The 144,179-nt window shown below is 39.8% G+C and overlaps 2 protein-coding genes across 2 annotated transcripts; both read left to right on the top strand.

Moving 5' to 3' along the window:
• Positions 1 to 42,237: 42,237 nt before the first annotated feature.
• Positions 42,238 to 136,593, top strand: LOC121478433. Its single transcript, XM_041733530.1, has 6 exons — positions 42,238 to 42,674; positions 101,893 to 101,984; positions 102,302 to 102,401; positions 115,427 to 115,626; positions 121,634 to 121,807; positions 136,014 to 136,593. The coding sequence occupies exons 1-5, from the start codon at positions 42,238 to 42,240 to the stop codon at positions 121,636 to 121,638; spliced, it is 834 nt and encodes a 277-aa protein (XP_041589464.1). The 3' UTR covers positions 121,639 to 121,807; positions 136,014 to 136,593.
• On the top strand, positions 76,881 to 77,702 carry LOC121485639 (elongin-C-like). Its single transcript, XM_041746263.1, has one exon. The coding sequence runs from the start codon at positions 77,337 to 77,339 to the stop codon at positions 77,673 to 77,675; it is 339 nt and encodes a 112-aa protein (XP_041602197.1). The 5' UTR covers positions 76,881 to 77,336; the 3' UTR covers positions 77,676 to 77,702.
• Positions 136,594 to 144,179: the final 7,586 nt, after the last annotated feature.

Below are 144,179 nucleotides of genomic sequence, written 5' to 3'. Positions count from 1 at the left end.
ACTGGCTTAGAGCCTGACTCCAATTTTGGTCTCTAAACTAATGGGTTACAATCCTATCCATAGTTATTTAATGAATACAAAGTTATCTATTAAATTCTGTGTCTCTAAAGTTTTTTTTCTCCTTTTGACTATGGAATAAAACTATTTTCAAACTTTATGAAAGGAACCTGCCACATCCATACCAAAACTGGTCAGAATTCTTGCTATTCTCTGAAGAGGACATTCACCACCCAAGACCCTACACCACCCCACGCTAATTTCATTTTCGAAAAAATTTAAATAATTACTAGTAACAACGGAGACCCTTTATGAAGAATAAAATGGTCTGCATATTTTAAATCATGAGAAACAAAGGATGCTATATTTAAAAGGCCACAGTGATTACAGATGGGAAAAAATGTAGCCATGTTTCTCCACATTGTTCATTTTAACGGTGAAAAGCACACCAGCGCTTCCTTAGTGAGATGCTGGGCACACAGGAGGTCTGTAATGAGGAGAAGGAGGAAGGAATAAGAGAGAATGACCAGATGCCTAAAGCAATATCTAAAGGAATATAGTCATCAAAAGTCATCATTATGACCAGCACAAATCTCCCTAGAAAATGCTCATCACAAAGAGCTTATATGGGGGAGAGAAAGGAGTTTTGGCTTGAAGTCACAAGGAAAGGTCCATAGCGATAATTCTCTGACAGAAGGGAGATAAGAATTAAAGGTGGCAAAACATAAGAGCATAGCACAGAGGCAAGAATGTGCAGGGTGTCACAGGGGTGGGCAAGTGGCTCTATCAGTAGGAAACCAGGAATTCAATGGTGGAAGAAGCTAGAGAGGCTGGTTGGGGTAGGATGAGAAGGGTCTTGAATGTTATGCTTAGGATAGCAACTGCATCCTACACTGAACAGCCATCAGCACATCCAGTAGCCTTGCCTACATAAACAGGGCCTGAGGAAAGGGTCTCTGGAGACAAGATAATATGATCAGATACGTGCTTTAGAAAGACAACTCTCCTAACAAAGCATAGGATGGCACAGAGCACAGAAGGCACACAAAATTGTAGCAGCAATAATACATTGCTGCTCAGGGGTTCCCCCAGAGAATGTGTAGTACCTCCATAGAGTGAAATGTCAAGGCAGGCATTAAAAATCATTGTCTTAAAAAAAATGTAATGCTACTTGGAAAAAGAACATGTATATGATATTAAAAGAAAAAAATCAGAATACTAAACTCTATTATGATGCTTCCAATTTTATTTTTTTAATTATTCAAGATAAACATAAAAGGCTTAGTGATAAATACACCATATGGAGTTCCACTTCCAGGATGACAATGTGAGAAGCTCCATGGACCCACTCCCCAGTGAAACCAGCAAAGCTGGTAGAAACAAGCCTTAAAAAGTAAAGGTATCTAGAAATTGTCCTCAGGGCAGATAACAAATGAAGAAACATTTATTCAAGAAAACTTTCTGAAACAATGTATGAATAGTGTGGCATCTAGGCCACAAACTATTCCCTCCTTCACCACCAGAATCCCCAGATCGATTTAAAGGAAGGTCTACTGTAGTTGGGCATGGCCAAGAAGATCTGGGGCCCCTTTTACCTCTGTTCAATCAAAGCTTACAGTATCTCACCAAGAGGGATAGGCTGTCTGCATTTCTCATTTCTTTCAACCCCAGGTTATTAAAGAGGTTATATTCCTGTTAAGTGTGGCCAAGAGATCAGGACCTTCCTCCTCTGATACAGACCCTACCCACAAAATGGAGGTTCCACTGAAAGCATGACAGACTGAGAATCTGAGGGGCCCATGCCACCCTCACTGTGGCTCACCTGTGGACCAGCTCCCAGCCTTCTGAGAGGCAAGCTCAGAGTACCAGAGTCTACTATCTCTCCCTGTGCCCAGAATATGGCTCAGAGAGTTTGCCCAGGAGGAGCTGGAGTCCATAAGAAAAAGGAGCTCCAGAATTCTCCACCAAGGATGTGGGCAAGTTCCAGTCAAAGGAGCTCAAGACAATAATAGCTCCTCTTATTTAAGATGGACAAGCTGAGCCATTGACCAGCTAGTTCACCAGAGAGATCCAGGGAAAGAGGCCACCAAGAGCCATCCCAGGGTTCAAACAAACCTTAAAGACTAGCCTAAAAAAAAATTACCCCTACCCAAATGTAATTGGATTAGACTGTTGAACAAGCAATGCCCAGCGCACTGGGGAAAACAGTAGAGAAATCACAAGGCAATTAGTGGAACCGAATGGCATGAGAGGGAAGAAGAGTAATGCCAAAATGCAGCAGACAGATTAGCAGAGAAATGATGAAAAGGCAAAACTACCACCATCCCAGGAGGATTGTACACATGCCTCGGCTAACCCTCTGAAGATTCATACAGCTTCACACCGTGGAAGATTAGATTTCACAAGAAAAGCCCAGCCAAGTCACACAACAAATAAACAAGCTGATGACAACAAGCCCAGAAAGCAGGGAGGGAAATCGGTACCCAGAGTTGCTACAATATGTTACCTAAAATGTGCAGTTTTCAACAACAACAAAATATAAGAAATGCAAAGAAATAGGGATGGGGGGACCTGGGTGGCTGTCAGTTAAGCATCTGCCTTCAGCTCAGGTCATGAGCCCAGGGTCCTGAGATGGACCCCCACTCGGCCTCCCTGCTTGATTTTAAATTAAAAAATCCTGTTAAAATATACTATTAAATTAAAATAAATGAATAGATTATTTCTGCTTCTCCCTCTACCTCTTTCCCTCACCCCAACTTGTGCTTTCTCTCTCTCTCATTCTCTCTCTGTCTCCAATGAATAAATAAAACCTTTAAAGAAAAAAAAAGAAATATGGATAGGAACACAAACTCAGGCAAAAAAGAAAAAAAGCAGGCAACAGAAATTGCCTTTGAGAAGGACCAGCCATCAGGTTTAATAGACAAAAATCTTCAAAACAGCCGTGAAAAAAAACATGCAAAAACCGATTTAGATCATGCTTAAAGAAGTAAAGTACAGTATGAAGACCATGTCTCACCAAATAGAGAATGCCAATCAAGAGGCAGAAATTGTTTAGGAAAAAAAAAGAGAGAATTCTGGTGTTGAAAAGTACCATAATAAAATTATTAGTTCATTGGAGGGGTTCAACGGTAGATTTGAACTGGCAGACAGGAGTCATGAGAAATTTTGAAAATAGATGGAGAGAGATTGTATAATCTGAAAAACTGCAAAAATTGAAAGCAGAAAAATGAACAGAGCCTCAGAAACTTGGAATACCATAATGGATACCAATATATATGTACTCCAGAAGAGAGGAGAGATAATGGAGCAGAAAAATTATTCTAAGGAATTAATGGCTGAAATTATTCTAAATTTGTTGAAAAGTCTTAATCTGCACATCCAAGGAGACCAACAAACTCTGAATGGAATAAACCATATTAAAATGCTGAAGGTCAAACGTAAAGAGAACATCTTGAAAGCAGCAAGATAAACACACTCTAGGATATATGTTGGATGTAGTTATCTGTAAGAGGAAGGGGACTGGATGTTGTCTAGATTATTTTTTATGGTTTTCTTTATTTTCTCCTTTTAAAAATTAGCATGTATTGCTTTTAAATTAAAAAATCCTGTTAAAATATACTATTAAATTAAAATAAATGAATAGATTATTTCAGTGTTCTGAATGTAAGGTGGTGAGAACATGGTTGGAAATGGAATTGGTGGGGAAATTGGTGTGCTATTCATGGCCATGTGGAGTGTACTGTGTCCTCTTGGTCTGGCTGGATGCCTATCCAATTGCTATCAACCTTCCTTGACTTTAAGATAAGAACTATATAATATACTTGAATTGCACCATGCTAAAAATAAAAACCAGCTAGTAAAAACAAAATCTATGACACTGATGATGATGGATGGGAGGAAATATAAACTAGAAAATGTATAGGAAGCTAAATACTGTCTTTACAAAGCTCTGTTTTTTCATGCCAGTGTCCACATGAAAATAGGTTCTTAAGACATCTCTGATTTCTCTTTTTCTTTCTTTTTCCTTTTTTTTTTTTTTTTTAAGAGAGATAGATGGGGCAGAGGGAGAGAGAGAATCTTAAGCAGGCTCTACATACAGCATGGATCTTGGCATGGAGCTGGATCTCACAAACCTGAGATCATGACCTGAGCTGAAACCAAGAGTCAGATGGTTAACTGCCTGTGTCAGCCAGGCACCCCAGTCATCATGATTTCTTTCCATAGTCTTCCTCAAGCTTATCCCACAATTATTGCTTCAGTGCAATAGCCATTCTCAGTCTCTCCACGGAAGCCATCACTTGGATGTGCCCTGATTTCCACCTTTACTAACCTTTGAATGTTAGGTCCATGATCCTCAATTTGTGTTATTGTTATTGTTTTTATTACACAGATAGTTGCTTCATTTTTTTAAAGATTTTATTTATTTATTCATAGAGACACAGCTAGAGAGAGAGAGGCAGAGACACAGGCAGAGGGAGAAGCAGGCACCATGCAGGGAGCCTGATGTGGGACTTGATCCCGGGTCTCCAGGATCACACCCCAGGCTGCAGGCGGCGCTAAACCGCTGCGCCACTGGGGCTGCCCAGATAGTTGCTTCATAAAATAGTTTCAAATACTATTTGGTCAGGCTCCTCTAAGTAGTGACATAAATACTCAGGTATTATTGCATATTTTCCAATGTTTCCTTTGGAAACAGAGAATATAATCTCAAGAGCATAAAAGAAAAATCAAGTAGACCCACAGACCTTCAGCAGATCCTCAGTAATTCTTTTTGCCCTGAGTCCTGCTTCCCAAAACATGTGATCCTTCTTAGGGATTCCAACACAATTTCGTGGATCGGATTCAAGAGGCTGGAAAACCTGATGAATTTTGTGTGCAATTATAGGTGAGTGTGTGTGGATGAGTGAGATTCATTTTTATGTGATACAATCCATGCCTTTCATCTGATTCTCAAAAATATTCATTACCTGGAAAGCCCAAGAATTTCAGCTCTATAATGACCTCAACTCTAATAAGTTATTTCTTCTCATAGTCTCAAATCACTTTAGTAATTCTTAAATATACACAAAATGGCAGCATGAAAAGTTTTGAGAATTTCTCAGAGACTCAAGAGTAGAAGTCAATTAAATATAGAATAATCCACTAAAATTATCTGAGATATATTCTATATTCAAATAATTAAGAATTCAAGAAGTTTATTTCATCTGGAGCAATCAGGAATATAAAAATATGAAAGTGGAACAAAGTTTCTTTTCAAAATTTTCTTTTAAATTAAGGAAAAATTAAAAAAAAATTAAGGAAAAATTTAATTAAAGGGTATTGGTCAGGATCAGTCCCTAAAAAGTGGGAAAGAAGGCACCAGGTGGAACAGGATGGTTTCAAGAAACCTCATGTAAAATAAGCACCTAAAAGCAGTCTGGTGCTGAGAAGGTAGATGGTAGAGAAAGGAAGGACAAGAAAAGACTGGAAAAAAATATTTTACACTCTTAGTTCATCTGGGTTGCTCTAATAGAATACCATGGATTAAATGGCTATTAAACAACAAATTTATTTTTCATAATTCTGGATGCCAGCAAGTCTAAGATCAAACTGTAGATTCAGTGTCTGATGAGATCCCACTTCCTGGTGCATAAAGGGTCACCCTCAGGTTGTTCTCCCATGGCAAAAAAGGGTGAAGGAGCTCTCTGGGGTCTCTTATAAGGACACTTATCCCACTCATGAGGGTTCCATCCCCATGACTAAATCATTTCTGAAAGGGCCCCACCTCTAAATATCATATTGGATGGAGATTAGGTTTCAAATTATGAATTCTGGAGAGATATAAATGTTTAGTCTATTGCACCTACAAGGAAAAAAAAGGAACACCATACAAGCAGATAGTTAATGTTCCCTACTTTCTCCTCATACCTAGGACTAGTCTTCGTCTCTATGATTATTTTCCAGGTTCCTCATCTTTCTCCTCAGCTTGATTAACTTCTATTTATAAACACATCAAGTTATTTAGAAATACACAATGGATGAATTTCTTATTTAGAAGAGTCTTAGAAAACAATTTGACTCTCCTTTTAGTTTTATGGGAGGAACCCAATTTTCTTTGCTGGATGTTCCAATACTAAGCATAAAGCTTTTTCCACTGACACTTCAAGGACCTGAGAGTACTCAGGTAATAAAAGGTTTTCTATCTTGAGAGCAATAGAGGGCCATAAGGGTTGTCTTAGTTCTCCAGCAGTGACTAGGACCAAACCATCAGAAGCACAACTCCATGATCTATAGTCACATGAATACTTTAATATCTTCTCTAAAATGGTTCAGAACTGGTACTTTGAGGGCAATAAATGATTGCCATTGTGTTTTATGACATTTCCTCTCTTGATTTGCTCATTATGAACTTGGTTTTATTTTTGGTCTTTGCAGATGTCTTATTTCTCTCCATTTTCCCTGATCATTTGTCCTAAATGTAGGCCATTCTATTTTTCTCTTGGTACATCTGCCACCTGTGATTCTTCCTTTTCTCATTTCCAAGTCTCATTTCCCTAATCAGTATGTCTCCTGCCTTGATCATGAGATCTGTTACTCACAAGAGACTTTAGGCATCTTCTCTTTTGTTCTGTCTGAAGGCTGGCAAAGGCTCTTGGTTTTCTTGCCAAAACGTACTTCGTAGAATGAGAAACTAGAAGGAGGTCTGTGAAACTCTGTGCTTATTTTCTTTTTGTAAGGATTATCTTCTCTGGTGTGTCTTTGAGGTTATTTGTTGTTGTTTTTTTTTTTTTTCCAACTTAGAAATATCCAAAGAAGAGTTCATCCTGCCCAACATGCTTCCCAAGCCTGCAGGAGGAGTTCAGTAAGTGGTTGTTGACTGGCTTACTGATCCTTTAAGAGCACCCTTAGTATCAGAAAATTTATCTGAAGGTCTAACCTAGAATTGTTTCTACTTCAACTCTTTTCCCACTAATTACTTTAAGTACTTTCCTTCTCAACAACCTAGTTCATGGAGCTCTATTCCCCATTGTCTCATTCTCCCTTCATTTCTGTTCAGTTAAATATTTAAGTGCCTCATAAGCCTATCATGTGATTTATGTGCTTTTCCTTTTTTTTTTTTTTTATTTATGATAGTCACACAGAGAGAGAGAGAGAGTTAGAGACATAGGCAGAGGGAGAAGCAGGCTCCATGCATCAGGAGCCCGACGTGGGGTTCGATCCTGGGTCTCCAGGATCGCGCCCTGGGCCAAAGGCAGGCGCTAAACCTGTGCGCCACCCAGGGATCCCTGCTTCCTTTTTATTTTTATGCTGTTCTATGTTCTGAAGACTTATCTTTATAAACTGTAATGTCTCTGGTTCCCTGAGGATCAGCGGACACGCTAACATGGTATAAGGGACTGAAATCTCAAGGAAGCAGGAGAAAGGGAGAAAGAAAGCAGAGAAGGAGATAGAGCAGACAGGGAGGGAAGTGTCACTCATCAGACCACCACGTACCAGCAAGCACAGCCAATGACTCAATCATACAGGATAATTTTAGAGATGCCAATTATACCACCACTTCTCAGGAAAGTATTGGAGTGCAGGAGAAAAAAGAATTTACCTGCTGACCCCTTGTTATTTTCTTACTCTCCCACTGGTGTTGATTCACCCACACTTTTCCAGTTACAGCATCCAGTGCTTATGGCAACTACAGGAACTCAGAGCCCCCATGGCTATTGATTCAGCCCTGCTGGCACTCAATGAAGTGATTCTCTTGCCCACCTGGCACCATAGTGCAGAGCTTCTCCATCTCTGGTGATTGATTATGGCGACAACATCAGCAACCTGGACCATCACCCTCGGGACTGCAGAAGCCAATTTCAAGCCAATTTCCTCAGCAAGCGGAACCAATGCCCATTAACTGGGTCCCACATAACTCCCTTTATAGAGAAAAATAACTTATTAGATCCTTACACACTGCTTCTATCATTTTCCATGTGGAGCCAAACTCATTCTTCAGTATCAATTTGTGCCTTTTTAAAAACTTCCCTCATACAGCTCTCTCCAGTGAGGACCCTCTTACTTCTCATAACTCTGACTCTGTCCCTAACTCTCAAAATCATTGTCTTTGAAGTCCACGGTCTTCACTTACATTTTCCTTCCTCCATTCAATCTGTGCTGGCTTTCTTTGATCAAATGCTGAAATGTTTTGCTGTATTTCTGTCCTTTACCAGCTGCTCCACGTTCTCCCTGCCCAGTGCCCTGCTATACCCCTGAGGGATCACTATGTACCTTAATTGCCTGTCCAACACTCCATAAATCAGCCTGCAATTTTGGACACTTGGAGTCACTTACCATATATTACGATTATAAATATTACCTAATATTTGCATCTATCTATGATTGTTTCCTGAGGATATGTTCCTAGAAGAGAAAGTACTATGCAACTGGAAGGTTTAATTGATATTGAATTTTCTCTCAAAGAATACTAAAGTACATGTTTATTGACATTCTTAACAATATGAATGACCTTGTCCAAAGTATTTAACAAAATAGAAAGATAATAAGTAATATAATGATGTATATTCAATGCCATGTAATGCAAAAGCATAAGAGATTTTATTCATTCATTCATTCATTCATTGGTTGGCCTTTATTTTTCAGACTTTTCTATGATAAATATAACTAAGAGGAGACCTATTTTGTAAATGACATTTAGCTACACTCACAGCAAGCAACCTATATGTTTAAAATTTAATATCATATTTACACTTCACAGAAGCACTAGATGTTTACATCATAAACAAGTACAACAGTGAATTTCACATTATTGAATGGGACTCAAAGCATTATCAACTTTCTTTCTATTAGGAGAGAAAAGTTTTATGACGTGATTTTCTTTTTTGGTGCTTAAGAAAAGTCCATAAAAATTCTCCTTCATGAAGATTTACTCTTTTGGGGTCATGAAGCTACCTTCTGTGTAATTTCAGAATTCTCTTGATAAACTATGTTTACTATATGTATCATCCAACAGCTGTGCTAGTACTTAAAAGCTGGCAATGAATATGTATCCTGTGGATTTAAATTCTTAAGTTTTTAAATATAGGATTTTTAGTTTATGTTTACCTTCCAGCACAGAGGTATATACCAGATGTTTACCATAATTCCATTTTATTTTGCTTTCTCTAATCTCTACCAATATTTTAGCACCAAATTGCATCTAACTAATTTGGAAATATTTTAATTATATTAGAAAAATCTAAGTCATAAAAAAACAAAAGTGTTCTCTAAGATATAGTAAAGAATAGATAAGTGTAAATATGCCAAATCTAAAGGCTTCTGTATCAAACAGGTCATAATACAATCAGAAAAGTTCTTGGATAATTACTGCAAGGCATTCCATCATAAACTATTTTTAAAATTTACTATTGAGAGGTGCCCAGGTGGCTCAGTGGGGTAAGTGTCTGCCTTCAGGTTCAGGCCATGATCTCAAGGTCCAGAGATTGAGCCCCACATCGGCCTCTTGCTCAGCGTGGAGTCTGCTTCTCCCTCTAACCTTAGCCCCTGTTCTCTCTCTTTCTCAAATAAATAAAGTCTCTAAAAAAATTTACCAGCAACTTCCCATGTCACTCAAAACTTTAATGTTTTCATGGAACTTTCTCCAGAATAGACCACATACTGGGTCACAAATCGGGTCTGAACCGATTCCAAAAGATCGGGATAGTCCCCTGTATATTCTCAGACCATAATGCCTTGAAATTAGAACTTAATCACAACAAGAAGTTTGGAAGGACCACAAACACATGGAGGTTAAGGACCATCCTGCTAAAAGATGAAAAGGTCAACCAGGAAATTAAGGAAGAATTGAGAAGATTCATGGAAACTAATGAGAATGAAGATACAACCGTTCAAAATCTCTGGGACACAGCAAAAGCAGTCCTGAGGGGGAAATACATCACAATACAAGCATCCATTCAAAAACTGGAAAGAACTCAAATTCAAAAGCTCACCTTACACATAAAGGAACTAGAGAAAAAGCAACAAATAGACCCCACCTCCAGCAGAAGAAGACAGTTAATTAAAATTCGAGCAGAACTAAATGATATCGAGACCAAAAGAACTGTGGAACAGATCAACAGAACCAGGAGTTGGTTCTTTGAAAGAATTAATAAGATAGATAAACCATTAGCCAACCTTATTAAAAAGAAGAGAGAGAAGACTCAAATTAATAAAATCATGAATGAGAAAGGAGAGATCACTACCAACACCAAGGAAATACAAACGATTCTAAAAACATATTATGAACAGCTGTACGCCAATAAATTAGGAAATCTAGAAGAAATGGATGCATTCCTGGAAAGCCACAAACTACCAAAACTGGAGCAGGAAGAAATAGAAAACCTGAACAGGCCAATAACCAGGGAGGAAATTGAAGCAGTCATCAAAAACCTCCCGAGACACAAGAGTCCAGGGCCAGATGGCTTCCCAGGGGAATTCTATCAAACGTTTAAAGAAGAAACCATACCTATTCTACTAAAGCTGTTTGGAAAGATAGAAAGAGATGGAGTACTTCCAAATTCGTTCTATGAGGCCAGCATCACCTTAATTCCAAAACCAGACAAAGACCCCACCAAAAAGGAGAATTACAGACCAATATCCCTGATGAACATGGATGCAAAAATTCTCAACAAGATACTAGCCAATAGGATCCAACAACACATTAAGAAAATTATTCACCATGACCAAGTAGGATTTATCTCCAGGACACAAGGCTGGTTCAACACTCGTAAAACCATCAATGTGATTCATCATATCAGCAAGAGAAAAACCAAGAACCATATGATCCTCTCATTAGATGCAGAGAAAGCATTTGACAAAATACAGCATCCAATCCTGATCAAAACACTTCAGAGTGTTGGGATAGAGGGAACTTTCCTCAACATCTTAAAAGCCATTTACGAAAAGCCCACAGCAAATATCATTCTCAATGGGGAAGCACTGGGAGCCTTTCCCCTAAGATCAGGAACAAGACAGGGATGTCCACTCTCACCACTGCTGTTCAACATAGTTCTGGAAGTCCTCGCCTCAGCAATCAGACAACAAAAAGACATTAAAGGCATTCAAATTGGCAAAGAAGAAGTCAAACTCTCCCTCTTCGCCGATGACATGATACTCTACATAGAAAACCCAAAAGCCTCTACCCCAAGATTGCTAGGACTCATACAGCAATTTGGTAGCATGGCAGGATACAAAATCAATGCCCAGAAATCAATGGCATTTCTATGCACTAACAATGAGACTGAAGAAAGAGAAATTAAGGAGTCAATCCCATTTACAATTGCACCCAAAAGCATAAGATACCTAGGAATAAACCTAACCAAAGAGGTTAAGGATCTATACCCTAAAAACTATAGAACACTTCTGAAAGAAATTGAGGAAGACACAAAGAGATGGAAAAATATTCCATGCTCATGGATTGGAAGAATTAATATTGTGAAAATGTCAATGTTACCCAGGGCAATTTACACGTTTAATGCAATCCCTATCAAAATACCATGGACTTTCTTCAGAGAGTTGGAACAAATTATTTTAAGATTTGTGTGGAATCAGAAAAGACCCCAAATAGCCAGGGGAATATTAAAAAAGAAAACCATAGCTGGGGGCATCACAATGCCAGATTTCAGGTTGTGCTACAAAGCTGTGGTCATCAAGACAGTGTGGTACTGGCACAAAAACAGACACATAGATCAATGGAACAGAATAGAGAACCCAGAAGTGGACCCTGAAATGTATGGTCATCTAATATTCGATAAAGGAGGAAAGACTATCCATTGGAAGAAAGACAGTCTCTTCAATAAATGGTGTTGGGAAAATTGGACATCCACATGCAGAAGAATGAAACTGGACCACTCTCTTTCACCATACACAAAGATAAACTCAAAATGGATGAGAGATCTAAATGTGAGACAAGAGTCCATCAAAATCCTAGAGGAGAACACAGGCAACACCCTTTTTGAACTTGGCCACAGTAACTTCTTGCAAGATACATCCACAAAGGCAAAAGAAACAAAAGCAAAAATGAACTATTGGGACTTCATCAAGATAAAAAGCTTTTGCACAGCAAAGGATACAGTCAACAAAACTAAAAGACAACCTACAGAATGGGAGAAGATATTTGCAAACGACATATCAGATAAAGGGCTAGTTTCCAAAATCTATAAAGAACTTATTAAACTCAACACCAAAGAAACAAACAATCCAATCATGAAATGGGCAAAAGACATGAAGAGAAATCTCACAGAGGAAGACATGGACATGGCCAACAAGCACATGAGAAAATGCTCTGCATCACTTGCCATCAGGGAAATACAAATCAAAACCACAATGATATACCACCTCACACCAGTGAGAATGGGGAAAATTAACAAGGCAGGAAACCACAAATGTTGGAAAGGATGCGGAGAAAAGGGAACCCTCTTACACTGTTGGTGGGAATGTGAACTGGTGCAGCCACTCTGGAAAACTGTGTGGAGGTTCCTCAAAGAGTTAAAAATAGACCTGCCCTACGACCCAGCAATTGCACTGTTGGGGATTTACCTCAAAGATTCAGATGCAATGAAACGTCGGGACACCTGCACCCCAATGTTTCTATCAGCAATGTCCACAATAGCCAAACTGTGGAAGGAGCCTCGGTGTCCATCGAAAGATGAATGGATAAAGAAGATGTGGTTTATGTATACAATGGAATATTACTCAGCAATTAGAAACGACAAATACCCACCATTTGCTTCAATGTGGATGGAACTGGAGGGTATTATGCTGAGTGAAATAAGTCAATCGGAGAAGGACAAGCAGTGTATGTTCTCATTCATTTGGGGAATATAAATAATAGTGAAAGGGAATATAAAGGAAGGGAGAAGAAATGTTGGGAAATATCAGGAAGGGAGACAGAACATAAAGACTCCTAACTCGGGGAAACGTACTAGGGGTGGTGGAAGGGGGGAGGAGGGTGGGTGTTGGAGGGGAATGGGTGACGGGCACTGAGGTGGACACTTGACGGGATGAGCACTGGGTGTTTTTCTGTATGTTGGTAAATTGAACACCAATAAAAATTAATTAAAAAAAAAACTTTAATGTTTGATAGCAAACTGCTCATCTTTTCTCCTTCCCTTTTCAGCAATCGCATTATCTCAGAGTAACTTTCTTCCAAATTTTCTGAGTCAATGTAAAAAATAAAAGCTTTACCATAGGTAAGGCTTATCTTTTTTATAATTTACTTAACAACATAAAACAAAGAATTTGTAGTAAATTATTCTAGCAGTAAATTGTCAAGTCTGGTTGCCAGACTCTCTCCTTCCTAATAATAGGACTATATTACTATTCCTACATAATGGATTAAGTAAATGTGCACCAAAACAATGCTAAATTCTTTGGTTTTAAAGTGGTACAGTAAGATGACTCAGCCTCTTCTTCTACAAATATATCCTATATAAAAGATAATAAGGCCTAGAGGATACTATGCTAAATGAAATAAGTTAAAGAAAGACAAATACCACATGATTTCACTTATATGTGGGATCTAAAAAATTAATAAATGAACAAAAGCAGAATCAATACTATTTAAGTACAGAGAACAAACTGATGGTTGCCAAAGGGAAGGGGGTTGGGAGGGATGAACAAAACGGGTGAAACTTTCCAGTTATGGAAGGAATAAGTTATGAGAATGAAAGGTACACCACAGAGAATATAGTCAATGATATGGTAACAGCATTGTATAGTAATAGGTGGTAGCTACACTTGAGGTAAGCATAACATAACATATAGACTCGTTGAATCTCTATGTTGTGCATTTGACACTAATGGAATAATGTGTGTCGACTACAATGACATTTTTAAAAAGAGAATAAGAAGCAAAAATACATATCTATCTCAGTAAAAAACAAAATCATCTAAACTGAAGCACAAAACATGAGGACTACATACCACATATGGTGAAAACCAAGCAAGAGAAAAGAAAGAGCATTGACCTAAAAGATGTGGAGTTAGAAAGCTATTGCCCCATTCTTACAAGAAAAAAACCTGAACAACCTGTAAATCAATGACTTTTCTTGATCACATCAGAAAATTTTCACAGCAAACAATCAACTCAAAAACTGGAAAAGACAAATAAATGACTGAGGAAGAAACAGGACTCAGTCTTGCCTAAGGCAGATAATGCAGGACTCCATATAAACCAGGGGAAGGGTGTTGAAATCATAGGCCTCAGATGCTGGTAGATATCCACTGGAAACCAAGAACAAAGTGGGGAAAATAAAAGATACTCTACCCATATGGAAGGGCCAAGAATATTTGTGAAGACTGTGACTACTGCCAAGGACAGAAGTCTAAAGCTGAGAAACCTGTAAAGAGACCACCTTTCTAGGAAGTAGCACACAGGGAGGACCCAAAGTTAAGCATAGAGACAAAAGCAAGGTCATTCGAGGCATTTTTCTCTGGTGTTCATCAGAACAACAATCATCAATTCTGGCAACCATAGCAACAACAAACATCAAACCAAACCCAAATCCTGACTAGATTAACAAAACTCTCTACACTAAAAGATTAACCTCAGTATCTCCTGTTCTTACACATCATGAAGAGATTTCAAAAAAACAAAACAAAGAGAAGGTATAATGAAAGACACAGTCTGAAGAGATAAAGCAAACATCAGAACCAAACTAAAACAAGGCACAGATGCTGGTACTATCAGACAAGCAATTTAAAATAACTATGATAGGGACCCCTGGGTGGCTCAGTGGTTGAGTGTCTGCCTTTGGCTCAGGGAGTGATCCCAGGGTCTTGGGATTGAGTCCCACATCGGGCTTCCCGCCAGGAGCCTGCTTCTCCCTCTGCCTGTATCTCTGCCTCTCTCTGTGTGTCTTTAATCTCTGTGTCTTTAAAATCTTAAAAAAATAAAAATAAAATAAAATAAAATAACTATGATAAATATGGGAAAGTCTCCAATGAAAAATAAAGATAATATGGAAAGGAGCCTGGAAATTTTATCAGGCAGATATAAGAAAAAATGCAATAGAAATACTAGAAATATAGGGACACCTGGGTGGCTCAGTGGTTGAGTGCCTGCCTTTGGCTCAGGGTGTGATCATGGAATCCCAGTCCCACATCGGGCTCCCTGCATGGAGCCTGCTTCTTTCTCTGCCTATGTCTCTGCTTCTCTCTGTGTGTGTCTCTCATGAATAAATAAAATCTTTAAGAAAAAGAAAGAAAGAAATACTAGAAATCAAAAACACTTGACAGAACTAAAGAGTGTCTTCAACAGGCTCATTAATAGAGTCAACATAGCCAAGGGGAAGAATCAAGGTTGATAGAAATTTCACATTTAAAATCACAGAAATTAAAAAAAAAAAAGTTTGGGAGAAAATGGGGGAAAAACACTAAACATAAAATTCTACATCTGATAAAACTGTCCTTCAAAAGTGAAGGAGAAATTAAACATTCCTACATAAGCAAATAGTAAGGGAGTTGTTGCTGAATTGCCTACCCTACCAGAAATGCTAAATGGAGTCCTTCAAGCTGAAGGACTGGACGGTAACTCAAGGCCGTACAAATAAATAACTCTGGTAAAGGTAAATATGTAGGTAAATATAAAAGTCAGCAGTATTATATTTTTAGTTTATAACTCCTCATTTTAATTCCTATATGATGGGGCACTTGGGTGGCTCAGTTCACTGAGCATCTGCCTTTGACTCAGGGTGTGATCCAGGAATCCACATCGGGCTCCCTGTGGGGAGCCTGCCTCTCCCTCTGCCTATCTCTTCTTCTCTTTCTGTGTCTCTCATGAATGAATAAACAACTAAAACCTTTAATTCCTATATTATTTAAGAGACAAATGTACAAAACAATGGTTATAAATCTATCTTAATCTGTGTACAATGTGTAAAATGCAATGTTAGACAATAACGTCATAAAGGAGGAGACAAAGCTATACAAGATCAGAGATTTTGTATCCTGGTGAATAGTATAATTCAAACTAGCATAATTCAAATTAGATTGTTTTCTATCTACAGTGTTGATTGTAATTCCAGTGGTAACCACTAGGAAATTATCTAAAAATATATGCAAGAAGAAATGAGAAGGAAATCAACATAATACACTACAAAAAATCAATTAAAATCCAGAAAACAGCAGTCATAGAAAATGAGATACAGAAAAGGTAAAAGACTTGGAGAAAATAAAAAACAAAATGGCAGGAGTAAGTCCTTTATTAATTTAAACATAAATGGATTAAATTCTCTAATCAAAATTTAGAAATTTGCTGAATGCATTTTTAATTATTAAATAATCACAGCTTACAACAGACCCATTTGACATTCAAAGATAAATATATATTGAAAGTGCAATTATGGAAAATATATTACATGCAAATAGTAATCACAAGCAGCAATAAATGAAATATAGGATGGAAAACAGAGAGGATTAATGAAACCAGACTTTGGTTCCTTGAAAAGGTCAACAAAATTGACAAACCTTTTATCTATACAGACTATGAAATAGAGATAAAACTCAAATAACTACAATGAGAAATAAAAATGGGGTCTTTATATTTGACCTTACAGAAATAAAATATGATCATAAGAGAATACTATGAACAACTGTACACCAACACATTGGAGGACTTAGATGAAATAGAAAAAATCCTAGAAACACACAATACAAAAACTGACTCAAGAAGAAATAGAAAATCAGAATAAATGTATAACAAGCAAAGAGATTGAATTAGTAATCAAGTCCTGATAACATGCTACAATGTTGATGAACCTTGAAAACATGCTGAGTGAAAGAAATGAGTCACAAAAGTTACATATTGTTTGCTTTCATTTTTATGAAATATCCAGAATAGGGACACCTGGGTGTCTCAGTTGGTTAAATAGCTATCTTCAACTCAGGTCATGATCTCAGAGTTCTGGAATTGAGCCCAGTGTTGGGCTCCCTGCTCAGTGGAGAATCTGCTTCTCCTTCTACCCCTCTCCTTGCTTGTGTGCTCTCTCTCTCTTTCTCTCTCTTTCAAATAAATAAATAAATAAATAAATAAATAAATAAATAAAATCTTTTTAAAAAAAGATAGATAGAAATATCCAGAAAAAGTAAAGACAGACATAGAAAACATATTGATGGTCTTCAGCAGTTGAGGTTTGGGGAACTGCGAGAATGCTTAATAGGTATGGGATTTCCTGTTGTAGTGATAAAAATGTTTTGGAACTAGACATTTTGTACTAACTGTACAACATTGTGAATGAACTATATTCCACTGAATTTTTCACTTTAAGATGATTTTGTGTTGTATGAATTTCACCTCAATTAAAAAAAATACACAAGCAAAACTCGTAAATCTTAATGAAAAAGTGGAAAAACTCACAATTTTAGGTAGAGATTTAAGCATTCCTCACTCAGGAATTGATGGAAAAAGTAGTCAAAAATCAAATACAATATAGATGAACTGAACAGCACTATGAGTCAGCTTAAACCAATTGATGCTCACAGAACATTCCATCTAATAGCAGAATACAAGTTTCTCTCAAATGCACAAGATAGACTATATTCTGGACTACAAATTATAACAAGTCTGAAGTAATAAAATTTAAATCATGTAAAGTACATTCTCAGGTGATAATAAAATTAATAATAGAGGAATACCTGATATATAGGAGAAAAGTTACTGTCAACCCTCTTAAGGTCCCTGGGTAGATCTAAAAATGAAACTAAAAGAGATTAAGAGGAGAAAAGCATACAAATTTATCTAATATCAGTTTTACATGACACAAAAGCCTTCCACTTGCATTATGGAAGCAACCCAAGAGCCTATTCATAGGTGAATGGATAAAGAAGATGGTGTGTGTGTGTGTGTGTGATATGGAATAGTACTCAGCCATAAAAAAGGAATGAAATCTTGCCATTTGCAGCAACATAGATTAACCTAGAGAATATAATGCTAACTGAAATAAGTCAATCAAAGAAAGACAAATACATGATTTCACTCCTGTGCACAATTTAAGAAACAAAACAAATGGGCAAAGAAACAAACAAAAAAGCTCTTAAATACAAAAAAATAAGCTGATTGTTACCAGAAAGAAGGTTCATGGGAGAATGAGTAATATAAAGGGAATTAACAGCACACTTACCTTGATGGGCATTGAGAAATGTATAGAATTGTTGAATCATTGTATTGTATGCCTGAAACTAATATAATACTATATGTTAATTATACTCCAGTTAAATAAATAATACAAATAAAAATGAAAACATAAAAATAATAATAAATGCAAAATTGCAAAACTTGGTTTCAGGCAGAGACACTAGAAAAAAAAAATACTGTGATGTTCTGCAACTACTGGCCAGAAAACCATCCCTATGCCACCTTGGAGCCATTCTCCTGAAAGCCCCCCAGCCTCCCTGGCTCTGCTCTGATCAGCCAGGCTCAAGTACACAGGAGCCACAGTGAGTACCACTCAGACTCATCAGGAGGCACACATGCCAACACACACCCTGGAGCACAGCCAAATCCAAAACAACCCAGTAATTAAATCTGGAAAGTCAGGCAATCATCATCTGAGAAGCACAAGCATCTGACAAGCAGATCAACCAGTGACAGTACATCTGACAACAGCTGTCATCTGTTAGAGTGATTTCAGAATTATTTTTAAATCTCTGAGGACTATCATTGAATGACCAACTCGATCTTCTACGACAGAACACAAGGTATGAGCTCATGTTATTTTGATAACAAGAAATACTACTCTTCACATTAAGGAGCAGTGACCATTAGTGCTCATCAGATCTCACTCATCCTGCAGCTTGAAAAAGACACCAGACAAAAACAAAAAAGGCTGTTCCAAGATTGTCTTTGTCAATCCTTACTTGGTGCATTTCCATTCTCCACAGTGACAGGGCAGATGACTTTCTAGAAGCAAATAACGTGGGTAATGATCCCTCCCTCCCACCATTTTACCAAAACTTTCTGTCCTCTATGCCTGAGGCTATGCCAGATGCACAAAATAGACACAGTAAACTACTCTTAGCACATAGGGATGTCTCCTCTGGTGATATATTCTAACTCCTGCTCAGTGCAGGTGTTAGAGCATGGCTCCCATAGGGGTATTGGGGATGGCTATTCCAAACTTCAGATCCTCTAGAATCATGCCACGCCTCCAATCCTAGTGTCGTCCAGCTCCTAATCCAAAACATGTTGGCCAGTTCCCCCAGGGACCAGTCCCCAAATGTCCATTGAGCTTTATATAGTACTAGATTCCCTAATAGTGACGAGTCTAGCACCATCCTTTGTATACTTCTGCCAGCCTTCAGGGTGTGCCATTCTTCAGGACACAAATACATTTCGAAAAGGGAAATCATCATGGAGTAAACATCACACGTCCCAGAACACTTTCAACACCAGCAACCATAAGGGAGGGGCTCAGGAGCAGAAAAAAATGCAACAAGCTCCATTTGTACTCAGGACAAGTCTGCAATGTTAGTTTTCCTTGTCTGAGAGTGTGAGATAGCAACTAGGAAGTAGGGAAACCTTATGTGTATGTGTGTCTGTGTGTGTGTATATTCATATATATGTGTGTATATATATACACCTTACGTGTGTGTTGTGTATATATATAATATATTATATATATAATATATAATATATACATAATATATACATAATATATATTACATACATACATAATATATACATAATATATTATATATATTACGTGTGTGTTGTGTATATATATAATATATTATATATAATATATATAATATATACATAATATATATTACATACATACATAATATATACATAATATATTTATATATATATATATATATATATATATATATACACACACACACACACAATACATAAAGAACCCTGATCCATAAGTGACCACTTGGAAAAGAGTTTCCGGCAGTCGGCAGTGTCAGGTCAGTTGGTCACTTAACTGATTACAGTCTGACATTTAGGTAAGAAATTCACTTTAACTTTGTTAAATAAATATACTCCAGAGATTTTGGGGCTGCTTGTTAAGACAATAGCAACACCCATGACCATCTTCATGTTGTGCACAGCCTGGCACACGTGAGAGCACATGGCAATAGTCTCACACCCTTACTTACTAAATCGAGAGTACATCTGTTGACAAACAAATAGTGTCAATTTATTGGACTCATATGTTCTATGCCAAGAGCTGCCATTCACTGTGAAATGGGAACATGCTGGCATACCTCCTCTCTGCAGCATCACCACAACTGAAAAACTATTAAAAAAAATATGTTTAAGTATCATTTGATTCTTTCCAAGGATCTGAAAATTTTTTTAACATCTATTACTATAGTTTCCTCTAATGCTTTAAACATGTACATGACAGTCACAAGCCTTGGGCTTTGGGGTCTGGCAGTCTTAACTTCATGTTTAGGCCACATATGTACAAACTGAGTAAATGGGTAAAATGAAGTCAATAGGTTAATGAGGTTGCCTTAGACTCTTCCTGAAGATTAGAGAACACTAGCTAGAGTCTAGAATATAGCAACAATTTACTTAAAGTAAATATTGGTAATTCTTATTGTGGCGAATATTTTCTTAATTACAACACATTCTAGCTAACTATCTCTGGTCTAACATGGGTGGATAAAAATAAATTTTAAAAAAATGAGGACTTTGTAAACATAAGGTCTTCGAATTTGGGGTTTTTTTAATTTTTACATTTTCTTTTTTAATTTTTTTTCTTTTTTTTCAAATTTGGCTTAAAAGGGAAAAAAAACCCCAAGAACTATTTTCCATTTGCAGAATCATCAAAGCTTTCCAGAGAGTAGCTACGATAGCCCAATTCCATAGTGGCCACAACTCCCAAGTAGAATTTCCACCTCGTAAGTGACATAAAGCACCTTGGCCAGGGAGCAAGATATTTGCTGTGATTTTTTTGAGATCCTCCCATCTTCTTTCCTTCCCACAACTGTCTCCAGGATGATCCTTGCTTGATCTCCTTAGATCTTCCCACTGTGGACTGCCTTCTTCATTCATCATCCTCCCAAAATTCTGTACACACCCCAAGCAAAATTCAATCCCCAGATAATGTAGAGAAAGCTCTGAACATCATATACATGTCTGTTTCCCTGAGATTTGCTTCACTGTAGCCGATCTCATTTCCATAAAGTAGAAATTGATTAAATCAATGCAATATATCCAAACCACAGAATATCTTGTAGCTATTATTAAAATAAGTGAATTACATTAATGTATAAAACAAGTATGTGGTTTTTTGGTACCAAAAGTAAGCTGCAGGGGTCTAATCCAGTTATGCTGCACATATATGTGTGTAGACAGCTAGGTAACTGTCACATACAGTTCCTCTCCATGGATGGATTGAAAATGAAAGTGTATTTATTATTTATCATCTATCATTTTTTATTAGTTTGAATTTTGTACAAGTGTATTTTCTATTCACAAACAGCTGAAAATAAATTTATTTTATAAGAAAAATAACATGCTGTAATTTAGTAATACAAAAAGGGAATATACTAAAAATAAAAATCAGTTCAATTATGAGATTATTTTCTCTAAAAATGGATTCTTCTTCTTTTTTTTTTTTTTTGACTATTAGGTCATCAGAGTTTGTCTTTTAAATTGTGATTTATGTTGAGGCATCTTTATGTGTGCAAGTATAAACTCTTTGCTTGAGATCCTAGGAGCAAAAATAATAATGACAGTAACACAAAATAAAAACGTTAGAAGATGCCGTCAATCCAAACTCTAACCGTGATTAATGTAAAATTTCTCTAAAGCCATAATGTGTCAGAGAACATACCCCACCTACAAAAAACTCACTTAAACCTAAATTGTATAAAATTGCATGTAGGGCTGCTTTTAGTAAAATTCACCTGCATTTGTGCTTGTTCAGAGACCAGTACCTCTCTTTCCAAGGCAGCTCCGTTCTCTTTCTTTGGAGGCCAGCACACCTTCCAGCCTCCTCAGGGGAATTATACTTGCATACACCACTTGATATTTGCACCAAAGAGCAGGCGGGAGAGCCCTGGGCTTCTTTTCTCTTCAACATTATTTCAATGTTTAACGATTTTTTTGCATCTTTTGAGTTTGGGGCCCCCTCTTCTGGACAATGTGCTTCACAACTCCAATTTGCTTCTGTAAAAGCTGAGCACGAAGATGACTGAATGTTCTGGGCAAAATGAAATCAAAAACATAATTTCTAACAATTAGTGGTAATCCTATTTCTAATGTCTTAGGTAAATGGTTTGCTGCGATCCCACAGGAATCAGAGAAGGTCTTGTAGGCTTTAAAAGCAAGAGCTGGACGCCTGGGTGGCTCAGCTGTTTAGCGCCTGCTTTCAGCCCAAGGTGTGATCCTGAAGTCCCAGGATCAAGTCCCACATCAAGCTCCCTGCATGGAGCCTGCTTCTCCCTCTGCCTATGTCTCTGCTTCTCTCTCTGTGTGTCTCTCATGAATAAACAAATAAAATCTTTAATAAATAAATAAAAGCAAGAGCATCTGAAATTATAGCACGCAGCCCAGACCTCTGAGCACCATCAGCTTAGCACTTGGGACTATTTAGGGCCCTAGCACACATACTCTGTTATTTTATGATTTTACAGGGGGCTCCCAGTATACCCAAGCAAAGAGAGGCATCATGTCTGAAATGCCAGGGTAATGAGGCTTTGGGGAAATGGTTTGGGAGTAGGGGTGCACTCTAGTTATTGCTGTTAGAGCTCTGGTCCCCTGGTCAGGAAGCTTGATTCTCCTTCAGACTCTGCCACCAGCAGGGTGCTAGACACTGGTGGATCTACACTTCTTCATGTGTGACATTAGAGACCTAGGTCATGAGTGGTACCTTCTGCTGCTATTGACTTCTGCTGTCTCCAGACTGCTCAAGCAGGTGACTGAGATAAAACAAATCCCTCTGTGTGAGAAGCTGGAATGTACCAAACATCTGTCCAATTTTCACATGGCTCCTAGTAACTGGGTTCATCTGTAGGAACAAGCTGGAAGCCATGTAAGTAAACACAGGACACCTAACTACATGATGAAACTCTTAGTAAAAAAACTTTGGCTTAAACACTGTGTGGGAAAAGCAAGTCTTGTTAACCGGGTAAGGAGGAGGCCACAGCTACACTTGGCTCTTTTGATTTTGGCAGATGTTCCCAGACATCAGAAGCCCACTAGGGATGTGGTAATGTCAACACCACATTTTCATTAACAGCTTCATTATAGGCAGGCTCATTGTTCTTGTCAATGGTTGATGGCCATTCTGATGGGTGTGAAGTGATCTCATTATGGTTTTGATTTGCATTTCCCTAAAGACTAGTGATATCAAGCAATTTTTCATGTACCTGTTGGTGATTCATTGATATTCTTTGGGAAAAATGTCTATTTGGGTACTTTGCCAGTTTTTTAATTTGGTTGTTTAGGGTTTTTTGCTAAGAGTTGTCTGAGTTCTTTATATATTTTGGATGTTAACCCCTTATCAGAGATCTAATCTGCACATTAATTCTCACTCCATAGACTGTCTTGTCATTTTGTTGTCTGTTTTGGTGCCCAAATCAATCTCTTTTGATTAATAAAGCTTTTTAATGTAGCTTAAAATCAGAAAATGTGATGCTTCCTACTCTGTTCTTTCCCAGGATTGGTCTGTTTATTCAGGTTTTATATACATTTTAAGATTTTTTTTTTTTACTTTTGTAGGATATGCTATTGGAATCTTGATAGTGATTACATTGAATCTATAGATGGCTTTTTGTAGTATTGACATCATAACAATATTAATTCTTCCAATCTATGAACTCAGGATACTTTTCCCTTCATTTTTATCTTCTCTTTTTTTCATCAATATCTTATAGTTTGCAGAGTAGGGATCTTTTCCTCGATGAAATTTACTCTGAGTATTTCATTGGTTTTGATGCTATCATAAAGGAGATAATTTTCTTTGTTTCTTTTTCAGATAATTTGTTGTTGGTGTATAGAAACACTACTAATTTTTTATGTTAGTTTTGTATTCTACAACTACTGAATTTGTTGGTTAGATGTAACAGTTTTTTGATAGAGCCTTCAGGGTTTTCTGTATATAAAATCATGTCATCTGTGAATAGAAACAATTTTACTTCTTCCTTTCCATAATTGGTTTCTTTTATTTCTTTTTCTTTTCTGATTGTTATGGCTAGGACTTCTAGTACTGTGTTTAATTGGAGTGATGAGAATGGGCACCCTTGTCTTGTTACTCATCTTAGAAGAAAAGCTTTAAACTTTTCAGCATCAAGTATGCTCTTAACGATGCGCTTGTCAAATATGGCATTCATTATATCAAGGTATATGCCTTCTATTTCCACTTTGTTGAGAGTTTTTATCACAAATGAATGTTAAATTTTGTCAATGCCTTTTTTGTGTACGGGAAGTGTCCTGTGATTTTTTCTTTCATTCCATTCATGTTATGTATCACATTGATTGATTTATATGTGTAGAATCATCCTTGCATTCCAGGTATAAATCCCACTTGATCATGGCAAATAATCCTTTTAATGTGCTGCTGAATTTGGTTTGCTAGTATTTCATTGAGAATTTTTGCATTTGTATTCATGAGGGATATTGGCCTATAGCTTATTCTCTGGTGATACCCTTTTATGGTTTGGTTATCAAGGTAATGCTGGCCTCAGAAAATGAGTCTGGGAGTTTTTCCTACTCTTAATCTGTTTTTTTTTTAAGAATATTAAAAGGATTAACAATAAATCTTCTTTAAATGTTTGGTAAAATGCACCAGTGAGGTCATTTGTTCTTGAGTTTCTGTTTTGGGGGTATTATTGATTACTGATGCAATTTCCTTACTAGCAATTGTTCTATTCAGATTTCCTACAGCTTCTTGATTCAATCTTGGTAGGTTGTATGTTTCTAAGAATTTTCCTATTTCTAGATTTCCTCTTTTGTTGATGTAAAGTTGTTCATAGTAGACTCTTATGATCCTTTGTATTTCTGTGATACCTGTTGTAATGTTAATTTCTCATTTATAATTTTATTGGTTTGAATCCTCTTTTTTTCCCCAGGTTATCTTAGTTACAGGTTTATCAATTTTATTCATCTTTTCAAAGATCTAATTCTTGATTCTCTGATCCATTGGTCATTCAACAGAGTGTCAATTTCTATGTATTCATGAATTTTCCAGTTTTCCTCTTGTAATTGACATCTAGTATAATGCCAATGTGGTCACAAAGGATAATTGCTAGATTTTAAACATGACTTGTTTCATGGCCTAGCATAAGGTCTATCCTAGGAAATGTTTCATGTGTACTTGAGAAGAATGTGTATTCTACTATTGTCAGAATATTTTGTTTGGGTCCATTTACTCTATAGTGTTGTTCAAATCTGCTATTTCCTTATTGTTTCCCTGTCTGAATGATGTTGAGAATGGGATAGTAAAGTCCCCAACTATTATTGTATTGCTGTTTACTTTTGTTTTTTAGTTCTGCTATGTTTTGCTTTATATATTTAGATGATCCAATTTGGGGTACATTTGGGGTACATAAATATTTGCTATTGTATTTGCTTGATGTATTGATCATTTTATCATTATAGAAAAACCATCTGTACCTTTTCATTATTTTATTTTAAAGGCTATTTTGTCTTAAATAAGTATAGCTATCTATGTTTTTTGTTTGTTTTGTTTTGGGTTATTGCCATTTGCTAGAAATACCTTTTTTCATCCCTTCACTCTCAGTCTGTGTGTTTTTAAGGCTAAAATGAGTCTCTTGTAGGCAGCATATCATTAGATCCTGTTTTTTAAACTTCAGCTATTCTGTGTATTTGAATGGAGAATAATTCATTTATATTTAAAGTAATTATTAGTAGGTAAGGACCTACTACTGTCCTTTTGTTCATGGTTTTTCTTTCTTTCTTTTTTTTTTTTTTTTTTGTAGATCCATTGTTCTTTGTTTCTTAACTTACTGTCTTTTTGTGTTGTTGTGTGGTTTTTGATGTCTTTAGGTATTACTACACCTGACATCTTTGTCATGATTTTTGTGTATGTATAATTACTGCAGGCTTTTTTTCTTGTGGTACCCCAAGTCTTACACAAAATATCTTAAAATTATAACACCCTATTTTAAACTAACAACTTGTCATTCTAGTATGCATTTATTTTCATGTCCTTTGTTCTCTTCAAATGTTGCAAGTTAAAGAGTTAATGAATCCTAAATATTGATTAAATCAAAATATTGGTTCTTGGAGTAGGGAAGCCAGAGAAGTAGTGCTCATTCAAAATCCTGTTAGTTACAACTTATTTCTGTCTAGGAGGGCAAGACATTACCCTTTCACGTATATTAATTCATTTGGTCCATCCAAGCAGGTGTTATTGCCCTTTATAAAAAGAGATATTTAAGCTTACACATAATAATAAATGATTTACTATTCAGCATTTCTCAGACTGAAATGCCACTGAAACATGGATTATCTACTCTGAATTCAGTGGTTACAAATAATGCCTAGAACAGCATTTTATGACACTATGAAAAAATATTTGTTACATATATTAAAATTAATAAAGTGGATAATTGTTCAACATTTAAGAAATAAAATAAAATGCATTTTAAAAAAATTAAAAATAAACTCAATAGAATCCCTAAGCTTTATACTTCTACTTCTCCTTCCCCTCACATGTTATATTATTGATGTTACAATTTACATATTTTTTATATTGTGTAATTAATAACAGATTATTGCTGTTATGGATTTTTTTGCTATGTCTGTTTTCTAAGTTTTATTTTTATTTTTTTAAAGATTGTATTTATTTATTCATGAGAGACACAGAGAGAGAGACAGAGACATAGGTAGAGGGAGGGGTGTCCCTGTTTTCTAAGTTTTAAACTAGAGTTATAAGTGGATTACACACCATCACTATCATGTTATAGAACTTTGACTGCATATCTACACTACCTTCTAATGTTTTTATGAAGTTAATTAGCATCCTTTTACTTCCACTCAAAGAACTCCTTTAGCATTTCTTGCAAGGCATGTCTAGCAGTATTGACCTGCTTTTGTTCAAGAAAGTTTTTAGGGACACCTGGATGGCTCAGTGGTCGAGCATCTGCCTTTGACTCAGGTCATGATCCTGGGGTCCTGGGATCAGTCCCACATCTGGCTCCCTGCAGGGAGCTTGCTTTTCCCTCTGTCTGTCTCTCTGCCTCTCTCTGTGTCTCTCATGAATAAATAAATAAAATATTTTTTTTGAAAAAAGAAAGTTTTTATCCCTTCCTCATTTCTGAAGAGATGCTTCACTGAGTGAGGAGTTCTTGGTTGTCAGGGTTGTTTTTTTTTTTCTTCAGCATTTTAAATATGTTGTTTCATTCTACACTGGCTTGAGAAGTTTCTGTTGAAAACTTCATCTATAGTTTTAAGGGGATTTCCTTGGATGTACCTTTTGTCTTTTCTGTTGATGCCTTCAAAATTCTCTCTTTTTATTTGACTTTTAGTCAAATTTAGTTCTAATGTATCTGGGTAGCCATATTCAGGTTCAACCGATTTCAGTCTCATGGATTTTGATGTCTATTTTTCTCCCCAGATTTGGGAAATTTTCAGCCATAATTGATTCAAAGATAATTTCTATTTATCCCTTTATCTTTCTCTACTCTTTATGGAATTTCCATAATGCTGATATTGTTGGAAGTTTTTCCTTTTTTTCATTGTCTTATAAATCCCATAGGCTTTCTTCACTCTTTTTCATTCTTTTTCCCTTTGTCTGGATACTTTCAAATGTCCTATCTTCAAGGACATGGATTCAGTCTGCTTTTGAAGTACTCTGTTGAATTCTTCAGCTCAATCACTGTATTTTTCAGCTCTAGAAATTCTGGGATTTTTTTTAATGGTTTCTATTTCTTTGCTGAACTTTTTGTTTCATTTACACATTATTTTCTTCATTTCATTTAGTTGTCTCTCTGTGTTTCTGTAGATCACTAAACTTATTTAAGAGGATTATTCTAAATTCTTTGTCTGACAGGTCATAGATCTCTATCTCTGTAGCATCAGTTATTAGAGCCTTATTAGTTTCATTTTTTAGTGTCATGCTTGCCTGATTTTTTTGTGACCCTTGAGTCTTTATGTTGGTATCTGTGCATTTGAGAAAGCAGGCTCCTCTTCCAGAATTTACAGGTTTGTTTTTACAGAAATAGTTCTTCACCAGTCAGCTCAGTTTGGATTTCTGGATATGTCTGCTGATAATATACTTAGACAGGTGGGAACTGCTATTAAGGTCTATTTTGGGGTAAGCTCAGGTTGGAGGTGATTGTGCCATTAGCTGGTAAGAGCTGGATTGGACTGCTGGCTTGGATGCCTGCCCATGTGAGGCTACAGGATGGCCTCCAAAGTCATCTGGATTTGTAGATCAGGATTGGGTAATATATTTACCAATATATGGGGCTATTTAGCCATAGTGGGGCTATGATTTAACTTCCCTGGCCTGGCAGGGTAGCAGGCAAAAACCAGGACCTACATGACTTGTTCTTTGGGGACCTGAAGCAGGCAAGATTGTGCTTTAAATTCTCTGGTCAGATGAGGCCATGAGTTTTGCTCTGTAGAAAGAGAAAGCCACAAACTGTACTCTTTGTTCAAGTGTCACTGTAAACCAGGCTGGTAGATGGGCCCCCAGCTTCTCATACACTCTGATTAGGTTCTCTAGTCAGGCAAACTGAAGGCTATATTCAGCAATGAGTTGGTCTAGAAATTAGTTTGACTGCCCATGTGCAGTGAGAGAAGCAGCTCCAAGGCTGGTAAGGCTCTGCCTACCTAGCTGTTGGCTCTAGCTTTGCTGAGTTACACAACTTCCAGGTATTTTCAATAGCTCTTCTATTTAGATGGAGCCAGGAGCCATGCCCCATAGCCGGTGGGTCTTTGACTCAGATTCTCTGGGATCTGGGCATGGGCAGATAAGGTTATAGGACAGCAAAGTGCTCATTCAAGGACCTGAAGCAGGCAGATCTGCATCCCTGGCCACACTGCACTACTGATTGGTTATGTAGGGGAGCAAAGCCACTGATTGGAACTACTATTTGGGCTTTACAGGTAGAAACTCAGTCTGCCAATATCTGAGTGCTAGATGCTGGAAGCTGCTCCCTCTTCTCTGCCACAATCAGATTTCCAGTTGTTGACCTGCAGATTCCCCTGCAATTCCTGTGAGGCCAGACCAGAGTAGAGGCCCCCACAAAGTGACCCACAACACTGGAGGAGCTGGATATCATCTCTTAGCTCTATTTTCCCACTGTAGGCATAGGCTCAGAAGAAACCTCCGTGCTTAGAGCTGTGCCAGCCTAGGGGAAGGACAATACAATCAGTATGTATCTGTTTCCCTCACCCCTTTACCACAGTCTGCTTATCTGTGCAATACAGGGGGGTGCTTCAGCCTTACTCCCATGTTCTAGAATTCTCTCCATGGTATCTTGTTCATGAATAGTTGCTAGTCATTCTTCCTTTGAGATGAAGTGAATTCAGGAATGACCTATGTCACCATCCTGGTGACATCACTTTTCTGATTATGATTTATTTATTTATTTATTTATTTACTTATTTATTTGAGACGGAGAGCACAAATGGGGAAGGGGCAGAGGGAGATAGGGAAAATTAAGCACACTCCACGCTGAGTATGAAGCCCAACACAAGACTCAATCTCATAAGCCTGAGATCACAACTTGAACAGAAACCAAGAGTCATTCAACCGAGCCACCTCAGCACCCCTAAATGTTACAATTTTTTCAGTAATGGAGTTATTTTTATTTTACCAAGATTATTCAGACTGTGAGTCTGACTTTAATATGTTTATTTAAGCATTTTAAAAAAAGATTTTATTTATTTATTCATGAGAGACACACACATACACACAGAGAGAGAGAGAGAGAGAGAGAGAGAGGCAGAGGGAGAAGCAGGCTCCATGCTGGGAACTCATGTGGGACTTGATCCCGGGCCTCCAGGATCACACCCTGGGCGGAAGGCCCCTCCAAACCACTGAGCCACCCAGGCTGCCCTATTTAAGCATATTAAACATATATTTTTCTCTATGATATTCCCATTATCTACAGTTCCAATAATGTTATATCTGTTCTAATTCTGCTATTATTTTCATCTTGTAGTTTTCATCACAAAGGTTTGTTTTGGTATGTTTTGTGGAATTTAATTGTTAAAACAGATTCCTTGGAATTTTATCTATAAAAATTATTTCAGTATTGTTTTTAAATTAAATTATTGTATAAAGGAATTTCATTCATTTTTACCAAGCCCCTGGTGAACATATTTGGAGTTTTCTGTTTGGCACCATGTATGTTATGTGAATTATACTCATATGTACATATAATAGTGGGTTTGTAGTTTGGAATGCTCTCGAAATAAATTAGGCTGAAATATCTATTTTTGTACAGTATAGAATAAAGTATTTTCCATTTCTCAACTGCTAAAGCTATTTTTAAGAGAGGTCTTGAATTTACAAAGAATATCATATTGAATGGCTCACTGTTTGGAGCACCACCAGACTTCATCTTGCCTTCCTCAAACCTATGCCCCATAAACTTCAAACTCTTGTACACCAGACATTTGCAAATTCCCTAAATAGTGAAAGTGGCTTCAAAGCTTATTAAAGTTCCCATGCTTGTTCTTTATAATGTCAGAATTTCAATTAATTTACTGCTAATTTACAAATAAATTGAAGAGTGAATTTTATTTTATCTAAAATTTTTATGTGTTCTGCATTTGGAGTATGCTTCTGAACACATAAATTCTGTCATAATGTTGAGAGTAGAATCCAAAGTCATATTTCAGAATTTAAAGCATGTTCATAAAAAAATAGTCCATTTGTACATACTTTTAAATTTCTTGGCATATAGTTTTCTACATTATTCTGTTATTAGTTTTCAATTTGTGGTGATCATAAAATTGTATCACTGTGTGTTGTTAATATTGTTTTTCTTTTTCTATTTTTCCTAGTCTTATAAAACATTTTCTTATTCAATTAAATTTTATTGGCAAACACTCTTTGATTTTGTTTTGTTTTGTTTCATCCTTTATCATTGTTTATTCAAATTTCATCATGGCCTACCATTTATGTTCTTTGGTTGGCTTTGTTCTTTCTTAACTCCTTATCTTCAAATGTTTATCCTATTAAAGTTAACATATTTTGTTTTTAAATATAAGACATTAGAGATATGAATTTTCTCCAAGGTTCTATTTTAGTGGCAGTTTGAGTATAAGCATCAACTTTGTAGTTTTCCAATATATAGCACAGCATAGTTACTTAGTTTTTAGAATTAACTTATAATTCTATCACATTACATTCACGTAACATATACTTATAGTACAGATTATTTGAATTTTGAGACTTTATTTTTATATTATTATACAGACACTAAGTAAATACATAATTATTAATTACAAGTGTCTGTATTTTATTTTGATCATACATATATTTTTCTTTAATATTTTACATAGTATTATTACTTTACAGTTTGCTTTATTTACTCATAAAGTTTTCTGGTGCATCTGCTTGAAAACAGTATGGAGGTTCCTCAAAAAGTTAAAAATAGAACTACCTTACAACCAGTGATTAGGTATTTATCCAAAGGATACAAAAGTACAGATTCAAAGGGGTACGTGAACCCCAATGTTAATAGTAGCATTACCTGCAATAACCAAATTATGAAAACAGCCCAAGTGTCAATTGACTGATGAATGAAGAAGATGTAGTGTAGTCCACAATAGAGTGTATTCCAGTGTGTGTATATATATATACACACTGAAATATATATATATTTACTCAGCCATAAAGAAGAATGAAATATTGCCATCTGCAATGACATGCATGGAGCTAGACAGTATTATGCTAAATGAAATAAATCAGTCACAGAAAGACAAGTACCATATGATTTCACTCATATGTGGAATTTAAGAAACAGAACAGATGAGCAAAAGGGGAAAAAAGAGAGAGACAATCCAAGAAAGAGACTCTTTTTTTTTTAATTGGAGTTCAATTTGCCAACATATAGCATAACACACAGTGCTCATCCCATCAAGTGCCTCCCTCAGTGCCCCTTACCCAGTTACCCTCACCCCCCCCCCACCTCCCTTTCCACCACCCCTTGTTCGTTTCCCAGAGTTAGGAGTCTCTCATGTTCTGTCTCCCTTTCTGATATTTCCCATTCATTTTTTTCTCCTTTCCCCTTTATTCCCTTTCACTATTTTTTATATTCCCCAAATGAATGAAACCATATAATGTTTGTCCTTCTCCGATTGACTTATTTCACTCAGCATAATACCCTCCAGTTCCATCCACGTTGAAGCAAATGGCGAGTATTTGTCATTTCTAATGGCTGAGTAATATTCCATTGTATACATAGACCACATCTTCTTTATCCATTCATCTTTCGATGGACACCGAGGCTCCTTCCACAGTTTGGCTATTGTGGACATTGCTGCTAGAAACATCGGGGTGCAGGTGTCCTGGCATTTCACTGCATCTGTGTCTTTGGGGTAAATCCCCAGCAGTGCAATTGCTGGGTCGTAGGGCAGATCTATTTTTAACTCTTTGAGGAGCCTCCACACAGTTTTCCAGAGTGGCTGCACCAGTTCACATTCCCACCAACAGGGCAAGAGGGTTCCCCTTTCTCTACATCCTTTCCAACATTTGCTGTTTCCTGCCTTGTTAATTTTCCCCATTCTCACTGGTGTGAGGTGGTATCTCATTGTGGTTTTGATTTGCATTTCCCTGATGACAAGTGATGCAGAGCATTTTCTCATGTGCTTGTTTACGATGTCTATGTCTTCCTCTGTGAGATTTCTGTTCATGTCTTTTGCCCATTTCATGATTGGATTGTTTGTTTCTTTGCTGTTGAGTTTAATAGGTTCTTTATAGATCTTGGAAACTAGTCCTTTATCAGATACGTCATTTGCAAATATCTTCTCCCATTCTGTAGGTTGTCTTTTAGTTTTGTTGACTGTTTCTTTTGCTGTGCAAAAGCTTCTGATCTTGATGAAGTCCAATAGTTCATTTTTGCTTTTGTTTCTTTTGCCTTCATGGATGTATCTTGCAAGAATTACTGTGGCCAAGTTCAAAAAGGGTGTTGCCTGTGTTCTCCTCTAGGACTTTGATGGAATCTTGTCTCACGTTTAGATCTTTCATCCATTTTGAGTTTATCTTTGTGTATGGTATAAGAGAATGGTCCAGTTTCATTCTTCTGCATGTGGATGTCCAATTTTCCCAGCACCATTTATTGAAGAGACTGTCTTTTTTCCAGTGGATAGTCTTTCCTCGTTTGTTGATACTGTACATAGAAAACCCGAAGACTCCACCCCAAGATTGCTAGAACTCATACAGCAATTTGGCAGCATGGCAGGATACAAAATCAATGCCCAGAAGTCAGTGGCATTTCTATACACTAACAATGAGACTGAAGAAAGAGAAATTAAGGAGTCAATCTCATTTACAATTGCACCCAAAAGTATAAGATACCTAGGAATAAACCTAACTGAAGAGGTAAAGGTTCTATGCCCTAAAAACTACAGAACACTTCTGAAAGAAATTGAGGAAGACACAAAGAGATGGAAAAATATTCCATGCTCGTGGATTGGAAGAATTGAGGTTGTGAAAATGTCAATGCTACCCAGGGCAATTTACACATTTAATGCAATCCCTATCAAAATACCATGGACTTTCTTCAGAGAGTTAGAACAAATTATTTTAAGATTTGTGTGGAATCAGAAAAGACCCCGAATAGCCAGGGGAATATTAAAAAAGAAAACCATAGTTGGGGGCATCACAATGCCAGATTTCAGATTGTACTACAAATCTGTGGTCATCAAAACAGTGTGGTACTGGCACAAAAACAGACACATAGATCAATGGAACAGAATAGAAAATCCAGAAATGGACCCTCAACTTTATGGTCAAGAAACAGACTCTTAACCGTAGGGAAGAAACCAATGGTTATTAGAAGGGAGGTGGGTGGAGGGATGGGGAAAGAGGTGATGGGGATGAAGGAGGGCACTTGTTGTGATGAACACTGGGTGATGCATGGAAGCACTGAATCCCTGTTATACACCTAAAACTAATATTGCACTGCATGTTAGCTAACTGGAATGGAAGTACAAACTTTTTTTAAAAATAGAGGTTTATTAATACCTCCATTAATATGTTTGGGGATTATTTATTACTTTACTATTTTTAACATATTTTGAGTGAACATTCTTAAGTTCATAGGTATTTTGGATAACTGTTGCTTCTTTGAAAATTGAAAGCTTTACTGTGAATTGACCTCTGTGTTATTTCCAATTTGGGACTATTATGAATAATGTTGCTAAAAAAATTCTTGAACATTTCTTGGATAAATATATGTCTGCATTTATGTTTTGTATGTGCTTTCACATTTGTGCTCTGAGACCTTTGCCTGGGAAATTAGACTTCCAAGGCCTACTGGTTAGGATTCCATGTAACTGGCACACCTTCAGCAAATTTCAAGGCCTTTACAGCTTTGCTAACAATTATTATTTGTGGGGGGCTGAGAAAAAGAAGTGGGGATTAAATGGTCTCAGACAGTCCCTTCCCCCTCCCCACTTTTCAAATTCCAGAGTCTCTTCCTAGTGTGACTCATCTTAGAAAGGGCATCACTTCTAACTTACCTGCTCACCTCTCCTATTGTTCCACATCCATTATGAGAGTGAAATATTAGAAATTCACAGAGGAATTGATCTTCTCCAGAAAGAGAATGCACCAGGAGTCTTGATCCTTCAGAATTTTGCCAGATAATAAAGACAAGGGTCATGAAGCACATTTGAGAGTGGATTCTGTAGTAAGCATGTTACTTATTTCCTGTATTTTTTAAAAGATTTTTAAAAGTAATCTTTATTTTTAACGTGGTGCTCAAACCTACAACCCTGAGATCATGAGTAGCATGCTCTACCGACTAAGCCAGCCAAGCACCACTATTTCCTATACGTTATAATAGTTAGACATCCTGTGACCTGGAAAGACTGCCTATCGGAGGGCCAGCTAATTCCTAAAAGTAATACACAATTCCCCTGGGAATATCCTTTCAGAGAGGTCTGGAGCATTCAGGGTGGAGTGTGGACTTAGGCAGGAGTATACTTTTTATATGCAAACCAACCAATTCAAAGGCCACATACCTAAGTACATCCATGATCTAATTTTCACACATTAAGACAACATTTCCCCCCACCCTAAAATCACAGTAGGGTCAGGTAGTAGGCACTAGAGACCACCCCTATCACTCAGAGTCCAGTGAAACTGTTGAACTATCCTGTTCTAACCTTGCTCAGACTTGCCTACCCTGTCTTGACCATTCCTTCCAAGGAAAATGCAATAAGGGCCCTGAGTCATGCTCTCTCCTTGCTCTTTCGGCCTCTTGAATGACTGTGGTACTTATCAATGACAAACATGCCCAGCCACTTGGAAATCTAAGTAATAAACTTTCCTTTCAAAGGCAGTTGTCTCCAAGTCTATCACCTTACTATAACTGATTAAAACAATTTTCAGGATGTTAGACTACAGAGGATAAAATATACCTGGATCAAGTCATATTTACTGATATGGCTGCACCAGCTGTGGATTCAGGAATTAATGTGTTAGCTTTGAGTCTGTGGGAGAAGCTCTGACAGTTTGCCCAACTGGTTTATTGATTCAAGGATTAAATGTTGGTCTACGGTACATAAGATTGAGATTCCAGAATGTCCAATGTATACTTAAAAGAATAGACTGGAAGTTCATGGTGATGTGAATGATGGAGTGAATATATTGCATGTATTGCCCTATACTCTTTAAACAGATCCCAAAGAGGCCTGGAGAACACTCTCTCAATCAACATGAAATGCATTGAAGAGGGAGACACCTGAAACCTTGAACAGCTCTATGATGACCATATTTTTAGGTTGAAAATGATGGCAACAGACATCTATTGAAATAGTTCCTTGAATTTCATTGAGAATTGAGCTCATTAGGAGTGGTGGAGCTCCAGTGGCAGCATTTAACTCTCAGTGGCAAGATGACTGCAATTAATGGAATAGGTGCAGCATGTCCAAAAGCGATGGGAACTAGAGTAGTGGTTCTCAAATGAGCTTTACATTAGTATTCCTTAAGGGAAACTTTGAGAGCCAAAAAGACTTGTAGGGATTTTTCTTGGTGGCTACTTGATTGTTAGGTCCACTTAAATGAATTAGAGACTGATTTTACCATGGCACTTCAAGTATATATTGTATACATATATTTTCAAGACAAATGTGGAGTAAAATAACAGAAGTCACCATAATAGATATTTATAGCTTCTTTCCCACTTTTCTGATACAATCCAGTTTAGACTAGAGGCTTCATCTCAAGGACAGCCTGGGTTTCTTAAAGTCTTCTATGTCATAGACGCCCACACATAGAGAGAATCTTTCCCTTAGCATTCCATATGGTAAGGCACATACCAAGATGTCTGCATTTTTGTGGGAAGGGAAGGAGATATCTAAATATTTTCTGTTGTTCTTATATACTGCTTATGGAGTAATACAACTCTCTAGAGATCTAAAATGTGATCATGTTCCTTTTCTTCCAGTGGAGAATTTTGGCTAGAATCTGTTTCAGTATGGTCCCAGAAGTGAAAGGGATACATTTTTTGGTTACTTCCATAGGCCCAGAATATATAGTGGGATTAGATATACTCTATAACTCTATAATGAGCTGATCTCTGTGTCAATGGAGTAAGGGTTAATGAGGGAAGAGGGTCTAGGAAGAAGTTATTAGATAGCCACCAAAGCACTACAATATACCAGAGGGATAGCGGAGAGCGGTGCCACAAAAAATAAAAATAAATTTAAAAAATTCATAATTTGCTACAGTGGTAGTCTCTATACATCCCCATTTATTTCAACTCTTTGGCTGATAAAAAGCCAGATGATTTTGGAAAGTAATTCAAGAACCATTAATTTAATTTGGTAGTAATGCTATTCATGGTTATGATTCCAGATGTGGTATCTTCAGACAATTTAGCATTCTACCTGCCACTCCTGAATAAGTGTTTACTCCTCTATTTTACCAATATGGAAAACCAGAAGCGGGCACCCAGGTGGTTCAGTGGTTGAGCATCTGCCTTCAGCTTGGGTTGTGATCCCCAGATTGAGTCCAGCATCAGGATCCCCAGAGGGAGCCTGCTTCTCCCTCTGCCTATGTCTTTGCCTCTCTCTCTGTGTGTGTCTCTCATGAATAAATAAATAAAATCTTTTTAAAAAAGAAAACCAGAAGCCTTTGCTTTTATAAGGGACAACTGAGTGTGATCACTGTTTTGAATAGGTCTATATCAACTCTTCTGCTTTATTTTAAAACAATCTGGAGGAACCTTGACCCTCTTGATATTTCAGAGAATATTACATTGGTGTATAAGAGATGACAATATGTTAATTAGAAAACTGGTGAACAGGAAATAGAAGCCCATTAGATTTCTAAGTAAAAAGTATTCATAACAATCAGTGGAAATTGGGATTTAAAAGTAAAAGAACTATTATAAAAATGAAGTCTCTAGAGGTTCAGTAGTCTGAGTATATTCAAATAGCTCCCCCAAAATGAGAAACAATTTGTTGCATTTTTGCAATCCACCACATAGATGATGCCAAAGGCTTGATGGGCATTGTTAAATTCTGGAGGCAAGTTACAACAATTTTGGATAAGCTACTTTGATCTATTTTTTGGATGACCCATAATGCTGTCATTTTTCAGGGGGGCTTGGAGCAACGGAAAGTTCTGCAAGTAGTCTAGAACATGATGCAAACTGTGTTGTCCTGTGAGCCTTATGACCCACTGGACTCAATAGCATTGTAAAGGTCTCTGTAGTCAGAGGTCAAGTGTGGAACCTCTAGTAATGCCCACAGAAGGAACACAGTCCAGACTCCTAGAGTTTTGGAATTAGGCATGCTTTCTGCTGCTGCTGAGTATTCTCCATTGAAACAAGCAGCTTCTTGGGACACCTGGGGGGCTCAGTGGTTGAGCATCTGCCTTCAGCTTAGGGCGTGATCCTAGGGTCCCGGGATCAAGTCCCACATCAGGTCCCCCACAGGAAGCCTGCTTCTCCCTCTTTCTGTGTCTCTGCCTCTCTCTGTATGTCTCTTATGAATAAATAAAACCTTAAAAAAAAAGAAACAAGTAGCTTCTACCTTGATACTGTGCCCTTGTACAAACTAAATTACTGATTATGAGATGGTGAGAGACTATGTGACCAAACTTGTCTGTCATTACCTGCTATAATCTGTGTGTGATGCTGGTACTCTGTTAAAATAAGTGGTAAATACAAGACTGACCAAAATAGAACCAGAAGATGTAAGTACACTGCTTGAGTAAGTGGTTTACATTTGAATGGTAACTACTCCTACTCCTTAACTCCTTGTCTGTCAACTCTCCTTATGGTCCTGTGGGGAGCTTGCTATACTGGGTTAACAAAGGAGGGAAAAATCCATTTATAGATAAGTCTGCAAGGTATGGCAACATAGGCTATAAGTGAAAAGCTGCTTCGTTACAGCCACACACAGTCAGGGTCATCCTGAAAATGTGGGGTGAAGGCAAATCTTCCCAGTGCACAGAGTTTGGGGAAAGATTTTGACTAACTATATTTGCTGAAGAAGGGATGCCTTAACTTTATATTAATGTTGATTTATGGCCAATGGCTCCTTACCTAAGGGTAAAAAAGGACTAAGAAGAAATAGGCTGGAAATTTGGTATAAAAAGGTCTAGAGTAAAGGTGTATGGATAGAACAAGCACAGAATGGAGAGATAGAAATGTGTATACTGGGGATAGGAGATTAGAAGATGGATGAGAAGCAGATTTGCTTCACCTCTCCCTGTGCTGAGCCATTGGCTAGCCATGGCAGAGCTCTTCAACATAACATCTTTGCTCTGAATTGAGGGGCCTTTATTGCCAGACTCTGTTAATATTCTCCCCTTTCCTTCAGAGGGTGGTAATGTCTTGTCACCAGTTGGTGCTTCACCATCCCCTCTTGGTTTCCCTTAACCCTTTCTATGCTTTGTTAAGAGTGGTTTATTAAATTTTCTCAGTTGTCTGATGTAAGGATAACACTTATTTGTTGTTCAGATCCTGATTGATAGATTCCCATCACCAACCACAATCATAAATTCCATTGAAGTAGGGGTTTTTATTTATTTTATTCTCTCCTTGTTACTGTGGTATATAAAATGATGTGTGTCATACAGCACATTTCCAAAAAGTATGTTGGATGAATGTATATATTGACCACTTTCCATTAGTAATCTGTATGTTAGCTCTAATTTATATAGCTCCACCAGCCTTTTTGTGCTTAACTATTTTTTTAAGATTTTATTTATTTATTCATGAAAGACAGAAAAAGAGAGAGAGAGAGAGAGGCAGAGACATAGGCAGAGCGAGAAGCAGACTCCATGCAGGGAGCCCGACGTGAGACTCAATCCCGGGGCTCCAAGATCACACCCTGGGCTGAAAGCAGGTACTAAACCGCTGAGCCACCCAGGGATTCCCCTATTTTTTTAGTTCATTAAAGAATGACAAATCATCATAAATATTGGAAAAAAGCAGGCAAATTTGTCATTATTAGCATGAAATCCACGATAACTAATAGAAAATCTAGTGAAACAATAACAGAATTCTGCAAGAAATACTGTTAATGCATAAAAATAGGCAGCTTTCCTATATGTAAATAAGTATATTTGTTAGAAAATATTTGAGGGGATCCCTGGGTGGCTCAGCAGTTTGGAGCCTGCCTTTGGCCCAGGGCACAATCCTGGAGACCCGGGATCGAATCCCACGTCGGGCTCCCGGCAAGGAGCCTGCTTCTCCCTCTGCCTGTCTCTCTCTCTCTCTCTCTCTCTCTGCCTATCATGAATAAATAATAAATAAAATCTTTTAAAAAAAGAAAATATTTGAAAAGTTCCATTTATAATCATATCAAAAATCAAACTGAAAATAGTTACATATGTAAACATCTGTATGAGCATCTATAAGAAAAACTATTAACTCATGATAAGAGATTTAAAGAGATAAAAAATTATATTGATGTTAGACTGGAAGATGTCATTGCAGTTATAAAAATATATCTAGCCAATTAACTCATAAACATAGTTTGATTCTAATTGAAATCTCAACATAAGTTTCTTTAGAGGTTGGACCCTAAAAAATTATGTTAAAGTTTATTTAAATGAATAGCACATGAGAACAGTTAGGAAAATTTGGAAAAATTACTAGTCATGAGAAAGGACTAGCTTTACTTAATAATAAAAGTCATAATAAGGCACGCCTGGGTGGCTCAGTTGATTAAGCGTCTGCCTTCAACTCAGGTCATGATCCCAGAGTCCTGGGATTGAGTCCCTCATCCAAGTCTCTGCCCAGCAAGGAACCTGCTTCTCCCTCTGCCCCCTGCTTGTGCTCTCTCACTCACTCTTGCTCTCTCTCTCTCTCTCTCTCAAATAAATAAATAAAAATCTTTAAAAATTAAAGGTCATAATAAAGCTACAATAATTCAAATAGTGTGATATATGGTAAAATGATACACCAAGGGAATAGACCATAAAATCCATAAAAAGATCTGTAAATGAGTTATAACAGATTTTAAATATATATATATAAATACAAATGTAAAAAGTAATATAGCTCACATTTATAGGGAAATATTGAGTTATTTTTTAAAAGAATTTATTTATTCATGAGAGACACACAGAGAGAGAGGCAGAGACATAAGCAGAGGGAGAAGCAGGCTCCATGCAAGAAGCCTGACGTGGGACTCAATCCCAGGACTCTGGGATCACGCCCTGAGCCGAAGGCAGATGCTTAACCGCTGAGCCACCCAGGCATCCTGAAATATTGAGTTATTATGTCACACTTGGGATCATAATTAATTTGGGGAATAAACATGTATCTCTCAATCTTTACTTCAAAATAAATATATTCAAAGTTTAGGTATAGAATATATGAATTACATGAAAAGAAATTAAAGTTGGGACAGTCTTTCAAAACATGGCACAAGTCCCAAAGGTCAAAAAATAACACTGATATATCTAACTATGTAAAACTTAATACCACTTCATGGCCAAAAACAAGGGTTTGGTGGGTCCTCTGGCTGCTGAGCATTAAGATGTGGGTGTTAAGACAGGCTGGAGGATGAATATTTTAGGAGATGGTGTTTTATATGTGTGTGTATGTGTACATGTGTACATATATAAACATATACATACATATATATGACATGTCCATAAAGAATTTTGAAATTTTCTTTCAAATGTTCATATTTTGATTCCCTGTAAGAGTGATTAGTAATTTCTGAGCTATAGATGCAGCTTTGTTTTTATTCCAGGTGCCTAATGCCAAGTTCTAAGAGGGTTAATTGAATATTCCACTCTTCTCCATTGCTTTGCAACACCATTTCTCCCACATGAAGTTCTCAAGTTCTCTTGTTCTATGTCTGTACATGTATCCTGCAAAGTCTTTTATTAAAGTTGCATGATTTGCATCTCCCTGAACATTTGCTTATGTCATTTTTTATGCATTAATTACTTCTGAAAAGTGTGCTTGCATTTCCCCTCCTTTTTTTCTTTCCTTTGGTCAAAAGATAGTTAGTCTTTTATTGGATTTCTGTCTTCCATTTTCTAATAACATATACATCTCACATCCTTAATCATAAGAGATATTTTTATGTCCTTTGACTTCTCTTGGCCACTTGAACTCCATAGGCACACAGGTGAAGAAGATCTCATTTAAAATTTTGTTTGCTACTTTGCACTACTTTCCGCACAGAAAATTAGAATACCGCAAAATAAGCATCCATCCTTCCATTTTAAAAGTTATTTGCCATATATGCTATTTTTTAAAGTCAATTTACAAATGTATAATTTCAATCCTAAGTACTTATCTAGCCGTGCCTTTAAATAAATTACTATATTTCCTCTGTAATTCCCATATTAGTTTCATACCAAACAAGACTAACTGTGTTCCTTAATATTCCTAATTCCCAGCCCATATTCGAATTTCCCAAATTGTCTCTATAGTCGGTGGTTGCTGCTGTTTTTTCAGTCGGGATCTGATCCAGGGGCAAGCACGGCATTGGATTGCAAGGGTCACATTGAATGTAGAATATCTGGCGGCTCTAAAAGAACGTGGGGAGAATGATGCTCACCCACAATATTTCCCAAAACTCTAATAAAGCCGAAAGGATCGCTCAGTCCGCTCAGGAGGCGAGCGGAGAGGACTATGGGAAATGTAGTCCAATCCCCAGGGATCACCGCGCGGCACTCTGGGAACGGGTCCTCGGCCTTTCCTCTGCGCCTGCCTGTACCTGCCCAGCCCCGCCTCCCGCTCTCGCAGCTCCGTCCTCGCCCGGGGGAGGTCCCAGAACTTTCGGGGTTGGGCGCGCCAGACGCTGCGCACACCTGGGGCCAGAGCGCTGGGGGCGGGGCTCAGCGCGTGCGGGGCGCGGCAGGTGGGAGTTTCCGAGCCCGGGGCGCGCGCCGGGCCCCGCGGTCACCGTGGGCAGGTGGGGTGAGCCCCGTCAGGAGCGGGTGCTCGGTGCCCGCGGGGCTGCCTGCAGCTCGCCCGGTGAACCGCCCCGCCCCGCTCCCCGCAGCGGGAGGGCGAGGCGCGTTCCTAACGTTGACGGGAGAGTCTGCGGGGGGAGCCGCAAAGACCAGGTAAGTTCCAAGTCGGCCACCTGTAACCGGGGAGAGAGTCAGGTCGCCCTTCTGGAAATGAGGATGATGATGTGTGATTCCTGCCGCGTCTCCGAGTTAGCTAAGAGCTCACCTGGGCAGGCTTCAGGCTGGCGCGGGGTCCAAGTAGCAGCACAGGTATTGCTCCTGTGGGAAACCTAAGTCTCATATTGGTGGGATGTTAGAGAGTCTGAGAGGGCCAGCAGGGTGTCCACCGTCCCGTCCCTTTTACTTTGCCCTCCGGGTCCGCTAACGCAGGAGGTAAAATGATACTGGACAGTGGATAAAGGTGGAGCCAGAGGTTTGTTGTTGTTTTCTGTGTTAAAATTAATGAAAGAGCAAGTGGTTGTCCTTTCGTATACTTGAATCTTTTGCTTTTTCTATTTTTTTTTTTTAAGTTGAAAGAAAAAGTGTAGAAACCTGCAGGTATATATCCCCATAATCACTTCAGGGACTCCATGTGGACAGTTTTTGTTGGCTCTGCATGGTCATTCCACGTGTTTTCAAGGGTCCATATTCCCAATCCTGTAGGGAGCCTGTTGCCCATCAGGGATGCTGAGATTTTGTGCAGGTGAATTTAAGAGCTGGGAGGTAGGGCACTTGATCTCGACTCCCTCCTTTTCTGTCCACCCCGCTGAACCTTGCAGTCTCCCAAGAGGTGCAGAAAATGAACACATCTTGGGTGAGTATTTTATTCATTTCTCATATTGTACTAGGATGGATTTAAGAGGTTTATAAAGAGTCCATACATTCAGAAAAGTAGAATTAAATTCAGATCAAGTTAAGCTTTACTTTTTTACACTGTTTTACACTGTTTACCATTAATTCTGACTTTTAACATTAGGATGCAAGTAGCCATCCTTTATTGGTATAAGTAGAGTACCTCCTATTACAGCTTGCTAAGATGTTGTTTTAGTTATCAGCATGCAACAGTTATGTTCTAGTTGGTCCAAATGTGAAACTAGAATTTCAGGGTCTCAGGTGGACTCAGATTTTATGCTGACATTGTATTCGAAATCCCATGAGTTAAGGAAACATGTACCCAATTTTTTGGTCTTTCTGCAAAAGTACGCAGAAGCATACCCAGCTGTCATTTTTTTTTTTAAAATTTTGGACAAGTAATGTATTCATTTGGCTCCAAGATACGTACTGAGAAGCCCTACTCCTGCTAGCATCCCTGTTCCTACCTACATGGTGTCCTCTACAATTGTCATTGGAAGTTTATCCTACCATTCCATTGTTTATTTACAATGACACAATTAAATATGAATGTATTTTAATTTCCTTCCCATGCTTAACAGTTATAGCATTCACATATTCTTGCTTTAAAGTTTGTTTTTTCTTAAATATAATTTGGACATTCTTCCATATTGGTACTTAAGCATCCTCATTTTTAAAAATATAGCTCATAGGCTTCTATTATGTAAAGATACTAATTATTTAATGGGCCTTCTATTGAAAGACATTCAGGTTCATAATTATATATGTTTGTATGGGTGAAAGGATAGGCTAAAATGGTCAGAGGTTAAATGCAGTTTCATTTTATTAAATATTGTGTAATTGTCCTCCATAGTCATTGTTATATTTGTATTCCTGCATGTGAAGTGCTTATTCATAATTGGTATATTGAGCATCTAATGTGCTGCATACAGTGTGGTAGTTAACTGCATAAACAGCTGACAATGATTTAGGCCCTTGTGTAACTTACATTCAGGTGATGGGTGATCATAAACATAAGAGACTTTATTATTGGATAATTGCTGTAGAAGAAATAAAACAAGGAGCATGTTGTGAGGACCAAATTTAAATTTAAATAAATTGATCAGATAAGCTTCCCTGAAAAGATACTGGAAGAAACATTTGACAAATGTGAGGAAGGAAGACTAGCAGGTATTTACAGAAGAACACTTAAAGCCAAGGAAGCTGAGAGTGTGAGTACCCTGAGGCAGCAGAAACCAGAGGCCTACAAACAGCGTGAACAGCAAGCCCGCCAGGATGGCTGCAGCATAGCTGAATGGGTAAAAGAGGACAGACAGATCACGTGGGGGCACTGAAGGCCATCACACTTTTCATCCACATAATACGTTGAGACCCACACATGCTGTTGCATCTTTCAGAAGTTTGTCCCATTTTCCAATGAGTGGATCTATCATGATGTGTTAATCCATTTACCAGTTGATGGACATTTGTGTTGTTCCCAGCTTTTGGCTTTGTGAGTAAAGCCACTGTAAGTGTTCATTATTCAGTCTTTTTTGCATGGACACATATCTTTATTTCTCTTGAGAATATGATTAAGAGTGTGTGGGAGGCTGGGTCTTGTAATGAATGCAGGTTTAACATCATAAGACACTGCCATACTGTTTCTTGAGGTGGCCCTGCCATTGAGATTTCCAGATGCTCTGAATCCTTGCCAGTGTTTGGGATGAAGTAGTGTTGTGTTGTGTTTTTTTTGTTTTGTTTTGTTTTTGGTTTGGGCTTTTTTTTTTCCTTCAATTTAAGCCACTCTGCTAAGTATGTACAGGTATTTTATTTTCAACTTAATCTGATGTCTAATGATGTTGAGCATCATTTCATTTATTTGCTATCTGTACCTCCTCTGCATTGAAATGTCAAATCTTTTCTCAAATCTTTCGCAGTTTTTTTTCTCATTGAATTTTTCCTATTCCTAAATTTTGAGAGTTGTTTAGATGTTATGGATACAGGTTATTCATTGGGAATGTTTTATGAATGTATTCTAATCCAGTGGCTTATCTTTTAATTTGCTTAATGCTGCCTTCTAAGAACAGACATTTTTAATTGACCAATTTAAAATTTATCAAAATTTATCAAAATATCAGCCTTTATGGGTGTTGTTTTTGTTGTTTTGTTTTTGGTCCCATTTAAGAAATCCTTGCCTAATCAGGGTCAGAGATACATTCCTGTGGTATCTGTTAAAAGTTTATAGTGATTGGATTTTACATTTACATTTATGATCAGTTTGAGTTTAATTTTTATGGTACAAGTTGTGGCTGTTAAGGAAAGGTTTTTTTTTTTCCCCGTCTTATGAAGCTTTATTACTTCCAGTACCATTGGTTAAGAAGGCACTTTATCTCCGTTGAATTGCCTTGGCATCTGTTGAAAGTCATTTGACTGTGTATTGTCCATCTATTTCTGGACTTTGTTATGTTGTTTTGTGTCTCTCATTTTGCCTTTACAACACTGTCTAGATTATCATTGATTAACTACATGTCATGAAATCATGTAATGTGAGTTCTTGAACTTTTTTCTTTTCAGAATTATTTTGTATCTTCTAGGTCCTATACCTCTCCATTTAGAATCGTGGTCTATGGGGCACCTGGGTGGCTCAGTAGGTGTCTGCCTTCGGCTCAGGTCATGATCCCAAGGTCCTGGGATTCAGCCCTATGTTGGGCTCCCTATGAAGCAGGGAGCCTGCTTTTCCCTCTACCTCTCTTTCTGTCTGCTGTTTCCCCTGCTTGGGCTCTCTCTGTCAAAGAAAAACAAACAAACAAACAAAAAAACAAAAACAAATAATTTATAATCTGTCTATTTCATAAAAGCTTCCTGGGATTTTTGCCTGTTATTGTATGAGATCTACATGAGGAGAGCTAACAGTTGATATTGGAGCATACTGAGCTTTCCAATCCCTGCATACACCATAGTTTTTCATTTATCTAGTGATAATGTGGGTTAGGAGCTATGAAAGGACATGATCTGTTTTGCATTTTAGAAGAATCACTGGCTCCTGTAAGAAGTGACTTTAGTGGGGCACTGGTTGAAGCAGAGACAGTTTAGGAAGCTATTCAAGTGATTCAAGAAAGAATCCATGGTACTAAATTAGCACTGAGGATATCTTGAGGTGGCCAGAATCTGGATATATTTTGAAGGTGGAACCAACAGTAGGAATGTACCACTTTCCCTGTAGCCTTGCAAATAGCATGCTGCCAAACATAGGAATTTTGACAATGGGGTAAAAACCTGTTTTGTGTCATATCTCAGTTTAGTTTGATAACTGTTGTTTTATTATGAGTCCATTTTCACTCCCTTTTTAAAAAAAATTGTATGATCTTTATCCTGATTCTATTTTGTGTTTTGATCTTGTATTTTGAGATTCACCTTTGTCTGCAATGTAGATTGCAAATTTTTCTCTAATATGCTCTATTTGGGCCAAGTTTATAATTCTATCTTTTGCCATAAAGAAATTTAGTTTTTATGTCATCAACATTAGCAACCTTTTCTTTCATGAATTCTGGGTTTTGAGTCCTATTCAGATGTTTTCCACTTTTTACTCCGAGTCTTACTGAGATATAATTGACATATGATATTGCAATAGTTTATGTTGTGCACCAAAATGATTTGATATATGTATATATTGTAAATTGGTTGTCACAGTAAGTTTAGTTAACATACATCACTTCACATAGAATTTTTTTCCTGATGAGAACTTTTAGAATTCATTCTCTTAGCAGCTTTCAAATATACATGCGGTATTAACTATACTCATCATAATGTACATTATATTTATTATATTATATCTAATGCCCAGAACTTATTTATCTTGTACCTGGAAGTTTGTACCTTTTGCCACCTTCGTGCAGTCACCCCAGTTACCACTACCCTCTACCATTACCCTCTACCACTACCCCCTCAACCTTCGTGGTTGCTTCTACCGTCTGGCAACCACGAATCTATTCTCTATATATATGAGTTTGGCTTTTTAAAATTCTACATGTGAGATAATACAGTGTTTGTCTTTCTATATCTGACTTATTTTACTTACTACAAGGCCCTTAGTGGCCATCCATATTGTGAATGGATGGTTTGTTTCTTTTTTATTGCTGAATAATATATATTTATGTATGTGATATATATATATGTGATATGTTATATTTTATATATGTAATGTGGGCATATGTATATACACATATGTATATCCCCCATTTTTTTTTTTATCCATTCATCCATTGATGGATGCCTAGGTTATTTCCATGCCTGGCTATTATAAATAATGCTCCAGTGAATAAGGGGTGCTGGTACTTTCTTGAAATAGTTATTTCACTTCCTTAAGATATATATTCAGGGGTATAATTGCTGGAGCATATGGTAATTCTGTTGTTAATTTTTTGGGTAGCCTTCTTATTGCTTTCCATAGTGGCTGCACCAGTTTACTTTTCCAACCACAGTGACAAAGGTTCACTTTTCTCTACATCCTCACCAAGACTTTTTTCTTGTCTTTTATATGATAGCCATTCTAACAGGTGTGGTGATAATCTCGTTGTGGTTTTGATTTGCATTTACCTGATTATGAGTGATATGGAGCATCTTTTCATATGCCTGCAGGCCATTTAGATGTCTTCTTTGGAAAAATGTTCAGTTTCTCTGCCCATTTTTTGTTTTTATCAGATTGGGGATTTTTTTGCTACTGAGTTCTGTGAGTTCTTATATGAAGAGTTTTGATTATTAATCCCATATGAGTTTTTTATTTGCAAATATTTTCTCCCATTTAGAAGATTGCCTTTTCCTTCTGGTGATGGATTCTTTGTGGCACAGAAGCTTTTTAGTTCGATGTAGGCCCCCTTGTTTATTCTTGCCATTGGTATAAATCCAGAAATCATCACCAAGACCAGTGTCAAGAACCTTAACTCAGGGTTTTCTTCTAGGAGTTTTATGGCTTCAGGTCTTACATTCTTACATTTTGATTTGCTTTTTGTGTATGGTGTAATATAGTGGTCCAGTCTGATATTTTACATGCAGCTGTCCAGATTTCCCTTCAATTGAAATGACCGTCCTTTCTCATTGTATAGTCTTGTCTCTTTGTCATAAACTAATTGGCCATATTTGTTCATTTATTTTTGGGGCTCTCTGTTCTGTTCCCTTGGTCAGTGTGCCTATTTTTATGCCAGTACCATACTGTTTTGATTACTGTAGCTTTATAATATCATTTGAAATTAGGGAGTGTGGTGTGTCCAGCTTTGTTCTTTTACAAGACTATTTGCACTATTTTGGATCTTTTGTGGTTCTGTACAAAATTTAGGATTTTTAAAAAAGATTTTGTTTTTTTATTTGAGAGAGAGTGAGCACAAGCTGGGAGAGCAGCAGAGGGAGAAGCAGACTCCCTGCTGAGCAGGGAGCCCGATGTGGGGCTTGATCCCAGGACCCAGAGATCATGACCTGAGCTAAAAGCAGATACTTACCCAACTGAGCCACCCAGGTGCCCCTAGAATCTTTTTTAATAATAATAATTTTCCCAATCCATGACCATGGAATATCCTTCTACTTACATCTTTTTCATTTACTTTCATCAATGTCTTATAATTTTTATTGTATAGATCTTTTACCTCCTTGGTTACAATTATTCCTAGATTTTTATTCTTTTTGAGGAAATTATAAATGGGATTGTATTAATTTCTCTTTCCTTTTCCTTTTGTGGTATATAGAAACCATTGATTTCTGAATATTGATTTTACACACTGCAACTTCACTGAATTTATTAGTTTTGGCAGTTTTAGTGGAGTCTTTAGAACATCTAAAATTATATCACCTGTAAATAGAAACAGTTTTACTTTTTCCTTTACCATTTGGATTCCTTTTTTTTTTTTTTTTTTTTTTTTCTTTTCTTTTTCTTACCCAATTGCTCTGGACAGAACTTCCAGTACTATGTTGAAGAAAAGTGGCAAGAGGGGACATCTTGTTCCTGATCTCAGAGGAAAAGTATTCAACTTTCCTCATTGAGTAAGATGTTATATATAGGTTTATCATATATAGCCTTTATTATGTTGAGGTATATTCCCTCTCTACCCACTTTGTTGAGAGTTTTTATCATGAATAGGTATTGGATTTTTGTCAGATGTTTTTTTCAGCATTTATTGAAATGATCATATGATTTTTATTCATTTTGCTACTGTGGTATATCATATGGATTGATTTGTGGGTGTTGAACCATCTTTCCATCCCTGAAATAAGTTCCACTGATCATGGTATGTGATCCTTTTAATGAATTACTGAGTTAGGTTTGCCAGTTTTGTTCAGAATTTTGTGTCTGTGTTCATCAGGGATACTGACCTGTATTTTTCTTACAGTGTCCTTGTCCAGTCTTGGTATCAGGAATGCTGGCTTTGTAAGATCGGTTTCAGAGTATTCCCTCCTCTTGTATTTTTTAGAAGAGTTTGAGAAGGTTTGGTATTCTTTAAATGATTAGTAGAATTCACCAGTGAAGCCATCTGGCCCTGGATTTTTGCTTATTGGGAGGTTTTAATTACCAATTCAGTCTTCTTGCTAGTAATCAGTCTGTTGAGATTTTCTAGATTGTCCAGTTTGTTGGTATTATAGTTGTTCATAGTAGTATTTTGTGAACCTTTGTATTATTTTGCAGTATCAGTTCTAATGTCTCCTCTTTCATTTTTTAAAAGATTTATTTTAGAGACAGTTCAAGTGAGGGCAGGGGCAGAAGAGGAGGAAGAGAGATAATCCCCAAGCAGACTCCCCATTGAGCATCTGAGGACCCTGAGATCATGACCTAAGCCAAAAACAAGAGTCAGCACTTAACCAGCTGAGCCATCTAGGTGCCCCTCTCTTTCATTTCTAAATTTATTTATTTGCATCCTCTCTCTCAGTATCCTGATGAGTCTAGCTGCAGATTTGTCTATTTTATTTGTCTTTGTAAAGACCAGGTCTTAGTTTTGTTGGTCTTTTCTGTTGTCTTTTTAGTTTCTATTTCATTTATTTCCATTCTGTTTTTTTTTTTAATTACCTTAAAGGGTAAAGTGAAATTGCTTATATGAAATCTTTCTGTTCATTAATGTAGGCATTTATCATCATGAATTCCTCTCTTTAAACTACTTTGCCATGTCTCGTAAGTTTTAGCATGTTGTATTTCCATTTTCATTTGTCTCAAGATATTTTTTTGATTTCTTATATTATTTCTTCTTTGCCCCATTGGTTAGTAGCATGTCATTTAATACCCACATATTTGTGCATTGTCTAGAGTAATTGCAGTTTATTTCTAGTTTTATACTGTGTGGTCAGAGAATATTCTTAATGTGATTTCAGTCTTCTTAAATTTATTAAGATTTGTTTTGTGGCCTGACATATGATGTATCCTGGAGAATGTTTCCAAGTGCACCTGAGAAGAATATGTATTTTGCTGCTTTTAGGTGGAATGTTTTATAAATGTCTATTAAGTCCATTTGGTATAACATGTAGTTTGTCTTATGTTTCCTTATTGATTTTCTTCCTGGATGATTTGTCCATTGTTGTAGGTGGTATATTGCAGTCCCAAATGATTACTGTATTCCTGTTTTCACCGTCGGATCTATTAATTTCTGTATATTATTAGGTACCCCTGTGTTGCTCATAAATGCTTACAAATGTTATATCCTCTTGTTGGATTGATCCCTTATTATATAATTACCTTCTTTGTTTCTTTTTTTTCCTTGTTTCTTGTTAGTCTTTGTTTTAAAGTCTGTTTTGTTTGTTTTAAGTACAGCTATTCTTATTTTCTTTTTAATTCTATTTACATGGAGCATCTTTTTTGCATCCCTTCACTCTCAGTCTGTGTCCTTAGAGCGGAAGTGAGTTTCCTGTAGACAGCATGTAGTTGTAACTTTAAAAAAAAAAAAATCTCTCCAAGTTTTGGCATACTCGTTTGCCCTATGACCTGATTGCTGAGATAGGTCTAAGAGTGTTTGTTGATTTTTCAGTTTATTTACCTTCTGCTTGTTAGGATGGAATGGCAACTTCTGAGCTCCTTACATGCTGCACCAGCCAGCAGTCAACATGTTATAGATTTTTAATTTAGCTGTTCTTATTTAGAGAACATACCTTGTGTTGTCAGTCCTTTTTAATTTACGAAGACTTTTGTTAAGAACCAGTATATAATCCTGGTCTCTGTTCCATGTGTACATAAAAAGATGTATTTTGGTTTTAGACCTAGTGTTCTATAGGTGAGAATTAATTCAAGCAGCTATATTGCCACAAGTCTTCTCTATCTATATCATTATGTATTCATCTCCATGTACTATTAATGATTGAGAAAGAAATATCTTATCCAACTATGTGCCTCATTCACCTGTCCTTTTCGGGATTTGACTCCTATATTTGGGTGCAAGTTTTTATTGTATTTTAAATTGGGGGACGTTTTTCTGGGATTCAGTAAATCCTTGCATGTTGGTTTGATATATTCAAGACTTGCTTTCAACTTTTGTTTTGTTATGTTCAAGACTTGCTTTCAGGGGATCCCTGGGTGGCGCAGCAGTTTAGCACCTGCCTTTGGCCCAGGGCGCGATCCTGGAGACCCGGGATCGAATCCCTCGTCAGGCTCCCGGTGCATGGAGCCTGCTTCTCCCTCTCCCTGTGTCTCTGCTTCTCTCTCTCTCTCTGTGTGTGACTATCATAAATAAATAAAAATTTTAAAAAAAAGACTTGCTTTCAACTTTTGTTTTGTTTTAAATTGGATCCAGAACACACTTTAGGATACTTTTTACCTCTTTTAAGGCAGCGCATACTTCCAAGACCAGAGTACCCAATCTCCTGTTTAGTAGGAGATCTTCTCTGTACAAACTTGCCACCTTTCTGTTTATTTCAGAGGTTTTTCGATCTACTCTTTTCAGGTGGTTCTTTTTGTAGCCTTTGGTTATTGTTTTTGGGTATATTCTCTGCCTGCTTCAGCTGAAGACTCAAGGTGACCCTGCTGCACATGCTAGTTCTCTATCAGCTGTTTGCAGTATTTCACACCAGAGATGGTCATTAGCCTCTGAATTTCTGGTTCCATCTCCTCAACTTACTAAGACCTCTGGGTTCTGTTTTGGGATCGTACTGTGACCTGAAACTCCATTTTTTTCTTTTTTCTGGGATCCTGGGCCTGCGTGCCTGTTTTCTGCTGTTGCTTCATCATGGCAAGAAGTGGAAATCCCACACACACCCTTTTTAAAGCCTAATGCGTATAGTTCTTATTGAGTTCAGTGCTATGTATACTTATGATTTAGCTCAAGTAGATTAATACTTTTTGAGCATCAGAAAAAATGCTTTTGTTGTCAACTCTGCAAAGAAAGCTTCAAATCAGCACCTTTGTTGTGCCATCCTTGAAAATATACTTTCACATTCAGAATCATAGAAGCCCATGCAACAGGCCCAAGTCTTAAGTTCTATCCCATTTGCAGGGTATTGCTATACAAAACCAGAAGTGATCTTAAGGTTGTAGCAAACAGAAGAGCCATTCTTATTAGAGAAAGAATTTCTAACCAGGAGATCCACAGGTGAGTTACTAAGTACTAGTAGAAAGTATTCAGGGTAAATTAGATCTAGAGTGGTCACTTAGAGATGTCTACTATGAAATAACTTCAACACTTTCTTAGCCCCTATGCTTGTGGATGTTTTGGAAGACTGTATCATCTCCAGTAGTATATGGAAGGAGAGATCTAACACAAAGGATGGATACAATCTTGATCATTTTCTCATCTTTAGAAGCTGGGAGCCTAAGTGTATATCATTTAAAATTGACAAGTAATAGAGTTATTATTGAACAGTAAAAAAAAAAAAAAAAAAAGACAAAAACTAAGAAATATCATAAAAGTATGTAAAAGTGGAGGTTAATAGGAAGAGAAAAAATTTAATGAAGATAAAAGTAGAAATTAGTGAGTTGGAAAACAATAATTATGTAAATAATAACTAGCCTAAAGGCAGTTCTCAGACAGTCCTAAGAAATAACTATGCAGACATATCTAGCAACAGAGTAGTGTGAACATACATGTAAGATAGATAGAACTGAAAATTATAAGAGATATTTAATAGACTTTAATTAGAGAGATTTCATGTTCATAGATTGGGTAAACAATTTTTAAAATCTTTATATTATATATCTATGATATATATGTATGTATTAAGATATATTAATATGTGTTAATATTGTTAGTATATGTAAAGATGCAGTATAATACCAAGTGATCTCTTTTGGTTTCTGCTTGTTTTTGTGAAACTTGGAAAGCTGATTCTAAAATGTATATGGAAATTAATACATCATAAAAATAAGATTTATATGGAATAACAAAGTCCCAGTAATGATTTAAAATGCCTTTGAAAAACAATGTTGTGGGACTTTCTCTGCCTGGTATTTTTTTTTTTTTAATTTTTATTTATTTATGATAGGAACACAGTGAGAGAGAGAGGCAGAGACACAGGCAGAGGGAGAAGCAGGCTCCATGCACCAGGAGCCTGACGTGGGATTCGATCCCGGATCTCCAGGATCACGCCCCGGGCCAAAGGCAGGCGCCAAACCGCTGCGCCACCCAGGGATCCCATTCTCTGCCTGGTATTGAGTGAAGCTCTTGTCAATACAATTAGTTGTACTCATGTAACTATAATTAAACTACTGAAATATAATAGCCAAGCGATATACACATTTTAAACATGTGACTTCTTATACTCCTACTTTACGTATACAGCAGAAATCAATCTGGGGTAGAATTGTATAAGGTGAAACAAAATATTTTAGGAACTAATATAGGAGAAGATCTTTATCACTGTGAGTGGGGGGAAAACTTAAGACCAGAAATTAAAAAAAAAAAAAAAAAAACAGACCAGAAATCACTTAGCCAGGTAGGAAAAAATGATAAATTTGACTACATTAAAATTAACCATTTCTGGGTGTTAAAAGATTATATAAAAACTGAGGATGCAGGTCACAGAGTAGCAGAATCTATTTCCGTGCATGTAAGCAATATAATACTAGTATCCAGAATCTATAAAGTGTTTCTGTAAGTCTGAGGAAAAAGGTAGCTTAGTGAAAAATTGGGCAAAAGGCTTAATCAAAATCTTCCCCAAAAAGAAAATCCAGTTACCTGGAAAACATGAGAAGTATTTAATCTGATTAATTTTGAGAGAAATATGAAAAAAGTATCATGTTGCCACTCTACATTCATGAAATTGGCAGAGAATAAGAACTCTAACCTTATCGGGGAGTGGACAGCATTTGAGATCCACATCCACTGGTTATAGAAATAGAAACTGGCGAGATTGCTTTTGAAAATGGTGGGTATCAGAGTAAATGTAAACAAGCCAAACACCCATCAACAGATGAGTGCAGAAGTAAATTACGTTTATTTTATGGCATGTTACACATCAGAGATAATACACTAACTTATAAAGTACAGCAAAATCATGGGGGAGTCTTGCACACAATATTGAACCAATGAACAAAACAAAAATGATTATGGCAAGCTACATGATTCAATTTTTATAAAGCAGATTGTAAAATTAAATTACATATTCGATGGAATGTATACACAATTTGTAAACTTTAAAAAAAAAGTAAAGAAGGTATTGCTATGAATTTCACTATGAAATATGAGTGATGTGATGTGTGAGCATGAAAAAAGTTGTACTCCAGACACAATACGTTGGTCTTCCCTGATGTAGGTTTGCTGTGCTCTTTGATGCAGATGGTGACTTCAAAGGTGTTTGTTCTTTATCATTTGTTAAACAGCACGAAAAATTTTATGGTTTCAGAGAGTTTGACAGTTACAAGATAAACAATGGGAGATGATACTTGCTACAAATATTTGTCACAGAGGGTTTGCTTCAGTAGATAAAGAATCCAGATCACATGTCTCTCCACCACAGAGACCCATTACAGTGTTAAACTCAGGCAGTCCATGTCTTTCTTTTTTTTCCTCCAAAGCACTCATTATCTAATATACCATATATCAAGTATGCATTATATTTTGTTTATTGTCTGTCTGGTTCTACTGGAACATATGCTTTCTGAGAAGGTTTTTTTTTTTTTTTAATTGTTTTTGCTTACTGGCTCGTCTCCTGCTATGTAATTTGGCATTCAATAGGCTTACATTATTGAACTTCTAAGAATTGCAAATATAAAAATCAATTCATTAGAAAGAAAGGAAAAGTAAGGTGTAAAAATGGCTAATAAACATGAAAAATGTGTAACATTTTTTGGCAATCTCAGGAATGCAAATTCATACCACAGTACGGTGATTTTGGACTCGTTCCATTAGTACCAAGAGTAATTAAGAGATAATGTAAGAGAAATGTCCACAAGGCAGGCAGTGGTGTAAATTGGCACAATTACTGGGAAAAGTTTGAGTGTGCTCATAAAGGTGAGCATACATATTCCCTGTGACAGCGATCCATTCCAGGTTTATTCTCCGGAAAGACTTGAATGTGTTCAGCAGACAAAATGAATCGGACTTTCTGTGGCATCAAGACTTTTAAAAGTACAAATCTAGAAATAGCTTCCATATTTATTTATGAACAAACTTAAAGATATTTTGAAACAATGGACCATTATATAGTTATAACGTGGATGGATCTAAGAAACCTGACATGAAGAAGCACATTCTAAAAATCTACATAAAGGAAAATATCATATTAATAATGCTTAGAAATATAGTAAAAACTAAATGTAGATTGTGTGTGTGTGTTGTATTCTACCAAAAAGAATATTCTTTTGGGATGCCTGGGTGGCTCAATGGTTTGGTGCCTGCCTCCAGCCCAGGGCGTGATCCTGAAGACCTGGGATCGAGTCCCACATCAGGCTCCCTGAATGAAGCCTGCTTCTCCCTCTGCCTGTGTCTCTGCCTGCGTGTCTCTCTCTCTCTCTGTCTCTCTCTGTCTCTCTCGTCTCTCTCTCTCATGAATAAATAAATAAAATCTTTATATGAAAAAAAGGAATGCATGGTAACTTAGAGAAATAATATGGGCAAGATTTTTTTGCAATGACTCATTTAAGGAGTGTCAAGTAGTCTAGACTATACCCCTAAAATATGATGGACTTCTGTAATACTAGCTAATACAACTAATATTCCTGAACTAGTATAAAACTATGTTTTCCAGAATGTCTCCCAACTCTTACCTGATAGAAGCTGGGGCAGTGGTTTTAGGGACCATCTTAAATTTTTAGTATAGGCCTGAAATTGTTGATAGAATGTGAGTAATAGCAGTCAAGCATACCATAGGTTAAAGGAAAGGCTTTTATGATAATATAAAGAATATCTTAAGTTTCTAGAAACAGGATGCATGATAGTCCTTAAGGTTCTAAAGCCAATGGAAACTAAGTATGTTGATACACAGATGGAAAGCTGACTTATGAATTACCTGGGGATGGATTTGTTCCAAGAGAGTAAGCAGTTAGAAAGAATGTGTGGTTAGGACAGTATTATTATTGAATAGCCCTGATATAATATACCAAGGCACCAGAGCCAACATAGCATCGGGAATTCAGGCCAGGCTGAGAGATGGTTCTTCCCCTCATTAGTTTTATACTTCTCCTTGTGCATTTGTTTATCTGTGAATAATAGCCAGGAGAGTTTGAGTTTGGGGTATAGGTCTTTCTTCAGTTGGAAGGAAATTGTGCTATTATAAATGTATTTTTGTGTTGATGTGTAAACTAGAGGGGGAAAGAAAGAGAAAGAGAGAAAAGAAAAAAGAAATGAGGAAAGGAAGGAAAGGAAAGAGGGAAAGGAAGGAAAGAAAGCTTCAAATAGAAACATGGAGACTAATGAATTTTCCACCCTGGAATCTATATTTGGCAGTGTAAGAACCTAGACCCTGATGTTCATCCCTGATCCTACACCTCTCTCTTATGTATACTCTGAAAGCCTTACCCATTGATTCTCCTGTGCATACTTACTGCCCATAATCTTTGTTGAATTGGACTAATTCTTAGATTTTTCTGGTTCACAAAATCAACTATTCTATTATGCATTCATTGTTCCTTTCCTGTAATTTCTTTCTACGTAATTTTGAAAATCATATTTTTAAAATGTCATGTATACATATGCATTCATTGCCAGTTTGTTTTCCTTTTTTTCCACTCCAACAATTTGTTTTCAAATAAAAGCTGTATAGGGGAAATATTCTTCAAATTAGGTAATCTTGTGTGATGGGGCTAGAACAAAAGAGTCAAATATGTAACAGACTATATATATGGGCTCCTTCTCATAAGAAATGTGTCTTAAGATTCATAAGGTATTTTTAATTTTCTCAGTTTTGGAAGACTGCCAACATGATAACCTTTGAGAGAAGAACCAAGAAATCCAAGACAGACATTTTGGCAAGTTTTATTTACTCATTTTTAGAGAACTGACAAAGGAGGGAAAAGTTTCAGCCAGGAGTCACATTTAAGAGTAAACCAGGGAAATCACACAGAGGTGGCACACTTTGAATGTGGACAAAACTTAAGCCATAATTCAGCTCACACAAAAGAGAAATTCTGGATCGTAACATATGTAACCCTCAGCCACCAGTCAGCCGTCAGTATACTTCAGGACTTATGTAAGGGTGAAACCCTATGAGTGTAGTGAATGTGGGAAATCCTTCTGTAAGAAATCATACCTCCTTATGCACCAGAGAGTCCACACGGGGGAGAAACCTGACAAATGTAATTAATGAATGTGGAAAAATTTTAGCCGCAAGCCAGACCTACAGAAACATGCGAGAACTCACACAGAGGAGAAACTTTACAAATGTATGAAATGTGGGAAAATGTTCAGCTGCAAGTCAGGCCTGTGAGTACATCAGAGAACTCATACAGGTGAGAAACCCTGTGAGTATAGTGAATGTGGAAAAACCTTTGTCCAGAAGTCAACTCTCAGAACACATCAGATGATTCAAAAGGAAGAAGGCTTATGAGCGTAATCAACGTGGGACAACCTTTGCCCAGTATTCAACCCTTAGAACACACCAGGCAATTCACACAGGGGAGAAGCCTTCAACCAGAAGTGAAGCCTAAGAATGCACCACAGGACTCATACAGGGGAGAAACATAATGAATGTGGGAAGGTTTTCACTGCAAAGTCAGGCCTAAGTACATTACAGGGTCCACACAGGAGAGAAACCCTATGATGTGGGTTATAATGAATGTGGGAAAGCTTTTAGTGAGAAATCTGGCTTAAGATTGCACCAGAGAATTTACACAGGGGAGGAACCCTGTGAATGTGATGAGTGTGGCAGAGCCTTCACCTACAAATCAGTTCTTGGAGGATATCATGAAACTCATAAAAGGGAGAAAGTCTCTAAATATGATGAATGTGAGAAAGCTTTATTTTTTTTTAATTTTTATTTATTTATTTATGATAGTCACACAGGAAGAGAGAGAGAGGCAGAGACACAGGCAGAGGGAGAAGCAGGCTCCATGCACCGGGAGCCCGACGTGGGATTCGATCCCGGGTCTCCAGGATCGCGCCCTGGGCCAAAGGCAGGCGCCAAACCGCTGCGCCACCCAGGGATCCCTGTGAGAAAGCTTTAAAAGAGAAATCTAACTTAAGATTACTGCAGAGAACTCATACAGGGGAGGAACCCTATGAATGTGATGAGTGTGGTGCCTTCACCTACAAATCAGTCCTCAGAGGGCATCAGGAAACTCCTAAAAGGGAGGAATTGTATTAATGGGATGAATGTGGGGAAGCTCTCAGTCATAAATCAGGCTTAAGAAAACAGCAGGGGACTCACACAGTGAAAGGAACCCTACAAATGTGAGGAATATGGGAAAACTTAGATCTAGAAGTCAAACCTCAGAGATCACACACAGGAAAGCCATACGTGAATGTATTGAGCAAGGGAAGACAAACAAAGAGAACAAATCAAATACTGTACTGAACTATAGCTGTTTTGTGTTACAAGCTTCAAACTGTTTCTGTAAGTTTCCAAGCACTTGTCTGAGTATTTGCCCAGTGTGGCCTGTTTCTGCTCACATATGTGTACATCTGGTCCCACAAAGCCTTGGACATGTTTTTGCTAATACAAGAATGCTTTTTGAGACCTTCCAGAGAGTATGTGTAAATATCAGCCTTCCTGGGTCCTAGAACCAGATAGAGAAGCAGGAGTTCAGGGGATCCTTGCCAGCCTATAGTCATAGGTTGGAATCCTGACTTAGCTACTCCCTAGGCCAGTGACCTTGTGTCCCTGAGTCTCCCTTCCACCATTTGTGAAATGTCCCAGCAGCACCCACCTTGCATGGTTATGCTAAAAATAAGAGTGCACGTGGTGGAAACAAAGCAACGTTAGTTCCATCCTGTGTTGGGATAATTCACACCTCATAAGAGATGCTTACAGATAAAGTTAGGGGAAAGAAGAGGGAGGAGTATGGAGAGGACAGGAGCTTGAAGGGAAAGTGAGATATCTGAAGGAGGGATGGATTCGGAGCAAGAGGAATCCCTGCAGGCCTATGTGAGGCTTATGGCTCCACTCCTTGGGCCTTTCCAGGACAGCCAGATAGAACCCCCTCATGACCCAAGTCTCCCTGGACAGCCACAATGGGGGCTCAGTGTGTCCCAGCAGAGACTCTACAGAGACATGCATCTCTGGTTTTCACAGATGCAAGTTCAGGGCCAGAGCAACCATCTTGAGATCTGTGTGGACTGGAAATGGCAAAAATGGGAGTTCTGATGCCAGAGCATATTTGGGCACCCTAAGGATTTGAGTGAAGTCCAGGTTTCTCGACCTAGACTTCCCTGCAGTTTCTTTATAATCTTTAAAATTTGTGAAGACAGATTACATTACTGTTATGTAAAGCAACTCAATTTGATTTGCAAATACATTTATCTTTAAAAGAAAAATTTCTATTAGTAATATGAAACAAAACTAGTTTATAACTTGCCATGTATAGAACTAATAGAAAAAGTATGTATAAAAACAGAACAGCAATTTAAAAATTGTAAATATGTCATCTAGTCAGTTTTCAAAATCAATTCTGACATTAGAAAAATGACTTGAAGGAACCTCTTAGGAGTAATAAAGACTATCAGCTCTTGGGGTTATCCGGTCACTAAAATATCTCACTGTCTCAAAGTTCAAAGGGCTGACATGGCCTATGCTAATTTTCGTAAGGTAGAAGGAAGGATGTGGCTCAAACCAGCTGTGGCAGAGGCACAAAAATCAAAGTGTACAATTTCTGAATTTATGGGGATGATCAGAAGCAAAGAACTGTTGCAGATCAGGACTCATTTACCTATCCAATCAAGTTATTTCCCTGTGTTTATAAGTGGAGTTTGGGATACCTGGTTTGTTTGAAACATGGCCTCTGCACCATTCCAAAAAGCTCCCAGTCTGAGGAAAACATGTTTTTTTTTTTTTTTTTTTAATTTTATGTATTTATCTCAGAGAGGGGCAGAGACACAGGCAGAGGGAGAAGCAGGCTCCCTGTGGGGAGCCCAATATGGATCCCAGGACCCCGGGATCACAACCTGAGCCGAAGGCAGACGCTCAACCACTGAGCCACCCAAGTGCCCCCAAAACATGGTTTTGTTTTAGGGGCCTGGTTTGTTTTAGGGGCCCAAAGGTGGCAAACTGGTCGCAGGTCTCCTTGCCAATTTATGGACAAAGAAGATGTAATTCTTTCATACAGTCTCACCTTTTCCATTCCCATCCCCAGAACTATAGTTCAGACTCTGATTTCTAAGACACCGAAATGTTGTACATGAAGAGATAATGTGGGAAACATGCAGGTTGTGGAACATAATGGAATGTGTATCTGTGAATTCGACACCTAACTAAGGGGTAACAGTATTGGTCATGACGATGTATCCACTGGCATACTCCTTCCTGGTCTATCCCCTCCCTCCAAGAGGCAGCAACTTTTCAAAAGTGTGTGTGTGCCTGTGTGTGTATGCAGGTGTGGGTGTGTACCAGTGATTTGCCTTTTAAAAAATAGTATTATGCTTTGAATCTGTAAACAAAAATTGTTTGGTTCTACTTATTTTGAGATTAATTAGGATAGTCATATGTCCTACTTTTGTGGCATGTTTTTTTTTTTTACTCAATTCTATGTGCTTAACATGCATACATATTGATCTATATGGTTGTATCTCATTCGGTTTCATTTATGTAGAGCTTGATATTAAAATTTGTTCATTCATGTTCTGCCCAGGTATTTTGGAATAGAGGAAATGTGTTTCTAAATTCTAACTTCTTGGAGAGGAAAACAGAAATAGGTTGGATTTCAGGCTTATGCCAGGATGTTGATAGGAAGCTTTTTTAAAAAAAAGATTTTTATTTATTCCTGAGAGACACAGACAGAGGGGCAGAGACATAGGCAGAGAGAGAAGCAGGCTCCTCTCAGGGAGCCCGATGCGGGACTTGCTCCCAGCACCCCGGGATCACAACCTGAGCCAAAGGCAGTCACTCAACCACTGAGCCACCCACGTGCCCCAATAGGAAGCTTTCTGACTCAGTTTACCTGGGCTGCAAGGTCTCAGCTGGAACTGTCCCATATTCTGAAAGATGGTGTACAGTTACCAAGCAAGACTTGTGCAGAAGTGTCTAAAAGCTACTCTGTGACTGATGAGTTCAAGAAAACGTGATTGGCTAGTGATGAAGTGTTTTTTCTTGATATTTGTTGGTAACTTTTAAAATGTTTTATTGAGGTAAAATATGCATAACACAAAACAGACCATTTTATTTATTTTTGAAGTACCTTTTCAGTGGCATTAAATACATTCACAGTGTTGTGCAACCATTTACCAGTGTTCATCTCCTGAACTTTGTTCATCTTCCTAAATTGAAATTCCATACCCATTAAACACTAACTTCCCAGTCTACCCTACCTCTAGCTTCTGGCAAACACCGTTCTACTCTGTCTTTACCAATTTGACTACTGTAGGCACATCATGTATGTAGAATCATGCAATATTTACCCCCCTTGTAACTGACTTATTTCACTTGGCAAAACGTCTTCAGTGTTCATCAGTGTGTGTAAGAATTTCCTTCATTTTTTTTAAGCTGAATAATATCCCATTGTATGAATATACGAGATTTTGTTTATCCATTTATCTGTCAGTGGGCACTTGGATTGCATCCACCATTTGGATGTCGTGGATATTGCTGCTGTTAATATGGGTGTATGAATATTTCCTCCAGATCCCTGCTTTCAGTTCTTTTAAGTATATACCCAGAGTAGACTTTCTGCATCATATAGTAATTCAACTTTTAGTTTATTGAGGAACTATTATACCATTTTCCATAGCACCTGCAACATTTTAAATTCCCACCAGCAGTGCACGGGGCTTTGATTTTCTTCACAATCTCCCTGATATCTGTTATTTTCTATTACATTGATAGTAGCCATACTCATCCTCATGATTAGTGATATTGAACATCTTTTCGTACTTAATGGCATTTGAATGTCTTCTTTGGAGGACTGTGTATTGAAGTTTTTACTCATTTTTTAATCAGGTAGTTTATTTTGTTGTTGTTAAATTGTAGAAATTCTTTATATATTCAGGACTTTACTCTCTTGATGGATATATGGTTTCCCCATATTTTCCCCATTCTGTGGCTTGCCTGTCTATTCATTTTGTTGATAGAACCTTTCACCTATCTCAGTTTATCTATTTTTTTTGTTACCTGTGCTTTCAGCATATTCAATAAATCATTGCCAAGTCTTATGTCATTAAGCATTTTCCCTATATTTTATTCAAATAGTTTTTATAGTTTTAGCTCTTGTGTGTAATCTTTGATCCATTAATTTTTTCAATATGGTATAAGGTAAGAATCCAACTTTAGTCTTCTGCATGTGGATATCCCATTTTCTCAACACTATTTGTTGAGAAGTCTGTCCTCTCCCTATTGAATTATCTTCATACCTTTGTCAAAAATCATTTCACCTTATACATGAGGGTTGATTTCTGGTCTCTCTATTGCATTGATCTGTATGCCTTTTTGCCATTACCACACTATTTTGATTATTGTGGCTTTGTAGTAACAAACACTAATTCTATACATTGCTTTAGGTACTGTGGATTTTAACAATATTAACACAGGGCACCTGGGTGGTACTGTCAGTTAAGGGTCCGACTCTTGGTTTCCACTTATGTCATGATCTCTGGGTCATGAGATAAAGCCCCATTTTCAGCTCCATGCTCTGCATGGTGTCTGCTTGAGATTCTTTCTCCCTCTCTCTCTCTCTGCCCCTTCCACTCATGCTCTCTCTCTCTCTCTAAAATGAGTAAATAAATCTTAAAAAAATAGTAATGCTTGTAATCCATGAACATAGAATCTTTTCTCATTTATTTATGTCAATTTCTTTCATAAAAGTCTAATAGTTTTCCTTGTACAGATGTTTCATCATCAAGGTTAAATTTCATCCTAAATATTTATTGGTTTTGGTGCTATTGTAAATAGCTTATGTTCTTAATTCTCTTTCTGGTAGTTAATTGATATCTGTAGAAATACACCTGACACTTGCATATTGATTTTGTGTCCTGCAACTGTAAGAAATTGTTTTTTTTTTTTAAGATTTTATTTATTCATTCATGAGAGACAGAGGCAGAGCCGCAAGCAAGAGGAGAAGCAGCCTCTTTGCAGGGAGCCTGATGTGGGACTCGATCCCAGGACTCTATCCCAGGACTCCAGGATCATGTCCTGAGCAAAGGCAGATGCTCAACTACTGACCCATCCAGGCATCCCTGTTTATTCGTTTTAACAGGTGGACTTTTGATAGGGTTTTATATTTATATTTAAGATCACATCTGCAAACAGTTTTATTTCTTCATTTTGGATTTGGATGCCTTTTATTTCTTTTACCTGCCTTAATGTTTTGAGTAAGATTTCCAATAATGTGTTGAAGAGAAGTGGGCACTCTTGTCTTACACTTCATCATAGAGGAAAATCAGCTTCTCACCATCAAGTATGATGTTAATTGTGAGCTTGCCAAATAGGCCTTTATTAAGTTGAGGTAATTTCCTTCTGTGTCTACTTTATTGAGTCCTTTATCATGAAAGGATATTGAATTTTGCCAAATGCTTTTTCTGGCTCTGTTGAGATGATTGTATGAGTTTTATCTTTCATTCTATTAATGTAGTGTATAACATTTATTGATTTGCATATGTTGAACCATCCTTGCATCCTAGGGATAAATTCCCCCTCAATCATGGTGTATGTTCCTTTTAACATGCCTTTGAATTCAGTTTGCGAGTATTTTGTTGAGGATTTTTACAGCTATGTTTATCATGGATATTGGCCTATAATTTTCTTTTTGATAGTGTCCTTATTTAGTTTTGGTATCAATGTAATGCTGACCTCATAAATTAAGTTTGGGAGTCTTCCCTTATCTTCAGTTTTTTGACAGAGTTTGAGAAGAGCGGGTATTATTTTTTCTTTAAATGTTTGATATAATGCACTGGTGAATCCATCTAGTCTTAAATTTTTCTTTGTTGGGAGGATTTTGATAATTACTTCACTCTTACTCATTATTGCCCTATTGAGATTTTCTTTCTCAATTCGGTTTTGTTAGGTTATATAATTCTAGGAATTTACCCATTTCTTCTAGGTTATCTAGTTTGTTGGGTTTTAATTGCTAAGAGTTATCTCCTATGATTCTTTGTGTTTTGTAGTATTAGTTGTAATGCGTCCTCTTTCATTTATAATTTTATTTGTATGAGTCCTTGTTTTTTCTTGGTTAGTCTAGCTTGATATTTTTCAGTTTTATCTTTTCAAAAATAGCTCAGTTTTATTGATCTTTTTAAAATTGTTTTTCTAGTCTCTGATATATTTCTGCTGTAATTTTTATTATTTACTGCTGCTAGCCTTAGACTTAGTTTTTTCTTTTTTCTAGTTTTTTGACCTGTAAAGTTAGATTGTTAATTGTATATCTTTCTTTTTTTGTGAGTTAGGCTAAATAAAATAATTGTAAATTCTTCCTTACAATTGTTTTTGCTGCAATGAATAGGTTTAAGTATACTGTTTTTTTTTCCAATTTATGTGTCCCCAGATACTTTTCTATTTTCCTTATTATTTCTTCTTTGACCCATTGTTTGCTCAAGAGTGTGTTCAAATCCCATATATTGGGGGGAGTGTTTTTTTAAGATTTTATTTATTTATTTGAGATAGAGGGAAGGCATAGAGGGAGAGGGAGAGGAAGAAGCATACTCCCTGCTGAGTTGAGAGCCTGATGCAGGGCTTTATCCCAGGACCCTGAGATTGTGAACTGAGCTGAAGGCAGACACTTAACTGACTGAGCCACCCAGGTGTCCCAAATTTCCATGTATTTGTGGATTTCTGGCATTCTTCCTATTATTCATTTCTAGTTCATACCATTGTGGTTGGGAAAGAGACTTGTTATGAATTCAGTCTTCTTAAAGTTGTTAAGATTCGTTTTGTGACCTAACATATTATCTATCCTGGAAAATGATGCATGTGTACTTGAGAAGAAGGTGTATTCTGCAGCGATTGAATGGAATATTTCCCTGTACATGTCTCTTAGATCCATTTGCTCTGTAGTGTTATTCAAGTCCAGTATATCCCCATTTATTTTCTGCCCAGATGATCTATCCACTGATATAAGTGTAGTATAAAAGTACCCTATTCTTATTATATCGCTGTTTCTTCTTTCACTCTTGTTAATATTTGCTTTATATAACTAGGTGCTCCTATGTTAGGCACATACACACTTAACAATTGTTATGTCCTCTTAATGAGTTGACCCCTTTATCTTTATATAGTGGGTTTACTTCTAGCCACATGTCACCTGCCAGGTCTCTGGTTTTACAGTTTCCTACTGGATCCTGAAACTACAAAGGTACTTTTGTACTTTGGTGGCTGCTAAACTATTGCTAATGGGGAGTGATGGGCATAGAGCCCTCTTATTTTGCCATTTTACTGATGTGTCTCATCACCCAGGAACTCTTCTGGTAGTAAGTTTTGAAATAAGGTAGTATGAGACTTCAGTTTTGTTCTTTTTCAAGATCATTCTGTCTTCAGGGTCTCAGGAGATGCCTATGAATTTTATAATAGGATTTTCTGTTTTTCTCTTTTTTAAAATTGTCTTTGGGATTTTGATCAGGACTACATTAAATCTGTCTGCTTTGGGTAGTTTTGACATCTTAACAATTTTCAGTCTGCCATTCTATGAACACAGATGTTTGTATTTGTACCTTAATTCAGCAATGTTTTATAGTTTTAAATGTACAAGTCTTTGACCTCTTTAGTTACATTTATTTCTTAGTGCTTTATCCGTCTAAATTCTACCATAAATTAATTTTTTATTTTTATTTTCTGATTTTTAATTACTAACATTTAGGAAGACAACGGATTTTTTATTCTTGATTTTTGTATCCTACAACTTCTCTAAATTCATTTATTCTCATAGAGTGTGTGTGTGTGATCATAAGAGTTTTCTAGATTTAAGATCATGTCATCTGAACCGAGGTAATTTTGCTTCTTCCTTTCCAAATTGGCTGTTTTTTATTGCCCAGTTGCTCTTGCTAGGGCTTCGAATATTGTGTTAATAGTTGCATAAGCAGCTACCCTTGTCTTATTCCTGATCTTATTCCTGATCTCCTGAAAATTTTTCAGTCCATGTCTAATACAATGTTAGCTGTGGATATTTCATAGATAGCTTTTTTTATATTGAGGTTTTTTTCCTAGATGTTGTTGTTTTTTCTTGCCAGGAGTATTGAATTTTGTCAAATGTTTTTTCTTCACCAAGTTAGATGATCATATTCTTTTATTATGTTAATGTGTTATATTGATTAATTTTCATATGTTGAATTATCCTTGTATTACAGGAATCAATTACTCTTGGTCAGTGTATAATCCTTTTAATATGCCATTGAATTCTGTTGGCTAGTGTTTTGTTGAGTAGTTTCACATCAATATTCCTGAGTGATATGGTGTATAGATTTTCTTGTAATGTCTTTTCCTATGTTTTGTATCAGAGTAATGCTGACTTACTAGGAAAACTTCAGATTTTCCATCTTCACTTCTTTGGAAAAGATTGAGAAAAATTGATGTCAAGTCCTCTTCAAATGATAGAATTGATAGAATTTATTAATGAATTCATCTGGTCCTAGGATTTTCTTTTTTGAGTGGTTTTTGATTACTGATTTCATACACTTACTAGTATTAGGACAATTAAGATTTTCTGTTTATTGGGGTGCCTGGGTAGCTCAGTGATTAAGCATCTGCCTTCAGCTCAGTGCATGATCCTGGAGTCCCAGGATTGAGTCCCACATCGGGCTCCCTGCATGGAGCCTGCTTCTTCTGCCTGTGTCTCTGCCTCTCTCTCTCTCTCTCTCTCTTTTTCTCTCTGTCTCTCATGAATAAATAAATAAAATCCTTTAAAAAAAAGATTTTATATTTCTCCTGTTTTAGCCTTGGTAGGTTATATATTTCTGAGAATTTATTAATTTTATCTAAGTTATCCAATTTGTTGGCATATGATTGTTCATAGTGCTTTCTTGTAATCTTTTTTATTTTTGTAAATTATCAGTAGTTTTCCATCTTCTATTTCCGATTTTAGTTATTTGAGTTTTTTCTTTTTTTCTTAATAGCCTAACTAAAGAAAGATTATCAATTTTCTGGACCTTTGCAAAGAGCAAACTTTTGATCTTGTTTTTTTCTATTGTTTTTCTAAAATGTGTTTTGTTTATCTTGATGCTAATTCTTATTGTTTTGTACCTTTTAGATTTGAATTTTTTTTCTTATTAAAGTTTAAGGTTACATTTTTGATCTGAGATCTTTCTTCTTTTTTAAATGTGTTTACAACTGTAGATTTCTCTCAGCATGTGATATTTCTGCCAAGAATTCTCTTGATAATCTTGCTGAGGATCCCTTGCATTTGATGAGTTACTTTTTATTTGCTACTTTCAAGATTAGCTCTGTGCTTTGGCTTTCAACAGTTTGATTATAATGTGGCTCAGTGTGAAATAAAGTATCTTAATTGTATATAACATCACTGTCTATGTAAAAAACTCTAGAGAAGCTGCAAAAATATTCTTAGGATTAACAAATTAATTTGGCAGAGTTACAGCACATAAATTCAATATCCAAACATCACCATTTTTCTATATACTGAATTCAACAGCCAATTGAAATTTGAAATTTAAGAAAAATAATAGCATTTATAATAGCACCAATAAATGAAATACTTAGGTGTAAGTGTAGTAAAATATATGGAAGTCTGTTTGCAGAAAACTACAAAATGCTGTTGAAAAAAATCAAAGATCTAATTAAGTAGAGAGTTATACTGTGCCTCAGTATATGAAAAGCTTGACTGTGAAATTTTGAAAACTTCATGAATTGAAAAACTTGACTGTGTTCTGATTTGATCTATGGGTTGAGCACAATCCCAGTCAACAGAAATATCTTTTGTAGGCATAGACAAGCTGATTTTAAATGTATGTGGAAAGAAAAAAAAAAACCTAAAATATCCAAAACAATTCTGAGAAAGAAGTTAGAGGACTCAATATTAGCCTATTTTAAGACTGACCATAAAGCTACAGTAATCCATGCTGTGGCATTGCCAAAGGACATATAGAGGCATAAATCAGTGGTGTAGTGAGCCCAGAAATAGATCAACACAAAGATGTTCAACTGATTTTCCATTAAGGTGAAGGACAATTCAATGGAGATAAGATGGTCTTCTCAGCAAATCATGTATTATTTAATTGGATGTCTGTGTGCAAAAGAAAAAAAAAAGAAAAAGAAAAATCTAAATACATTTCCTCTTACCTTTCACAAAATTAATCTAATAAAAATTGATCATAGACTTAAAAGCAAAATACATAAGGAGAAGAAAACATAGGAGAAAATCTATCATCTGAACTTTAGTGATAAGTTTTTAGTTAAACAGCAAAAGCACAGTCTATGAAAAAAATTGAATTCAGTCTTACTAAAATTAATTCAGTTTTGTGTTCAACTAATGTACGTTGTATTAATTTTCTTATGTGGAACTACCCTTTCAATCCAGGGACAAACCTTGCCTTGGTCATAGTATATAATTCTTTTATTTTTTAAAAAGATTTTATTTATTTATTCATGAGAGACAGAGAGAGGCAGAGTCATAGGCAGAGGGAGAAGCAGGCTCCCTGCAGGGAACCCAATGTGGGACTCAATCCCGGGGCTCCAGGATCACGCCCTGAGCCAAAGGCAGATGCTCAACTGCTAAACCACCCAGGCGTCCCTATAATTCTTTGTGTATGTTTGTATATTCTGTTTGCTAGTATTTTTTGAGGGTTTTTGCTTGTAAAATAATAAAGAAAATTAGTCTTAGTGTTCTTGTGGTGTCCTAATGGTTTTGATATCCAAGTAATATTGGACTTAGGAAATGAGTTAGAAAATGTTTTTTCTTCTCTTGTTTGGAATACTTTGTGAAGGGTTCATGTTATTTCTTCCTAATGCATTTGGTAGAATTTACCAGTGAAGCCATGTGGTCCTGAGCTTTTCTTTGTATAAAGTTTTGCTTTTGTTTGGTTTGGTTTGTTTAGTTACTGCCTTAGTCTCTTTTCTTTTTATAGATTTTAGATAACCTATTTTTTCTTGAGTCTGTTTTGGTAGTTTGTGTCTTTTCTAGAATTTTTTCTATTTCTTTCGAATTATCTAATTTGTCTGTATAGAGTTGGTTATAGTTTTCCCTTAGCATTCTCTTTCTGTACCTTGGTCATGATATCCCTCCCTCCATGCTTGATTTTTTAATAATTTGCTCTTTCTTTTTTATGTGTTCAACTTAGGTAGATGCCTGTCAATTTTGCTTATCATTTCAAAGAACCAGCTGTTGCAATTATTGATTTTATGTATTGTATTTTTATTCTCTAATTTATTAATTTCCACTTTAATCTTTATCATTTCCTTACTTAGTGCTTTGGATTTAGTTACTCTTCTGTTTCAAGTTTCTTAAGGTAGAACAGTACATTGATTTGAGATCTTACTACCTTTTTTTTTTTTTTTTGAGATCTTACTACTTTTTAAATGTAGGTGTTTACAGCAATACATTTCCCACTGAGCAGTGCTTTTACTGTATCCCACTTTTGGTTTTTTTTTTAAATTCTATTTAGTTAATATATAGTGTAATATTAGTTTCAGGAGTAGAATTTAGTGATTCTAACTACTTATATTCACACTTACTACATACTTATAACACTCAGTGCTCTTCACAACAAGTGCCTTCCTAGGTTTATTTGGTATGTTAAATTATGTGGGAAGCACTGTCGCATAGGAAGTGATGATAAATCTTTTTAGGTTACATATGTATGGATATATATTACCAACATTAAGTATTCCAGAAATTTTTTAGGGTTTCTGGAAATTCTCCAACTTAACCACGAGCATGTTGAATTCTTTGGCCATTTACAGACCATTATTGTTTTACTTGGATATTTCTGCAAAAGTGAGATTTACTGAAAAGACCCTACCAAGTGCTCTTGCTGACTGGCACCACTGTCAAATTACAAGGTGTTGATACCTGGATGCATATTTCATAAGTGAAGAAGGTTCTACTGACATCCGGTCCTGTGTAAATGCAGTAACTATTCCTTGGAGAGAAGGAATCAACAACCAGCAGGTTCCCAAAAGCAAATCCACAAATCACAATTCAGACATCTAATTCCTAAAAAAAATATGTATTTGCCTATCTATCTGAATTTGGAAAGGAAATGTGAAATTTTACCTTCCTCTTCACCAGGCATCACAGATAGAGATCTGGGAAAGCTCATTTTGGTAGGAAGTCTCACACTTTGTGGTCTTCTGCTGGTATGTAGAATCCCATCTATAGGCTCAGGAGTGATTAGGGTATCCCACCAGGTCTCATCCTGGCCAACAGAAACTGTAGAGGAAGAAAGAATTTTCCCTCTACTCTTTAGGGTGAGTGCTCAGCTCACACCTCTTATTCTGTAGGGCACCTTGTAAATGGGTAAACAAATCTGGTTTCAAAGTTCTCCACTGTGGTTACTGTAATTCAAGATTGTCTTCAGTTAGGTTAACCTACTTGTTCAGTCTTAATATAATATGGTATACATCTGAGGCCTCACACTGGACCCAGCCTGCTTATGTTGGACCCAGTCTGACCCCAGACCCAGTCCAGGTACACCTGGGTGGCTCAGTTGGTTAAGCTTGATTTCAGCTAAGGTCATGATCTCAGGGTCATGAAATTGAGCCCTACATCGGGCTCCATACTGGGTGTAGAGACTGCGTAAGATTCTCCCTCCTCCCCTACCCCCATGCCCCCTGCCACTACTGCTTGCCTGTGCTTGCTCTAAATAAATAAATAAATAACCAAGCAAGCCCCAGTCCAGGAAAATAAATGTACAAAGTCTGAAAGCTCATAATGCAAAAGCTGTATAGCTAGAATCTAAGATAGATTCACTTACAACCTCCAGAGGCGTCAAGGAAACAGTGAGCTCAAGGGGCTCAGTGATTTACCTGCTTGCTTGTTGCCTGTTGGGACCATCAGGGGTCTCCTTCAGTTCCCTATTCTGACACAAGAACTTTTAAAAGATAAACTGAGGCATATAAAAAAATTTTGTAGTTTATTTGACCAAAACTTGTTTGAATTAGGCAGCATCCATTTAGCAGATAGAAAGGAGTTCTGAGGAACTATACCAAATGAATAGTCTGCAGGGAGTAAGAATAAGAAAGTCCTACAAAGGCAAAAAAGTAGGTTGGTTATTACAAAGTTACTTTCCTTTAGAGGATGACAGGCGTCTATCAGGCAGATAGTGCTGACCTGGTGATACTGATTGGCTGGTTTACCAGTCCATTTGAAAGGCTCCTGGGTGGCTTAGTCAGTTAAGTATACAACTCTTGATTTCGGCTCAGGTCATGAATCTCAGGGTTCTGGGATTGAGCCCCGTATCAGGCTTTACACTCAGCAGGGGGTCTGCTTGAGGATTTCTCCCCATCTCTCTCTGCCTCTGCCCTGGCTCATGTGCATCCACGTGCACACATGCTCTTTTGCTCTCTCTAAAATAAATAATCTTTAAACAAAACAGATTCTATTTCAGGGAGGGGTGCCTGGGTGGCTCAGTCCGTTATAGGTCTGACTCGATTTTGGCTCCGTCACGATCTCAAGGTTGTGAGATCAAGCCCTCCACACTGGGTGTAGAGTCTGCTTATGATTGTATCTCTCCCTCGCCCTCACCCTCTCCCCCCACCCCTGCACACACTCTCAAAAAAAAAAAAAATCCATTTTGAGGAGACCCGAAACTAATTAAGTTGTCTGTTAAACTGTTTTAAACACCAAAACTGTTTTTGGTAACATGGGGCTTAGCATAAGCAACTCCATTTTGGCCCTATTATCTTGTTTTTAATGTCCCTTTTCTGCACTTACAGAATGTTCTAGTACAGAGCCCTTCTGTGACATGATAATTTCAGGAGAACCAGAATTTATGCAATTCAGAAAAAGAACTACATTTTAAATATATCCCATTTTCCTAAAGCACCTTAAAGTCTTCAAGAAAGGTAAAAAGGAAATAATGTGGCAGGTATCAGGGAGAAGTCTCCTGCTGCCTCTCTGTTTAGGAGAGTCTAGCCCCCAGACTTGGGTCTAGCCACTATGACATTGAAAGAGGTGTGTGTTGACATCCTGAAACCAGTATTTCTGGTGCCTTTCTTTTAGTGAGAATGCATATGCAGAATGCAAGTTGGGCGTTCACAGTGATCTCACAACCCAGCAGCCTTAGAGTCTCTGTCTCTTTCCCTCTCTGTTCTCTTCTGCTTTCCTCAAACTGCCTTCTTCTCTGCTACTTCACTGCTATCAACTATTTGTGTCCCTCCCAAAATTCTTATGTTGAAGTGCTAACCCCTAGAATGATAGTGTTAGGAGGTGGGATCTTTAGTATGTGATTAGTTCATTTGGGAGGAGCCTTCATAATTGGGAGTAGTGTTCTTAAAAAAAAAAAAAAAAAAGCCTTCACAGGCTCCCTAGCCCCTTCTGCCAAATGAGATTACAGTGAGAAGATGACCATCAACAAGAACGAAGACCCTCACCAGACAAGAACCACGATCTTGGATATCCCAGCCTTCAGAATACTGAAAAAAATAAGCATCTCTTGTTTATATGCCACCCAGTCTAAGTCTTGGTACAGTAGCCCAAAAAGACTAAGACACTCACCTGCTCCCTCTTACCTTTTTCGATGTGTACCTTTTCATTAATTCCTATAGCCTCTCTACCCCCTGAAGGAGTTAGTGGAAAGTAGGAACTGTCAGAATGGAGACAAAGTGACTTGGTACCTTCTGTGTTTTTGCACCAGGATTTTTGGTTACATTATTCCCCGAACAACCCTGAGAAGTGGACATTACTATCTCCATTTTACAGAGGAGAAAACTGTGGTTCAGAGAGCAGTACCTGATCTGACCAAAGACACCTCTTTAGGAAGAGAAGTCATGTACACTCAGGTACCCCTGCCTCTGCCCACACTGGTGGTGTGGCCTAGAGTTATCAGTGCTTGCTCTCCTGCATGTTTCACCTTGCAGGGGCTTGCCCAGCCTCTCAGTGGTCTACCTCATTAATTAATTAATTAAAAGAACATCTCCATAATTGCTGTAACTCTATAATACTGTGCAGGAGGCTAGCCATACAGACATGTGCATGATGGGATGGAGTGACAGATCAGGCAAGGCATCAGATGATGGGTCCCAACTAAGACAACTCACAGGACAGGAAGCAGTGTCCAGTATATGGCAGAGGAGAAAAGGGCTATAATTAAGTACGAGGGGAGGTCTGGCCGCACTGTCTTTTTCCACTCAGATCCAGTTCCCATGCTTCTGTATTTTTTTTTTAAGATTTTATTTATTCATTCATGAGAGACACACACACACAGAGAGAGAGAGAGGCAGAGACACAGGCAGAGGGAGAAGCAGGCTGCATGCAGGGAGCCCGACATGGGACTCGATCCCGGGACTCCAGGATCACACCCTGAGCCAAAAGCAGGAGCTAAACTGCTGAGCCACCCAGGGATCCCCCTGTCCTTTAATGTCACCTGAGACATTTGTTTCTACCAGAGTTTTTGCCTACCGCCCAAGGCAAGGAACAAGAATAAATGGCACTTTCTTATCTGTCCCATACTTCCCTCTTTCCTCCCCAAAGATGCTGTGGAGGCATCCTATATCCCAGCTCATGGCCTCTCCATTAGCTGACTTTCTGTCTCCTAGCTGGCAGAGCTGGAGTTGATGGTGTCTGTAGGCAGAAAATTTATGGACTCCATTGGCAGTGATTAATTTTCTGTGTGGGCTTCTTAATTTTAATTCGTTTGAGATTTAGTTTATTTATGTGATCATTTGTTTGTAGCTTTTCCTAAACTCTGCCCTTAGAAGTCAAAAGAACAGAGAAATAGAAATTCTAAGAAAGAGCCAAACAGAAATGCTAGATGTCAAAAACACTATAACAGAAATAAAGAAAAGACTACCTAAGGGAGTCTACTACTAACAAAGACTACTAGTAACTGGACAGGATTGAGGAAAGAATCGTTGAGCTTCAGGATATTTTAATAAAAGTTCTAAAACTGAAAAGCAAAGAGAAAAAAAGACAGTATCTAAGAATGTAGGATAATTGCAGAAAGGGTAACATACAGTTAATGGAAATGTCAGAAGGAGAAGAAAAAGAGATTAACTGAAGCAATTTTTGAAATACAAATGGCTGAGAATTTCCCTGTACTCTTGCCAAACACTTGTCAAACCACTGATCCAGGAAACTCAGAGAAAAAGCAAGATAAGATAAATCCCAAAACTACACCTAAGACATGTCATTTTCAAACCATAGAAAGCCAGAAACAAAAAAAGTCCTGAAAAAATTGTTTTAAACCACTTTACCTGTAGTGAAGCAAAGATAAAAATTATATCCAACTTCTTGGAAACCATACCAGCAAGAAAGAGAGGGGGTGAAGTATTTAGTGTGATAGAAAAAAAGCCTCACCAACCTAGAATTTACATACCCTGTGGAATTATCCTTCAAAAGTGAAGAAGAAATACTTTCTCGGACAAAAATACACAAACACACACTATGTATATATACACATATATATGTGTATATATATGTGTTTGTATATATATATATATATTTAAATATATTTTTTCTTATTATAATGTATTTGTAGTACAAATACATTACATAGTACAAATACAATACATAGTACTCCATGTAGTACATGGAGCAGTATTGTGTTACTTGAAAGTAGATTCAGGTTAGTTTTAAATGTGTTTTGCAAAGTTTTATTAAGAAATGTAAAAAAAAGCAAATAAATGTTATTATGCTAAGGAGAGAAATTAGAATCCTATAAAATGCCCAGTTAAAACCACAAGAAGCAGAAAAGAGTGAAAAACAAAAATAGAAACAAAGAATAAAAGCAACAAATAGAAAACTGTAATAAGGGACGCCTGATTGGCTCAGTGGTTTAGCACCGCCTTCAGCTCAGGGCGTGATCTTGGAGACCTGGGATCGAGTCCCACATCGGGTTCCCTGCATGCAGCCTGCTTCTCCCTCTGCCTGTGTCTCTCCTTCTCTCTCTCTCTCTGTGTCTCTCATGAATGAATAAATAAAATCTTAAAAAGAAAAACTGTGTAATAAATTCAGATATTAATCCAACTATATCAGTACTGATGTTGAACATCAATGACCCAAATGCAGTAATCAAAAAACATTGTCAGGATAGGTTAAAAAAAAAATGACCTAACTACGTATTGTCTACAAGAAACCTATTTTTAAAATAAAGATGCATAGGGACACCAGGGTAGCTCAATGGTTGAGCGTCTGCCTTTGGTTCAGGTCATGATCCCAGGGTCCTGGGATCAAGTCCTGCATCGAGCTCCTGAAGGGAGCCTGCTTCTCCCTCTGCCTGTGTCTCTGCCTCTCTCTCTCTGTGTCTTATAAATGGATAAATAAAGTCTTTAAAAATAAAATAAAGACACATGTAGATTAAAAGTAAATGATGGAGAGACAGATCTTATGCTAACACTAACCAAAAGAAAACAAGAGTAGCTATATTAATTTCAAACAGAATAAACTTCTGAACAAAGAAATGTATCAGGGGTAAAGGGGACCATTACATAATAATATAAAGGGTCAGTTGTTAGAGAGGATGTAACAGTTTTTAATGTGTATGAACCTAAATGCAGAATGTCAAAATATGTGAGGGAAAAACTGACAGAACTGCAAGAAGAAATAAATCAATATACTCACTATTGACTGGGAACTTCAGCATTTGTCACAGAAATGGGCAGATCCAATGTGGAGAAAATCACTGAAGGTTTGCTTGACATCAACAGCACCTTCAATAGACTAATTCATCCAACAGCAGCATGTTACACATTTGTCTCAGATTCACATGAAACTATTTAATAGTCCACATTCAACCACAAAACACACAATTTTAAAAGGATATTAATTGTGTAGTATCTACTCTCAAACCACATGGATTAAGCTAGAAATCAATAATCAGAAGATGGTTGGAAATTCCCCAAAACACTTAGAGATTAAAATGTACTTCTAAATGAGACATGGGGCAAGAAAGAAATCTTGAGGAAAATTTTTGAAATATTTTCAACTAAATGAAAATGAAAACTAATCAAAATTAATGGAACATAGTGCAAGCAGTGTTTAGAGGGTAATTTATATCAGTAACTGCATATGTTGAAAAAGATCTAATATCAATCATTTAAACTGCCCCTTAGGAAACTAGAAAAAGAGCCCATTAAGTTCAAAGTAAGCAGAAGAAAATAAATAATGAAAATTAGAGCATAAATAAATAACATTGAAAACAAGAAATCAAAAGAGAGAAAACAAATGACATTAAAAAGCTTGTTTTTGGGCCCTGGAGTGGAGGCTGTGGCGGTGCGTGGGGAGCCGGCACGGTGAATATGGTGGCTGCAAGGCTGACGAGAAACAACTACTAAAGTTCCTGTCGAAGTAAAGTAGAATTTCATAAGAACATAATGGATGGAGAAGAGAAAACCTATGGTGGCTGTGAAGGCCCTGATGCCATGTATGTCAAATTGATATCTTCAGATGGTCATGAATTTATTGTAAAAAGAGAACATGCACTAACATCCGGAACAATAAAAGCCATGTTGAGTGGCCCAGGTCAGTTGGCTGAGAATGAAACTAATGAAGTCAATTTTAGAGAGATCCCTTCACATGTGCTATCAAAAGTATGCATGTATTTTACTTACAAGGTTCACTACACTAACAGCTCCACAGAGATTCCTGAATTCCCAATTGCACCTGAAATTGCACTGGAACTGCTGATGGCTGCGAACTTCCTAGATTGTTAAATAAAATAAATTATAATAAACTGTTAACTTTTTTCAGTATTTAAAAAAAAAGCTTGTTTTTTTAAAAGATGATAAAATTGATAAACTTCTAGCTGGTCTAAGAAAAAGGAGAACACACAACTAACCAGAAGTTAACAAGAGGATGTCACTTTAGAATCCGTGGACACTGAAAGGGTTATCAAGGCATACTGTACCCACAAATTTGATAGCCTGGATTAAATAGACCAACTCCTTGAAAGACACTATCTGTCAAAATTTACACAAGAAATAGACAATATAAATAGGCCATAGCCACTACAGAAATTGAATTAATAATTAATTTTCCAAAACAAAAAGCACCAGATTTCAGGATATAAGGTAAAAATAGGAAAGTAAATCCCTTTCTTATAAAGCAGCAATGAGCTAGTGGAATTTGAAAATAAACACAATACCACCCACATTAGTACCCCAAAAATAAAATGCTTAGGTATAAATCTAACAAGATATATACAAGACTATATGAAGACAACTACAAAACTCTGATTAAAGATATTAAACTAAATAAATGAAAAATTTCAGGTTCATGGATAGGAACACTCAATATGGTTAAGATTTCACTGTTCCCCAAATTGATCTATAGATTTAATGCAATTCTAATAAAAATTCCAGAAATTCTTTTTTTGTGGCTATCAACTAACTGATGCTAAAGTTTACTTAGAGAAACAAAGACCCTGAATAGCCAACACAATATTGAGAGAGAACAAAGAGAGCTGACACTACCCAACTTCAGGAACTAAATGTAAAGATATAGTAATCACGTGGCACCTGGGTGGCTCAGTGGTTGAGCATCAATCACCCTTTTGCTCAGGTTGTGATCCCAGGGTCATAAGATTGAGTCCTGCATCAGGCTTCCCACGGGGAGCCTGCTTCTCCCTCTGCCTGTGTCTCTGCCTCTCTTTCTGTATCTCTCATGAATAAATAAACAATTTTTTTAAAAAAAAAGATAATCAGGCAGTATTGTATTGGAGAAACAAAGAGATCAATGGAGCAGTATAGAAAACCCACAGTAGTATAAACACCCACAAAAATATAGTCAGATGATACTTGACAAAGGAGCAAAGGCAGTACAATTGAGAAGATTGTTTTTTCAACAAATGCTGGAACAACTAAATGTCTACATGCAAGAAATTAACCTAGACTTTACACTTTTCACAAAAATTAACTCAAAATAGATCACAGATCTAAATATAAAATGCAAATCTATAAATCTTATAGAAAATAGAAAACTTCTATAACATTGGGTTTGGCAGTGATCTTTTAAATAAAACAATAGAAACAATTCACAAAAGAAATAATTTTCTGGACTTCATTAAAACTTTTTATTCTGCTAAAACAATGAAAAGAATTAAAAGACAAGCCACAGACTTGGAGAAAATATTTGCAGAAGACATCTGTTAAAGGACTGTTATATAAAAAATATAAAGAACCCTTAAAATTCGGGACACCTGGATGGCTCAGTGGTTGAGCATCTGCCTTCAGCTCAGGGTGTGATCCCAGGAACCCTTTGCCTATTCTCTCTCTCTCTCTCTCTCTCTCATAAATAAATAAACAAAATCTTAAAAAAAAAAAGAAAGAAAGAAAGAAAAGAAACCCTTAAAATTCAGTAAAAAAACTTAATTTAAAATGGCAAAAAATCTTAACAGACACCTCAGCAAAAATACAGATGGCAAATAAGCACATAGAAAGATGCTTTGCATCTTATATTATCTGGAAAATTCAAAGCAACCATAAGATACCCCTACACACCTATTAGAATGGTCAAACTAAGCGCTGACACTGAAGGATGTAGAGTAACATTCTTATTCATTGCTGATGGGTTTGAAAAATGGTACCACCACTTTGGAGGAAAGTTTGCTATTTTCTTAGAAAACTAAACATACTCTTATCATCCGGTAAGTCATGCTCCTTGCTGTTACCTAGAGTTGAAAATATCTTCTTTACATAAAAACCTGTAAACAGACATTTATAGGAATTTTATCCATAGTTGCCATAACTTAGAAGCAACCAAGATGTCCTTAAGTATGTGAAGAGGTTAAAAAAACAAACAAACAAACAAAAAAAACCCAAAAAAACCACTAGGATATATCCAGAAAAAGGAGTGTATTATTCAGTGATAAAAAGAAATGAGCTATCATGCCATGAAAAGGCATGGAAAAATGTTAAACGCATATTACTAAGTGAAAGAAGTCAATCCGAAAAGGCTGCATATTGTATGCATATTCCAACTATATGACATTCGGTAACTCCAGCTGTATAGTCTTAGAGCATATGAAAAGGCAAAAGTAGGATGACTAGAAAAAGATCAGTGGTTGCCAGGGTCAAAGCGGATGGAAGGAGGTTTAGGCAGAACACTGAAACTTCTCTGTAGAATACAGTAATGATAGATGTGTGTCATTGTACCTTTGTCCAAACCCATAGATTGTACACGGGGATTGAACCCGAACATAAACTTTGGACTTCAGCTGATTGTGATGTGTCAATATAGGTTCATAAATTGAAACAAAAGTACCACTTTAGTGGAGATTGTAGATAATGCTGGAGGTTAATCATGTGTGCAGACAAGGGGGATGTGGGACAAATGTGTACCTTTCTCTCAATCTTGCTCTGAACCTAAAATTGCTGTAAAAATAAAATTTATTAAAAACTAAAAAGCTCTGCCTTTCTGGACCTTCTTTATCAGGTAGACTAAACAGAAGACAACATACAAAAATTGAATAAATATTTAACATCGTTCTCTTATTATTAGGAGAGCATCTTCCTTCTTTGAGATAGCTCCAGTCTCTGTTCTGGTGTTTCCCTATAATGGGCCTCCCTTTCTTCATCTTGGTAGCATCATCAGCTGTCAGTCCTTTGGGAATCTTTGTCTCTTGAGTTTTCTCGCTCTTTGTAGGGTGAAAAAGGCCAAGGCCTCATACCACTGTCCATGTTTGTCAGGCCCATGGAGGAGAGGACACAAGTAGGAGCTGGCTCTTGGCATTTCCAGTTTATGCATAACCCAGTTGGAGCTCAGCCACTGACTGGTGCCCTGGCCCTGCCCTCCTTCTGCCCTGCCAGGCTGGCTGTGACATTGCCTAGAATCACCAATAGAGCTCCTGTCTATATCCATTTGGTTATTTCTCAGGATTAGGCCTTGGTTCCCAGTTATTTCTCCAGATTTAGAGGTGTTTAGTCTCATACTTTTCTTTTCCCCAAAGATTTTATTTCACAGAGAGAGTGTGAGAAGACCAGAGAGCAGGGGGAGTGGGAGAGGAAGAATCAGGCTCTCTGCTGAGCAGGAAATCCAGCACAGGGACTCAATCCCAAGATTCTGGGATCATAACCTGAGCCAAAGACAGAGGCTTAACCGACTAAGTCACCCAGACAGCCCTTGTAGCCACACACTTCTCATCTCATGGTCTGTTGTGCCACAAGAGGAAGAAGCAAAGGTAAGTAAAAAATCAGACCACCAAGCTCTCTCTGGCTGCAAGGGGGACCACAGGAGGAAGACACAGGGTGGCTCCTTATTTGTCCACCTCCCACTCCAGCACCTATCTCTAAGCGGGAAGAAAGCCCATCTGCTGTGGGGCTGTGTTGATTGATGACAGAGCCCCTTGCTCCCTAAACAGGTTTGGCTTAGAGCCTTTTCTTCTCTCCCTCATCAAGTTCAGTTCCTCACCCTGAGCAAACACCTCAATATGATGTTTTTCTTCCAAAGTACATTTAGTACAATAACAAATCCAGGATGTTTGACAGTCATCTTAGTAGTAGCAATTATTCCATTTCTGCTCAATGCATTGGATACATTTCATGAAAATTTGCATTTTTTGAAACATTGGGCTTGAACTCAGGACCCTGAGATCAAGACCTGAACTGAGATTAAGAGCCAGAGAGTTAACAGACTGAACCGCCCAGGTGCCCTGGGAACTTGCGTTCTTAATCCTCATTGGCATCAACCCTTATTGGGCTTCAACCCTCCCGAGATCTGAGCCCTCATACCAGGTTGTTTCCTTTGCTCCTCATGAGGGGGTCACAGGAAGTGTTGTCTTTGGCCTTCATTCCATCTGGCAGGTGTATCTCTGCACCTCTTCAGAGGGGACACTGTGTGGACACCTGGTTCTGGTAGCTCCATCTCCCCTGTGCAAGATTGTGTCAGGGTTATGGGTTAATGTGATGTTGAGGACGGAAGCTAAAATCCTAGCCCTTTACCTTTTAAGGTTTCACTGCAGGTGACAAAGATGGGAGTTCTTGGCAAAGAAGTCAGCCCATAAAGACACCTAAGACTGGAAACTTTGGGGAAAAATAGAGCAAACCCAGACTGTTAAATACACTTAATAGAACCCAGTTGTGAGGCCCAACACACCTTCTGAACATCCTTGGTTCCCAATTGGAAAGCATTTGAGATTCTTGAGTCAGTGCTAGTCGCTAAACATGGTGATGCCTCTGTACAGGACAGTACTCTTGCACATAGGTCTTGCCAATCTTTGCTTACATGTTCTGTGCCTCCAGAAGCCTGACATTCTGCATTCAGGCTGAATCACTCATCATGTAAGAATTTCAGTGTAGAAGATGAGGAGTCGAGCCAATGTAGCCCAAACGTCAGAATCTCTGGAGCTGTTTTCCTCTTGAAACTCATAGCCCAGACTGGCCTGGATGGAGTAAAAAGCTGAGGCCTGCACTCCAGACAATGGCCACTGCAGTATACTCTGCTCAAGCCTCCCCCCCCCCCCCGCTCATAATTAGCGGCTCTAATTCAGACACCTCTCCTTCCCCAAATTAGGATTCTGCTCCAGATTCAGAAGGAATTATATCTGATGAATCCTGGATATCTCCTCACCTCCTTTCCTAGTACTAATGGAAAAAGACCCGCAGATCTCTGGATCTTCAGCATCACAGAAAAACTCCACATTCTGTGCCATGGCCTTGGTGACTTGTGATGTCTTGTGTTAGCCTGAACTCTGCCACTACTCCATAATGCAGGTCTTGACTTCCATGCTTAGCTTCATTCACAGCCCTAGGGCTCTTCCTCATGTCTGTTACAGGTCAGGAAGAGCTTGTCAGTTAAGTGAACCAGGGCCAGGAATCAGTGTTGGCCAGAACCAGCCTGAGGTGGTAATAAAAACTGTGTAATTCTGAGAGAAGACACGTAAGATTTCTGAGAGAAGACTGATAAGATTGAAGATTGCGATTTCCTGCCACTTCAGGTAAAAAGCATGGAAATTCTACTGTCCTGGCCATTGAGGGGAATGTCCAAAGGGTCGAGAAGACTTGTACGAGATGGTAGGACAGAAGAGAGACAATCTCATTCTTTGGACAAGTTGTTTGTTATGTGTAGGGTCCATAGGGACCAAGAAAACAAACAAGGGAATAGAGAAATGGCACAGATACAATCTAGGTAATGATACACAGGTAAGGCCTAAAGGGACTGACCTGAGAAGAGGTAGGCTCAATACAGGCCTGACAGGGTGCATGCTAGCTAATAAAAAATATCAACAAAAGAGAATCTTCAGGCCCAGTCTCCTCCACAGGCTACAGATGCTATTAGTCTTCCCCACAGAATTCAGCCTCAGATACCAGATGCCCTGGGTTGCCTATCATTGATCCAGGAGGAAGGAGAGCATGGCTGATCCAGTGCCCCTTCACCTCTGCAGACACCATCACCTCATGGAAGCACTGGTCTAGATGTGTGTGTCCAAGGATTTACAGTTGTCTGAAAGGAGATGTCGAGCATGGTGACTGGCTTGATTCCAGTAATCCCATATACCACATACTGATTCTAATCATAAGGTCAGGAGTTGGGCTCTGCCCTAGTCATGCCTAGATGATGAATCCCACTTTACTCCTTTCTCTACTTGGCTGAATAAAGTGTGGGAGGTGTTTACTGTGAGGTCCCTCTTAACATGTCTCATCAGGCCAAACCCTCCATGTGAAAAGCAGAGGAGAATAATTAAATATGCCCCTTCCCAAATACTGAGATGCCCAAGATTTACCTCATGCCCATTATTCACTGAATGGGACAGATCCTGACTGTTCTGTGAATCTTTAATACTGAATTAAACTGGAGCAATTCCATTCTTTATTTTTAGGAAAATAAGGTCCTCATTAAAGCTTTACATTTCTGTCCATTTCTGAATTATCTCATCCCATGGTTTTTTACCTGTCTATGAGATGGGGCTTATTGGGGCAGGTCAGGAAGACCTGCTCAGCAGGTCTGACATTTTGAACTGCAGTGGACGGGATAGCACTAATAGCACTGTTTTCTGAGCCACAGAAAACAAGGGATGGTTTAAAAAGCAACTAAACTACAAATGAAGGAAACTCCATCATTAACCCTAGAGCATCAACACCCACACCCACTTCTGCTCCAGCTATCCTGCAAGTGACCATGGCACAAAGGACCCCAGGACTACCTGGTCATGTCCTCTTAAGCTCCAGCCATCCCACCACTGTGCCCCCACATGGACACCTTGGGCACCCCCCAGCCCATGCCCATGTCAGCTCCAGTCACCCTGCCAGGGTACCCCCTACATGGAGTACCGTGGGACCCTCTGACTTTGCTGTCTTCCTGTACAGTTGTCTTACCAGGGAGGCCTCAGTGTAGAGTGCCCTGAGACCTCCAGCCATACCTGCTAGAGCTCCTGCCAGCCAGCCAGTGCCACAAGGCACAGCGAACCGAGGGAATGTTCTTACACAAGGACACTTCTTCGAATCTGTAAGAGATAGCTATTGAGCCTGATTCATAGAAACAAAATATCAAAACTAAAGATACAGAAATATATGCTCCAAATGAATGAATAAGACAAAACATTAGGAAAAAAAAAACAAAATAAAACAAAGATAAGCAATCTACCTGATAGAGTTTGAAGTAATGGTCATAAAAATGCTCACTGGATTTGAGAGAGTGGATAAATTCAGAATTTTAACAAAGAGTATAAAAACCAATCAGTTTTTTAAAAATACAGTAACTGAAATGAAAACACATTAGAGCAAATGAACAGCAGATTAGAGGATGCATAAAATGGATCAGTGATCTAAAAGGGTATGGAAAACACCCAAAATGAACTAAAGAAAAAGGAATTTTAAAAATGAGAAGTTAAGGGACCTCTGGGACAACATCAAGCATCCAAACATTTGCTCTATAGGGGTCCCAGAAAGAGAAGAGATAGAAGAAGGGGCAGAAAACTTATTTGAAGAAAATAATACCTAAAAACTTCCCAAACTTGGGAAAGGAAAAAGACATCAAAATCCAGAAAGCAGAAGAGCTCCAAACAAGATGAACCCAAAGAAGTTTACACCAAGACACATAATAATTAAAATGTCAAAGATTAAAGATAGAGAATCTTAAAAGCAGCAAGAAAAAAGCAACTAGCTGTAGACAAAGGAAATCCCATAAGGCTAACAATTGATTTTTCAGCAAAAATTTTGCAGGCTGGAAGAGAGTGGCATGATATATTTAAAGTGTTGAAAGGAAAAAAATCTAAAATCAGTAATACTGTATCCAGAAAGATTATCATTCATAATTGAAGGAGAGATAAAGAACTTCCCAGACAAACAAAACTTAAAATAGTTTATCACCACTAAATTGGTACAAGAAGTAGGAGCTTCTTTAAGTGGAAAACTATAAGAAAATTATAAAAGAAAAAAATGTCATGCATAAAAGGAAATTTATACTAAAGATAATAGATCAATCAGTTATAAAGCTACTGTGACTATTAAAAAACAAAGTAATAAAATCTGTTATATCTAAAAATTAAGGGATTTACAAAATAAAATGTAAAATGTGACATCATATACATAAAACATGGAGGAGATTGAGTAAAATTGTGGTGCTTTTGTTAGGGATTCACACTTATATGGCCATCAACTAAATATAAACTACTGTATACTTAGAATGATTACCTCATGGTAATCACAAACCAAAATCCTATAATAGATACAGAAAAAAAAAAATGAAGGAAAAGAGAGCCAAGCATAACACTAAAGAAAGTCATCAATCACAAGAAGAAAAAAAAATAGCAGGAGAAGGAACACAGGACTACAAAAACAACCCGAAAACAATTAATAAAATGGCAATAAGTACATATCTACCAATAATTAACTTTAAACGTAAATGGCATAAATGCTCCAACCGAAAGACAGGGTGCCTAGAGTGGATAAAAAAACAAGACTCATCTGTATGCTGCCTACAAGAGACTCACTTCAGACCTAAAGACACATACACAATGAAAATGGAGGGAATAAAAAGATATTCCATGCAAATAGAAATTAATCTTTTAAAGTTGGAGTAGCAATACTTTTTTCAGACGAGACTTTAAAACAAAGATGGTGGAGGAGGGTTAAGATGGTGGAGGAGTAGGGCAACCCTAAGCTTGCCTCCTCCCTCGAACACAGATAAATAACAAATCATTCTGAACATCCCAAGAAATCAAGGTCTCAAATGTCTTAGAGAACAAAGATGCACATCTACAAGTAGAAAAAACAACCCATGGAAGGTAGGAGCTGTGGAGAGCTGATTTGGGGGAGGAAAGAGCCCTGATCTCAGAGGGGAGAAAGAGAGAGAATGAAAATACGCGCAGAGAATTGCACAAGAAAACTCTTCTCCAAAACCATTGACTGGGAGAAGGAGAGGGTTTAAATACTGCCAGTTTTTCATAACAGTGGAGTGCAGTCTGAACTTCCGGAAGTCAGCACCATCACTAGGGTTACACCTGGTGGTCTTCTCTGATGGAGAAGAAAGGTAGAGCCCTGGGAATGGGCAGCACCATCTGAGGATCTTCTGGGTCACACAGGGAGAAGCAGTTTCCTTGCTTGGAGTACATTTGGTAGAGGTGATATGGCCTCTTGACCCTGTGGGTGCCATTAAGCTGCCCTGTTCACCAAAGACACTGGCTTAGGGCAACAAACCCTGGCACTGCTGTGTGTTACAATTTACCATAAACTTCAAAACACTGTGTGGTCCTGCAGCTATTTTCTGGGATAAGCTGGCACTGGTCACAACACAGAGAGACCCTTCCCCAGAGGATCAGCATTGGGTCCATGTCCCAAGGACCAGTGTGGGGTTTTGAAACCCAGCCTCATCTGTGATAAAAGACAGGAGTGTTGCACCACCTGGCATGTGGACAGGGTGAAGGCAGGGATCTGATGGAAGCTGGGCATACAAGAGGGGTGATTGCTTGCTCATCTGTGAGGGCTTCCTAAAGCAGGAGCTCCTCATTCTGGAGACAAAAGTGGAGTGAACCCATTTTCACCCGTTGCCCACTAGCAGTGACTGACCTCAGTGAGAGAAAAGTAGCACCACCATGTGGAGACCAGAGCTGCTTACACCCAGCCCCCTCACCCTCACCATGCATCCTGCAGGTCCATCTCCCCTAGGGTAAGTAGAATCTGAGAATCTGAGCAGCAGGCCCCCACATGTACCACATATACTGACCGTAGACTGCTACAAAGCTTCAGCTCCAAGGAGAACAGGATATAGCTTCCTTTATGGTTTTTCATTTGTTTTTGGATTTGTTGGGGTTTTTAATTTTTTTTAAAAAAGCATTTTTTAAATTTTAATGTTTTTAAAATTATTTTTAATTTTTTTTTATCAAGCTTCTCTTAACAAGCAGACAAAAACACACTTAGGATCTACCTTGCTTTCTTCTTTTTAAGTTTTAATTTAATTTTATTTGACAAGACAAAGGAATGACAAGACAGAGGAATTTGCCTCAAAAGAAAGAACAGGAATAAATGATAGCCAGGGATTTAATCAATATAGATAAAAGAAGATATCTGAACTAGAATTTAAAACATGAATAAATGAAATCTTTTTTAAAAATGATGACTATAGATAATATGTACAGAGCCCACTGAGAGGAGGCACATGGAAACCAGGCATTCTGTCCATCAGGTTTTAGGCCCAGGCCTGTTTCTCCTCTGCTATTCCTCATGGGTGATGTGTAACAGTAGTGAGAACTTCTGCAGGAACACTTTTTTGCTCTAAAGTTGGGAGAGTACAATTTGTTATAGAAGGGTTCAGCATATCAGATACTGGAGAAAGAATGTTCTCGTGCTTCCAGTCTGTTTGAAGATATTAGTCTCATTGTAATGTCAGAAGCACCCATTCCAGCCCTGACAGCAATCCCCAGCATAAACCATATATCTGCTTGTCACCACGAGAAGAGTAGGGAGGGGCAGTAAGAATATGAAGCTGCTGTGTCTGCTCCTAGGTAATGTGGCTAATGGCATGACTTCAAGCAAAGTCACTTCACCTCTCTGAGTCTCTGTTTCCACATCTGTAAAATAAAAGTGATAGGTGTCACGACCCCTGGGTTGACATCTAAAACTCTTCAGTGCAAAGACTGGCTCACAGCTTGTTGCCCCAGGGACCCTTGCTAGCTCAGCAGACCCTTGCCTCTTCCCCTGGCAGCTGCAGCATAAGCTGGCCTCCTGCAGCAACAGTATGAAGAGAAACAGCAGCTCTTGCAGTCCCTCCACAGTCAGAGCTACAGACCTATGAGGCACTTTATGGCAATTCCAAGAATGGACTGTAAGGTATGTATTTTCCCTATCCCTCACCCTTACTTAGGATGGGAGTGAGGTTTTTACCTTGGGAGTTGTAGACATCTGGAAAGCTACAGAGTTCTGTCTCAGAAAGACCCCTAACCAGGTGTGGGGCTCCCAAAAAGAAGATAGGGAGCCTTCATACAGAAATACAGAGGCGATGACATGAGTAAGACCCAGGCCACCCATCCCTAGAAACAGGCCACAGAAGTCCAACCTCACCCAGCTAGATGTCCAGAGACAAGTTAGTCAAAGTCTAAAATATACAAGATTTGTTTTAAATATAAAGGATGTCTTGGTGGTACTATCATTTGAAAAGGTCTTGAATAATGTGAATAATCCACACTGACCATCCATGCAGCCAGTGTAGCAGCAGTGTAGCAGTGTAGCTCCCACATTGACCTGTCCCTAGGGAGAAAATTATTATTTTTTAAAAGATTTTATTTATTCATAAGAGATGCAGAAAGGGAGGCAGAGCATAGGCAGAGGGAGAAGTGGGCTCCCTGGAGGGAGCCTGATGTGGGATCGATGCCCAGGACCCTGGGATCATGACCTGAGCCAAAGGCAGACACTTAACCACTGAGCCACGCTCGTGCCCCCTCCCAAGGAGAAAATTAAAAGATAAAAAAAAATTATACCACTAATAGAACCTAAATTTCAAGCCTTGATCTGAGTTTTAAATTCTTTGAGCACTTTTCACCACCTGCTGAAATGAGAATATTTGTATTCCATTATTTGAGAATCTTCTTACATTTCCCCATGCTTTTTCAATCAGAGGGTATTCTAAATGTAAATTTAATAAATCCAAGCAGTCTGGAACAGAGGGCTGATGTCAATATGATGAAAATCAGCAAATACAAACAAAGTCCTGAGCTTGAGCACTAATATCAGTGGTAGAAGTACAAGAGGATGTGCCATCTGTGAGCTTGAGGATGAGGGAGTTAGGTGGGAACACAAACATACAAAGAACTTGTAGATCAAGCTTGTTAGAAAAGCCACCTGACACCACAGTTGTGTTAGAGAGGTGTCCTTATGGTGAGACCATGTCGGAAATACCGTTAGATTATGAGGCACCATCTTGTAAAAGGGACATTGGCAAACCAGGGAACATAACTAACACAGGGACCACAATACTGAGGGACCAGAAATCTCAAACTGGTTGAAGAGACTAAAAATGTTTAGGTCTAGAAAGGATGATGAGGGGGTGAGAACTAGCTTGAAATACTTGAAGAACTTCATGAAAGTGAAGAAAGGGTTGATGTGCTTTGTGTCCCTTGGAGGACAGAACAAGGGGCAAAGGGTGCAGGTTCATGGAATCTACTTAACTGATGCTTCCCTTACCGCTTGAGCCTTCTAGTGAAGGAATGGCTGGTTTTGTAAGTAAGCTCCCCATTCAGGCCCTCTTTATATAGAAAAGATGGTTTGTCAAATATCACATGGAAGCAGTTCTTGCTTTGGGTGGGCGGTTGACTCCCTACCCTTTCAATTCTAAGTTCTTCTGATTATGTTTTAAAATTCCTTAAGCAATCTGGTTTATTAAGAATGTTCACTGTTGGACGAACTTTGAGTTTTCATAAAGCATGACTGAATTTCCTAATTTGCTGGTGAGCCAGAAATTAAGGCAATATAGGGGGAACAGCATGCTGAGAGAATAGCTTATGTACGAAGTCAGGGGAGCATTGGGTCCTGCTTGCCTAGAGGAGAGCTGTGTGTTAGAGGGTGTGAGAAGTCAGGGCAGTTGAAAGAATGGTTGCCAGCATATAGAAGACCTACAAGGCTGGATGAAAGTGTACATTTTACATAGCATACAATGGAAAATGAGTATTTTTTCCTGAGTACAGTAGGTACGTGATGGACACAGAACTCTCTGATGGTAAGGCTGGTGGGACAGCTGGAGTCAGGAGACCTTAGAACCAGGGAAACCTCCTGAACGGGGGAAGTAAAATGATGAGGGTCTAATCTAGGTGCTGTCAGGAAGATTAAGGGGAATACATAGTAATAAGAGCTTTGTGAGAATTTGGATTTAGAGAAAAAAACAGAGGAACATCTTTGGGGTTAGTCTCTGCAAACAGCTTCACCCAGAAATACCTCCCTTTTCATGTCTTACTTTCTCTTTATGGGTCTTTAGGATTCATTTCAAAACTACTACCACTAAAGCCCCATAATCCCTTATTCTTAATTCTACAGTCCAATTAAATCTGTGAATTGAAATCTTTTTCATGCACTTGGTGACAAAACATAACTGAATTAACAAAAGGATATTCATGGCCCTCATTTATCCAACATAGCTCCTTGTGGGAATATGGATGCGCTTGATGAAGGCCTGTAACCAGTATCACTGGGTCATGTGAAACATGGCATATATGGTAAATGCATCCCATTATATCTCCCGTCAGTACTTATCCTCAGATGGTCAACTCAGGGGAAACAGGACCCCACTTCCTATGAATGGGGCACCCAGTCCCCAGACTAGAGCTCCTCAGCAGTTCCAAAAGCACATGACCAACAATGCTCTGCTGGCAGTAGGGCTCAGCTAGCCCTACACCCAGATGCACACCCAACCCAAGGCTAGGTCAGCTGGGTCACCATCAGGCTGAGTGTCAGTCTACACTGCAACACACCAGTGCTTTGAATCCACATGGTGAAGCAGTGGCTTCCAGGTACCATCTCATGCTTAGCCTAGCACCTCCTATTTCCATTCTTTTATGATCTCCCAAGTGTGGCGGCCTCAATCTAAATACACTGTCCCATTTCATCATCTGAACTCCTCGGGGGGTGGGGGGGGTTTGCCTGGGCCTAATGACCAGACCAAGCCACTGAAAGTCTTGTGTAAAGTAAACCAATGATCATGCGTATGTGGCTTTTGTGCAGAAGCCTAGCCTGTGTGTCATGGTGCTTTAGAATGTGTGTATAAATGTATGATACATAAGCATATGTGTTGCTATAGTGATATGCTGACAGTCAATATAACTGGTGAACAGGGTCCATTAGAGGAAATGATACACAGTTCTTTGGGTGGCTAGAAAAGCAAAATGTTATAAAAGAAATAAACATTTTTTCCTTCACCTGCTTTGTTTCCAATTTCAGCACAATCTCCGAGCTGAGTGTGCAAGAGTAGGAAAGATACACTTGTTGAGAAGCTCGTGGTCTAATGCTTGAAATCTAAGTTTACAAGAATATGTTTTTTCTTGTCATTTTGTAAGAATCCCCAGGTGAAAGAGATGAGAGAGTGATTCTTAGATGTGGGCCGACTTAGAATCAGCAATGGAGATTATAGAAGCCACTTCCTGGGCTCTATAGAGTCCCAAGAGATTGAGCTGGTGTGCGGCCCTAGAATCTGCACATTTGACATAAACACCCTAGGTGGTTCTGATACAAGTGGGCTGTGGACCACAGTTTACAGAACCTTCTACAACGTTGTGTCAAAGTTGTAAATAAATTAGTTTTACTTTAATTAAGAACCCATCACTGGGAAGTATATGTCATTCCATAAATGTTGACATAAAAATCTTTAAATATTCCTTAGTTGTGTCCTTTTGCCTTCCAGCACTAAAATAAAACTATCACTCCACAGTTATTTCCCAGAAACAGTTGAAAAATTAAGACTACAAACAACCACTGTCACCACAATCACCACCACCAAAAAGATCCACCAGCAGACTCCTGCCTGCGGTGGAGACCTGCCCCACTTCCATGATGGATGGAGTGGCCTCAACATCTGCTTTCACACCTGGTGGCTTCAGGGCTACATGAGCATGTTTGGCTGTCAGTACGGAGGGGGGGCTCGCTGGCAGAATCAGCAGAATGGGTGAAAAGCCAGCAAAGCCATAAAGTATTAAAGTAGCAAAATGTGAGGCCCTACTACCCTGCGCTTATTCAAATATCCCAGAAACTTTACCTTCATCCCTGTGCTGCTAGGTCTGGTAGGTGTTGATAAAATAATCAGTAATCAATGAAGAACTCAAATATTCCCTCTAAGATATCTATTTTATGTGCATAACATTTATAAAAAGCAACAACATATGTAAATCTCAGATCTGCTCAGGATCCAGTTACAACTCCTTTTTGGGGAAAAAACCTAAAACTATTCTCACATTCCACTCTCTGAGTGTTAAAAAGTAGTTCCCTACCTTAAGAAAACTAGTTGCAAAAAAAAAAAACCCCTACATATCTTTGAGAGGAGGATGCTCCAATATTTAACTTTCTATATGTTAACATCCTTTCCCACTATGCGACAGAAGCAGAGCCCATTCTTAAAAAAAAAAAAAAAAAAAAATCTGCGTGACAACCACAGTCTTCCAATTTGTATTCTTTTTTTTTTTTTTTAATTTTTATTTATTTATGGTAGTCACAGAGAGAGAGAGAGAGGCAGAGACACAGGCAGAGGGAGAAGCAGGCTTCATGCACCGGGAGCCCGACGTGGGATTCGATCCCGGGTCTCCAGGATCGCGCCCTGGGCCAAAGGCAGGCGCCAAACCGCTGCGCCACCCAGGGATCCCTCCAATTTGTATAATTCACCTAAGAACCGTGTTGTGCCCTGTGCAGGGATCAGGGTGTGATCCCACAGGAAAGAATGGAAATGAAAAAGAGGCAAGTACTTCATGTAACACTTAAACATGTAAAACTAGCTCTTGACCTGACAGTCAACCTGCAGAATGTACGCAGGATTTATTACATCCAGCAGATCCTGTACCTGCTCCACCCAATCACACTTGTATTGGTTTCTATTACTGTCCTAACAATTTACCATAAACTTAGTGGCTTAAAAGAATGCACATTTACTATCTCACAGTTCTGTAGGTTAGGATTCCAACCAGGGTCTCACTGGATGAACATCAAGGTGTGTCACCAGGGCTGCCTTCCCTTCTGGAGACTCTAGGGGACAGTCTGACTCTTTGCCTTTTCCAGCACCTAGAGCCTCCTTTCCCATTCCTTGGCTCATGGCCTCTTTCCCCATCTGCAGCACTAGCAACAGCAGGTTGAGTCCTCCTCACAAGGCATCATTCTGACCTTTTCTGCCCTTTCCATTCACAAGGCCCTCGTGTATCTACATGGGGGGTCACCTGGACGATCCAGGATAACCTCATCTCAAGGCCCTTAACATAAAGCACATCTGCAGAGTCCCCTTTGCTATGTGATCCATCATATCCACAGCTTCCAGGGACTGGAATGGGGACCCCCTAGCAGGGGAGGGCATTATTCTGCCTACCACCACACTATTGACTCAGGTGCCAGCTAATAAATATTGGAACTAAAAACATCTTTTCTAGGAGAGAAAATCAGTGAAAATATCAGTGAGGGTGACAAAACATGAGAGACACCTAATTCTGGGAAACAAGGGGTAGTGGAAAGGGAGGTGGGCAGGGGGTTGAGGTGACTGGGTGATGGGCACTTAGCGGGATGAGCACTGGGTGTTATGCTATATGTTGGCAAACTGAACTCCAATAAAAATAAATAAAAACACATTTTCTAATTTTGTCAGTTTAGTAAAATCAAGCCATTACGCCAGAGCACAATCTAGAACAGCAAGGGAAGACGAAGCCAAATTAGAAGCCTAGAAGTGCACCATTCATTGATGACCATAAAATTGCACAGGTACTGGTCTCTTTGGAGTAGTGGTGGTGTTTTCCAGATGTGGCTTTTCCCCCTGCAGAGGCAGACTGATTATAGAAATCTGGTCCAGGGCGAGGAGTGCGGCGGTGGCGGAGCCCGTGTGCCTGGGACCCCGCTCGCCTCTGGCCCCGAGCGCGGGGCTCCTTGGGCGCCTCCCCCGGAGGCCACCAGGCGGCGCGGCGGGCCCTCCCCGGGACTCGCCTGCAAAGGAAGCGGGCAGCGGGGGGATGTGCCGCGAGGCCGGAGGGCGCGGACGCTCCTGACCTGTGCTCGCGCATCCCCGGGGCGGCCCGGGCGGCGCGGCGCGCTTGGCTGTGGAGGCTGAGCTCCTGGGGGAAGCCGTCCCCCTCCTCCGTGCCCTCCAGCCCAGGCTCCGCGCTTTCCCGCGGGCGGCAAGGCTTCCCCCGCGGCCCTCGCAGACCGTGTTGGCGTCCGTGCGCGCGCGGGCAGGTGCGCAGGTGCCCAGGTGTGCAGGTGCGCGCGGGCCGGGAGCGCCCCTGGGGCAGGAGGTTCAGGGAAGAGTGGTGACAAGAAACGCCTAGGGAGGAGGCAAGAGGAGCAGCCGAGCTGAGATACCCAGGTGAGAAGGCAGCGGGAGGCATGTCCCATTTATGAGGATACAGCTCTTCGTGCTGGGCTGATTCCTTTCATTCCAGACTTGTCTGTCCCTGTGGGGTTTTTCCAGATGCCTGGAACTTGACTGGACCACTCACTTGGCTGTGAGTGCGCCTCTAACTGGTGTGCTTCCCCAGCACTGGGTGTTACGGTAACAGGCCAACTGGGTGTGCCCAGAGGTCTTACTGGGTGCTCCTGGGATGCTTAGGGAACGGCCCTGTGGGTGGAGCCCTTTCTGGCGTTTCCTTCTGAGCAGCGCAGGGAGGTGCCTGGGAATCTTTGCCTCTCACTTCCTTTTTTTTCTTTTCTTTTCTTTTTTTTTTTTTGGTATATTTTTTTATTGGAGTTCGATTTCCCAACATACAGCATAAACACCCAGCGCTCATCCCGTCAAGTGCACAGAGGTCTTACTGGGTGCTCCTGGGTTGCTTAGGGAAGGGTCCTGTGGGTGGAGCCCTTTCTGGGGTTTCCTTCTCAGCAGCACAGGGAGGTGCCTGGGAATCTTTGCCCCTCTCTTCCTTGCTTGGGTTGCAGCCCATCCTTTTGGCAAAGCGGTTGTCTCTTGCTCACTCCACCCGGGATAGAAGTCAGTCTGAGCCCCAGGGACACCCTACGAAACCTCAAAGTGGGGACTTCCCCTCAGGCCGTCTTAAACTTCCTTTGGAGGACCTTTGACTGAACAGAAATGATCAAGTCGTTAAAGAATGTCTTCTCGGGTTACCTGGGTGACCAGTTGGTTGGGCTTCTGGCCCTTGATTGTGGCTAGGTTGGTGATCTCGGGGTGGTGGGAGCTGCCTAGTGTGGGGTTCTCGGAGTTGACCAGAGTCCATTTGGAATTCTGTCTCCCTCTTCCTCTGTCCCTACCCCCACTTGCACACCCTAAATAAATAAGTAAATAAAATCTTTAAAAAAAAAAAAAAAGTATCCTACAGAAGTATGTCATCTGGCAAAAATCATTTCCACCACAGACCTCACAGGAACACCCACTCAGCTCTTGGACAGCAGGTCATGGGGCTTCTTGCAATCCTGATAGAGTCAAGCAAAAACTGGTGCTGTGCTTTTTTAAATACAAACCTTAAGGGTTCTCCCTAGCTGTGGGTATATTCTCTGTTCTGTAAAAGTATCAGAATCTGGATCGACATTTTCCAACCTTGATTTTATTTTATTTTTTAAAAGATTTTATTTATTTATTCGTGAGAGACAAAGAGAGAGAGGCAGAGACACAGGCAGAGGGAGGAGAGCAGGCTCCATGCAGGGAGCCTGATGCAGGACTCGATCCCAGGACCCCGGGATCACGCCCTGAGCTAAAGGTGGCAGACGCCCAACTGCCAGCCACCCAGGTGTCCCTCCAACCTTGATTTTAAAAATAGGGGCACTACACCAATGCAGAGTAATAGGAACTGAATCTGCTCTTCTGCCTGCAACAAGAAAACAACACAAACAAAACCAGACAAAATACATGAAATGCAGATTTTCAAGATACTGGACATCAAGTGAAAGAGGTTGGTAATCCCCAAAGGATGGGGAACAAACACATAAGCCCTGCCATTGCTCCCATTTACTGCCTGAGAGAGTTTCCAAGCAAAGTACAGGGAGGGGAAACAAGAGGAGCCCAGTGGACCTCAAGGTGAGGAGGACCCTGTGCTGAGTCCAAGGAGGCCAAGGTAACTAGAGGCCACGGAACAGGGTACCAGGGAGGAGAGAACTGCAGAAAGCCAATCAGGAACATCTGTCTAGAGGCCCCTCCAGCATGCAGCACTGCATGCAGTACTGACCAGGGCCTCCATATGTGGTAAACTACCCAAGGTCAGGGGTACATTATCTGAAAGGATGGGGAACGGGGCACCTGGGTGGCTCAGTCAGTTAATTATCTGCCTTCAGCTCAGATCATGATCCCAGGGTCCTGAGATTGAGCCCCCATCAGGCTTCCTCAGCAGAGAGTCTGCTTCTCCCTCTCTCTCTGTCCCTCCCCCTGCTTGTGCTCTCTCGCTCCCTCTCTCTCTCAAACAAATAAATAAAAATCTTAAAAAAAAAAAAAAAAAAAGGATTAGAGGAACAGTGCCTGGCACTTTTTTTTTTTTTCAGTGCCTGGCACTTATACAGGACTGGGAATGGTGCTTGTTCCCAACAGATAGACTGGAAGAAAAACAAACAAACAAAAAAAACCTTCATACTTCATGGAGAGAGGCGAGTACTAGCATGGAGTACTCAGGGAGGTCTTCCCTTAGGATCTGCGAACTCATTAGGCCTAATTATGCACTGCTCTGGACCACTTAACAAATCCTGAGAGCAAGACCAGAAATGATCAAATTGTTTCCAAGTAAAAGCATCTTTGAACCAAACTCAAAATTTATAGGAACATGAAAATATCCAGCAACCCACAAGGTAAAATACAGAATGTTTGGCATTCCATCAAAGATTTTGAGGTATGCCAAGAGGCAGAGAAATGACCCTTAATGAGGAGACCAGTCAATCCTTTGAAAATGACCCAGAGCTGGCACAGATGTTAGACTCACCAGAGAAGGACATGAAAACATTTACTAAAATGGTAGTCCCTAAATTCAAGACATTTAAGTAGACAAATGGAAAGTATGTAAATGACCCAATATAACTTTAAGAGATGCCAGTGACAGTGTCTAAAAGGAAATTACCAGAAGGGATTGACAGCAATTAGAAAATGCAGAAGAGGGCAGCCCTGGTGGCCCAGCGGTTTAGCTCCACCTTCAGCCCAGGGTGTGATCCTGGAGACCTGGGATCAAGTCCCACGTCAGGCTCCCTGCACGGAGCCTGCTTCTCCCTCTGCCTGTCTCTCACTCTCTCTCTCTCCCTCTGTCTGTCTGTCTCTCTGTCATGAATAAATAAAATATTTTTTTAAAAAATGTAGAAGAAAGACATTAATAGGACCTGTATTGGGTCTGCAGATCCCTTTGGGTGGCACTGCCCCCTTCACGCCAACCCGTGAGCAAAAGATGTCTTCCCATTTCTTTATGTCTTCTTTAACCTGGTGCAGCAATGTCATGGAGAAGTTTTCAGTGTGCAAGTCTTTTGCTTCTCTGAATAGATTTATTCACAGATATTGTTTTGGGTATTACTGTAAAAAAATTTTTTCTTAATTTTCTTTTCAGATTGTTCCTTGCTAATGTATAGAAACAACTGGTTTTTGTCTATCTCGTGCCCTGCAACTTTACAGAATTAGTTTATTGACTCTATTAGTTTTTGAGTGTGGGTTATTGAGGATTTTTCTGCATATAGGAGCATGTCATCCCCAAAAAGAGATTGTTTCATTTCTTCTCTTTCACACTATTTTTGCTTACCTTCAGTTTTGAAAGATATTGGGCCAGGTGTAGATATTGGGTCTACCCCGCCACAGGCCACCCCTGGACTTTGCAGGTCAGAGATGAGTGAGGTTCCCTATTTTGGGTCACCTCCACCCAGGAGTCTTGGATCAGCATGTACAGTCCCGGCCAGGAGAACAGATGGGGAGGGGGAGGAGGCTTGTTCTGTGCAAGCCCAGCTCCAAATGGAAGGACTTCAGTGACCCCTGAAAGCCTCTACAGGGATGGCTCATGGCCTGGGAGCTGCCAGGACATCAGAGGTCAGAAAAAGACAAATCCCAAAACACCCAGCCCAAAGACCCTGTGTAGACATAAGAGGAGATTAACTGAGCCAGAAGTCTTCTCCAACAGGATTGTGAGCCTCAACATGGGCACAGGGCCTTCAGTGGTCACTGTGGTCCTTCCAGTTGGAGTTACCTTTCCAGGTGGTGCCCTCTGGATGTCTCTAGAACTTTTACCTGGTTCTAAACAGCTGCCATAATAAAGGTTTTTAATTGCTGCTTTGAACAACTTTTCACATCCCTCCATTCTGGGATTCCTCTGGGACAGAAGCCACAAGTCCACAGTTGAGTCCTTGGTCCCGCTGCACTGGACCCCAAGCAGAATGCATCTTTCACATAGCACGTATGGGTACCTCCTCGGTAGCAGGCACTGCTGTGACTGTATCTGTCATGAGCAAACCCTAGGTCCCTGCCACCATGGAGCTTACACTAAAGGCTTGAGGGTGGCCTGGTGGGGGTACAGCTTGTAAGTGTCCTTCCCACTGCCCACCCACACCCTCTCACATAAGGGAATTTACAATGAACAAAACAGGTGAAGCCAAACAAGAATAGGAAACGTGACTTCAGCTTGAGAGGCTTTGGTCTTCCCCTGGAGCTTAATGGCTTTCCACACATCACAGAATGGGTGGAAGAGCCTTGGGTCCAGTTTCCCTGCATCACAGGACCCAACTCAGCCCTGCTGGGTGTGGCAAGGATCCAGCCCCATACCCCCAAATCACCTTGAAGCAATCTGGTCAGTCCTAGCAGATTTGCAGCCCAGCAGATCCTCACTTCTCCAGCAACCAGGCCTCCCCATCTCTACACTTGGGGGAATCAGCAGCCAGCAGCCCTGCCCTGCCAGGGCCATGCAGCCCAGGATCCTCCAGCTCTGTCTTCAGGGACAAACAGCTTGCACATTTGCAAGCTAGGGCTTTCCCTTGGGCATCCTCCCTCTCCTCTGAGAGCCATGAGCAGCTTCTGAAGACCCTTTCTGTGTTTGAGATCCCTGATGTGGACTTGGATAAAACTTCTGTACATGAAAAACTCCATTTTGAGAAAAGCTCCATTATCCTTTTTGAAACACATAGCTAAGAAACTCGAACTGGACAGACCTTTAAACTGGGCCAGAAGTGGCTACCGTTTTACAAGCAGCTGCTCTTGAAAATTCAACAGGTCAACAGGCATCTGAACCATAAATCTGTTGGTAATGAACAAGACTGTAGCCTCAGAAAAATATTCGGGGTGTGGGCATCCAGCATCCTGAGCCCATTCGGGTGCTCATGATCAAGCAAGAGCTCCACAGATTGGGAGCTGACAGGGTGCTGACTGTACATCTGTTGGGCACCCCAGGTCAAGGTAACTAAGGACAAGTGGCTGAAGAGGAACAGTCACAGCAGCAGTAGGAGCTGTGAGCTGTGGAAGGGTTGTGTGGTACCCCCCAAGAAGAGATATCTGGGAAGCCGTAATATCTGGGGAGCTCCAGGCCACAGAGAGGCAACCAGTCCCAAAGAGGACGGAATAGTCCTTAGTGTAAAATAAAGCCTCAGGAAGACACTCAGAGTGTGGGCTCCCTCCACCCTAGAGGCTCTGCATGCAGGTGGTTGGCTAGGCCATATGTCCACAGGCCTGGGGTGTCCCCTGCAGCCCCAGGCCAGCTCACAGCAGGCCAGGATATCTGGGACCTAGAACAGGGCAATGTTGAGTGAGACTGGTTACCAGGAGAAAACTGTTGGGAGTACCAGGCACTAGCCTTTGCTAAGCCTTAACTAAGTCTTAACCTGCATAATTGGGCCTATTCCCCTTCAGGGAAGAGCTGGAGAACTTGCATTGTCCAGGTTGGGGCCTGACCACGGGTTGGGTGGCCTTCAAAAAGCTATACCCAAGGGACCTTGAGCTCTGGAGAAGCTTGGCGCGTGCACACACACACACACACACACACACACACACACACACACACCATATCCAGGCCGTCTGTCTAAATGGTGACTGTCACCAGTTTAAAGCTGTCACCTCAGCAAGATTTTCAGTGGATGGGTTTCCTGTGCCCTGGAGGCTATGCAAGTGGTTGAGGATGGGCCTGAGCTTCCGAGACTGGGCTCGCCAAGGCCAACTCACATGACCACGTGGCCAGATAAACCAGGGGAGCCAGGCACCTGTATCAGGAAAGTTCTAGGGATAGGCCAAGTCACAGGAGCAGGTGCCTGGGGATGCACGTCTGCCTAATTTCAGTCCAAACCTACACGAAGGCACGTATCCTGCTGGAAGGCAGAGATGGGGAAATGTGGACTGACTAGGTATGGAGAGTGTGTCCACGGGCTGTGCAGGGCAGAGCACCTGCCACCTGGAACAGGGCATCTGTGGGGAGAGGCCAGGTCACAGGAGCAGGCTGGCATCGGATTCGTCGGAAGCTTTAGTTGACACAAATGCACACGTCCCCCTGAAAGCCAATCTAGAAGCAACTGCACTGCATTGCCAGAGCCAGTGGGAGCTGGCTGACAGGGGTAACCCTCCCGCAGAAGGCCTCTGGGGGCCTTGATTACCGGGGCTGCTGGGGACCCCATCGGGCAAGCAGTCCAAATGAGGACTGACTGACACCACCTTCAAGCTGTCACCTCCCACAGACTCTCAGGGTTGGGATCCCTCTGATCAGGGGGCTCCCCTGGTGGTTCAGGACCCGCCTGAGCTCCACAGGCCAGGAAGGCCCTAGATTCCCCCAAAGGGGCTGAGCAGGTGCCTTCTGAGCATGCGCGAGTTTTGCAGGTCCAGGGAGCTAGGCAACAGGGTGAGCGTGCAGAGAGGCGGGTCTCTGGGGTGGGCCTGGGATGGCCCACAGCTTCTGCCCAATCCCAGACCTTGTCCTACACAAATGAGCGTATTGCTCCCCCAGAGGTAAAGCAGGAGGAGTCTGGCCTGCTGTGCCTGTGGGGCCTGGGGGGGGGGGAGGCTGCCGGGGTGTCCTCCCCCTCATGGAGGAGCCCTGATTCCTGAGCTTGGGACCCCACCAGGCAGGCAGCCAGTCCCACCAGGGCCTGTCACCGTTTCAAGCTGCCCCCTGAGAAGAGGGTTGGAGGGAGGGCTTCTTCCACCCTGGAGGCTGTTGGGGTGATTTGGGACTGATCCACTGGTCTGGAGGTCCTCAGCTGGCTGACATATTCTCGAGGTGCCCAAGTCAGGGGAGCCAGGGACCAGGGATGTGGCAAATGTTGAGAGTGGCGGCATCTCAGGGATGTTGGGGTCACATGAAATCTATCTGCTTCCTAGCCTGAACCTGCACAAATAGGCAGGTTTCCCTTTAAGCCTGAGCTGGAGGAAACTGACCTGCCTTGCCAGGGTGCTTCTGGCCTGGGTCCTCCTCCCATAAGAGACACCTGGGTGCCTTGAGTTCTGGAGGAGGCAAGGACTTAAACAGGCAGCCAGTCCAAACTGGGGCTGATTATCACCAGTTGAAAGCTGCTGTTCAGGAATTTTTGTGGAATTTTAATAATTAAATTGTAGGCTTTGTGGGATATAGTCCCATCCTAACATCAGTGGAGGAAGGTCTTTAACAAAAACTGAATTAATAAGAAATATTTGTGGGATTTTGATCCCAATGACCTGATGGCTAGGCAGGTGGTTCAGGACCGGTTCACCCCTCACGGGTGCAGAGGCTCCAGCTGCCACTGGTGGGCTGATGGGGCATGTACTGCACATGGGCAAGCTGGGAAGTCCGCGTGGCCGATGATTTGGAATAGGGCAAGTGGCTGGAGAAACTGGGTCTCCAGAGTAGGCCATCGGGGTTACAGTGCACCTGCCTATTCCAAGCCTTATCTGACACAATTGTGCACATTCTCTCTGAAGGCACAGATGGAGGAGTCTGGACTGCCAGGACCTGGCTTGTTGGGCTGCAGGAACTTCCTTCACTGAGAGACCCCTGGGAGCCTTGATTACTGGTAAGCCTGGGGCCCATCCGGCGGCCATTCCAAAGGTGTATCTCAGAAAGATTTTTGGATGGTGGGCTGCTTATAGCCTGGAAGCTATGTAAGTGGTTCAGGACCAACCCAAGCTCTGCAGGCTTGGATGGCACCAGGTTGCCCTCTGTGGGCTGACAAGATGCTTTGAGAGCATGCTCCAGCCCCGAGGGTGAGTAGCCAGGCATCTGGCCCAGGGCACGTGTTTGGAGAGACCAGTTCGTGGGAGTGGGCTAGCAGGATACACAGCATCTATTTCCAAGTGCTAACTCACTCAAATGCGCATTTCCCTCCTAAAGGCCGAGCTGAGGAACCTGGAAGCCTTGCAAGAGCTGCTTCCAGCATGCTGACCATGGTGTTCTCAGCAAGAGACACCTGCAGAAACCCCGACTACAGAAAGTAAGTACATTTGTCTCTCACCCATTTCAGGGGCTGCCTCTAAAGGGCCCTTAGGGGTGAGCACCTTCCATACTGGAGACAATGCAGGTAGTTGGGGAGCTGACAGGGTGATGTGTGAGCCTCCCAGGTCAGGGGAGCCAGAGACTTGGAACAGGGCAATGTCAGGGGAGGTTAGAAGCAGACTCGGGGGTGGAAGGGTACCTGCATCTGCCTGAATCCAAGTCCCAACAACACAAATGCATATATTCCCACAAAGTCTGCTTGATTTTGGGAGCAAACAGTGCTCAGACTGATTTTGTCTTTGCTGACAATGTCTGTAACACCGGTTCACTGTGCAGATATCTCCAGCTACTAGCACACAGGGCAATGCTTTTTAATTTACCATTAAAGAAATAACATATTCAAAACTAATGCTAGACTAATCACAGGCAAAGGGAAATGAAAGCAATAAAATTCAAATGTATCTGAGGTATATTTTTATAGGAATCGGCCCTTGGAGAGACACCTGTGCCAACCAAGATCTGGCCTCCAGCTGCCAGAACCAAAGTCAAAGTCGGGTGTTGCGAGAGCACGTTTCTGGAGAAGGAGGGCACTGGTGTTGATGGGCCAAATGTACTTCCCTGAGGGGCCCTTGCATGGCTTTTACCACTGCCCATAAGAGGGTCTCCTTTTCCTTATAAGGAGTTAATTGTTTCACGGTCTTAGGAGAGAGATTTTAGGTCAGCAGAGTGTCGCTTTGCTAGGACCGAATCTCCTCGGATAGACCTTACAGCTGTCAGGGTTCATAGTCTAAGTGTCACTCTATCATAGTTGCTTCTCCTGTGTCTTCACTGACAAGCCCCCAGGGGGGCCCCTGCAGCAGCCAAGCTACTGAGTTCTTACAGGTGAGGGCATGTGGGATGATCCCATCCTGACACAACTTTCTGCTTTCTTAGATCAAAGCAACTTTACCCCTAAAAACAATTTTGGGAGGGAATTCACCGGAAATAAGTGGATTTGAAATTATATCACATCAACACACAACAATCCACCCTGTGATTTCAAATCACTCACACAGTAATTCACACTGGGGCCTAATTAATGCCTTGTACAAATCCAAGTCCACAGAAACGTCAGTCCGCCCTGAGATTGCACATCACTTACAGTCTTAATCACACACTCAGTCACAGTTTGTGAGTATTTTCCTTTTGATGCACGTTCTCAGACCCATACTTTAATTACCAGCTCCAGCACCTATGTACCTCATATGATCACTATAAGCACAACAAAGAAATCTTGAACATGGCGCTGTATGTAACCGTCAAATGATCAAAGGTTAAACTTCCTCTTTTTTTTTTTTTTAAAGATTTATTTATTTATTCATGATAGACATTGAGAGAGAGAGAGAGAGAGGCAGAGACACAGGCAAAGGGAGAAGCAGGCTCCATGCTGGGAGCCCAACGCGGGACTCGATCCCGGGTCTCCAGGATCACGCCCTGGGCCGAAGGCAGGCGCTAAACCGTTGAGCCACCCAGGGATCCCCAAAGGTTAAACTTCTTAAGCCAGTCATTTTTAACTTCCTTGACAATCATGTTTTCATGTAAATATTATTTTCTTAAGGTCTCCAGGGGGGCGATGGGGAGGACATGCATTAGCACCATCAAGCATGTGTCCGTACACCAGAACATCACAATTCAAGGCTGCCATTTGCTTCAGGAATGCATATTTTTACATTTCCTGAAAAGTTCTTTTACTTTATTAGCCTCGACTTCCAAATGTTTCTGTACTTGTCTTTACTTTCCTAACCTATGACATATTTATAAGAGTAATTTTTGGAGGTTCATTGTGAAACATTTCTCTTTTAATAGTGCCTTTATATTCTCTAGCCTTCAAAAATATCATTTCCTTTTCTTTGTTACATTCATGACCTGTTCTAGGTGTACGCATCCCATCACATTGTGTCCTTACATTTCCCTTGACGCTAGCAGGTTAGGGAGAGGCTGGGCTTAGACCATACTGTCCTGGTCCAATTTTCTAATATTATACAAAACTGCCTAAGAAGGCACTGAGGTGCTCACAGGTACTGAAGCCCAAGTTCTAAGAGGTATAAGGACATTTTCACTCCATTCCACCAACACGTCCTTTGGATCATGTTTTCCTTTCTGTCATAAAGGAGCTTTTGTGGCCAGTAGGTTTCATTCTGTCTTTTGATGTTGGGAAACTATAGAAGTGTGGTACCCAATGTTGTATTTTCTCCTTGACATGCCAATAGTCCGGTTTCACGGTTGCCCAAGGAATTGTGACCGTTAGGATATGTGGTGTCCACTTCACTTCTGGCTGGGTCATCTAGTATCTCAGGTGACCAGGAGTGCTCCAAGATCATAAATGTTCTGTGATTCTTTGTATCCCACATTTCAGCCAATCTTAACTGCAACAATTGTCAATCTAGAATTAGAGAAACACCATTCAGGTCGGTTTTTCAGTATTTTGTTATTTTTAGCAATTTCTCTAACTGCTTTATGTAGAATTCCCATTGCTCTGGTAACTTCCATGTGAAATTCACTCGTATTTTGTAACATACTGCTGATTTTATCCATCTGTGTACCCAGTGATGACAAAGCTGCCGTGGCACATGTGTTAAATTGAGATCGTCTGGTTTCAAAATTTTTAAAGCTTGATATGATCTGATTGATTTGGAATTAAGGAAAAGGTGGCTGCCAGTTTCTCCACTTAAACCTCCTACCCACCCAGCGAGGAACTGTAAGCGTTTCTTCCTTTTAGTTAACTCTGTTTTGAGCATAGGTTGCAAATTGGGCATACGTGAAGCTGGATAGAACTGAGCACTTTCAGGGAATCTCTGTCTGGAAAGTCCTGCATATTAAATTTCAAGTCCTAAGCCACTATTGTGGCTCCCAATATGATTGTGTGAAGATTTATTAACAAAGAATCCCATATTCTTGGGGTAGAAATCTGTGGTATGAGACTGAAGCCTGCTATATACCCCCAAGGTTAATGGTATCATGTGCTAAGTTTCCTATGTGTCCTCTGCATGCATTAGTAGGTGTCCCTGTTCTGCTAAAGTCTAGACATAGTGTACGTGGATCTATTGTTAATGATCTAATCCATGACCATTAGTTTGCAAGCTCCTTGGGAGCTTCCTAGATGTAATGTGAAGGTGGTCCCTGTTCAGAGGGCAGAAAGAGGCAGGATTACTAAGCAGAGGCACTTAAAGCAAAAGGAGTAGATCCCCTACCCACCTGCCACATCTTAAAGATTCAAATAGAGGCCTCACTGGCCTTAGTCATGTAGACCATCCAGATGGTCTCAACACCACTTTACCATCTCAAGGCTGTGTCCATGGAGCAGATTCTGGGAGCAGGGAAAGCAAGGGGATGGGACAAGGAGCTTCCAGTTGCCTGGGTCCACTTCACAGCAAGTGGCAGACACTCCACCTTTCATGACTAGCTCTTCCAACCCCACATGTACCCCTCTTTTGCAGTGTGCCCTGTGTGGTCAGCAAGGGGCTTCACTAGCCTGGAGGTGGTGCCTGTGGTCTGTCTGGCTGCGCTGGAGGCAGATGCCATGGCTACAATGCAAGAGAAAACAAGACAAGGGTTCCCAGAATTAGTGACAGCTTTTTCCACCAGGAGTCCCATGATCCCAACCACTGATTTATTAAATCCAGGCTGGTGGCCCGATCACTCAGGGCATTTACTTGTATCCTCATGGGACATAATAAACGTGATACATTAGCAGATTCATGAGGTACAAACACAGAGCATTCCTTCTGAGGCAGTAATAATGTCCCAGGCTATTATATTTGAAGGACGGTTGTTCTCATTAGAGATGTTTCAGGGTTCAGTAAGGACGAGATTTTTCAGCATTCCTTGGAGGCTTAGTGAGTGAATTAAGTGAGGGCTGTATGTGCCATATGTGCTGCAATGTCTGCAAAGCCCACGGAGCAAACAAAGACAGCAACCAAATGATCATACCAGTCAAAGACAGAGCGTGCCCATCTTGCCCATCTTGTCAACTGATGTTACCATGGGGCAGATTTTCCCCTGTGCCCAAAGAAAACCCAGGATAAAATGGCCAAAGGTAGAAGCCATAGCCAAAGATTTGTGCCATAAAACCACCAGGCCCCATTTGGGGCTACCCAATAAATACCTGAGTGGTATGACCTGTCAGTGCCAGACTAGTCACTCTCCCTTCACCTGAGAGAATGGCTGCACAGTCCCAGTGGTATTCATCCCATGTTTCTGGTAAAAAGGGGTTGATTTTGTTTAGAGTGATTTTTTTTTCCTATTTCCAACATAGGGATGCCCAGCTCCTCAAATCTCCTTAAACCAAAGTAAGCCACATAAACCCATCCCAAACCTGAGCATAGCCACTTATGGTTCTGCCAGTGGTCTTTCTAGGACCTTGCTAGTCAACAGTTTGATGCGCTGCCTTTATAGTGTGTTTGGCAGAAAAAGAATACCCATGCCTGATGTTATCGGTAGTGTGTGTACAAGCCAGGTTTCTGGGGCAGCCCCGGTGGCGCAGCGGTTTAGCACCGCCTGCGGCCCAGGGTGTGATCCTGGAGACCCTGGATGGAGTCCCACGTCAGGCTCTCTGCATGGAGCCTGCTTCTCCCTCTCCCTCTGCCTGTGTCTCTGCTTCTCATTCTCTCTCTGTGTCTCTATGAATTAAAAAAAAAAAAACAGATTTCTAGATCAGTATTGGTGATATCAGATGAACCAAGGGCACTGGTTCTACCTTGTTCTTGCATAGTGTAGTGCTTTAGGGCCATCAGATCCCTTCCCTGGAGGGACAATACCCACCATAGGCAATCCTGGCAAGCTGGAGAGGGGCAGCTGCCCATATATCCAAGAGTTGGCTTGATTCCTTGTCAGGCATTTGCATGGGCCCACTGTAGAAAGGTATTTCCTTCAGGTGCTCACCTTGTGACTGGGCACTACAGGAGCAGCAGAACCTGAGGTCAAAAGACAAATATTTAGGAGGAAAATGTATGGGGAGGCCTTCCCCTTCTACAAGAATGACACTTATGGCCTGATTTTTAGATGTTAATGTGGCTGCAGCCTTAGGAGTTTGGCCAGATTGCACATTCCAGCCTTAATGGCTGGAGGAGGCAGCACTGTGAGGAGAGATGGACTGGGGGTGGGATACGCCAGGTCAGGACACTGGTCTTTTCACTTCTTTCTATGGCACATATTCCATTCCAGGTGTAATGCACTTCAACACGTCCTTCTACAGCAGGACAGCAGGATCCCAGGGGAGATTGAGTCATTTCCTGCCACCCAGGAGTGTGAAATAGCTCACCCAATCTGGTGGGACTTCCCAGTGCTTAATTCCTTTCCCAGGTGTGAGGGGGTTGCTGGTCTCAGCAGCACAACACATTAATCATCCATGAGTGTCGGGGCAATGGCTGTGCCCTATAATGTCCATACCTCTAAGATGTTGGGTGCCTCAACATGGTCCCCAGTCTGGCATAAAGGGGCAACAGGACCTACTGGTTAATCATTCAAATGAATTAAAGCCTGGACATACTTTAGTCCACCCAGCCAAGGTGGTTTTACCAGTTTGTAATTCTATCTGCTGCTTTAATACTCCATTTTTCCTTTCTACCAACCCTGCTGCTTGCAGGTCATAGGGGAGATGGAACCTCCAATCGTTATCGTGGCCTTTTGCCCAATCTTGCACATTATGATCTTTGAAATGTGACCCTCAATCCCTGTCTAAATGGAGAGTGTATCCATACATGGTACTCAGCTTCTTTAAGCCCTAATGGTGGCAGTCTGGTTTGCAGGGTGATGAGGAGAAGCTTGGATTAGGCCAAATGCAGTGTCTACACAAACCAGGGCATATTTACAACCCTCACTCAGAGGGAGGGAGCCAATATTATCAATTTGCCAATCCCTCTCCAGTTAGGAATACCAGTAGATGGTCTCAGACTCCTTTGGCAATTGCCTTGAGTGTTGTTTAAAACACAGGATGGGGCACCTGGGTGGCCCAGTTAAGCATCTGCCTTTGGCTTAGCTCATGATTCCAGGATCCTGAGATCAAGCCCACATCAGGCTCCTTGCTCAACGGGAAGTCTGCTTGTCCCTCTCCCTCTGCCCCTCCCCACAGCTCATGCCCCCCCCCCCCGTCAAATAAATAAATAATATCTTTAAAAATAAAACACACAGGACATGGCACTACTGCATTAACCAACTTGTTGTACTTCAAGGGCAATCTGACATCCTTGGCAATATGCCATCTCACCTGGATGCTGTGGTGGCCACTGTCTATGCACCCAGTCTGCTGTACCTACTGAGCATCAGTTGAAAGGGCTCATATGTGAATTAGGGCATCTACTTTCTGATGTCAGGAGCTGTCAGTGCCATAGGAGCTGGGGTATGAAAAACAGTGAGGACAACCTCATGCTCTTGCAGTGAACCTAAATATGTTTCCTTATATCCTGACTCCTCAAGGGCTTATTCATTATCATCCAACCATCAACTTCCCGATGTCCAAGTCATGTCCAAACCATGGTGTTCATCCCTTTAGAACAACCCAACCATCAGTGCAGAGGTTTTAATGTGCTCATGAGTGATCAGCCTTGGGTGAACTGGCTGCTGTGCTGTGTTCCTGTTCCCATCCAGATGATGTCAGTGTTGGGCTGAATTGTAACCATGGTTGGTGTGGTAGACTGCAAGGACTAGATCTTTCTGTACACCAGTCATCAGCAGAATTTAACCTGCTTCTACTCTACAGGCTGCAGGATGACAGAAGCAGGTGCAGGAACATTTACCCTACAGGGCCTAGTAGTACCTGCATTTCTAGAGACAGTGGGCTAAGTAGACAGGGGGTTCCTCTCCTGCCAGTGATCATGCCTTTAGTCACAGTGGGGATTTGAGCCAAAGCAGGGATAGGTCAGTGGAACATATTGTCATGCCACTCACTGACCAGCAGGGAAGTCTTTACCACTTTGGACTATTCTTTAGTGAGAGGCTCTACCTGGAGCAGCACTTTGTCCACTGCTAGGAACAGTTGCTCCTTTAGGTGGTGGGGGTGAGGAGGGGGTTACCAGCTTTCTGCCCCTTCCAGAGCTGAGACTAAAATCCTAGGGACACTGTTCTGCCACATGGTCAGCCTATATCACCTGTAGTCACAGACACATCTATATCAAATGGTAGCCCTGCTTGAGAGATGCCTAAAGCTATAACCTGCTTCACTAGTAGTTTTGCTTCTCAAAGGTAGGTTCACTGCTCTGATCCCCTGTCCCACACATGCCCTTTCTTTACCAGGTGGTATAAGGGACAGAGGCACTGTGCCAGGTGGGTAATAAAAGTCACCCAAAGCCCCCAAAGCCCTAGGAAATCTTGTACCTTGTTCACATTCATAGCAGTTGGGTAAGTTTGTACCTCATCAAATCACAGTTTCTGGGACAACACAGTCTTATCTGACCAGGCAACTCTCAAAAACCTTACTGTAGTCCATGCTGACCTTGAATTTTATGTGGTTCACTGCCCATCCTCACCCTCATAGATGCCCCATCAAAGCTTGAAGGGTATCTTGCAACAGAAGCAAATCTTCACGTTTTAACATTATGTCATCAATATAATGGGCCCACTTCACTGATGTGGGATGCCATCCTCATGTATATGGTGGGGCCATGCAGATAATCTTGGGGAAGCACTTGAAAGGTCTATGTTGCTCCTCCCACGTGAAGGCAAATTGATCCTGTGACTCAGTGGTCACGGGTATACTGGAAAAGGCATTTATTAAGTTCAGCATAGCATGGTACAGCCCTAGGAACATGGCCAAGGTATCTAAGATGGTAGCATTGTTGGTCAAAGCCAAACAGATGGGGGGAGGGGCACTGCCCTATTCAATTCTCAGTGGCTCACTGTCATCTGCCATGAACCACTTGATTTTTTTATGACCATAGACCATAGTGGGCTATTGAGACATTATGGGTAGGGCATACAGTAGCCACTTGGTACAGTTCTTGAGTGGTTTCTCTCATCTCCTTCTGCCTCCAGACAATTTATACATTCAGTGGTCCCCACTCTTTGCAGGTATGGCAGGCTTACCAGTTCCCAGTTCCTATTTCCCTCAGTACTGATTTGATGACTTTAGCCAAGAGGCAGAAATCACTGATAAAAGTTTGACCCTTGGAGGATATCAATGCCCAATAATATGTCCTCTGGTCTTGGAGAGATAGAAACCTTATATTCTCAGTGGAGGTGGGGATGTCATATTTGCAGTGTCCAAGGACCTTCCTGACCATAACTGTCTGCCCTCCCTAACCATCAATGACATTGGGGGGACCAAGGAATCCTCTGAGGGCTACCATGTATTAGAGTACATCCAGCTCTAGTATCTGCCAGAGCTGTCACCCTCTGTTTATTTTTGGAGGACCAGTGAATAGTGAGCTCATCATGAAGCCTCTGGTGGCCTCCAGTGACCTTCTGGAGGCAGTCTTGGCCTGCATCCTAGACCTAGAGACGAGAGGCACCCACTCTACTTAGGACTGTATCCTCGAGGCCTTTTCTGGAAGAAATGAGGCATCAGGGATAGTAGGAGCAGGTGGGGCAAATATAAACTACTGTTCAGTTTTTAAGGCTTTCCACAGGCTGACCAGCACAGTGTTGGGTTGTTGGGTTGTTGGGTTGTTGCAGAGAAGGGAGGATTCTGCAGCAATGAAGTCAAACCACATTAACTTGTGGGTTAGTATTACTGGATGCTTTAGAGCAAACTAGGAGAGCTTTTGACTTTCCAAGCTTTCTCTATGTCCTGGGTCCTCCCAATATCCTATATCCTGTCTGAAATTTGTCCATTTTACCCAGATAAGCAGTAGCTTGCCCGTCTTAAATGTCTTGTCCCACAATGGAGCTCAGCATGGATACCAGTATCCCACAGCAGGTGCTGTGGGCAGACTGAAGAATCCTGGCCTTCATTCCTGCAGTGAATGTGGCTTAATCAGAGCCTTCAGTGATAGGAATGTAGGTTGCTTGTCTCATTCCCAACTTCCTAAGAATTTGCTGTACCTCTTCTGTAGATTTCCAGCATCCCCCTGCCCAGGGAGGTCCTTCTGCAGGATAGAATGATCCAGTATGTGAGTGAGTACCTTTCTCCCACCCCAGCACAGTGCTGGTGCTGCCAGAGGGCAGAATGTGTGGTGATGTTGCTCATTTTCTGTGCCTCCTTGCCCTGTCAGAAAAATCCACTGGATTCTGTATCCCATAGCTACACTAACCACGCCTGGATATTCCTGGCCTTCTGTTGGAATTTGGCAGCTATACTAATAATCTCAGTAGGGGTATGTTCTCTCATAAATGTTCCTGAATTTGTGGGGGTTGGGGGTGCTACCCACTGGCTGGGATTGCATTGCTTTGCTTTTGTTCCCTTTGTATTAGGGGTTGGATGGCCTAGGGCATTTGAGCTACTTCCTTGTCAATCACAACATCTGGCCCTTTAATCTCCTCACTTCTTTAGGGATCCCACCTCTTAGTGTCCCAACTGGGCTTAGCGTCCATGGGATCAGGCCTTAACTGTCAACAGATCTTGTGCTCCTAGTTTTGCAGAGCCACATGCAAAGGCCCAGTGTATCATCTTGCTCTCTCTCCCCCTTGTCTGCAGGCCCTGAAGCCAGCAGAGTGATAGACAATTATATCCTTCCCTAACCTCAGCTCTCCTCCAAATTTCTACCTTGAGCTTCAGCCTCTAATGGATATCAGTAGACAGCCAAACTGCCCACAGGAGAGGGAGCCTACCGCACAGCCATGCGGTTCCCTTCTCTGCTGCAGTGCACTTGGCACAGTTCCTCCAACAAGTGCATTAGAATGGCTGGTATTTTCAGGTTGTCCTTACACTCACGCAGTCATCCACAGCTATGGGACATGTGGGCCACCGCTCCAACACAGAGATCCCTGACTAGTTGGGACTTCTCCCGCAGATGCCTCTTTGCCAAAGCCCATGTCTTCTGTCCCATCTCTGGCTCACCAGTCTTGGGCTGAGGCTCCTCAGGAGCTTCTCAGTTATGATCTGAAACTAGCCCCCATACTCAGAGGACAGGGAGAAGCTGAAGAAAGAGGCAGCCACTCCAGATTGGAAGGTGGCAGGTTTAGTTAGCAATGGAACTTATATACTGGGTTTGTCTTGGGCAGCAGGAAGATGAGTGTATCTCTAACTGGCCTGCCACGTCTTAAGGTTTATATAGAGGCCTTACCTGGGATCAGCCATATATACCATCCAGATGGTATCAACACATCACTATCTCAGGGCCATAGACTAGGAGTGACATCCTGGAGCAGGGACGGCAAGCGGCACCCACATTCCAAGGGCAGGGGATGCATGAGGAGCCTCTGATCACCCAGGTCTGGTTCCAGTGATCACACCCTCTAGACAAATTCCTCCAACAGTGGCGATGGATTAAACAGTGCAAACTGGGAGTGTAGTAAATCGTCAATTTTTTGCTTGTTAATGTTTAAAAGTATAATTGTACAGATTCAGCAGCTGCTCTTCTACAATAAAATGCAGCCCACAAAGTGATTCAGGAATTAAATCATGGTTATTTTGACAGAATCTCCACCACCGGTCCAATGCTGCATCAAATTCAGTAAGATGAGGGGAAAATACAGAAGTCAGTGCCCAGTTGTCTTGGTTTTTCAGGTGGGTTATAATACCAAGATCCAGTTAGCAGTCAGGCCAATCTTATCCTCCAATTCAGTATGTAATAGTGGGTGTTGTTCATCAGCTTCGTTGATCCTTGTGGAGACTGAAGTAAAGGTTTCCACTGCTTCATCAACTTCTCTAAGTATCTGGTTTCTTAGGTGGTTGAGGGTTTCCCATTGAGCCAATGGTGCTGATAGCAAAGGGTGGGGTGGGAAGGCTGGCCTTGGTGATGCTAAGGGTGTTGGTAATGCTGGTGAGGCCTCAGTTGCAATAAGGTAACCAGGATGGTGGTCCATAGAGGATGTAGAGGATGTCACAGACAATGGAGTTGTAACTGGTGGTCCAGAAAGGTGTCATTCCAATTCAGAACAGTGGTACAACTTCTATTTCTGGAGCTGTTGGAAGAGTATCCATGGCTGCAGTGAATGTGGTGTTCAGTAGTGACAAAACAGCAAGAGACTGTGGCTAGCAAGTGGTTTCATAAAGAGAGTATCCTGTATGTTTTTAATTCTCTTATTATTCTTGCCACTCAAGGAAACCTATACTTATTATGGCCATGAGTGCTGATATTGACTCAGGCATACCTGCCTTGCATCGTGCTAGGCTAAATGTTAAACACCTAGTGTTGATATAATAAAAGACGGTGTTCTTGATGCCTGAAATTTTTATAGAACCATCATATTATTTTCCATTATCTCACTTGGTCACCCACTTGGGTTTATTGATGTTGGGTGCTATAGTTTTCCCAGTACTATATATATATATATATATATATATATATATATATATATATATATATATCTGTTTTTAATTAATATGTTTCCTTTAATTTAGATTCTAGCATGTCGTTAATGCTCCTTATTATCTCTATAGGTGTCTGCACTGTTTATTCAACAGAGGTTATTCCATCCTTCCTATATCTAGGTTTACAGATCTTACAGCCTCCCAGATTGTTTTAGTATAAGCTTTCATATCCAGATTGTTAGTAAGAAACCTAGCTAGAATTTTGTGTGAGCAAGCTACTCTACCTTTCAGTTCAACCAGAGGCGTTGGGTAAGTGGAAGTTCCACATTATGCCTTGTTCCTCAGCCCATCCTTGTATTCCCTTCCCTATGAAGTGGGTGCCCTGATCTGATCTGATATGATAGTTAGGATACCATATCAAGCAATCCAGCTTTCTAATCCTCTGGTGTTGGTTTTTTAAAATCATTTTTCTGACAAGGATAGGGGAATCCTATTCCTGACCATGTATCTACAATGGTGCATGCATACAGTTTATTCTCTGATATAGACAAGGGTTTGTTAAAACCAACTTGTATGATTTGGAAGAATGTCAGCTTTGACCTATCTGGAGTATTTGTTAATGACCTTTAACCTTTAACTTTGGCAGTTCTCACAATACTTTATTTGAGAGTGGAGGTGTTTGTTAAGGATATAGATGCTCTTTGCCTCTAGCCATGCTCTCCTCATATGTTTACCAGCAGAACCTCTTTGGTGCCATGTAGGTGCCCATGCAATGGCCCTGTCAATTTTCATAGCATTTAGGTTTCATGTTCCATTGACCTTCTTGTTTGTGTATGTATGGTTGTGTGTTGAGTTGCTTTCCTCCTTAGCCATAAATCATTGTATTTTTTAAGACCAACTCCGGGAATCTCTGCCTTATTCGTTTTCCTAGTGGGTTTTGTCTACTTGGTTATTAAGTTTGATTAGTTCAGAGGCGTCCTTCTGATGTGCAGAGAAATATGTGATGAGGATAGAGATGTGAGCCAGGGCTCTTTTCTGCCATATGTCTTAACTTGTATGTTCTTCTGTCTTATTTTTCAGTCATTTTCCCACCATGTTCCTGACCAACACTAGCTATTGTCTATGAATTTGAGCAAAGCTAAGCCTCATTCTGATTTTCCTTAATAGATTCTTCAGTTGCCAATTTCATGGCTCTTTGTTCAGTGTATTATGCTGATCTTCATTAGGATTAGACCATCAATAGCTTTCTCTGACTGGCTAATTGCACTTGGCATTATACTCTGTAGGTCCATCTGTGTTGTTGCAAATGGCAAGATTTCATTTTTTTGTGGCTGAATAGTATTCCTATATATTCCTAATATGTATGTATATGAATAATATATATGTGATATTATATATAACAATGATATATATATGATATGATAATATCATATCTTCTTTATCCATTCATCTCTCAGTGGACACTTGGGCTGCTTCCGTAGCTTGGCTATTGTAAATAATGTTGCAATGAACATAAGGGTGCATATATCCCTTTAAATTAGTGTTTTTGCATTCTTTGGGTAAATGCCCAGTAGTGAAATTACTGGATAGTAGAATATTTCTAACTTTCTGAGAAACCTCTGTTCTGTTTTCTACAGTGGCAGCAAAAGTTTTCATTCCCACCAACAGTGCAAGAAAGTTCCTATTTCTCCACATTTTTGCCCACAATTGTTGGCAAAAAATTGTTTCTTGAAGGAGAGTGAGAGAGCACAAGTGATGGAAGCGACAGAGGGAGAGGTAGGAGCAGACTCCCTGCTGAGCAGGTGCCTGAAGCAGGGCTCGAACCCAGGACCCCAAGGTATGACTCAAGCTGAAGGCAGAGGCTTAATTGAATGAGCCACCCAACTCCCCTTGAGTTTCTTATTTTAGCCATTCTAACAGGTCTGAGGTGATATCTCCTTGTGATTTTGATTTGTATTTCTCTCATAATGAGTGATGTTGAGCATCTTTTCATGTGTCTGCTGGCCATCTGTATGTATTCTTTGGAGAAATGTCTGTTCATATCTTCTATTTTTTTAAGAGTTATTCATTTATTCGTGAGAGACAGAGAGAGAGAGAGAGAGAGAGAGAGAGGCAGAGACACAGAGGGAGAAGCAGGCTCCATGAAGGGAGCCCGATGTGGGACTCAATCCTGGAACTCCAGGATCACGCCCTTGAGCCAAAGGCAGACACTTAGCCGCTGGGAGCAGAAGGTGTCCCACTTCTGCTCATTTTTAAATTGGCTTATTTGGCATTTTTTTTATGTTGACTTGTATAAGTTCTTTATATGTTTTGGATACTAATCCTTTATCAGATATTTCATTTGCAAATATCTTCTCTCACTAACTAGGTTGTCATTTAGCTTTGCTGGTTGTTTCCTTTATTGTGTAGAAGCTTTTTATTTTGACGTAATCCCAATAGTGAATTTTTCCTTTTGTTTCGTTATATTTTGTTTTTGTTTTGTTTTGTTTTTGTTTTTGTTTTTTTTTTTTTGCCCCTGGAAACCTGTCTAGAAAGATGCTGCTATGGCCAATGTCAGAGAAATTATTGCTTGTCTGTCCTTTCTTCTAGGATGTTTTTTCTTTTCTTTTCTTTTCTCTCTTTTTTTTTCTTTTTCTTTTTCTTTCTTTCTTTCTTTTTTTTTTTTTAGAGAGAGAGAGAAAGGGGCATGCACATGAGTGAGGGTAGGAAGTGGGCAGATGGATAAAGAAAGAGAATCTCAAGCAGGCTCCATGCCCAATATGGAGCCCAATGCAGGACTTGATCTCACGACCCTGAGATCATAACCCAAGCTGAAATCAAGAGTCAGAGACTTAACCAACTGAGCCACCAGGTGCCCCTCTTATAGGATTTTTATGGTTTTATGTCTCATATTTAGATCCTTAATCCATCTTGATTTTATTTCTGTGTATGGTATAAGAAAGTGGTCTGTTAGCTGTTATAGCTGTTATAGCTGTCCAACACCATTTGTTGAAGAGACTATCTTTTTCCCATTGCATGTTTTTGCCTCCTTTATCAAAAGTAAATTGATCATATAATTGTGGGTACATTTCTGGGCTTTCTATTCTGTTCTATTGATCTATGTGTCTACATTAGTGCTGGTACGATACTGTTTTGATTACCACAGCTTTGTAATATAACCTGAAGTCTGGAATTGTAATGCCTTCAGCTTTGCTTTGCTTTTTCAAGACTGCTTTGGCTATTTGGATCTTTTGTGGTTCCATACAAATTTTAAGATTGCTTATTCTAGTTCTATGGAAAATTTTATTGATATTTTGATGGGAATTGCATTAAATCTGTAGATTGCTTTGAGTAGTGTAGATATTTTAATATTTGTTCTTCCAATCCATGAGAATGGCATATCTTTCCATTTCTTTTCTTTCATCATTGTTTTTGTTTATGGTGAAAAAATTTATATTTAGATTTATAGCCGGCTGTACTCAGTCTAGATGATCCCAATCCAAAAGCATCATGGTCAGGAGCCAGCCAAACATATGCTTTCTTCTCTCCATCAGGCCTGATCAAGGTGCTGACTTTGGCCACATCAGTGTCATAGAGCTTCTTCACAGCCTGTTTGATCTGGTGCTTATTGGCCTTGACATCCACAATGAACACAAGTGTGTTGTTGTCTTCTATTTTCTTCATGGCCGACTCAGTAGTCAGGGGGATCTTGATGATGACATAGTGATCAAGCTTGTATCTCCTGGGGGCACTCTTTCGAGGATATTTGGGCTGCCTTCAGAAAGCTTTCTTAGCTTTCAAAGCCTTTGCTTTGGCTTCGGCTTTGGGAGGGGCAGGGGCTTCCTTCTTCACTTTTGGCACCATCTTCCTCATCATTGTATTCAGAGTATAGTTCTTTCACCTCTTTGATTAAGTTTATTCCTAGGTATTTTATTATTTTTGGTGCAACTATAAATAGGGTTGTTTTCTTCATTTTGCTTCCTGCTGCTTCATTATTAGTGTAGAAAAATGCAGTGGATTTCTGCACATTGATTTTATATCCTACAACTGTAATGAATTCATTTATAGTATTTATCAAGACTTATTTCCTCAGTAGTTCTTTTTTTTTTTTTTTTTTTTTTTTAGTAGTAGTTCTTATTAAGTCAATCAGTTCTACATTTCTGTCTTCTTCATTATTGTAAATAATGTTCTGTCCTGTGAGGGCTCAGGATTTAAACTTTTAAAAACTTTTTCTTTTGCTATTGCATGTAATGATGAGGGTATCTTTCCTCTATCATAAATCATAATTTATAGTCCTAATTTTATTTTTATATTAGTAGATCCTCCTGCAGTTTTCCTTTTTTTAAGTAAAGTTTTCTTTTTTAAAGATTTTGTTTATTCATAAGAGACACACAGAGAGAGGCAGAGACACAGGCAGAGGGAGAAGCAGGCTCCATGCAGGGAGCCCAATGAGGGACTCAATCCCAGGACTCCAGGATCATGCCCTGGGCCAAAGGCAGGCGCTAAACCACTGAGCCACCCAGGGATCCCCCTCCTGCAGTTTTCCATGGAGATAATGTAAGGATTATATATTAGGTATAAGCCATCCTAATTTCCAGTTTGCTACTACCAAGTCAAAAATGTTCCTACATAGTGTTATTTTCTCCAAATGCTGTAAGATGGTAAGTTTTAGCATCAGTGGTAATGGACTTGAATTGCACAATCTCTGCTCCTGGAGGATCAGATTTTTTTCCTCCTTTGGTTGATAAATCTAATAGCCATTGAGTTTCTGTGTCTACATCAGTTTTTGTCATTGGTTTTTTAGTATAAGTTCTCACTTCAGTGACATTGATTCCATATTACTATTTGTTGTAGTTTTGTCTACTAGCATACCTCAGAGATGTTATGAGTTTGGTTCCAGACCACTTTGAATAAATAATACTATTTATTTGAATATTTAAATAAGTAATAATAATATTTATGCAATTATAGTAAATCTAGTCAAATGAATTTTTGGTTTCTCAGTGCACATGAAGATACTCTTTTAGTAACATCAAAGATCACAGATGAAAGATCACCATAACAAATACAGTAAAATGGAAAAGTTAGAGATGTTGTGAGAATTACCAAAACGTGACAAAGACATGAATTGAAAAAATACTGTTGGAAAAATGGTGCCCATAGCCTTGGTAATTCAGGGTTACCACAAAACTTCAATTTATAAAGAGAGAGAGACAGACAGACAGACAGACCTAGCTCTGTGATTTACATATCTGTGAGACAATAAAAAGAGGCATGTCTGTAGTTATCTGTGTTTCACATTTACGTCTATGTTCCATTTTAAATTAATTTTGTAGATGGTGTAAAGTTCTGTATCTAGATTCACTTTTTTTGAATATGGATGTCTTGTTGCCCCAGCACCATTTATGGAAAGGTCTTTGCTCTGTTGTGTTGTTTTTACTCCTTTATCAAAGATCAATTGACTATATTCATATGAGTCATTTTCTGGGCTTTCTGTTCTTTTCCACTGATCTGTCTGTTCTTTCAGCAGTACCCCACTATCTCAACCACTGTAACTTTATAGTAAGTCTTGAAGTCAGGTTCCTACTATCAGTCCTATAACGTAGTTCTTCTTCTATAGAGTTGGCCATTCTGGATCTTTTTCCTCTCCGGGAAAACTCTAGAATCTGTTGATATCCATATAATAACTTGCTGAGAATTTGACTTTTTTAATCTATTTGTATTAGCTAGGACTTTCTCTCTACTAAGTCAATTATCATCACTTACCCACTTTCTGTCTTCCAGATTGTTGACATCTCTCATTATGATGTTGAAAACAGTAATAAGAGGAGACATCTTTGCCTTATTCCTGTTCATATTGAGAAAATTTTGAATTTCTCACCATTAAGTATAATGTTAGCTGTACATTTTTATAGATAGTCTTTATTAAGTTGAGGAAGTCCCCTTCTAATTCTAGATTGCTGAGTTTTTATCATAAATTGGTGTTGAATTTTGTCAAATGTTTTATCTGCATCTAGTGTCTTGGAACAGGGCAATTGTCAGGAGAAGCTGAGTCATGGTAGCTGGCAGTTGGGAATATAAGACATCTGCCCTAGCCCACACAAATGTGCATCTTCCCCCTGAAGGTAGTGCAGAGGAGGCTGGACTGCCTGGCCAGGAGAAGCCTATCTAGCTTTCCGGGTACCTTTCATGAAGAGATATTTGGGAGCCTTGATAACTGCTAAGCCCAGGACCCCATCAAATACCCAGTTGAAATAGTGGCTGACTTTTTACTAGTTTAAAGCTGACACCTCAGAATGACTGTTAGGGTTGCTTCCCCTACCCTGGAGGCTGTGCAGGTAAATGGGACTGGCCTGAGCTGCACAGTCCTGCTGTGCTCTGGTTTCCTAAGGTTGGCTGATGGGATATGTTTTTCACATACTTGCATTAATAGTTCAGGGAAGCCAGGGACCTATTAAAGTACAAGTCTCAGTGGAAGCTTGGTCATGGGAGCAAGCTGTTGGCAGTACAGTGCATCTGCCTATTTCAGGCTCTTACCTATACAAATATGCCTATTTCCCATGAAGGCAGAACTGGTAGGAACCGTACTGCCTTGCCAATATGTCCTCCAAGAAGAGACACCTGAGAACCTTGATTGCTTGAGAAGCCAGGAACCCCATCAGTCCTGGGGATTTACTGTTGACAGTTTAAAGCTACTCAGAAAGATTTTTCTGAGGATAAGCTATCTCCTCTTTGGAGGCTATACAGCTGGTGGGAACTGGTTCCACAGGCCTGGAGTGTCCAGGCTGCCAAGGTTGGCTGACAAAGTATGTAGTGTGTGAGCACAGGCCACTCAGATTCATTTAAGGGACCTAAAAGAGGGCAAGTGTCAAGAGAGGCCAGTATACAGGAGGGGGGCAATTGTGGTTCCAGGGTATCTGGATAATTCTAAGCCCTAACCTACACAAATGTTCATGTGGGGGCCAAGAGCAGGATACCCTAAAATGTACCATATTAATATATTAATTATTTTGTTTTTGTTTTTTTAAAGATTTTATTTATCCATTCATTAGAGACAGAGAGAGGCAGAGACACAGGCAGAGGGAGAAGCAGGCTCCCTGTGGGAGCCCAACATGGGACTCGATCCCTGGACCTCAGGATCATGCCCTGAGCCAAAGGCAGACGCTCAATTGTTGAGCCACCCAGTCGTCCCTACATTGATTATTTTAAATTAAACTTAAGAAACAGCCAGTGCAAAAAGACTCTGTGCCCCCTTGGTCTCCAGAAAGCAAGAAATAAGTCTCATGTGACATGTACCCTCCCTGTACCAGGAGGTAGGCAGACATTCTTACCTCCAGAGATATGGCATGCAGAACTGAGGAGGCTATATGTACAAACCTTGTTACTTTCACTAATGTATTACCCCAACCCAAATTCAGTTTAGATTTCTTTATTAATATAAATTTCCAAGCATAAGTTTTCTCTGTCCCATCAATTCCTCAAAGGTTTAGTGTTCGTCTAAAGAATATAGGGGCACCTGGGTATAGTTGGTTAAGTGTCTAACCCTTGGTCTCAGCTCAGTCATGATCTCAGGGTCATGAGATTGAGCCCCACATCAGGATCTGTACTCAGCAGAAAGTCTGCTCCAGATTCTCTCTCCCTCTCCCTCTGCCCCTTCAGCTCATTCTCATGCTTGCTCGCTCTCTCTCTCTCTCTCTCTTTCTCTTAAATAAATATTTCAAAAAAAAAAGAGTATAAGTACTGCCTGCCTTGACCATTTCTTTGGGTCTCACCTTTAATCGTAGGCTTCCCTGTGCATGTATTTAAAATTTGGTGGAGGAAGGATTTTCCTCTGTTAATTTGTCTTATGTCAATTCAATTTTTAGACTAACAAGAAGAACTTTGAAGAGTAGAGAGAAAATGTCCTCCCCAACTGTTGACATAGTCAGCAGGATAAACTTTGACTGGACACTGAGAGATCTGGGACATCTGACAAGCAGCTAGAAGAATGTAAGAAGCCTCTCAGAACTAAGCCTGCAGGTTTAATGGAACCAAGAGTGGTAAGAGACCTTTTTCATTCACTTTCTAAATTTAGACAAGCTGGAGAAAAATTTGTAGAACGAGCTTGGGCTTTGTGACTCAGTAGATTTGGTACTTACTCTTGGTATGACTCATCCACTTCCTCCCAGAGATGATCACTGAATTGTCTTTGTGTATTTGTCATAAAAAGGAATTACTATAAGAGGGAAATAAAGGCAGGTACATGACCTATAAACCTGCTGTTCAGGCCAGCCTCACAGACTGGTGAGTTCACAGTTCTGACCAGTGTCTCTTTACACAAACTGCTTTTTCTCTACAAGATTTACAGAGAGCACTCTGGCCTAATCGCTAGGCCAAAGTATACAGCTTTGCTATGCAAATGGTAAAAGCTAGGAAATGGATTTGCAGAGGCTGTCCTGTATTATTCCTTCTACCTTCCAGGGCTGTTATGATTCTCTGCCAGCCTCAGGCAGTCCTGTGCAAGGTCTTCTGCAGATGTATCCTAAACCACCCACAACCACACTCCTCCCCATATTAAAGGTCATGGCCCAGGACAGCAGCAGATCTTTTAAATTATAAAGGCCTTTTTACCTCCACTTTCAGAAGATCCCACCAAATGTAAAGAGAAATGAAAAAGATTAGTGACAATTTACAACCCCAGCTCCTGTAGAGGAAACAGATGACCAAATTCTTCCTAGGCCTTCCTACAAATGATCAGCTAAAGGCCAATATCCAGGTGCTGATAGAAGCCAAGGCTGAATTTTGAACTCAGAAAGAAAGCTTTGTTAAAAATGCTTTATACAGACTTTACAAAGGCATAAATGTTAAGATTCCTCATGTTGGTTGGCATTCTCCCTGATATAAAGAAGCAAGTTAATTTAGAAAGTCAGGTCAGTCCCTTGACTTTCAGGTTGACATACAGTTCTTTGGGGGGAATTAGAAACAATTATCTTTGTCTTATAAACCCCTACTAAACCAGAAATGCAAATCTAGAAACAAATCAAAGCCTACTTATCTTTTTTTTTTTTTTGAAGATTTTTATTTATTCATGAGAGACACAGAGAGAGGGGCAGAGACATAGGCAGAGGGACAAGCAGGCTCCCCATGGGGAGCCTGATGTGGGGTTCTGTTCCAGGACCCCAGGATCATGACCTGAGCCAAAGGCGGACCCTCAACCACTGAGCCACCCAGGTGCCCCAAAGCCTACCTATGTTTAACTATCCTTCAAATTCACTTATTCCTCTCAAAATGCTTGTAGGTTAAAAAAAAAAAAAAAAAAAAGAATGCTTATAGGTATTATAAAAAAAAATGAGGATATTGAAACAAAGTTGCCCTGTACTGAAGAAAAGGAAGAATAATTTTAAATAGCAATTACCTTGAAACACTTAGGGGTACCAAAATTAATGTGTAATGATATTGCCAAAATTAATGTGCAAAAGAGCTCTATTTATTGGCTTAAAGAAAATTAAGCACCTACATAAATTTAGTAATCATAAAAATTCTCAAAAACAAAATAGAAACTAAATCCAAATGAGTTTTAGGTTCCTATGATCTGGGAAAATATTTTAGGTTTTGGGTTTTTTCCCAAATTTTTATTTAAATTCTAGTTAATATACAGTGCAATATGGGTTTCAGGAGTAGAATTCAGTAATTCATCACTTACAGCACCTAGTGCTCATCATAACACGTGCCCTCCTTAATACCCATCATCCATCTAGCCTATCTCTCACCCACTTCCCTCCATCAACCCTGAGTTCTCTGTCTTTAAGAGTCTCTTCTGGTTTGTTTCTCTATCTCTTTTAGCCCCCTCTGCTATGTTTATCTGTTTGTTTCTTAAATTCCACATATGAGTGAAATCATACGATAATTGTATTTATCTGACTTATTTCACTTCACATAATACACTCTAACTCCATCCAGGTCATCGCAAATGGCAAGATTTCATTCTTTTGGATGGTTGAATAATATTCCATTGTGATACACACAGATACCCATATATATCTATACATCACATGTATACACACACACACACACACACACATGCACACACCCTTAATCACACTCACATCGCATCTTCTTTATCTATTCATCAGTCAATGGACATTTGGGCTCTCTCCATAATTCAGCTACCAATAATGCTGCTATAAACATTGGGGTGCATGTGCCCCTTCAAATCTGTATTTTTGTATCCTTTGGGTAGATACCTAGTAGTCCAATTGCTGGATTGTAGAGTAGCTCTATTTTTAACTTTTTGAGGAACCTCCATTCTGTTCTCTAGAGTGGCTGTGCCAATTTGCATTCCCACCAATAGTGCAAGAGAGCTCCCCTTTCTCCTCATCCTTGCCAAAACCTGCTGTTTCTTGTATTGTTAATTTTAGCCATTCCGGCACGTGTGAGGTGGTATCTCACTGTGGTTTTCATTTGCAATTCCCTGATGAAAAATATTTTGATATTAAAACTAATTTAAGACCATTGGTTTAATTAAAATGAAGTTTTCAGTCTTAAAATTTTAGAGTTATCAGTCTTACAATTAAAACTTGTATTTTTCCTAGGTTTAGTATAAGCCAAGTAAGTTCATAATTACATAGGTTACAAAATTTTCAGCACCAACCAAAAAAATAGCTTGGGGCAGTGGCTGACTTTGTCAGGTAGCTCATGCACTTTTTGTGGATAGTCTAAAAGTACTTGTTAAGAATATATAAGTTGAGGGGATCCCCGGGTGGCTCGGTGGTTTAGCGGCTGCCTTCAGCCCAGGGTGTGATCCTGGAGTCCTGGGATCGAGTCCCACATCAGGCTCCCTGCATGGAGCCTGCTTGTCCCTCTGTCTCTGCCTCTCTCTCTCTCTCTCTTCATATCTCATGAATAAATAAAATAAAATAATCTTTAAAAAAAGAATATATAAGTTGATAGGTGTAAATAAGGCAAAATACAATGTTTGTAGGTAAAATTTTCAAATAATCCCTTCAAATCTTTTTGGTAACCTGAAACCTTAAAGTTTTGCTAAGAAATTAGTTAAATTAAATTCATTGAATGCCCAGATCATTTCCAAAACAGGATAAAATAATGAAACATTAATTATGTAAGCTAGATTTACCTACTTTGGGATTCCCTATTACAAACAAACTAAAGATAAATTTGAGTCTATTAGTAAACCTTTTTGATACTCTCTTGAAAAATTGTGCTATGAAGAAGAACATGTTTGTAGAAATTATGAAATGTATTCGTAACTTTGTCAGTAACAAGAAGGCTGGTATAATAGTTCACAATGCCTACTGCTTAGTTTTCACCAGAAGTTAAAGTTTCTAAGGGTTAAAAATTCTACATGACATGTGGTTTGCTAAAAGTAAAACTGCCAGTTACTTTACCAGCAAAAGATGGATTTATTCAGGAATAAAACAGAAATACAATTTGGGACGAACAAACTGGGACAAAACTGTAGGCAAGTCTAGGGAACAAAAGAGAGGTCTACTTTTTTCAGGAGAAGTGGTAGTTAGGAAGGCTAATATGAACTAAAATCCTTTAGAGTAAACTGGGAGTTCCAAGGGTGGTAGCTTCTCAATGCCTGAGTTGAACCTGCCTCTCATTGGCTGGGCTATTGCCAGGGGAATGAGGGTGGATGAAAAAGTTGTCTCTTCCTCCAGCTAGCGTAGTGGAGTAATTAATATCCACCTGCATCATAAGGTCAAGTCTGCCTCTTCCTGTACAGTCTGCATTTGGGCTGGTAGCCCATGAGAGCACCCCCTGCTGAAAGCTCCTTACTCCACTTTAGTGAAGTTGATCGTTAATAGTTTCCATAGGTAAAGGTACTAAAAATAGTGAGGAAACATCTCCATATGTAAGAAAAGTAGGATGCATGCTTTCTGTAAAAGAAAGTATGAGGAATGAAAATGGACTTTTTGTTGAGGGGGAAGAAAAAATAATTTTGTCTTAATGTGAGCCTGGTTATTTAAAGAGGAAAAACTTAGGGTGGAATATGATTGGGGAGAGGGGTGGGGAAAGAAGGTTATAAAAGGTTTATGAGAAAAGGATCTTTAAAAATGTGTGGTCATTGGGTGGCTCAATGGATTGGGTGTCCAACTCTTGATTTTAGCTCAGGTCATGATCTCAGGGTCATGAGATGGAGCCTTATTTTGAGCTCCATGCCCAGCATGGAGCCTGCTTGAGATTCTCCCTCTTGCTCTTCCCCTCCCTCACCCTACTTACTTGCATGCTCTATGTATGAATGAATGAATGAATGAATGAATGAATGAAGTCAGGGGCACCTTGGTGGCTCAGTTGGTTGGATGACCAACTCCACTCAGGTCTCAATCTCACGGTCATGAGTTCAGGCCTCATCTTGGGCTCCATGCTGGGCATAGAGCCTACTTGAAATATTTTTAAAAATTAAAAACTGTGTAGGTCAAGATGACTTATTAAAATAAATTTATTTAGAAATGAGGTTAAATATTAAAAGTAACCTAATGCAAAATTAATATTTGATTTTTCTGTTAAAAGGAGAAAGCTTTCTTAGATTATTGTTATTTATAAGAAATTATAAACAAATGTTTTTCTTTACCTTTAAGGTAAGCTACCTAGAAAAACAAAGATTATGTGTTTTGTCTTTATCAGGTCTTTGATTACTTACAGGGCAAAAATTGAGTCTATTCAATATTAAAAGTGATAAGACTTTTAAATAACTATTTCTATGTTTGCCTGTGAAGACTTTAAATGCCACTTTGGTTGAGGGGGGGTAGGTTAAGATGGCAGAGGAGTAGGGAACCCTAAAAGTGTCTGGTCCCTTGAATATAGCTAGATAGTTATCAATCATTCTGAACACCTGCAAAATCAGATATCTGAGAAGAGAAATGCTACAATTCTACAAGTAGAAAAGTGACCACTTTTTGGAGGGTAGTGATGAGAAAACAGAAGGCTAGCTGAAGACCAAGCACAAGCTGACACCCTGCAAACCACCCTCCACAGACACTCCTAGGTGGGAAATGTGTAACATTCCTTCAGGAAGCTCTCAACTGTCTTAAAGTTAATACCTTGCTAGAGGGAAAAACAACCTTAACTTGACAATGGGAAGGCTTCCAGTATCTTGTAGGTTCTCTTTAGGATGTGAAAATCCTTTTGAACCCTCTCTTTTCCTTACTTCCCCCAACTCCCAAGTATATAATCAGCCACCCCTCACAACTGACGTGGCAGCTCTTCCTACCCATGGGTCCTGTCCCTATGCTTTAATAAAACCACCTTTTTGCACCAAAGATATCTAAAGAATTCTTTCTTGGCCCTCAGCTCCAGACCTCACCCCACCAAAACTGCATCAGTTAGACTCGGATCTGGGGTGATATGTCTGAAGATATGGCAGAGGGGAGGGAGCTAGCCTAAGGAGGCTACTGCAAAATATAAGCAGTGGAGCCCAAAATGAGAACTTTGCTACCTGAAGGGATTTAACCAATATAGATATAAGTAAGGTGTCTGAACTAGAATTTAAAACAAGATATTATCTGGGCTTGAAAAAAGCATAGAAGACACTAGAGCATCCCTTACCATAGAAATAAAAGAACTAAAATTTAGTCAGGCCAAAATTTAAAATGCTATTACTGAGATGCAGTCCCAAATGGAGGCTATAAAAATGAGGATGAATGAGGCAGAAGAATGAGTCAGGGATATAGAAGATAAAATGATGGAAAGTAAAGAATCCAAAAAGAAGAGAGAATGACAACTATTAGATCACAAAGGGACACTTAGAGAACTCAACGACTCCATAAAGTGAAATAATATCTGGATAATAGGGTTCCCAGAGGATGAAGGGTGGGAGAGAGGAGCAGAAGGTTTAGCTGAACAAATTATAGCTGAGGACGTCCCTAATCTGGGGAAGGAAACAGGCATTCAAGTAGAGGAGGCACACAGAATCCCCCTCTAAACCAATAAAATGGGTCAACACATTGATATATGATAATTAAGCTTGCAAAATTTCAAAGATGAAAAGAAAATCCTGAAAGCAGCTCCAGACAAGAGGTCCTTAACCTGCAAACCATAAAAGACTAACTATAAGGAGTTGCTGGAGGAGGGGGTGGGTAGATGGGGTCATTGGGTAATGGGCATTATTAGGGAGAGCACTTGATGTAACGAGCACTGGGTATTATTATATGCAACTGATGAATCACTAAGTTCTACCTGTTAAACTAATAACACAGTATATGTTAATTAAGTTGAACTTAAATTAAAAATTAAAAAATAAATGCCACTTTGGTTAAATGGATAAGGATTTTTTCATAGTGATCAATGGTCCTACTTAGTCACATATTCAGACCTTTTGATATTTGTTGACAAACATCCAAAAATCAAATTATTTTCCTTAAAGATCTTTCTTTTTTTCCTTCTTTCTGTCTGTCTATCTCTCTTTCTTTCCATTTATTTGAGAGAAAACATGAGCAAGGGTAAGGGCAGAGGGAGAGGGACAAACTCCCTTCTAAGCATGGCTCCCAATACAGGACTTGATCCCAGGAACCTGAGATCACGACCTGAGCCTAAGTCAGACGCTCAACCACCTGAGCCACCCAACTGCCCCTACTTATTTATTTAATTTATTTTTATTTTTTAATATTTTATTTATTCCTGAGAGACACAGAGAGAGAGGCAGAGGGAGAAGCAGACTACCTGTGGGGAGCCCAATGCAGGACTCAATCCCAGGACCCCGGGATCACACCCTCAGCTGAAGGCAGGTGCTCAATCTCTGAGCCACCCAGGCAACCCCTCTATTTTTTTAAAGAGCACACGAGTGGGGAGGGACAGAGGGAGAGAGAATCTCAAGCAGGCTCTGTATTGATTGTGGAGCCCCACTCAGGGCTTGATCCAACCATGACCCCAAGATAATGACCCCAGCTGAAACCAAGAGTCGGATGTTTAACTGACCAAGTCACCTAGGTGCCTCTGAAAATCAAATTCTAAAATGAAGTCTTTTGACCTCAAAGAGGGTTTGTAGAACAATTCAAAGAATTTGTTCTCCTCTTAAAAGATAAACATTAAATAGGCTTATTTGATATGTTAAATTATATGGGAAGCATTGTCGAATATGATGTTAAACTTTCTTAGAGTATATTTGTAGAAATATATGTTATTAAAATAAGTGTTCTAAAAATTGTATGAAACTCCTAAAAATCTGATCTCTCTTGGTATGTTATCACTTCTATTTCCAGTTACTATTCTGAACTGCTGTGTGTCACAGAAATAACCAAATGTCCTTGTAAGTTGCATTGTAATGAACTTAGATGTTTAAACACTGCCATTTTTAAGTCCTTTTCTCATTTACAAATAGTTGGTTTTTTCTGATGCTTTTGCAAAAGTTCTTCCTCTTCGAGGAGATTTGAGATAGACTAACAAATACTGTAGAACACAGGTCTCTAATAACTTAAAGATCATACCAGTGAACTGGGCAACAATTTACAGAACTCTCAGGGAGAAACTGATGATGTCCACAAACTGCTAACAGGAGATCAAGATTAACACAAGTTAATTACACGAGACTGAATAAACTGAAGGGGATAATTATGATTTTTATGACTTTTTGCTCACAATATTGCTGGTTCCTTAATTTTTTGTGTTCCAGATATAAGAAAACCTTTCCTCTTAAGCTAAGACTTACATCATTTTGGTAAATTACACCTTTGTAAATAGAATTGAAACATTTATCTTTTGCTTCCTCCTATGATCCCTCCAGAATTCAGAAACTCTGAGTGAGCATTCTTATATTCATGGCAACATAGTTATTTGCATAAGTTCAATGAGAATCTCTTCTCCCTGGAACAGGACACAGTTGGAAACATTGATTACCAAGGCTTTGACTAGAATGACATATTTTGAGAAAGATCTTCATAGCCTCAGATATGACAAAGCATCTTTTAGGAGCTAAGGTTGACTTTATAGAGCCAATAAAACCCCTAGGACATATCAGCCTGATGCTCACAAGGTGCCCAGCAGACTTACCAAGTGATTGAAGAAGGTCACTTCCTAAAAAGAGCAAGAACTCCAAGATGTTTCAGGGACCTTAAGAAGAGAGGAAATAAGTCAAATTGATAGGTATCACAGGAAAGACTGATGGCAAGTATTTAGCTTGGCTTCTTAGCCCCAACAGGCTGTTAAATTTCAATCTGTGAGTGGTGGGAGGGTCAAAGATGCTGATGTGGGGAAGACCCTGAACTCACTTCCTCCATGGGTACACTGAATCTGCACTTACCTACACAGCAGTCAGTCTCCTACTACTGAATTGAGGCTGACTGAATAGCTTTTCTTGACAAAGGATAGACTGACCACCTAGAGAAGGGCAGGAGAGACAGACACTCAGTAACAATGGGAACCCCACCCCCAATACTGTGAACTGCAGTGGGGAGGGATCATATTAAGGACCAAGAGCAGATTCATCTGCCCTGGGGCAAAATTTAAAAAGCTACAGTTTAAAGGGGCAACTAGAATGTAATGACAGTAATCCTAGAGCATCAGCTAAATGATGTGGGAACTGCTGTGATGCTCCCTGGGGTCAGAAGTGCTGGCCAGCACCATTGTGTATGCTTCCCCTTCACCCTGACAGTGTAGGTGGAAGGAGTGTTTGGGCTCACCAGCTGACCGCAGCCCCACTTGTCCCACCAAGGCCAACCCAATGTGGCATACATCAGGCAATACCCAATACAGTTCCAGCCATCTCACCGAGGTGGTATAGGCACAAAGTACCCTGGGGCATGCCAGGCAGGCCTATATCCATGTTACTTCCAGACAGCTTGCCAGGGTGAGTTGTAGAATGCCCCAGGGACCTCCACTCCAGGCCCATGCCCACCTTAGCTCCAGCTGTACCACAAGGGGACTCCCTGTGTGGAATGTCCTAGCAGCTCCCAGCCTGCACCCACTTTATCTGTTCCACAAGGGCAACCTCTGTACAGAGCACCCTGGAACCCCCTGGCCCACACCCACTTCAGCTGTGGTTCTCCTCCAGGGTGACCCTGACACAGAGTACACTGGGACCCCCAGGCTGCACACACCTTAGCTCTGGCCTGTCAGCCAAAGCCACCAAGCATATGCAGTCTACACAGGGAACGTTTCTAAGTTAAGCCATTCCTTCAAGATTAGAAGAAGTAGCTGTTCACCTAATTCACAGAAACAGACACAGAAAGTCAAACAAAATGAAGAGACAGGAATATGGTCCAAATGAAAGAACAAGACAGAACTTCAGAGAAAGGACTAGATGAAAACATGCAAAGTAATAGTCATGGTCATAAAGATGCTCCCCAGGGGATCCCTGGGTGGCTCAGCGGTTTAGCATCTGCGTTTGGCCCAGGGCACAATCCTGGAGCCCCGGGATTGAGTCCTGCGTCGGGCTCCCGGCATGGAGCTTGCTTCTCCCTCTGCCTGTGTCTCTGCCTCTCTCTTTCTCTCTCTATCTATCATGAATAAATAAATAAATAAATAAATCGTTAAAAATAAATAAAGATGCTCCCCAGACTTGAGAGAAGAGTAGATGAACTCAGTGAGAACATCCACAAACAGATAGGAAATACAAAAATGAACCAATCATAGCTCATTCACCTGAAAAGTATAATAACTGAAATAAAAAATACACCAGAAGCAATCAACAGCAGATTAGAGGATGCAGAAGGATGGATCAGCGATGTACAAGACAGGGTCATGGAAAGTGTTCATGCTGAACAGCAATCAATCAGTCAAGATAGATTAAGGAGACTCTGGGACATCAAGTGTACTAATATTTATATTATCAGGATCCTAGAAGGAGAAGGGAGAGAGAGAAAGAGGCAGAAAGTTACTTGAAGAAATAATAGTTGAAAACTCTCCTGACCTGAGGAAGAAAACAGACATCCAGGTCCAGGAAACACAGAATCCCCAACAAGGTGAACCTAGGGGGGATCCACACCAAGACACATAATAATTAAGATCACAAAATTAGAGACAAAACCCTAAAAGCAGCAAGAAGAAAGCAACTAGTTATGTACAAGTGAACTCCATCAGGCTATCAGCTGGTTTTTCAGCAGAAACTTTGCAGGCCAGAAAAGAGTGATATCATCTATTCAGAGTGCTGGAAGGGTAAAACCTGCAACCAAGTATACTCGTCTGGCAATATTATCATTTAGAATTGAAGGAGAGAGAGTGTCCCAGACAAGCAAAAGTTAAAGCACTTCTTACCACTAAACCAGCCTTAAAAGAAAATGTTAATGGGACTTCCTTAAGTAGAAGAGTAAAGACCATAACTGAAAGTAAGAAAAAGGAAGAAAGAAGTTTCACAAGTAAAAGCAAATGTAAAGGTAGTAGAACAATCACTGTTAAAGTTAGTATCAATGCCAAAAGACAAAAGTGATAAGATCAATTATATTTTTAAAAGTAGTTAACTTAGGGGTGCCCGGTGGCTCAGTCACTAAGTGTCTACCTTGGGCTCAGATTATGAGCCCTCATAGGCTCCCTGCTGAGCAGTCTGCCTCTCCCCCAGCTTGTATTCACTCATGCAGTCTCTCTCTGTCCCTCTCTTCCTTCCCTCCCTCCCTCTCTCTCCAAATAAATAAATAAAATCTTAAAAAAAAATTTTTTAGGGCAGCCTGGGAGCCCAGCGGTTTAACACTGCCTTCGGCCCAGGGCGTGATCCTGGAGACCCGGGATCGAGTCCCACGTTGGGCTCCCTGCTTGGAGCCTGCTTCTCCCTCTGCCTGTGTCTCTGCCTCTCTCCCTCTCTCTCTCTGCCTCTCATGAATAAATAAATAAAATCTTTTAAAAAATAAAATAAATTTTTTTAAATAAAAGTTAACTTAATTACTATAATTTATATATGAATTGCATGGTAACCATAAGCCAACAACCTCTGATAGACAAAAGAGAGAGGCAAGCAAAACACTAAAGAAAGTCATCAATTATACAGAAAGCAAGCAAGAAAAAGTGGAGCTGAGAAGGACTACAAAACCCAACTAGAGAAAAATTAACAGAATGGCAATAAGCACATAACTATCAGTGATTACTTTAAATGTAAATGATCCCAATGCTCCAATCAAAAGATATAGGGTGAGTGAATGGATAAAAATACAAGACCCATCTATATGTTGTTTATAAGAGACTCACTGCAGACCTAAAGACATATGCAGATTGTAAATGAAGGGATGGAAAAAGATATCCCATGCAAGTGGAAGCAAAAAAAAAAAAAAAAAAAAAAGCTATGATAGCTATACTTTTATGACACAATTGACTTTATTTTTTTTAAAAGATCTTATTTATTTATTCATGAGAGACAGAGAGAGAGAGAGAGAGGCAGAGACATAGGCAGAGGGAGAAGCAGGCTCCATGCAGGGAGCCTGATGCAGGCAGGACTCGATCCTGGGACTCCAGGATCATGCCCTGGGCCGAAGGCAGGCGCTAAATGGGTAAGCCACACAGACATCCCAACACAATTGACTTTAAAAGAGACTGTAACAAGAGACAAAGGAATTATAAGATGATGAGGGATCAATCCAACAAGGGAATATAATGACTGTAAATATCTATGCAACCAACATAAGAGCATCTAACTACATATATTATTTACAAATATTAACATACATAAAGGGAGAAATTGACAGTAATACAATAAGAGTAGGGGATGTTAACACCCTACTTACGTCTGTGGGTAGACCATCCAGATAATATCAGTAAGGAAACATTGGCCTTGAATGACATATTAGAGCAAATGGACTTAACAGTTATATACTGAACCATCTATCCAAAAATAAAATACACATTCATTTCAAGTGCACATGGAACATTCTCAGGAATAGATAATGTGGTAGGCCACAAATCAAGTCTCAGTAAATGTGAGAAAATTGAAACATCAACATCTTTTCCAACCACAATGGCATGAAATTAGAAATCAGTTACAAGGGGAAAAAAATGGAAAAAACCACAAAAACATGGGGGCTAAGCAATATGCTACTAAACAATAAAGGTGCCAACAAAGAAATCAAAGGTGAAATACAAAGAAATACATATAGATAAATGAAAATGGAAACACAATAGTCCAAAATCTTTGGGATACAGCAAAAGCAGTTCTAAGACAAAAGTTTATAGTATTAAAGGCCTACCTCTAGAAATAAGAAAACTCTTATATAAACAATCTAACCTTATACCTAATGGAATAAAATAATAAAGATCAGAGTAGAAATAAATGAAATGAAGACTGAAAAAAAAAAAAAAGAACAATAAAACCAAGATTGGTTCTTTGAAAAGAAAGCAAACAAAAAGTGATAACTTTTTTTAGCTAGACTCATCAAGAAAAAAGGGAGGGGCACCTGGCTTCCTCAGTCAGAACGGGTAGCTCTTGATCTCGGGTCATGAGTTCGAGCTCCACATTTGATGTAGAGAGTACTAAAAAAAAAAAAAAAACTTTAAAAAAAGGATTCAAATAAAATCAGAAATAAAACAAGTAACAACTGACACCACAGTAATACAAAAATTTATAAGACAACCACTACAAAAACTATATGCCAACAATTTGGACAACCTGGAAGAAATTAGATAAATTTCTAGAAACATGCAATTTTCCAAAACTGAATCAGGAAGAAATAAAAACTTGAACAAACTGATTATTAGTAACAGAATTGAACTAGTAATCAAAAAATTCCCAACAAATAAATGTCTATGACCAAGTGGCTTAACAGGTAAATTTAACCAAACATTTAAAGAAGAGTTAATATCTATTCTCAAAGTAATTCAAAAAATAGAAGAGGAAGGAAAACTTCCAAATTCACTCTGTAGGGCCAGCATTACCTTGATATTAAAATAAGACAAAGACACCACAAAAAAAGACAACTACAGGCCAATATCCCTGATAAACACAGATGCAAAAATTCCCCTCAACAAATGATTTGTAAACTGAATCCAAGAATACATTAAAGGATCACTCACCAGAATCAAGTAGGTTTTATTCCAGTGATGAAAGGATGCTTCAATATCTGCAACTCAATCAAGGTGACACATCACATTAACAAAATGAAGGATAAAAAACCATATGATTGTCTCAATAGATGCAGAAAAAACATTTGGCAATGTCCGTGATAAAAACTCTCAACAAAGTGACATTAGTGGGAACTTACTTCAACATACAGAATAAAGGCCCACAGCCTTTATATGAAAAACCCACAGCTAACATCATACTCAATGGTGAGAAAATGAAAGCTTTTCCTTTAAGATTAGGAACAACACAAGGATGCTCATTTTTACCACTTTAATTCAATATAGTACTAGAAATCCTTTCTGCAGCAACCAGACAAGGAAAAGAAATAAAGTCATCCTTATTGGTATGGAAGAACTAAAACTGTCACTATTTGCAAATGACATGATTCTATACATAGAAAACCCTACAGGTTTGGGGCACTTTGCTGGCTAAGTCAGAAGAGCATGCTACTCGGTCTTGGAGTCATGAGTTCTAACCCTACATTGGGTGTAGAGATTACTTAAATAAAAACTTGAAAAAAAGAGAAAACTACAGATTTCAACAAGAATCTATTAGAACTAATAAATGAATTCAGTTAGTTATAGGATACCAAATTAATATACAGAAATTCGTTGCATTTCTATACACTAATAACAAAGCAGAAAAAGAAAGTATGAAAACAATCCCATTTACAATTGCACCAAAAAGAATAAAATACCTAGGAATAAATTTAACCAAGGAGGTGAAAGACCTGTACTCTGAAAACTACAAGACACTGATGAAAGAAATAGAAGATGATGCAAACAAATGGTTTGTATCAAGATAAACTAAGCTCATGGTTTGTAAGAATTAATATTGTTAAAATGTCTATACTACTCAAAGTAATCTACGTTACAAACACAATGTAATCCCTGCTAAAATACCAATGTTTTTCACAGAACTAGAACCAACAGTCCTAAAATGTATATGAAACTACAAAAGACCCTGAATAACCAAAGCAGTTTTAAGAAAGAAGCACAAAAGTGGAGTTATCACAATCCCAGATTTCAAGATACACTGCAAAGCTGTAGTAATCAAAGCAGTATTTTCTGGCACAAAAATGACCCATGGATCAATGGAACAGAATAGAGGCCCCAGAAATAAATCCACACATAGATGGTCTATTAAGGAGGCAAGTATATACAATGGGGGAAAGATAGTCTCATCAATAAATAGTGTAGGGAAAACTAGACAGCTATGTGCATGCCTGCAACATCAGCCTTAGCAACTTTTTTCTGGGTATATCTCCTCAGGTAAAGGAAACAAAAGTGAAAATAAATTATTGGAACTACACCAAGCTAAACAGGTTTGCTCAGTGAAGAAAACCATCAACAAAATGAACAGGCACAACCTGAAAATTCAATGAAAATGAATGGGAGAAGATATTTGCAGATGATATATCCAGTAAGGGCTTAATATACAAAATATATAAAGAACTCCTACAACTCCACACCAAAGAAACCAAACCAAACCAAGACAAAACCAATCTAGTTAAAATAGAGGATCTGAATAGACATTTTTCCAAAGACCTACGAATGGCCAATAGCTACATGAGAAGATGCTAAGCATCACGAATCATCAGGGAACTCCAAATCAAAACTGCAATGAGATATCGCCTCATACTGGGCAGAATGGCTTATATCAAAAAGATAAGAAATGACCGATGTTGATGAGGATGCGGAGAAAAAGGAACCCTCATGCACTGCTGGAGGGAATGTATATTTGTGCGGTTGCTATGGAGACCAGTATGGGGGTTCCTCAAAAAGTTAAAAATAGAACTACTGTATGATTCAGTAATCCCACTACTGGGTATCTACCCAATGAAAATGAAAAAAAAAAAAGTATTCAAAAACATATCAGCAGCATTTGTTGCAGCATTATTTTCAATAGCCAAGATGTGGAAGCAACATACATGTCCTTCCACAGATGAATGGATAAAGATGTGGTATGCATACATAACAAAATTTACTCAGCCATAAAAAAGATATAAATCTTGCCATTTGCCACAACATGGATGGACCAGAGGGGTATTATGGTAAGTAAAATAAGTCAGAAAGACAAAGACAAAACCATATGGTTTTACTTATATGTGGTATCTAGGAAAGAAAACAAATGAGCCAAAAACCAAAAAAAAAAAAAAAACCAACCCTCAAACCAGAAACAGACTCATAAATACAGAGAGCAAACTCTTGCTCCCAGAAGAAAGGAGTGTGGGGGGATGGGCAAACTAGGTGAAGGGGATTCAGGGGCACAAACTTCCAGGTATAAAATAAAGAAGTCGTGGGGAAAGAAAGTACAGCATAGGGAATATAGTAATGTTGTGATAACAGTATAAGGTGATAGTAACCAGGCATATCATACTTAGTATTGCCCATTGTATAGAATTGACAAGTCACTATATTGTATAACTGAATCTAATAGAACATTGTGTGTCAACTACACTTCAATACTAAAAATTTTTTTAGAACTTTAATCTGAGATTCCTTATGAAAACTTCCAGCAAAGCAGATTTTAAAAGCGCCTATACAGTCAATTGCTATTCTTGTTGCACTGATGCAAATAATCCAGCGCAAGTTTGTCGAAACTAGATTTAATTTGCCCACAAAGTAGTCCTATGAAGGTTCTTATTGATAGAAATGGGCGTAATGGTTGAGAGAAAAATTGTTTCCTTTGTAACTATGACACACACTTTTGAGTATTAGCTTCTAGTTCAGGGGCAGGGCCCTGGAATCTGCATTCTGACACCCCTCCCCTCCCCCAGCTGACTCCTATTACGCGCACTCAGGTCTGAGAACCACATCCTGGAGAACGCGGTGCAGGAGTGCTGGAGAGCTGGCAGGACAGTCATTCAAAGACACCCCTAACTCCCATCAGTCTGGCTTTCTGTGGCCTCCTAGCTGCTGTTGCTCAAGGCTGAAGCACCTTCCAAACACACACAAGCTGGATTACAGAAGCTTTGCAGGCCCCTTGGGTGGCCTTTTCTTAACTAGCAGAACATGATCCCTCCAAGGACAAGTGCAGCCGTCCTGGGAGCTCAGCACTGAAAGCCCAGGTGTCTCGGCACAACCAAAAGGAGGGAGGGAAGGCAAGCGATGCGGCGAAGGGGATCAGCATGTGCTAACCCAAATGTGCCAGTTTGGCATATTGATTATTTTTGAGCTGAAGGCAATTTAGAAACAGCAGATGCAAGAAGAGCTCTGTGCCCTCCTCTCCCTTTTAAAGCATTTCCCGCCGTGGAGGTGGCATAATTCTACCCCACATCCTGTACAAGGATGAGGACAGAGATCCTGATCACCGTACATGGAGAGCTGGCACCATGATGAGTCTGCATAAACAGACCTGACTCAGATAACCCTTACCTTCTACTTCCTGTATATTCACTACATATTTCCCAGTTGTTTTCACATAATATATCAACCCTAAAGCCGGAACCCCCTTTCTTTAAGTTGCTTCTCTGCTATTTAACACCCTTTGTTAGAAAGGTCTATACGGTCCCAGTCTAACTGCTTCTTTGGGGTTTTGCTTATTTTCTCTGAAGCCCTTGCCCACATCACAGTGTTAACATCGATAAAATTGTATGCCTTTTCTCCTGTCAGCCGGTCTGTTGTCAGTTTAATTCACAAGTGCCAGTGAACAATCTGGAACCAGAAGCCTTTTCCCCTCCACTGTGGAAAGAGCTGACAGGCAGGATGGCCCTGTGGCTTTGAAAGGGGAAAAGATTTTCATCCCACTTGGAAGAAAATGTCTCAGTGTGGTGAATGGAACCTCTTCTGTTGATGTTTTAATTTTTCTGTAATCTCCCTATTTCAAAATGCAGATTTGAGGCAGCTTATTCAGATACATCTACTACAAGGTTAAAGAAAAAATTGGTACCCTTAGGGAATGCCTGGGTGGTTCAATGGTTGAGCATCTGCCTTTGGCTCAGGGCATTGATCCTGGGGTCCTGGGATCGAGTCCCCCATAGATCTCATCCTAGGAAGCCTGCTTCTCCCTCTGCCTGTGTCTCTGACTCTTCCTCTGGGTCTCTCATGAATCAATAAATAAAATCTTAAAAGAAATTTGATACCCTTGGGATTTGTAAGTTGTTCATTTAAATCTTAAAATGGCCTCTTTGCACAAACTATAGCAACCTAAGAGTTTAGCGTTTGAGCACCTCAGAGTCTGGTACTTACCTGTGCTGGAGATAAAAGCATAAAAAATGAAGACTTTAGAAAAACTTCATGACTACTAGTTTATCCCTAGGGTTCTGCAGTCTCCATAATGTCCTTATTTTTTAAAATGAAAGAAAGGGATATTTGTTACAAAGGTTTAGTTAATGTCTTAAAACTGAATATGTTTGTCACTTAGACAAATGCGATCTCTGTAAATGTCTAGGTGATCTGGGACACCATTTTTATTTTGAAATGGGAGCTTTTTGGCTTACAAGATCATGAAATACTAAAAAGTAAAAAGTGTTTCTGTAAAGAAATGAGATTATTTTTAACAACAGAAATACCTTGCTGGCTCACTATGAAGTCAAAATTTCCCCAATTTGTGAATAGACTACTTTAAGCCATTTGAAAAGTTCTGTTTCTTTGCAAATCATTTTAGATAGTGTAATCACTTTTTCCCTTTTTTTTTTTAAATAACTGGGGGGGGGGGTGGAGAAAGAGGGGAAGGGAGGGAAAGAGAGGGAGAGGAAGGCATTCTTTTATTTTTTCTTCCCTTTTTTTTTCTATGACTCATGGTCACAGTACCTAGTACCCCAATTGCCAGGCTTTGACCTTGTGACTTCTGCTGCCACTGACTTAACAGCTGGATTGATTTTGAATGAGGATGAAAGTGTTAACAGTTTTGACTACTAAAAGGAAGTTTTTAAAAACCCTGGACAGGTGACTGTGGGCAGATAATGCTGAGCTTTGGAGACCAAGCCTGTGAGGTTCACATCACCCTCTGGGGCCCCCACTCACTTCTACAGGCTTTTTTATGCCCATGCTTCCTTTCTCAATCTCATTTGCATTCTCTTTTTCTCTCTCTGACCCAAGAGAAAGAAAAATGTGTTGATTATAACTCCTTAAATAGTGTGATTTAGCCTTCTGCATGTCAGAATAAATTAAGAGAACAGGTGCGTGAAACACAAGAGAGATAAACACAGAAACAAGTGATGGAAAAACCATCGAAGGAAAAGATGTGGCCTAGGGCTAAGGTGATATCAACTGCATGCCATAGGTGCCATATAATTGCTAAAGATGAACCTCAAATATGACTCTGAGGTTCATAGTAGAACAAAGAAGAGAGCAAATCAATGATAAGATTCACCGTGTCCCCAAAATGGAAACCCTCCAGAGGCTTCCCTAGATATGAGCACAGCAGAGAGGTGTCTTTTGAGGGGCCTTACAGAGAGAACCTGCGGGATCCTTGGCAGTAAGTCATGAGAAGAAGACGTCAGGGTTTGGGCAGTTTCTTCCTCACTGATGGAGGAGGCTGCTGATCCTAAGCGCTGGGGTTCTCAGGACACCCAGCCTTGCTCCTCATGTCTTCTCCATTCCCTGTAAGCTCTGCACTCCCGCCTGGGAGCCTGCAAGGTGGGATACCATCAGAGGAATAGTGCTTGTTTACTTGGAGGGTCACCCTGATTTGGGGCTTGTAGTATTTGTTACCACTGTCCACGGGGCTGTGATTTTCCAGCTCTGCACATTCGAATCATTTGGGCAACTCTCCACAAGTACATAACTGCCTGGGCACTACCCAGATTAACTGAATATAGACCTCTGGGATCAGACCCAGGAAGTCATCTATTTTTGTTTTATTTTTTTTTAAGATTTATTTATTTATTTTATTTATTTATTTAATTTATTTATTTATGATAGACATAGAGAAAGAGAGGCAGAGATACAGGAGGAGGGGGAAGCAGGCTCCATGCCGGGAGCCCAATGTGGGACTTGATCCCCGGACTCCAGGATCACACCCTGGGCCAAAGGCAGGCGCTAAACTGCTGAGCCACCCAGGGATCCCTAGTCATCTATTTTTTAAAATGCTCCAGCTAATTCTTATGCACAGCAGAGTATAGACCTGCTGACAGCTGGATCTACTCAGAGATTTACAAACTCAAGTGATATTGGAGTCCCTCAAGGAGCTTTGAAATTCAGAGAGGGAGACAAACCATGAGAGATCCTTAACTCTGGGAAACAAAGCATTGTAGAAGGGGAGATGGGTGGGATGATGGGGTGACTGGGTGACAGGCAATGAGGAGGGCATGTGATGAGCACTGGATGTTATATGTTGGAAAATTGAATTTAAATTTTTAAAAATGTAAAAAAAAAAAAATCAGGTTTCTCAGCCACACTTTTCCTCCTAATCCCCCACCACTTCCACCACCCAATGTCTGCTCAGAAGACTGGGAAATTCTGTATTTTTAACAAGAATTCCAGGTAGCTGTGATGTCACTCATCCCCAGCTACACACTAGTTGGCAGAGTTTAAAGGAGGGAAGAGTTGGGCTCCACTCTGCTCTAGCAACAGCAGGCTGTGTGAGCTTGGGCCTGTTACTTGAGTGCTCTGGTTTTGCTTCCTTGTCAATAAGATGGTTATGGAAATAATCAGCTAGTCCTACATCTCTGGTTGTTGTAAGGATTTCCAACTAACTCCCAACTAGAATGAGAGCTCCACCATGCCAGAGACTGGGGCCTAATTAACTTGTATATCCCCAGCACTGAAATCAGGGTGCTGGCACATCGTAGGCACTCAGCTAAAGTGACAGTGAGCTCCTATTTGGGAAGGAAGATGCAAAAGGATTAAGTAGGTCTATGGCCACCAGGCATGCATTTTTATTTGGGGGGGTATGTGTGTACATGTGTGCACATTTGTGCATGTATAGGTACAACATACTTCCAGGGTTGGGTTGAAATCCACAAGCCCACAGTGAATACCAGGCTCTCTGGGATCATTCGAGGCCTGTGTGTGTGAGCTTACAGCATGGGTAGCAGACTGCCCTATGGCCTAGTTTCTTCTATGTTCTGTCAAAACGTGGGTGGATTCATGTGTGATCCAATAGGCAGATTGTGAAATGTGCCCTTGCCGGCACAGGCATTTCTGCAGGGACCGAACAGGCCAAAGATGTGCTGCAATGGAATGATTTATTTTTATAACACACATGGCTCTGAAACAAACTTGTTATAACAGCATGAGTTTCATTGGCCAAGTGTAATAGGAAGATTTGTTGAGGAGTGGACATCTCTCCGTGATCTGAGAGAGCATCGTCTACAAATACCACTTTCTGAACAGTGACCGAACCATTCACTAATGGGAAGTTCTGAATTCATGTACACCAAGTGCCAGCATGAGAGCAGTGGGTGGAGTGAAGGACTGGGTCCAGGTCGGGGTCTGGGCTCTGGTCGCAGCCCGGGACTCACTGTGTGCCATGGACAGGTCAGCTCTCCTCTCTGGGATCCAGTTCCTCTGTGATGGGAAGGGGCCGGGGAATTATCTTGAGGGTCCCACTCATCCCTGCTAGGCTGTGACTACCTGGTTGCAAGAATGAAGCTCAGGATATCTTCTCCATTTATTTTCTCTGCTAGCTCAGAACGGCCCCATCTGATCATCGTACGCCACGTGGGTCACTCTTCTCTTTCTGGCATTCACCTGTGCTCAAACTGACCCTCCTGCACACCATCCACTCTCTCACAAAGGGGATATTCAGGTAGCCCAATCAATAGTTTCCATTACAAATGAACTTTATAGGCTTCATGTAGCAATCCCTATTAAAAGAGATTTCTGGCTTCAAATCTTCAAACAACAACAAGGGACATTTTATGGGGGTGGAGGTAGGAACAGTCATTCAGCTCAGTCAGTGATTAAAAGTTCAGGCTCTGAACATTAAAAAGTAATTACAATTCCCTACGTCTACATAGAAAACAAGAAATATTTGATAGCAATATGTATGTGACTCATTGAGAAAACCAGTGAGAATTTTTCCTTCTGCTATTGCTCATGTATGTGTATTATTTCCTCTTGCTGCTGTAAAGAATTGTCACAGTATAGGGGCTTAAAACAACCCAAATTAAAAAAATTTTGGAGGATCCTGGCGTCGCTCAATTGATTATGCATCCACCTCTTGATTTTGGCTCGGATCATGATCCAGTGTCCTGAGATTGAGCTCTGCATGGGGCTCCACACTCAGCAGGGAGTCTGTTTTAGACTCTCTCTCCCCCTCTGCCCCTCCCTCTGCGCATGTACTTGCTCATGTGTGCACTCTTTCTCTCTCTCAAATAAGTAAGTATATCTTTAAAAAATAAATAAAAATTAAAACTCCACCTGAAGCCTGCATGCACAACAACACAAGTTGCAAGTGCAACAATACTTCTGCATGCACAAGTCATCAACAGCTTAGCATTACTGTGTAATCAGTGATGACATTCTGGATGACGGCTCAGATGTTGCAAAATCCTAATCTTCAAAAAACCTTTAGTTGTTCAGAAAGGTTTTTCTAATTAAGGTAGTGGATTGGAGAGCAATTTTTAATTATAAGAATTAGGGGGGAAAATCCATATTTCCTAGATGTAACCACAAGTGAAGCAGAAAATCCTGTTTGCCAGAGTCCCCTCCTATGCTCCCATGCTGTCATGGAGGCCACCTGGGGTGACTGCATGCTGGTGCAATGGAGGATGTACTGGGTCTGTGGGGATGACTGTGTCAAACACGAAGGAAAGTGGGTCCTGTTTTCGAGAACTGGCAACTGTAACACATCTTTGTAGCCTACCCATTTGGCATTTTCTCAAGAAGGAAATCGTTCCTGATTTTCAAACAGGAAAATCAACTATCCTGCCCACAATCAAGGGGAAGTGACATGTGAGATAGGCCAAAATAAGAGAGGTGTTTCCATCAACACAAATTCATGCTTCTTCCCTTCTGAGATGAGTAGCCCTCCAGCAAAACAAGTAAAGTAACTGTGTTGAACCAGATGGACAGCAAAGCCCCAGACCAGGGGCCGGTGAACGTCTAGTGTCATTGTGGCGAGGCTCTGGAGGGTGGTGGGTAGCTGCAAGCCCCTGCTCTCCACACCCACCCACTCCTCTGAGGGCTGTGGTCACACGTGGCCGTTATTGTAGGTGGCTGCAGCGTTGCAGCAGAATCAACGTGATCATCGATCACATTTGCAAAGAACCTTGGTGGCTAGCAAGAGCTTCCTTGTATTTCTCTCACTTAATCCTGGGGAGCAGGCAAGGAAAGTGTCATTATCCCTGTTCTGACAGATAACATGACTTCGTTGAGGTCACACAGCAGGTTGGTGGCAGAGCCAGGACTTGAACCCCGATCCGTTCATCCCTGGGGGTCCTGGTCCCCTCGTGGCTGTCTCTCTGTAAGGCTGTTGGCCGGTTGCCTCCATAGTAACGTGGACACAGGCTACTTTGTCAGCTGGCTCCTGCCCTGCCCCTAGCCTCA

The sequence above is a fragment of the Vulpes lagopus genome, chromosome 2 (assembly GCF_018345385.1).
Source record: "Vulpes lagopus strain Blue_001 chromosome 2, ASM1834538v1, whole genome shotgun sequence".
Classification (NCBI taxonomy): domain Eukaryota; kingdom Metazoa; phylum Chordata; class Mammalia; order Carnivora; family Canidae; genus Vulpes; species Vulpes lagopus.
This window is presented reverse-complemented; position numbering and strand designations above follow the sequence as displayed.

What these genes read in the sequence shown, in the direction of transcription:
- LOC121478433 (XM_041733530.1), top strand. Translation starts at nt 42,238, where the DNA reads ATGGGAAATGTAGTCCAATCCCCAGGGATCACCGCGCGGCACTCTGGG. An exon ending in CCTGGGAGCCTTGATTACTG is followed by an intron (nt 101,985 to 102,301) that starts GTAAGCCTGGGG and finishes TCCCTCCTAAAG; the next exon opens with GCCGAGCTGAGGAACCTGGA. An exon ending in AGAAACCCCGACTACAGAAA is followed by an intron (nt 102,402 to 115,426) that starts GTAAGTACATTT and finishes TGTTTTCTACAG; the next exon opens with TGGCAGCAAAAGTTTTCATT.
- LOC121485639 (XM_041746263.1), top strand. Translation starts at nt 77,337, where the DNA reads ATGGATGGAGAAGAGAAAACCTATGGTGGCTGTGAAGGCCCTGATGCC.